The 144,179-nt window shown below is 47.4% G+C and overlaps 2 protein-coding genes across 2 annotated transcripts; both read right to left on the bottom strand.

Annotated features, from left to right (window-relative positions):
- Positions 1-28,320: 28,320 nt before the first annotated feature.
- On the bottom strand, positions 28,321-119,827 carry NPR1 (natriuretic peptide receptor 1). Its single transcript, XM_066608845.1, has 22 exons — positions 117,961-119,827; positions 84,153-84,352; positions 80,362-80,472; positions 79,817-79,952; positions 72,422-72,513; positions 72,208-72,346; positions 68,363-68,447; positions 66,561-66,681; positions 55,080-55,154; positions 53,034-53,111; positions 46,502-46,606; positions 46,350-46,421; positions 44,732-44,891; positions 40,535-40,690; positions 40,278-40,446; positions 33,950-34,096; positions 33,588-33,711; positions 32,396-32,464; positions 32,139-32,313; positions 31,954-32,052; positions 30,603-30,694; positions 28,321-30,503 (listed from the first exon to the last, which is right to left on the bottom strand). Exons 1-22 carry the CDS (start codon positions 118,661-118,663, stop codon positions 30,441-30,443), a joined length of 3,171 nt encoding a protein of 1,056 aa, XP_066464942.1. The 5' UTR covers positions 118,664-119,827; the 3' UTR covers positions 28,321-30,440.
- Positions 119,828-129,960: 10,133 nt separating this feature from the next.
- Positions 129,961-134,970, bottom strand: ILF2 (interleukin enhancer binding factor 2). Its single transcript, XM_066608844.1, has 15 exons — positions 134,868-134,970; positions 134,729-134,785; positions 134,618-134,660; positions 134,431-134,535; positions 132,555-132,632; positions 132,372-132,474; positions 132,226-132,291; positions 132,032-132,148; positions 131,882-131,960; positions 130,980-131,067; positions 130,845-130,906; positions 130,645-130,759; positions 130,490-130,580; positions 130,250-130,415; positions 129,961-130,112 (listed from the first exon to the last, which is right to left on the bottom strand). Exons 1-14 carry the CDS (start codon positions 134,870-134,872, stop codon positions 130,258-130,260), a joined length of 1,167 nt encoding a protein of 388 aa, XP_066464941.1. The 5' UTR covers positions 134,873-134,970; the 3' UTR covers positions 129,961-130,112; positions 130,250-130,257.
- Between the last annotated feature and the right edge of the window lie 9,209 nt (positions 134,971-144,179).

Below are 144,179 nucleotides of genomic sequence, written 5' to 3'. Positions count from 1 at the left end.
CCCAACTGTCACTGTACATTATCCTGTCCTCAACTGTTACTGTACATTATCCTATCCCCCAACTGTCACCTATGTTAGGCTGAAGGGAGACAATGTCCATCTAGTTCAGCCTGTTTCCAGCCCCGTTGTTGATCCAGAGGAAGGCAAAAAAAAACCCAATGAGGCAGAAGCCAATTAGCTAATGTGGGAGGAAAAATTCCTTCCCGACTCCATAATGGCAGCCAGAATAATCCATGGATCAACGCTTGATTGTTCCTACCTGACTCCAAAACTCAGATCATCAACCCCACTGGTTACTTAATGTCTTTATCCTGTAATATTACAGCACTCTAGAAAGATATCTAGTCCCCTCTTGAACTCCTCTATGGATTTTGCCATCACCACGTCCTCAGGCAGAGAGTTCCACAGTGTCACTGCTCTTACAGTAAAGAAGCCACTTTTGTGTTGGTGATGAAACCTTCGTTCCTCTAGACGTAGCGGATGCCCTCTTCTTACCGTCACAGTCCTGGGTATAAACAGATCATGGGAGAGATCCTTGTATTGTCCTCTAATATATTAGAGGATATGCATAGTTATTTGGTCGTTATTTGGTGAAGGCATGGGATGCAGAAACCGCTTCTAAGAAAAGGCTAACTAATTTTCCCGCGGCTCCTGCTTGTTTGGGGACAAGTTGGACGAGATTATTGCAGAGGCTACAGGGGGCAAAAGCACTCTGTTACCTCAAAACAGGCCAAACGTACTAGGCCCGCACCAAAAGGCCGCACCTCCTTTCGTCGCTGCGATTGGCTGACAGTGCTACGGGTGAGCAGGAGCAAACGAAACGTCCCTCCTACAAACCACGGTGTGCGTGGCAGCAGCGTTCTCACCCGCAAAGCGCTCTCCCTCCAAGCCCTCCGCATGAAGGTTGTCCGCTGCTGATCCTCGCGGTAGGGGTCGGTTGACAGGGTTCCAGTCAACATGCCTCCAGTTTGTGCCAGACACCTGGGTTCAGAAGATCGTCACCCCAGTTATGCCATGGACCATCTATTGGCGCAGCAGTGCCAGTCTCGCAAGGCCAGCGCTTTACAGTACTCGTGCTAAAGAAGGATGGCTCAGTTTGTCCAGTACTGGACCTCAAGCAACTGAACCGGTACGTGCAGGTACGGCATTTTCGTATGAAGTCCATCCGCTCGGTCATAGCGTCCGTGGACCGCCACGAATTCCTGTCATCCATCTATATCCAGGATGCATATTGTGAGGGATTAGCGTTTAGGATCGGTAGCAACCTGGGCATAAGCAGTCAGAGACAGTGACACATAGGATAAAGTCTTTAGTCCAGGCTTTGCCTGGGTTTATTTCCAAGCAAACAAAAGCAAAATACAGGCCTTAACATCAGGCAAACATAACGTAAATCCTGCTCGTCCGAGCACTTACTAAACATGTAGCGTCCCTGTCTACGTACTGGTAAACAAATGGCTCCTGCACACAGCCAGCCAGGACTCTCAGACCTGCAAAGGTCTCAGCTCTCCCCCTGGCCCTGTAGGCCCAGGCTTTATAAGGCCTGGTACGTGGGAGTGACCATCCCACCCTTCACTTTGGTCACTCCAGGAAAAGCCGGCCCGGATTATGCGGCTTGGAGCCACTTACTTACTACAACGTGTTAGTAGCTTAATGCTACTAACACTATACTGCCGGCTTCCTCCACCGAGCCCAGGCTGCTCGGTGGCACGTATCTGCCCAAGCGCTCCCCAAGGCAGCATAGGAGAGCATCCTAGGCGACACATACCTGCCCTCCAGCACCTTGCCGGTCACCGTCTCACATACCCTCCCCCTCTGTTCGAGCCTGTGGGGTCGGACACCTTTCGCCGTCATGCAATGCGTCCTTGATAAGGCATCGGCATTGCCCTGTAGCTTTCCGGCCCTGTGCTCTACCGAAAAACTAAAGTTTTGAAGGGTCAGGAACCATCTAGTGACTCTGGCATTTCTTTCTTTTGCCTGTGACATCCAGGTTAAGGGGGAGTGGTCTGTGATCAGCCTGAAGTGCCGACCTAGCAGGTAGTATTTTAGGGATTCCAGGGCCCACTTGATGGCTAGGCACTCCCGCTCAACGATACTGTAATTTTTTTCGGGTGGCGTGAGCTTCCTGCTTAGATATATCACGGGATGTTCCTCTCCCTCTACTTCCTGGGACAGAACTACTCCCAGTCCCACATCGGACGCGTCTGTTTGGACAATAAATTCTCTTTTAAAATTGGGTGTGACTAACACTGGACGTTTACAGAGGGCCCGTTTTAACTCTTGGAACACCTTTTCTGCGTCAGGGTTCCACTTGACCATGACTGACTTACTGTTCTTGGTCAAGTCTGTTAGGGGCGCTGCTATGCTAGCAAAGTTTTGCACGAACCGCCTATAGTACCCCACAATGCCTAAAAAGGCTCTCACCTGCTTTTTAGTTGTGGGTTGTGGCTAGTTTTGAACGGCTTCAACTTTATTGACCTGGGGTTTTATAATACCCCTACCTATTATATACCCCAGGTATCGGGCTTCTTCAAGACCCAGGGCGCACTTCTTTGGGTTTGCTGTGAGCCCTGCTTTTCTAAGGGAGTTCAGTACTGCCTGTACCTTGGGTAGATGGCTGTCCCAGTCTTCGCTAAAGATGATGATATCATCTAAATATGCTGACACATATTGACGATGGGGTTTGAGTATGATATCCATCAATCTTTGGAAAGTTGCTGGGGCTCCATGCAAACCGAAGGGTAGGCAGATGTACTGAAACAACCCTTCTGGTGTGGCAAACGCAATCTTTTCTTTCGCGCTCTCTGTAAGGGGAACCTGCCAGTAGCCTTTAGTAAGGTCGAGAGTGGAAAAGTACCTGGCATGACCCAGTCTCTCAATTAACTCGTCCACTCTTGGCATTGGGTATGCGTCAAATTTTGACACGTCATTTAGCTTCCGGAAGTCGTTACAGAAGCGCAGAGAGCCATCAGGTTTTGGTATCAGCACGATAGGGCTGGACCACTCGCTTTTCGACTCCTCAATTACTCCGAGGTCTAGCATTTTCTTGACCTCCTCTGAGATGGCTCGTCTGCGGGCTTCTGTAACCCTGTACGGTTTCAACTGAACCTTTACCCCTGGTTCAGTTATAATGTTGTGTTTTATGACACCAGTACGCCCTGGTATATCAGAGAACACATCTGAGTTACGTTGTATAAATTCCCTCGACTCTTGTTGTTGGGATTTGGACAGGGACCCTGATACACACACCTCTGGGACCTCACCATGGGGGGGTGCTCACTGCAGTCAGGGCTTCTCTGTCCTTCCATGGCTTAAATAGGTTTACATGGTACAACTGTTCTGGTTTCCGCCTACCTGGCTGGTATACCTTATAATTTACCTCTCCGACTTTCTCAATTATTTCATAGGGCCCTTGCCATTTTGCTAGGAATTTACTTTCTAGGGTGGGCACCAACACTAGTACCCGATCCCCAGGGTTGAAGGTTCTCACCTTGGCGGACCGGTTGTATACCCGGCTTTGGGCTTCTTGAGCCTGCTGTAAATGTTCTCTAACAATGGGCATGACCGCCGCAATTCGATCTTGCATGAGGGAGATGTGTTCAATAACACTCCTGTAGGGGGTGGACTCGTGCTCCCAGGTCTCCTTAGCTTCATCAAGGAGCCCTTGGGGATGTCTACCATAAACTAATTCAAAGGGAGAGAACCCAGTGGAGGATTGTGGGACTTCACGGATTGAGAACATTAAATATGGCAGCAGACAGTTCCAGTCCTTCCCATCCTTATTGACTACCTTTTTTAGCATGCTTTTTAGGGTCTTATTAAATCTCTCAACCAGGCCATCCGTCTGTGGGTGGTACACAGACGTCCGTAAGTGCTTAATATTCAGCAGCTTACACAATTCCTTCATGACCTTTGACATAAAGGGGGTTCCTTGGTCTGTCAGGATCTCTTTTGGTATGCCCGTGCGGGAGAACATGTGAAGTAGTTCCTTTGCAATACCCTTGGATGACGTATTGCGTAAAGGAACGGCTTCGGGGTAACGGGTGGCGTAGTCTACAACCACCAATATATGTTGGTAACCCCGGGCAGACTTTACCAAGGGTCCAACTAGGTCCATAGCGATCCGCTCGAACGGCAACTCTATGATGGGCAAGGGCACTAAGGGGTTCCGGTAATGGGGCATGGGAGCTGTTATTTGACACTCCGGGCACGACTCACAGTAATAATAATAATAATCTTTATTTGTAACGTTTTACATCACCATGTACCCCAGGCCAGAAAAAACGCTGAAGGATGCGTTCCTTAGTCTTTTCGCTCCCGAGATGACCTCCCAGCACATGCTTGTGCGCCAGGTCTAAGACCATCCTACGATAGGACTGAGGTACCACCAGCTGTTCCACAACCTCCCCACGGACCTTGTCAACCTGATACAACAATTCTTGGTTGACTGCAAGCTGTGGAAACACAGTATCAGCCCCTGGGAATTGAGGCTCCCCATTTATTACTTTAACATTTTCCCTAGCTTTTACTAAGGTGGGGTCTCGGAGCTGCTCAGTTCCAAAATTGGCACGCGAGACCTCTAAGTCAGGCATAGCAACCACTTCGTCCTGTACCTCCGTCTCACCCGCTAGTACTGTTAAGGGAAAGTTATCCCCATTCTCTTGGGTCACCCCTACTGCTGGAACCGTACCCTCAGGGTCAAACGGTTCTGGACACACATCATACACATTTGCATTATCATGAACCTTATTTGCAGACGACCCTCGGTGTCGCCACAAGTCCCAAAATAGGGGAAAGTCTCTGCCGAGGATCACGGTGTGCATTAAGGATTTTACGACGCCCACCTCATGGGTGGCAAGTCCACACGGAGTATCAAGTCATACAAGGGCAATAGGATACTCCTTGGTGTCCCCATGCACACAAACAACCCCCATGCGACGGCTGGTGAAGGTTGTGGGATCGACCAGGCTGGAGTGCACCAGCGTAACCAAGCTCCCTGAGTCCAGTAGAGCTGTCACCGCAAAGTCATTCACCTTTAGGTGACATAATGGTCGATCAGTCTCTGACGCAGTCTCTGCAGAACACACTGGCCGTGCGAACATCGACCTCCGCCGGGCAGAGTCACAGTCCATTGGTTCCACGGTAAGTGGACAGTTGGCAGCAAGATGCCCGGGCTCATGACAGCGCCAACATCGTATGGAGGCCCGGTCTCCTTGGGGTTCTACCCGGGACCCGAATGTCCATTTGGGGCTCCTCCTCTGCCCCAAACGATCCCCCCCTGAGCCGCCTCCCCTTGGGACACTTTTGACACCCCTTACATATGGAACAGTCTTACCAGGGGCTCCAGCCGACTTGCTGTTCCCGGGGTTGGAACGTCCAGGAGGCACGGCTTGCAGTAAGTCCTCCGTGGCTTTATACCTCTCGACGAGGCTCACGAGTTGGTCCACGTCCTGGGGACCTCCTTGTCCCACCCAGCGCTGGATTGCGGGGGGCAACGAGCGTATAAACTTATCCAGCACCTTGCTGGTCACCGTCTCACAGTATCTACATGTTCCAATTCGGCCAACGCATCAACAGTTCCTGCAGTTTGCAATACAAGGTAGGCATTACCAATTCTGAGCCCTCCCTTTTGGGTTGGTAATGGCTCCCAGAGCCTTCACCCAGGTTTTGGCAGCCATAATGGAACTCCTTCACTCCAGGGAAATCATAGCCATACCCTATCTGGACGATATCCTTATCAAGGGCTCGTCATGGACGGCCAGTCTGGAGACTTTGCACATCTCTTTACTCTGGAACGGTTCGGCTGGAAGGTCAATTATGCCAAGTCATCACTCGTCCCCTCACAATGTCTGAAGTTCCTGGGGATGACCATGGACACTGTGCAGGCATGCGTGTCTCTACCAGTCGCAAAGCATCAGGTGCTTCAGCGTTAGGTTCTGGGCCTTCACCAACGGCACTCCGTTTCCATCCGGCATGCGATGAGAGTCTTGGGCCTCATGGTGGCGACCATACTCTTCGTGCAGTTGTAATCGCAGGATCTGCAGCACAGCCTGCTTTCTTTTTAGACCAAGGACCCAATTACCCTGGACCAGCGGATCAGTATGCCGGAGTCACTCCGCCATTCCCTGGAGTGGTGGATATTGTCTCCTCTCATACTCCAGGCTCAGTCATTCCTCTTCCTCCACTGGAGAGTGATCACCACCAATGCCAGCCTATCAGGCTGGGGAGTAATACTCCCTCCTCACACGACACAAGGCCTGTGGTCCACTGCGGAAGCGTGTCTCCTGATAAATGTTCTGGAACTTGGGGCAATTTATCTGTCAATTCTCAACTTTGCACCTCGATTACAGGGCCACCCACTTTGGGTCCAGATAGACAACACAACGGATGTCACATGAATCAACCGGCAAGGCGGAACCCGCAGCACTCAGGCGATGGCAGAGGCGGCCCGCATCCCATCCTGGGCCATGGTCAATGTGCCAGCAATATCGGCAGTATACATACATATGTTGGAGCCCTCAGTTGTCAGATTTCACATGATATTACTAGTATCATGCTGTTTTGTACCATGTTATTGTATTTCACGTTTACGTGTTTACACTGTTTTTGGTTGCGCTTCTCTGCTAGGACTAACAAACTAACTTTTCCCAGCAGGCAGGAAGGGGTATAGCTGACAGGAGAAGTCAACTTTTGTTGAAGCTTTATGTCACCTCCTAGTGGCAGCTACTACCCACTGTACCCTGTATCCCCGATATCCTGGTCAAGAAAAGGATTTTACGGTAAGTAAAAAATCCCATTATCCTGTCCCCCAAATATTAGTGTATCATTATCCTGTCCCCCAAGTGTCAGCGTGTCATTATCCCTTCCTCCAAGTGTCAGCGTGTCACCATCCTGTCCCACAAGTGTCAGCGTCTTATTATCCTGTCCCCAAAGTATCAGCGCGTCATTATCCTGTCCCCCAAGTATCAGCATGTTTTTATGCTGTCCCCCAAGTGTCAGCGTGTCATTATCTTGTCCCCCAAGTATCAGCATGTTTTTATGCTGTCCCCTAAGTATCAGTGTGTCATTATCCCGTCCCCCAAGTATCAGCGTCTTATTATCCTGTCCCCCCCAAGTATCAGCGTGTCACTATCCTGCCCCCCAAGTATCAGCGTGTCATTATCCCGTCCTCCAAGTATCAGCGTTTCATTATCCTGTGCGCCAAGTATCAGTGTGTCATTATCCTGTCCCCCAAGTATCAGCGTCTTATTATCCTGTCCCCCCCAAGTATCAGCGTCTTATTATCCTGTCCCCCCCAAGTATCAGCGTGTCACTATCCTGCCCCCCAAGTATCAGCGTGTCATTATCCTGTCCCCCAAGTATCAGCGTGTCATTATCCTGTCCCCCAAGTGTTGGCGTGTCATTATCCTGTCCCCCAAGTATCAGCGTGTCATTATCCCGTCCCCCAAGTATCAGCGTGTCATTATCCTGTCCCCCAAGTATCAACGTGTCATTATCCTGTCCCCCAAGCGTCAGCGTGTCATTATCCTGCCCCCCAAGCGTCAGCGTGTCATTATCCTGTCCCCCAAGTATCAGCGTGTCATTATCCTGTACCCCAAGTATCAGTATGTCATTATCCTGTCCCCTAAGTATCAGCGTGTCATTATCCTGTCCCCCAAGTATCAGCGTGTCATTATCCTGTCCCCCAAGTATCAGTATGTCATTATCCTGTCCCCTAAGTATCAGCGTGTCATTATCCAGTCCCCCAAGTGTTGGCGTGTCATTATCCTGTCCCCCAAGTATCAGCGTGTCATTATCCTGTACTCCAAGTATCAGTATGTCATTATCCTGTCCCCCAAGTATCAGGGTGTCGTTATCCTATCCCCCAAGTGTTGGCGTGTCATTATCCCGTCCCCCAAGTATCAGCGTGTCATTATCCCGTCCCCCGAGTGTCAGCGTGCCATTATGCTGTCCCCCAAGTGTCAGCGTGTCATTATCCTGTCCCCCAAGCGTCAGCGTGTCATTATCCTGTCCCCCAAGTATCAGCGTGTCATTATCCCGTCCCCCAAATATCAGCGTGTCATTATCCTGTCCCCCAAATATCAGCGTGTCATTATCCTGTCCCCCAAGTATCAGCGTGTCATTATCCTGTCCCCCAAGTATCAGTGTGTCATTATCCTGTCCCCCAAGTGTCAGCGTGTCATTATCCTGTCCCCCAAGTGTCAGCATGACATTATCCTGTCCCCCAAGTGTCAGCATGACATTATCCCGTCCCCCAAATATCAGCGTGTCAGTATCCCGTCCCCCAAGTATCAGCGTGTCATTATCCTGTCCCCCAAATGTCGGCATGTCATTAAGATGTTCCCGAACCGTCACCGTACATTATCGTGTCCGCCGATGTTTAGCCCCTATATGCATTCGCCTGTAGTGTAGATTTACCTTCTTCCCTTCTTCCATCTTCTCTGGTCCGTGTGTTGCGGTCGGAGTGCTGCACTACAGGTGAGATCAACCTGCCGCGATTGCCATGACCTCAGGTAACACAATGAAGAGAGTAGAAAAGAACCCCACACTTCCATGCACTTAGGACGGCATGAATAATACGGGTCTAGTAAAGAGCAGGACTTACTTCGTTGAGAAGCCCTCTGTGCATGAGGGACTCCTCTACATCCAGGATCGTCCTTAAAGAGCCAGAGGGAGTCCTGGGAGATTTCAGCTTTTTATTTGTGGAGAGACAAACATGTGCAGACACAGGCAACAAACAAGGGAAACCAGTGGAGCGCAACGCATTTCGGAGCAAAAGCAAGCTCCTTTTTTAATCACAGATCTGGGGGTCTCAGTTGCAGGCTGCTAGCCATCCTGGATTTAGAGGAGTCCCTCATGCACACAGGGTCCTCAATAAAGTAAGTCCTACTCTTCACTAGACCCGTATAGTTCATACCCCCCGAATTGCGTGAAAGCACAGGAGTCTTTTCTACTCTCTCCATTGTGTTCTTGACCAAGGGTCTTCCCCTGCGGGCTCACCCCCAGACGCTCTCCCTTTGGACCAGGGATCGTGCCCTTCTGGATACCTTATCAACCCCTCCTGGACTGACGGTGTGGACGCCTGTCCTCTGAGGGGCGCTCCACACCAGGTAAGTCCCCTCTCTTTCACTCATGCACTCATGATCCGTTCGCCACCTGCCTAAATGACTCCCGTAGTATGGAGCGCTAGTCCACTGACTTTCTCATTTATGACCTCAGGTTAGAGCCTTCACGTTATAAAGTACATTCCCATGTAGAGGAAGTCTGTGGGAAATTCTGCATTAGAAGCTGCGTTATAACCTAGTCTATTAGTGCGGATGTAGATGCGGATCGGCGGTGAGTGTGCGCCTCCATTTGCCGGTTCCGTTGGGATCGTACCCAAATTGTGTATGCGAATGATGAGGCCTCAGTGGTGACCAGCATCATTCTTAGTGACTGCCAGAAAGACGAAGCCTCGTAGGCCGTAACTGTCTTATCACCACAACTATGGCGCCCTTATGTGACACCACCCTTTGTTTCTATGCTGACCTATCTATATGAGGGAGACGACTAATGCATTACGGACAAATGGCGCACTGTATTGCTTCGTCCTCCAGGCGCCATATTTTCTGCGGTGTTAGTGTATTAGATGCAAGGATCTGTAGACGACGGAGTCTCTGGAGTGTTTAGCGCTTTGTCCGGCCTCCCCTCCCCCAGCTGTACTGCCGAGATTGCATTTATTACGAGGGCCCTTTCAGCCGGGATGGATTAGACGCCTAAGACGCGCGCCCACCGGGTATTTACAGCTTTATCAGTCACTTCCACAGCGACATAATGCACAAACCAAGAAACACAAATCCGCCGTCTCTCACATTGTTTACAGCCTCTGAGGCGGCGCGAAACTGTCCTGCCTCCATTATCTTTAATTAAACTGCAGGAAAAAAGGCGAAGAGGAGAGCGGCAGGGGAGGGGGTCTCCTGAATGGTGACCGCCAATGAGACCGCCAGTGGCGTACGCAGAGATGTAAAGTTGGGGTGTAAGCGCCGCCCCGTTAACTAATGCTATAGGGATGTTTAAAGGGGAACTCCATCCTTAAGATGACATCTTTGTATGTGGGATGGCCACCCAACAGGATGGGGCGCCGGCACGCAGCGTTGAGCTGATGGCCGTCATCCAGCTTTCCCACGTTCCTGGCAGAAGAGCGTGACAGATTATTAGTGGGAGGGCCTCTCCAACGTGGTCAGCGGTGGAGGGGAGCGCAGAATTAACGCATCCTGCGAGGAGCAGCGCCAGTCGTGCCTGCGACAACATGGATTACTTAATAACAATAACATCCCTCGTCGCTGCAATAATGTCGTCTGCGTAACGGAGGAGTAATTAAGATGCATCAATCCAGAGGACGGCCGCACGTCCCTGAGCCGCTGCGGAGGGGGTGGAGCCATCCTGCTGGGTGACGCTAGAGACTAGTGATGTCATTACCATCATCAGAGAGATGGCACTGATGTGGCGTATGACTGTCCTTACCTGTACACTAAAGACGTATCACACATTGTGGGCTTAGATACACCAACTCCAAACATCAGGTCATGATGAGAAATGGAGTGATTCTCTTTGACAGTATCACACATGGCTGGCTTAGATACATCAGCTCTACAGTACACGATGGGTATATAGTGGTTTAGTAATCTGTATCACTCATTATTGGCTTAGATACTCTAGTTCGACAATATATGAAGGGGAAGGTAGTGCTGTTTAGTACTCTGAGACTGTATCAAACATGGCTGGCTTAGATACCCCTGCTGTAGAGTACATGATGAGAATATACTATTCTGAGACTATCATCATGATTGGTTTAGATACATCAGCGCTACAGTACATTAATGGAATATACTGGTTTAGTCCTCTTAGACTGTATCACACATGATTGGCTTAGATGCATCAGCTTTACCGTACATAATGGGAATATACTGGTTTAGTTCTCATAGACTATCACACATGATTGGCTTAGATACACTTGCCATACAGTACATGATGTGTATGAAGTGGCTTAATTCTCTTAGACTGTATCACACATGATTAGCTTAGATACACCAGACGTACAGTACGTGATGGGTATGAAGTGGTTAAATTCTCTTAGACTGAATCACACATGATTGGCTTAGATACTTCTTCAGTACATGAAGGGGAAGGTAGTGTGGTTTAGTTCTCTGAGACTGTATCACACATGATTGGCTTAGATACACCTGCCATACGTTGCATGAATGCAGTGATGTGTTTTTCATTTACACTATCACACATGATTGGCTTAGATACATCCACTGCATAGTACACAATGAGGAATGTTGTGATTTTTTATTTTTAGACGGTATCACCTATTTTTGGCTTAGATACAGTATTCGTAATACAGGAAACATCTCTCGTTGGCCGCGGCTTCTCCTTGGAACATGTTATATCTCCAGCAAGGAGCCATGACCCTGCAGAATATTCCCCCCCCCCCTCTCTCCGTGCGTTAACTGCCAGACCCTGCCTCTTTTTTTTCTGAATTCTGTGACCGTTGACCACGTTTAGTTGTGCGAATGACCCATAGATATGTTGTGATAGAGTCTGGCGGTGACCGCTGTCGGTCTGCCATCTTCTCTCTCTATGGCATTGCCCGCGGCCATCCAGCCTGGGCAAGCAGCGGTGACCGCCTGTTATCAATCAGCGGGTCAGGGGGCAGCGTCCATGGAGTGCTGCCTGACGGATGAGAGGAGACAGCTTCTCTGTTCTATTGCATAACACGGGGAGGGGCTCGCTCTCGCCAAAAACCATCCGCCTGGATCGCCGTAACACTTCATCTACCGGAACGTTCCAGCAAGTTGCCTGCGCTGTGGGGCACACCGGGCAGTGCAGTGGGGGGGGGCTTTGCTAGGGGAGAGGTCGCCCAACAACATAACATTCACCTTTTCTTTTTATTTATGCAAACGATAAAATGGCGCACTCTCTTTAAACTACCCTATGCTTGCGCCAACACCTGATTTAGGATTTGCATAAATGGCATCATTTCAGGGCCATCGGCTTATGGATAGATGTGCATCGGGGCTTATTTCTAAAACAAAAGTAGGCATTTCTTCTTAAGAGAATGGCGCACATTGCAAAAATTACCCAATACGATTTTTTAAAGGGGTTTTCCTGAGAATAGGTTACTAATGGTGGATCGGTGGGGGTCTGCTGCTTGGGATCTCTGCCAATCACCTGATTGAAGAGGCCGCGGTGCTCCAGTGAGCGCTGCAGCCTCTTTTCACTCCAGTAACGTCATGATCATTCATCACAGGGCCTGAGAGCAGCTCCGTCCTATTTAAGTCAATGGAATAGAGCTGCAATACTAGATACAGCCACTATGCAATATACGGCGCTGTGCCTGGTATCAACTGAAGTGATAATAGTGCTCAGCTTTATTAAACTCTTCAACTAGTAATGCCTGCCACTACATTGCCTGTACCAGCTGTCACTCAGCTTTTCACATTCCCTGAACATACCTCTGTGCTGTGTCGGTCTTAACTGTCATTCTGGCATTTTATTCTTGAACCAGGAAATTCAAGATGAATACTAGTACGTTCCTCCCAGACAGCGCAGGGAATTGTAAGAAGACGTGGTTATAAATAGTGAGATGAATCCGCAATCTGAAGACATCACAGACCACTGGGTCGGTGGAGAACCTGCACCCAAAATGCTCAATGGGGAAGATTGTGTTCCTTTTGAAGCTAAACCAGCCAGTTGGCTGAATGCCTGACCTTACTAGTCCAAAGAAAGGGTGGTTATTTGTCCCGGTGTGTTTCCTGGGCGGGATTTTTCTTCATCATCTCTTGGTGCCCCTCCAGGATAGGAGGACCCAGGAGCAGAACATACAAGGAGAAAAGTAGAAGCCGCCATTATACTGGAAGCAGAGCTACTAGTAGAAGGAATATTGGGAAGGAAGCAGCTTGTTTTGGCCGACCGCATCCATTACTATTTTCTGTCGTTGTTCATGAACAGTGACATGTCCTGCAAATCTTCTGTCATCTTACTAGTTCCAGTAGGGTGGCTGCATATAGACATTCTGCCTTCAAATGGCCAGTGCACTCGCCTAGCTTTTCCTTCCCTAGCCAGTCAATAAAACCCTTTGGGTAATAGTGTGCAAAGTTGTAAAATTCTATCTGTTCTCCTAGTCTTCATCCGTACCTTACTTACCCAGGTTTTCCTGACTTCTCCACTTCCAACCTCGGTTTGTTTATGTCTGTGGCCTGCCTTGACTTGTCCTTCCTTCATAGTAGGTCCTACACAGCAAAGACTTGAGGGTCCTACACAACTAGATTTGTGGGAAGTACATACCGGTAGTCGATCTTACAGACTTGATTTTCATGAAGACCACCCACAAGTCTTTGTTGTGTAGGACCTACTATGTACTTCCCACAAATCTAGTTGTGTAGGACCCTCAAGTCTTTGATGTGTAGGACCCACTATAGAGGACCCACAAATCTAGTTGTGTAGAACCCACTATAGAGGACCCTCAAGCCTTTGTTGTGTAGGACCTACTATGAAGGACCCACAAATCTAATTGTGTAGGACCCACCATTAAGGACCCACAGATCTAGTCGTGTAGGACCCACTATGTAGGACCCTCAAGTCTTTGTTGTGTAGGACCCACTATGAAGGACCCATAGATCTAGTTGTGTAGGACCCACTATGTAGGAACCTCAAGTCTTTGTTGTGTAGGACCCACTATGAAGGACCCATAGATCTAGTTGTGTAGGACCCACTATGTAGGACCCTCAAGTCTTTGTTGTGTAGGACCGACTATGAAGGACCCACAGATCTAGTTGTGTGAGACCCATTAAATCTAGTTGTGTAGGGCCCACTATGTAGGGCCCTCAAGTCTTTGTTGTGTAGGACCCACTATGAAGGACCCACAGATCTAGTTGTGTAGGGCTCACTATGAAGGACCCACAAATCTAGTTGTGTAGAACCCACTATGTAGGACCCTCAAGTCTTTGTTGTGTAGGACCTACTATGTACTTCCCACAAATCTAGTTGTGTGGGACTCACTATGTAGGGCCCTCAAGTTTTTTTGTGTAGGACCCACAGATCTAGCTGTGTAGGATGCACTATGTAGGACCCTCAATATTTTGTTTTGTAGGACCCACTATGAAGGACCCACAGATCTTGTTGTGTAGTACCCACTATGTTGTGTTGGATTCACTATGTGGGACCCACAAGTCTATGTTGTGTAGGACTCACTACGTAGGACCACAAGGCTATGTTGTGTAGGACCCACTTTGTAGGACAACAAGTCTGTGTTGAGTAGGACCCACATGTCTATGTTGGGTAGTACTCACCATGTAGGACAACAAGTCTGTGTTGAGTAAGACCCACAAGTCTATGTTGTGTAGGACTCACTATGTAGGACCACAAGGTTAAGTTGTGTAAGGCCCACAAGGATATGTTGGGTTGGACCCACTTTGTAGGACTCACAAGCAAGGTTTTGGAGTTGGCATTGTGGAGTCTTAATCAAAATCAGAGTCCTATTTTTGTGGAGTAGAAATGTACCGACTCCGTCTACTAAAAAAAATATATATTATAAATATAGTATAATTAATTGAGTGCAGAATTTGTTGCATATTTCCTTTCATAGTAATTTATGAAAGTTTTGAAATTCCCTATAAATATATTTCATATTCATTAAAGAGAATATGTATTTATAGGACATTTCAAAACTTTCCTAAATTCCTATGAAAGAAAATATGCAACAAATTCTGCATCATGTATTGCATATCTACAATATAGTAAAGTGTTCTGTTCTGGAAGTTCATTCCAATACAATATGCTCTATCTAAATAGCTGGATTATTTTATCATACGGGTGATGAAAAGCCTGATGTTACCATTTTAATACAGTAGGTTTCTCACTTTAAAAACATGAGTCATATATAAAGGAGGAGGTAAAAGCTTACCGACTTCAAAACGCTGCCAAAAAGAGTACGATGATAGGACCAACTATGTAGAACCCATAAGTCTTTGTTGTGCAGGACACACTATATAGAATCCATAAGTCTTTGTTGTGTAGGGCACACTATATAGAGCTCATAAGTCTTTGTTGTGCAGAATACATTATATAGAATCCATCAGACTTTGTTGTGCAGGACACACTATATAGAATCAATAAGACTTTGTTGTGTAGGGCACACTATATAGAGCCCATAATTCTTTGTTGTGCAGGATACATTATATAGAATCCATAAGACTTTGTTGTGCAGGACACACTATATAGAATCCATAAGACTTTGTTGTGTAGGGCACACTATATAGAGCCCATAATTCTTTGTTGTGTGGGACCCACTATGTAGAACCAATAAGTCTTGGTTGTGCAGGACACACTATATAGAATCCATAAGACTTTGTTGTGTAGGGCACACTATATAGAGCCCATAATTCTTTGTTGTGCAGGATACATTATATAGAATCCATAAGACTTTGTTGTGCAGGACACACTATATAGAATCCATAAGACTTTGTTGTGTAGGGCACACTATATAGAGCCCATAATTCTTTGTTGTGTGGGACCCACTATGTAGAACCAATAAGTCTTGGTTGTGCAGGACACACTATATAGAACCCATGTCTTTGTTGTGTAGGACCCACTATATAGAACCCATAAGTCTTTGTTGTGTAGAACACTCTATATAGAAGCCATAAGTCTTTTGTTACGGCACTCTGCCCCCCCGAGCGCCAGGTGGGGTGCCCTGATCTTCCTGCACCCCACTGTCCCTGCCTACTTGCCTCGGCCCTGGCTAACCCCAGGCGGACAACTGGGCGGCGGTCCCTGCTCTGGCTAGGGACCTGGCGACTACCTAGATGGAAGGGACAGCAGGTTTCAACAAAGACATATGGAACCCCCTGCGACCCCTCCTTTTGCGATTTCCAGAGGATTGGTACCCCTTCTGTCCCACCCTGTACGGCTCAGATACCGACAGACTCTCCCCACTACGCAACTGCATGCCAGACCCCACCACTTTCTTGCATCCCCCCTGCAGTGCATCGGTGGCGACATCAGCCGCAGGACAGGCGGACGGGGTGTGAAGGGAAGCGAGACCTCGGGGACTGAGTGCGGTATCGACTGAGCAGGGAGGAAGGGGAGCACGATGGCTATGGCAGGACGGCCCCCACTGGGTTAGCTCCCCAGTGGTCCAATCGAATTGGGGGTTGTGCAACGCCAGCCACGGCATCCCTAGTACCATGTCTACCGACATTTTCTCCATCACCAGGAATGATAGACCTTCAGAGTGGCGACCCCCCACCGTGAGTTGTAACACTGGGGTCCTCCATCGTACCAAGCCCGAAGCAAGAGGGGTAGCATCAATGCTAGCAAAACAAATTGGCGTCTTCAGCGCCACAAATTCAGCCCTCAGGGGCTCAACGAGACGCATGCTTATCAGGTTAGCGGCTGCTCCGGAATCAATAAACGCCTTCCCTAGGCGGGAGAAGTTCCGGAATCTAACCTGGCAGGGTATTAGAAGTCTAGGACGTACCTGTGGTCCTAGGCGATCCTCCCTGCAATCGCCTAGGACTTGGAGTCTTTCTGCTGATTCAGATTGTGGACGCTGAGGCCTCAGGGGGCAGGTTATCACCCGATGTCCAGCTTTCCCGCAGTAGAGGCAGAGATGATGCAATAACCGAACTCGGCGTCGCTCCTTGGGGTCCAGCGGGTCCAGTTCCATAGGTTCGGGAACAGAGACTGGTACGGAAGAGGAGGGAACAGGACAAACGACCTCCCTGACTCTACTGGTCTGCCTGTCCTGCTTCCCAGCCCTGAGCCTCCTATCTGCCTTCACCGCTAGCTCCATAGCCTCCTTTAAGGACCCGGGAACGGGATGGGAGATCAACAGTTCTTTGACCGCGTCCGAGAGACCTTGCAGAAAAACGTCCTTCAGGGCACTATCGTTCCATGCAGTGTCACCCGCATAGCGTCTGAAATTGGAGCAATAATCCTCCACACAAAGTGACCCCTGATGCAGCGCCAGCAACCGTGAAACCGCCAACCCCACTCGGTCCGGTTCATCGAAGATACCCCCGAGTTCCTGAAAAAAGGAGTCCACCGACTGCAGGGAGGGGGAACCCTCGGGAATGGAAAAGGCCCAAGTCTGGGCAGAGCCCCGCAGCAGGGACATTATAAGCCCAACCCTCTGGGCCTCCGAGCCGGAAGAACGGGGACGCATCCGAAAAAACAGGCGACACACCAGTTGAAAAATGAAAAACTTGTTCCTCTCCCCAGAGAACACCTCGGGAAGAGGGCACTTGGGTTTGGGACTGGTAAAGGCGTTCTGCCCCTGCGACAACGCCCACTGCTCCTGGGCCACCATGCGAGCTGACAAATCCTTGATCACCGGCACCAGGTCTTGCAGCTGGTTTGCAAGGGCGCTGATCGCCGCCATGAAAAGAAAAACAGTATTTTAAGGGCCAGTTATGTTACGGCACTCTGCCCCCCCAAGCGCCAGGTGGGGTGCCCTGATCTTCCCGCACCCCACTGTCCCTGCCTACTTGCCTCGGCCCTGGCTAACCCCAGGCGGACAACTGGGCGGCGGTCCCTGCTCTGGCTAGGGACCTGGCGACTACCTAGATGGAAACTCACTAACGGGGGACAGAGTGCCAACAGAAGAGGCAGGTGGAACAAACCAACAGAACTTACAAGTACAAGCAGGGCTGGAGATGGAGCTCACAGGCAAACTGACAGGACACTGAATAGCAACTAGTGCTGACTGAGACAGACCAGACTAGAGGCTAACAGGACCAACAGAAACAGACTGAGCAAAGGATAGCAAGAAGGAGCTGACAGACAACTAGGGACTAGCTGAGGTAAACTGCAGACAGACTGACTAGATGAAAGCAGAACCAATAACTGGCAGTGAGCTCAATTCACTGCCAGTCTTTTAACCACAAGGTTCTGCCCAGGGGCGGAGAGTGGGAGCAGGCAACTCCACCCACTGCTGTATAAGAAGAACGGAGGAGTGTGGGCGGCACCCTACGGGCGGACACGCCCACGCCCACCGGCCGCCCCAAGCCGCTGGGATAACCCCCGACACAGGGCTCCAGGCCACCGGAGCGATGCGCGCCGACCACAGGACCCCGTGCCGCGCTGCATGGTAACATCTTTGTTGTGTGGGACCCACTATGTAGAACCCATAAGTCTTTGTTGTGTAGGGCACACTATATAGAACCCATGTCTTTGTTGTGTAGGACCCACTATATAGAACCCATAAGTCTTTGTTGTGCAGGACACACTATATAGAACCCATAAGTCTTTGTTGTGTAGGACACGCTACATAGAACTCATAATTCTTTGTTGTGTGGGACCCACTATGTAGAACCCATAAGTCTTTGTTGTGCAGGACACACTATATAGAACCCATGTCTTTGTTGTGTAGGACCCACTATATAGAACCCATAAGTCTTTGTTGTGTAGAACACTCTATATAGAAGCCATAAGTTTTTGTTGTGTATGACCCACTATATAGAACCCATAAGTCTTTGTTGTGTAGGACCCACTATGTAGAACCCATAAGTCTTTGTTGTGTAGGGCACACTATATAGAACCCATGTCTTTGTTGTGTAGGACCCACTATATAGAACCCATAAGTCTTTGTTGTGTAGAACACACTATATAGAAGCCATAAGTCTTTGTTGTGTAGGACCCACTATATAGAACCCATAAGTCTTTGTTGTGTAGGGCACACTATATAATACCCATAAGTCTTTGTTGTGTAGGACCCACTATGTAGAACCCATAAGTCTTTGTTGTGTAGGACACGCTACATAGAACCCATAAGTCTTTGTTGTGTAGGACCCACTATGTAGAACCCATGAGTCTTTGTTGTGTAGGGCACACTATATAATAACCACAAGTCATTATTGTGCAGGTCACACTATATAGAACCCATAAGTCTTTGTTGTGTAGGGCACACTATATAGAACCCATAAGTCTTTGTTGTGCAGGACACACTATATAGTACCCATAAGTCATTGTGGTGTAGGACCCACTATATAGGACGCAAGGCTATGCTGGTAGGATCCATAAGCCTTTGCTGTGTAGGGTCCACTATGTAGAATGGACGAGTCTATGTTGTCTATGACCTGCTATGTAGGACATGTAAGTCTATGTTGTTTACACTACGGATCAAAAGTTTTACAACACCTCATTTTTTCCTATTTTCATTGATATTTACACAGTTTAATGCCTCACATGTACTTTGAAATGAAAGCTTGAAACAAATGCACAAGTTAAGATGAAAGAAAAATAATGAGCATTTTTTAACCAAACTATATCTAGATTTTTGCCTCTTCACAGTTGCCCCCTCTAGCTGATATAACAGCTTTACACAATCAAGGCATTCTTTTTATAATTTCATTCCGATATTGTTCAGAAATTTCTTCCCAACGTTGTTGCAGAAGTTCCCACAAATGTGCTGCACTTGTAGGTTGCTTTGCTTTCACCCTTCTGTCCAGTTCATCCCTAACAAGCTCCATGGGGTTTAAGTCTGTAGACTGCAGGCCATTCCATTCTTTGGAGCCTACTGGCTTCTTGTCTTCTCAAGTAGTTCTGACATAACCTACAAGTAAGTTTTGGATGATTGTCTTGCTGTAATATGAGCCCCTGACCAAGAAGGCTACACCAGAGGGTATTGCATGGCATATCTAAATGCTGTGGTAGCCTTTTTGTCCAGTGTGCTAATCACCCTCTGCAAGTTGCCAACTCTGGAACCAGCAAAAGAGCTCCAGACCATCACGCTGCCAACTCGATGTTTGACAGTTTGTGTAACACACTCAGGAACCCTCACTTACTTGACAGCGTACAAAAACCCTGCGTGATGTACTAAAGATATCACAGTTTGATTCATCAGCCATAAAACCGTCCACTGAAGGTGCTGCTAGAAGTCTTCCCTTCACAGTCAAAATGGAAACTCGTTTATTGTTTGCTACATTAATCTGTGCTGGAACATTTAGGACTCATGTCCACGGGGAAAATCAGGCCCGCTACGGATTCTCCATGGAGAATCCGTAGCGGGTCCCTCCTGCCCCGCGGACATGAGGCATTAAAATAAGAATAAACTCACCTGCTGCGGGCCGTGCGTGTCTTCCCTTCTTCGCGGACGGATCTTCTTTTTTCGGCCCGGCGGATGTGCCCGGGCCGAAGAAGGAAGATCCTGCCGCGAAGGAAAGAAGATCTGCATCGCCCGGAGCAGGTGAGTTTAATTCAGGCGCGTGTCTCCTGCGGATCCGGACGGCTTCCATAGGCTTCAATAGAAGCCTGCGGGAGCCGGCCCCGCGGGAGACCCACACCTAAATGGAGCATGTCCATTTTTTTCATGCTCCAGAATTTTTTTAATTCACTTTTATTGACCATCCGCGGGTATTTATCTACCCACGGGTGGTCAATGCATTCCAATGGGGCACGGATCCGCATGCGGGTGATCCACTGCGGATTTTAATTCTTCTTTTCCCTGTGGACATGAGGCCTTAGTGAGGTAAAGTGCTGATGATGCAGATTGTTGACTCTCAAAAAACTCGTCACCTGATGTTGTAGTGGCCTTTGATCTGCCAGACCTCCTTCTGTCAGTTTCCTCTCCTTTCCAAGTGCCTTCTGATAGTAGAGGAAACTGTACTGACTTCTACCTTGGCTTTCTTGGCAATTTATCTGTAGGACAGGCCTACACTTCACATGAATGGATTTGACTTGCAGATTCTGTGATCGCCGCCTACGCATATGATACACGGTCAATCAAATGTGTTGGCCGTTTCACTCACACATGCTGCTAAGAATTGCGGATTCCGCAAGCAGAAGAAAAATCACTGTATGCTCTATTTTACTGGAATGAGCTCCATTGATCTCTATGGATGCGTTCGATCTGCAGTGCATCCGCAATTACATTGCGTATAGACGCGGATTCGTATGCAAGTTGCTAGGAGACCAGATAAAAAATGGAATAAAGAAAGTAGGAGTTAGCGGGCAGGCAATGCAGGACAGTGTTTGGGGAGCAACAGCCCATCCAGACTGTCTGCAACCTCTGCTTGTTCTTTTGGGCCCCTCCAAAGAAGTAGTTTATACTACTTCCAAAAAAAGTAGTATAAACCAGCAGAGCCGAGAGAGCAGTATCCCGTCCTAAAGGCTCTCGGAACATCTGACCACGACAGCACAAGAGAATGTCGCCTGAGCCACAGAAGGGGTTTTCCAGGAGGTTGGGCAACTTTCTGATGTCATCCCCTGCTTGCGTTCATTCTTCCATGCGGACGATATGCTGTACATCCGCGCGGAAAACCGCACGCATACGTGACGACAGGCAATTTGCTTCCGCGGTCATATGCAGGTCTTCTGTTCTGGATGTACGCTCGCAGAATCCCGACCTATTGTGTGAGCCCGGCCTAAGGGTTATCATTGTCTGTATATCTTCTTTGTTTAACCCCTTAAGGACATAGCCTTTTTTTCCATAATCGATCTAACTGTATAACGGCTTGTTTTTTTGCGTGACGAGTTGTATTTTTCAGTGGTACTATTTACTGTACCATATAATTTACTGAAAAACTTTTTAAAAATTCTAAATTCTAATTCTAAAATTCTAAAAAATGAAATTCCGCCATCTTCGGTGCGTCTGGTTTCTACAGCGCACAAACTGCAACAAAAATGACATGATAACTTTATTCTATGGGTCAGTGCGATTGCTACGATATCAAACATATATTTTTTTTTGCTGTACTATTTTTATTTTAAATTTTTTCAAATTATTTTCTGCCGCCATCTTCTGAGTGCAATAACTTTTTTATTTTTCCATCAACATGGTTATGTGAGGGCTCATTTTTTTGAGGAACGTCCTGTAATTTGTGTTGGTACCATTTTGGAACACATACAACTTTTTGATAGCTTTTTATTGATTTTTTTCTATAAATAATATGTTATTTTGATAGATCGGACTTTTACACATGCAGGGATATCAAATATGTATTTTTGTTTTATTAATTAGATTGTTTTATTATAAATATGGCAAAAGGGTTTATTTTTAAACTTTTATTACTTTTTTTTTAATAATTAGTAAAACTTTATTGATCTTATTCTTACTTTTTTTAGTCCCCAGAGGGAACAACTTGCGACGCTTTGATCGCTCCTGCAGTATGATGTAATGCAATAGCATTACATCATACTGCGATTGGGCAGGCATTCTGTCATGCCACCCCACAGACATGGCCCCCTAAGTGCAGGGGCTGGGTCGCCACTGCGATCCCAGGGACCCCTGACGGTACGCCTATGTGTAGGACCCAATATGTAGGACAAACAGGCATAGGATTCACTATGTAAGATCCTTATATCTTTGTTGCGTAGTATCTGTAAGGCTGTGTTTTGTAGGGTGGTAGATAGGGCCCATTCATATGTAGGACGAATAGGTCTATCTAGTGTAGGATCCACTATGTAGAATCCACAAGTCTCTGTTGTGTAGGACCCACAAAGACTGTGTTATGTACCGTTTTTCCCAGAAAATAAGACCTACCCCCATAAATAAGCCCTACCCTGATTTTTGGGGGAGGCTTGAAATATAAGCCCTCCCCCGAAAATAAGCTCTAGCTACACTACTTGAAAAAAAACCAAAAACAACTCACCTAGCCACCAGCGTCCGGGTCCTCGTGCTGGTCTTTGATGCTGCAGCAGGTTGCTGTGTCAGCCTGACCAAGGATTCTCTTCGTTCTGGTAATGAGGTTTTGAATTACCCCGCCTCCAGCAAGCGAGTGCTGTGATTGCATCAAGCGCCAGCCAATCAGAGCCAGCGCTCGATCAGACAAAGCCATTCAGATTGTTGCATAGGACCCACTATGTAGGACCCACAAGTCTATGTTGCATAGTTCACACTATGTAGGACCTACAAATCTATGTTGCTTAGAACCCACTATGTAGGACCCACAAGTCTATGTTGCATAGGACCCACAAGTCTATGTTGCATAGGACCCACTATGTAGGACCCACAAGTCTATGTTGCTTAGAACCCACTATGTAGGATCCACAAGACTATGTTGTGTAGGCCCCACAAGACTATTGTGAAGAACCCACTATGTAAGACCCACAAGTCTATGTTGTATAGAACTCACAAGCCTTTTTGTTGTGTAGGACCCACTATTGAGGACCTACAAGTCTATGTTGCTTAGAACCCACTATGTAGGATCCATAAGACTATGTTGTGTAGGCCCCACAAGACTATTGTGAAGAACCCACTATGTAAGACCCACAAGTCTATGTTGTATAGAACTCACAAGCCTTTTTGTTGTGCAGGACCCACTATTGAGGACCTACAAGTCTATGTTGCTTAGGACCCACTATGTAAGACCCACAAGTCTATGTTGGGTAGGAACCGCGAGTCTATGTTATCTAGAACCCTCAAATCTAAGTTGTATAGGACCCACTAAGTCTGTATTATGTAGGAGATGAGCGACTGACCTTATGTAATGCTGGTCTGTGCATTTACGTAGCTCAACTCTTGAAGTAATGCATACGCTATCAGTAAGACACATGCAAGATTGCAAAAAGATGGCTGACACCTGACCTCCAAGATTGCAGGGATCATGCGTGGGTCGTCTAACATTGGTGCACGGCGGGTGACCTGCAGCCTCTGGATACGGGAGGACAACCCAGGCACTTATATTTACCGGCCATTTTTTCGCTATTAGAGTTAAATGTGGACAAAGCAAGACAGTTGTGAAGAGACAGACGAACAGATGAGACCGCATTTAGCAGAGACGGTAATGAGCAGGGATTGTCGCAGGCGGGAGGTGCCGGCTCTGTTCCCGCACGTTGCTCTTATTTCCGCTGTGGAAAACATCAGAACAAATTGTCCAATTTCTCTGTTTCTCATTCACTTAATCATCCAAAACGCTCGCTAATAACATGGAGAGCGGCCGGCCCCCAGGCTTAAAGAGGCACAACAGGCTGCTGTATGCAGAGGGCACACGACTTCTGACTGATGTTGTATACTGTCGGGTTTAGATCTGATATGTCTTGTAAGGTTTTTTTGGGGGGATGCAAATCAAAAAGACCTGCCATATAAGAAGATAGCAGCATTCTAAGGGGCCCTTAGTTCAGATTTGGCCTTGAGGCCGTGCAGCTACAAGCAGAGGCGTACCTAGTAGGCAGGAGTGCCCCAAGCCTTGATGCTGTCTGAGGCGAAGTGTGAAATGGCGCCCCCTTACTCATTTTACAGACATTAATACATACACCAGATACCCAACACATATTTGAGAATTGTCTGAAGTTTAAAAGTTATAGTACCTCAGTAGTGGCCCCCTTAATGGCCCAAATAGTAATAGTGACCCACTTAATTGTCCCAGTAATTATAGTGACCCTGTTAGTGGCCCCAGTAGTAATAGTGTCCTCCAATTAGGGTGTTTTTACACAGGTGAGAAAGCGCACGTGATTTTGGCCTGCTTTGATAGTCAGCAAAAAAGCAGAATATGATTTTCCTTACCATTAGCAATGTTTTTACTGATGCCAGGGGATAAAAAAATCATGGCTTGCTGTATCTTTCAACTATTTTTTATCTCCCATGTATTCCTATGAAGGCTTCTTTTTATAGCATCGCAACGCTACAAACACACGTTGCAATGGGAGTTTAACGTTACAAAGTCCCATTGACTCTTGCCATCAAAAATTGCGCAATTTTATCACAGGCAGCAGCGATGAATCGCAGTGAATAAAGTTATACATTTTCTCACTGCAAAATCGTGATTGCCGTGTGGAATTACCCTTAGTGGTTCCAGTAGTAATAGTGACCCCTGTAGTGGCCCTAGTAGTGATAGTGCCCGCATTACTGGTCTAAGTAATAAAATTGTTCCTGTTAGTGGCCCTAGCAGTAATCATGACCCCAATAGTGGTCCCAGTAGTAATATTGTCCCTGGACCTCCAGCCAAGCAGCAACCCGATAGGCATTTTCCTTACTCAATCCGTAACTTCAGTCCGGCAGCCGCGGCTACTAACTCATATGGTGGGCCCCAGCCAGTGCCCGGAGTAAAACCCATGCTTAACTGTATTAAGACATCTGTCCATCCAGTTCATCCTATTACCCCCCAATGTTGATCCAGAGGAAGACAAAAACCCCAGTGAGGTAGAAGCCAATTTTCCCCAATTAAGGGAAAAAAATTCCTTCCTGACTCCAATCTGGTAATCGGAATAATCCCCGGATCACCGACCCTTCTGAGTAATCGGTGATATAACATGTAATATTGTATCGCTCAAGAAAGACGTGCAGAACCTCTTATATCGTATCACCATAACCGCGTCCTCAGGCAGAAAGCTCCATACTGCCTGCTCTTATCGTAAAGAGCCCCTTCTGTGTTGTGTAGAAACCTTTTTTACTCTAGCTGTAGAGAGCGCCCCCTGGTTACAGGCCTGGGTATTATAGATGATGGGAGAGATCTCCGTACTGACCTCTGATATTTCTATACATAGTTAATAGGTCACCCCTCAGACGTCTTTTTTGTAAGCTAAATAATCCCAATTTTGATGATCTCTCTGGTTATTGTAGTCCGCCCATTCCATTTATTACTTTAGTTGACGCCTTTCTACTCGCTCAAGCTCTGATATGTCCTTCTTGAGTCCTGGTGCCCAAAACTGCCCACAATATTCCATGTGTGGTCTGACCAGTGACTTGTAAAGAGGAAGAACAATGTTTTCATCATGCGCCCCTAGACCTCTTCAGATGCCCCACATGATCCTATTTGCCTTGGCAGCAGCTGCCTGACACTGGTAGCTCCAGTTAAGCTTACAGTTAACTAAAATCCCCATGGCCGTGTTCCCAGTCGTTTCCCATTTAGTGTGTAATGGTGACATGTATTTCCTGCCCATGTGCAGAACCTTACATTTATCAGTGTTACACCACATTTACCACTTTTCTGCCCCCAACTTATCCAGATCCTCTTGCAATCTCGTGCTAATATCTTTACATAATTTTATGTCATCTACCAATATTGATATTTTACTGCACAATCCTTCTACCAGCTCATTAATAAATATATTAAAAAGAATAGAGCCCAAAACTGACCCCTGTGGTACCCCACTAATAACGGTGACCCTTTAATACTGCCCCCTGTGGTACCCCACTAGTAACCCCTCCAATACTGCCCTCCTGTGGTACCTCACTAGTAACGTTGCCCCTCTAATTCTGCCCCCTGTGGTACCCCACTAGTAACTGTGACCCAATCAGAGTATGCACCATTTAAACCCACCCTCTGCTTTCCATCACTGACCAGATACTTACACACATTGTCGTGCAGACCAAGCATTCTCATTTTATATACCAACCTTTTATGCAGCACAGTATCAAATGCTTTGGAGAAGTCCAGATATACAAGATCCAGTGACTCTCCCCGGTCCAGTCTAGAACTTACCTCCTCATAGAAGCTGATCAGGTTGGTTTGACAGGAGCTATCTCTCATAAACCCATGCTGATATGGAGTTATACAGCCATTTTCCTTGAGGTACTCCGAGATAGCATCTCTTAGAAACCCTTCAAACATTTATCATTATATTTACCCACAATAGAAGTTAGACTTACCGGCCTGTAGTTTCCAGGTTCGCTTTTTGACCCCTTTTTGAATATCGCCATCACACTGGCTACTCACCAATGCAGTGGAACAGACTCTGTCACTATAGAGTACTTAAATATAAGAATCAAGGGTCTATCACATTACTTAATTCCTTTAGGACCCGGGGGTGTATGCTATTGGGATCCGGCGATTTGTCTATTTTAATCTTTTTAAGATGGTTCTGGACTTCTTCCTGGGTAAGACTGGTGATAATTATTGGAGAGTTTACTTTAACACTCTGTGTCTCATCTGACATTTCATTTTCCTCTGTGAATACAGCAGAAAAAGAGCTATTTAATAGATTTGCTTTCTCCTCATCAGTCTCTACAATTTCTCCTACATTATTTATTAAAGGGCCAGCACTTTCAGTATTAATTTTTTTTTACTATTTATATAGTTGAAGTTTAGGGTTAGTTTTACTCTCTTTGGCAATAAGTCTCTCTGTCTCCATCTTTGTTGCTTTTATCAAATTTTTACATAATTTTTTTTTTTGCTTATAGTTTTTAGTGCTTCCTTGCTGCCTTCTTGTTTCAGTAGTTTAAACACTTTCTTTTTGCTGTTTATTGCCCCCTTTACATCTTTATTAAGCAACATTGTTTTTCTCCTATTCCTAACCCTTTTATTTCTGTAAGGTATGAACCGCCCACAATAAGTAATTAGGATTTTTTTAAATGTTTCCCATTTATTGATTGTTTGCTTATTTTTGAGGCCATTATCCCAGTCAATAAGGTTAAGGGCATCAGTGAGCTGATCAAACTTGGCCTTCCTAAAGTTTAGTGTTTTCGTAGCTTCCCTATAGAACTACCTCTTGAAGGACAAGTTGAATGTATTATATTATGATTATTTCCCTGTTATTCTGTCAGGTCTGTTGGTTAGTATTAAGTCCACAATGGCCGTCCCTCAAGTCGGGTCCTGTACAAGTTTGGTGAGGTAATTATATTTAGTAACTGACAGAAACTCCTTAACTTTAAGATCCGCAGGTTTCAGCTTACCAGTTCATATTCAGGTAGGTAAAGTCCCCCATAATAATTACCTCATTGTAATTTGCTGCTTCATCTATTTGTTGCAATAATAGATTTTTGGTAGCTTTCGTTATATTTGGGGGTCTATAGAAAACCCTTATGAGGATTTTATTACAAAGTATAATATTTGGGGGCAATATGTCACACAGCAGGTACAGTAATATGGGCAGAAGGGGCAGCAACATACACATAATTGGGAGTAGTAATAGGATAGGAAGTTTGCATAGGTAGGTAACAGGTAGGGAGGAAGCAGGAAAAGCGAAGATAATGATATCTATATTGCAAACTTTGCAAAGACAAGTCATGGATAGAGAAGTCATGGTGGTCTGGGCCAGATGAAAAACATGGGAAAAGAGAAGAACTCCAGTCAGAGACGTAATCACATTTGAGTCACTTACACAGTCTACAGAGCGCCTGTATAGAGTTTGTATCACCAAATATATGGTCACTGAATGGGGGTAATACTGTGTATAACTATGATGTTTAGGATGTAACCTGGTTTGGAGGCATATTCAGAATTTTTCACCCCACCCCCTTGTGCTGAACCCCTAGTTATGCCTCTGGTGGGACAGATTCAAGGTCAACCTGTAAGGACCACCATTTTTTCACATCAACATCCACACCGTAAATATTAACCCACAACTGACTTTTCCTCTTACTTTTTTTTATCTTTCTGTGCACAAACTTTTACCCAAAAGGAGAATTTTGAAATATTTATAGCAGTAAAATGAGAATGTCCATTTCACATTTGGAGGCCATTCATAGAGAATCCCATCAGGACATTGGAGTCGGCAAATCACATGTCCCTTCCAGTGTGATGACCTTCTGTCATGGTGCACCAGTGGGCAGGCTTCTCTTTGTATCGTGAGTTTAGTTCATTCAATACACTTATAAAGAACAAGATTTGCCAAGGTCAATGGAAAAAAGCACTATGCGTATCTCATCCAACCATATTTTATTTAGAAAACATATCAAATGGGGAAAGGGAGACATTCTTCCATTTCATTTAAAAAAAAACTAATTTAGAAACTGATGGCAGCAACACATCTCTCAAAAGTTGGGCCTGGGGTAACAAAAGGTTGAAAAGCTAAGTGGTACTAATGAAAAACAGCTGGAGAGTCAATTTTCTACTGAGTCACAAAACTGTGTATGAAAAAAGCATGTTAGAGAGGCAGAGTCTCTCAGAAGCAAAAATGGTCGGAGGTTCACCAAGCTGTGAAAAACATCTGAAAAGTTCAGAAAAATGTTCATCGCCGTAAAATTGTGAGACTTTGAATATCGCCTAATTTGGAGAAATTCATGTGCACAAGGGACAAGGCCGACGGTTAGTATTGGATGCTATAGATCTAAGGGCCCTTATGCAGCACTGCATTATATACAAGCATGATTCTGTAATGCCAATCACTGCATGGGCTCAGGGATACTTCCAGAAATCATTGCCTGTGAACACAAATGCAAGTTAAAGCTGTAGCATGCAAAGAAGAAGCCATATATCAACACAAAATGCCAAAGCTCATTTACAATGGACTGAGGCAAAATGGAAAACTGTTCTGTAAAGAATTTGAAATTCTTTTTGGAAGCCACCGTGTCCTGCGGACTAAAGAGGAGAGGAAACATCCAGTTGTCATCAGTGCTCAGTCCTGTATCTCTGGTGGTATGGGGTGGCATTAGTGCCTATGGCATGGGAAGCTTACACTACCAATGCTGATAATATATAGAGGTTGTAGAACAACATGTGTCCCATCCAGACAACATCTCTTTCAGAGAAAGACCTTGTATATTTCAGTAATACAATGTTAAACCCCATACTGCATCCACCACAACAGCATGGCTTCCAGAAGAGTCCGGGGTAAACCGGCAGCCTGCAGTCCGGACCTTCCACCAATAGGAAACATTTAGAGCATTATGAAACTAAAGATCTGGTAAAGACTTCCGAGAACTGTGGAGCAGCTAAAATCCTACATCACACAAGAATGGGACAACATTCCTGTCCCAAAACTCCAGCAATTGTTCTCCTCACTTCCCCAGAAGAGGGGATGCTACACAGTGGTAGGCACGGCTCCACCACAACTGTTGTGAGATGTGTTGCTGCCATCAATTTCTAAATGACTTAATTTTTTTTAAATGAAATTGAGAAATGTCCCCTCCCCCCTATCATATCCTATATGTTCTACTGGGAATAATATATGGTTAGATGAGATTTGTAAAGCCTTGTATTCTTCTTTTCTTGACATTTATTTACATTTTACACGCCACAGCGGCCCAACTTTTTTTGGGGGTTGTACAATGATTGGTCCTAAAAATGAACCTACGCACTTGGACGGAAGCGAATGTTACCTTTTCATTAGACAATATGTACGGTAATGTGTGAATTTTGACAAAAAAACGTGGACTACGACAGCAGATAACTAAACCATTGTGTGTATGAGGTTGTCCGCTGGACACCAGCGCATCCACTAGGCTGCCGACTGTACTCTAATATCTATCAGAAAAAAGTGACAGATGTAAAGAATTTATGGTCTATGTAGGGAACGATGATAATAAGATGATGTGACTTTCTCCACTGTCAATCCCCATAGTCCCGCGCTGCTCTGTGCTCGATTTGTGGTTGACACTTGGCACCGGGTGGTTGCTCACATGACGACATTGATGGTTTCGTTGAGCAATGATACAGTACATTCATTGGTCCACATTGTGGAAGTTTACTCCACGCCCGTTATTAATGTAAGGGTCCTGGAAACATCCGTATCCCAGAGGTACAAACATGGGTTTGAAGGTACCCTGAGTCTTATATCCACCACCAACAATCAGTGAGGAGTCAACCATGGGTGCTGCTGCTTCTTTCTCCTAGTAACCAGTACGTCCGCACTTTTCCTTTACCCTGAAGGAAGAATTTAATAGGATTTCAGAAACACAGAAAATTATAAAGTCCGCACTTTCTTAAAATGATTAATGGTAAAAAAAGTGAAACATATGTTACCTTCATCTCTACGTCTCCTCGCAAGCCCAGCTGGAAGCAGTTAAACTCCTCTAAGACATTCCTCGTGTCTGTTGAGACGTGAATCTTCAGTGCTACAAGACAGGCAGAGATTGCCGTGATTAGCGGCAAGGAAATAGCAAGACTGTCTCAGGTACCCATCAGGACGAAAACGCTGACTGCGAACCGAGAGACACCTAAATGATCATCATCAAGAGTATAGCACAATGGGAAAATGCAGTGGTGGGAAAAAGTATTTGCCCCCTTCACAACTTCCTCTATTTTTGCACATTTTTACACTTGCATGTTTCAGATCATCAGACATCTTCTAATATTGGACAACAATAACCATAGTAATCACAGAATGTGAAAAAGTAATTGCTCCTGTAGCTACTAAATCACCTAGTTAACCAAATTCAATTAGCAGTTGGGTTCAATTTCACCAGCTGTACCCTGGCATAAGTACGGCTGAATCTACACATCACTTACATGAGGCAAAATGTGAAAGTCCATGCCCCCAGCAAAAAAAATGTAGGGGTGCCCCTGCTTACATAGGACCTGTCTGACAATGTGAAGCTGGTTAGAAGGTCTCAAGAAGCAGCACATGATGCCACCTTCTAAAGCGAAAGAGTCATTGGCATTTACCAGTCTGCAAAGGGTTACAAAGCCATTATAAGTCTCTCGAGTCTCCACAGTGAAAGCCATTATCCACAAATGGAGAAAACGTGAAGAAGTGGTGAACTTTCCTTGGAGTGACCAAAATGTTACCAAGAGCACACCAACGACTTCACATAAGAACCCAGAAGAACATCTAAAGACCTGCTGGCCGCACTTGTCTCAGGTCAATGTACACAATTCACAACATGAAAGACAGTGAGCAAAAATGGCGCAAACCACTGCTGACCAAGAAAAACACAAAGCCTTGTTTTGCATTTGTCAAAAACAATCTAAATGTCATCCAAGACATTTGAGATATTACTTCATGGACTGATGAGTCAAAGCTGGAGATTTCTGGAAGACGTGGGTCCCGTCATATCTGACATGTTTTACAATAAGAACAACACAGCAGCAGTCAGACATGGTGGTGGTTGTGTGATGGTTGGGAGGCCAGACCTAGACAACTTGTCGTCATTGATGGAACCATGAGTTCTGCGAAAGTCCACACGTCATTCTGTAACCTAAAACTTGAGCGCAATTGGGTTATGAAGCACGATAATGATCCTAAGCATAAAAAGAAATCCACCTCTGAATGGTGCAAAATAAGAAAAGTGAAGGGCAACTAAATAACAAAACTCATCCTCCAACTTATTCCATTGGATAGTAAGCTGCTGGGAACAGTGAACGGAAATCTCACCTTCACCGTTAGACTCCATTCTTGAAGCTGTGTTCACTGTGTCCCCAAATAGACAATACCTCGGCATCTTAAGGCCGACGACTCCAGCACAGACGGGACCTAGAGGGAGTACACAAGGACAAAAAAATGAGTTAAGAGAGTGACCTTAGACAACAATGTTGCACTGATCCTCTCCTTCGACTCACCCGTATGAATCCCAATGCGAAGCCGAAGTTGTTGGTCGGGGCGATGGCGAATTTTAAAAGTCTTGACAGCATCCAGTAAAGCTAGAGACATCCGGGCAATTTCACGGGCATGGAGTTTTCCATTACGAACCGGCAGCCCAGATACCACCATATAAGCGTCTCCTATTGTCTCCACCTAGAAAACACAAAACCAGAGCGATGATGAAGGTCCGTTGACTGTTAGTCGTTGCTAAAAGAATAGAGGCTGTGTATCCCACCTTGTAGACATCAAAGTTGTCTATGATGGCATCAAAGCAAGTATAAAGATCATTAAGGAGAGTGACAACCTGTGGGAAGAAATGATATTGTCATAAAATCATTGCATTAAGTAGACCATAAATGGTGACCAGAAGCTGAAGAGGTTTATGTAAAGGGTATAGGTATTGACAATGGAGGAGATTTACTAATCAAAGCGTGCTGAAATTCTGGCCCACATATTTGTTCAATGTTTTATAGTCCTTTTACAGGGATTGAGTGCCGGGCAAACAATGACTGGCAGCTTGTCCCAATGATGCTCGTTCCTGTGCTGTTACGCAGGAGCGAGTATCATTGGCATCGCTCACAGCGCTGCTGGAATGGAGATGGGATGGTCGGGGAGCATTCTTTCCCTGCCGCCTCTATTCACAGTAAGCAGACAGTCATTCAGAAGTGACCAACTGCAGTTTATACTGAAGGACTCGTTGCTCAGTTTTCGCATGCGTTTACACGGGACAATTATCTTTCAAATTACCATAGGAGCTTGGTAATCTAAATGATTCAGAACAATAATAGTCCCTGTAAAGGGGCCATAAGGGTGTGACATGAGCCACCTTATCTGGCATAAGGTAGAGAAAAGTGTCTAGTGGCCTAGTGTTCTCGCACAATATGGGCCCTCATTACCTCTCTAGTGCCTGTATCACATCTCCTAAGGTCCTTATTTCCTGACTCTAGACAAGTTCTGCACTGTGGCCTAGCCAGACGCTCAACATGTGGTCTCAATATTCGACCTTCCTCCAAGCTCTGTGTCACTGTGGCCTAGCAAAGACTATGGTATTTTCCAAACCTGCTGTATTTAAGCCTACAGGTGCTTCAGACCCTCAAAACAATGAAAAAAGTGGACCAGTCAGCACCATGTAGCCTACACCAACGACCACTAGGTCACTTAAACCTGTGACTTAAGCCTCCATCTATGCCCTGGTCAAAGCTACTGAGAAGAGTGAAATAAGTGACTAACTTCTAGCTAGATGTACACACAACATTTTGCCCCTGTTATAGATTTGTCAAATTTTCTGACTGTCGTGTCTTACTTTTAGACAGAATTAATAAATCTGACCCATTTTTTTTGAAAGAAGAGAAGGCAGTGGCCATAGACAGAAAACAGCGGCACATAACCAAGTCTGGTGAAGCTTTGTTCGCCTAGATGTTGACTACCTGCATTGGAGTGCTCTCAGCAGACAGAGCTGTGAACCCCACTATGTCACTGAAGTAAATGGTCACGCTATCAAAGGCTTCGGCTTGAACGGTTTCACCTCTTTTGAGTTGTTCGGCAACAGAGCTGAATAAGGGAGAGAAGAACGTGTAGGTTATCGAAGAAGGCGAGATTCAGGGAAGACGCAGAAACTTTTGGTGAATGCAGCAAACAATGCTTTTACTTCTCAGGACTCTAAGATTCAAGGTCAAAACAAGTAAAGCTCAGCCAGTAAAAAGGTCCATGAGAAAAGGGTTTTTTCCATGGCCGTCAGATAGTAGATAATGGAAGACGTAGGATTGTGGTAGGTTCTTCTTATACTTACTGTGGCAGGATCTGGTACAGAAGAGCCTCTGCCTTACGTTTCTCCTCCAAGTACGCCTGTGTTCTGTCTTCTACGAGCTCCTCCAAGTTATTGGCATACTGTTCCATACGAGAGAGCAGGTTGTCCAGGATGTTAACGCTGCTTTCTCTACGGGATACAGGCAAAAAAAACAATATTGTGAGCAAAGTTTATAGATGAGTAAACATGGTGTAGTTTATTCAGGCAGAAAGGGAACAAAGTCTAGATAGAGTGGATACAGAAAGTCCTCGGACCCTCTCACTTTTTTTCTATATGGCTTTATGTTGTAGCCTTGTGTTTCCATCATTCTGCACTCAATATCCCATTATGACACAGTGACAACAGAATGGGAGAAATCTTTTTTAAAAATGAAAAATACCATTATGCATTTACAAAAGTATTCAGTCACAGAAAACCCTAAAACTTTAAATTTTATTAAAGGGGTTGTCTCGCGAAAGCAAGTGGGGTTAAAGGGGTTGTCCCGCGCCGAAACGGGTTTTTTTTTTTTCCAAACCCCCCCCCCCCCGTTCGGCGCGAGACAACCCCGATGCAGGGACCTAAAGAAAGCTTACCGGAGCGCTTACCTGAATCCCCGCGCTCCGGTGACTTCTATACTTACCGGTGACCGCAGCTCTTCTGTGCGGTCCATTGCCGATTCCAGCCTCCTGATTGGCTGGAATCGGCACGTGACGGGGCGGAGCTACACGGAGCCGGCATCCTGCACGAGAGGCTCCATTGAAGAAAGCAGAAGACCCGGACTGCGCAAGCGCGGCTAATTTGGCCATCAGAGGCCGAAAATTAGTCCGAAACCATGGAGACGAGGACGCCAGCAACGGAGCAGGTAAGTATAAAACTTTTTATAACTTCTGTATGGCTCATAATTAATGCACAATGTATATTACAAAGTGCATTAATATGGCCATACAGAAGTGTATAGACCCACTTGCTGCCGCGGGACAACCCCTTTAAGCACTTCTGTATGGCCATATTAATGCACTTTGTAATATACATCGTGCATTAAATATGAGCCATACAGAAGTTATTCACTTACCTTCCCTGCGCTGGCGTCCTCGTCTCCATGGCTCCGTCTAACTTCAGCGTCTAATTGCCCGATTAGACGCGCTTGCGCAAAAGGGTCTTCTGCCTTCGGCTCGGTCTGGCACGAGCGGTGTTTTGGCTCCGCCCCCTTCTACGCGTCATCGCGTAGCTCCGCCCCGTCACGTGTGCCGATTCCAGACAATCAGGAGGCTGGAATCGGCACACGTGACGGGGTGGAGCTGCTGCCGGACAGACCCGAAGGCAGAAGACCCTTCTGCGCAAGCGTGTCTAATCGGGCGACTAGACGCTGAAGTTAGACGGAGCCATGGAGACGGGGACGCCAGCGCAGGGAAGGTAAGTGAATAACTTCTGTATGGCTCATATTTAATGCACGATGTACATTACAAAGTGCATTAATATGGCCATATAGAAGTGTATAACCCCACTTGCTTTCGCGAGACAACCCCTTTAAATACAAATAAAACTTGGGTATGGAACCAAAAGGAAGACAAGCAACATGCAGCGTATTGTGGAGATACTATGAGGTAGGGCAGCACAATCGTAGTTATGTAATAAGTTCGCCCTCACTCGGTATCAAGGGTAGGCCATCCAAACAATACAGGCCCTTAGATTTGTGCAAAAAATACAGACCTGCAGGGATAAAAGGCGAGTCTATAAGAAATTTTTGTGGCACAAAACTACCCAAAAGAGGAAAAAAGAAAAGATTTATCCAAGAGGTCCACATATACAGTATCCTCAATTGGGTTAGTGAAGAAAATATAATAAACGAGATTGGTCGAGACCAGACCCCAAAAGAGGAAGGGCAGCCCACAAATAAAACGTGGAGTTTCTTGTAGGTAAATTCTAATAAAGAAATGCCCAACATGAACTCCTATTAGCTGCCACTGTGCTTATACCGTCTCCTGTCTCAAAGCGCCAATCCTGCGTGGTGTTGCCTGGGAGTACAGAACACGGATATATGTCCCCGTATCCCCTAAACCATATTTAAGAAAGACACACAGCACCAATAGCCCAAATGTGTGAAGTGTAGCAAAGCAGCACACAGTTGGTATAATTGTGCTTAGGTTCCATTCACACAGAGAGAAGTCAAAGAGATGGCCAATCAAAGAGATCTTCAACGCGTTTCTCTGATTAACTGCAACAAATTCATCAGGACAAGATGATAAGAACAGAAGGGATAGTGCCAAAAACAAAACTGCACAAAAAAAGAGAAGTGTAGTATGGTTAAAGGACCTCCACTCACAAAAAATATATATGAAGTGGAGCAGAGGTGAAGGGGTTAACAGGCTAACTGATTCAACGAGAAATCAGATTCAGACTCTAGAGCCCAAAATAAAAAAATAAAAAAGTTTTTATACCCTTTGGGATAATACTTTTCGCTCTGGGGGCTCCCATTTCTTTTGATCATCTCTGAGATGTTTCTACACCCTGATTGGAGTCACCGGTGGGAAATTCATCTGATTGGACATAAAAGACTCCCCATCTATATGAGGTCTCACCGCTCACAATGCATATCAGAGCCAAAACCAAGGAGGAGGAGAGAACCACCTGTAGAGCTCAGAGACAGGATTGTGTGGAGGCTCAGATCTGGAGAAGTTACAAAAACATCTCTGCTGCCCTGAAAGTTCCCAAGAGCGCAGCAGCCCCCATAATACTTACGTGTAAGAACAACTATGACTCTTCCTAGAGCCACCGACCCCCAAACTAAGGGGGAGAAGGGTCTTGGTAAGAGATGACCAAGAACCTAAGGTCAACCTGGCTGAGCTCCAAAGGTCCTGCGTGCAGATGGGCGAAACTTCCAGAAGGTCAACCATCACTGCAGCCTCCACCAACCTAGGCTTTATGGTGGAGGGGCCAGAAAGAAGCCTCCTCAGTAAGAAACATAAAAAAGCCCCCTAGAGTTACCAAAAAGACTGTAAAGGACCCTCAGACTGAGAGAAATAGGATTCTCTACTCTGATGACACCAAGATGGAACTTTATGGCCTCTAAGTGTTCTGTTTGGAGGAAACCAGGCACCGCTCATCACCGACCCAATGCCATACCTACAGTGAAGTCTGGTGGTGGAGCATCATGCTGGGGAAGGGAAGGGGGAACCGGTCAGGGTGGATGGAAACCAGGCGCCGCTTATCACCTGCCCAATGCCATCCCTACAGTGAAGCCTGGTCGTGGCAGCATCATGCTGGGGGAGGGGAGATCAGTCAGGGTGGATGGAAATCTGGCGCTGCTCATCACCTGCCCAATACATCCCTACAGTGAAGCAAGGTGGTGGATCATCATGCAGGGGGAGGGCAGACTGCTCAGGGTGGGTGGAACCCAGGCATCGCTCATCACCTGCCCAATACTATCCCTACAGTAAAGCCTAGTGGTGGAGCATCATGCAGGGGGAGGGCAGACTGGTCAGGGTGGGTGGAAACTAGGTGCCGCTCATCACCTGCCCAATACCATCCCTACAGTGAAGCATCATGCTGGGGGAGGGAAGATCAATCAGGATGGATGGAAACCAGGCACCGCTAATTCATCTGCCCAATACCATCCCTACAGTGAAGCCTGGGGGTGGAGCATCATGGAGGGGGACGAGAGAGCGGTCGGGGGGATGGAAACCAGGCGCCGCTCATCACCTGCCCAATACCATCCCTACAATGAAGCCTGGTGGTGGCAGCATCATGCTGGGGGAGGGGAGACTGGTCAGGGTGGGTGGAAAACGTAATGAAGCAAAGTACAGAGATAATGACAACCTGATCCAGAGCGCAAGGGACCTCAGACCGGCCAGAAGGGTCACCTACCTACAAGACAATGACCATAAGACTCCAACCAAGACAACACTGAAGGACTTAGGGTCAACTCTGTGAATGTCCTTGAGTGGCCCAGCCAGAGCCCTGAACCCAATGGGACATCTCTGAAGAGACCTGACAATGGCTGTCCACAGACAGCCCCCATCCAACCTGACAGAGGACAGAAAACCTCCAAATCCAGGGGTGCAAACCATGTGGCATCATAGCCAAGACTGGAGGCTGTGATCACTGCCAAAGGGGCTTCAACTGAGTGCTGAGTACAGGGTGTGAATACTTATGTCACAGCAGAATGGGAGTTATTAATTTTTTTAAAAACTTACAAAGTTTCTAAAAAATATTAGCTTGAGATGGTAAAAATAACTTCTAAGAGTAGATACAACAGACAATAGAGGCTTCATGTTGATAAAAAAAATCGGCCATGATGGGTCTATGCTTGAAAACTTTCATTCTACATCAGCTATGTCATAAAATAAGATATCTGTAGAGTTATCCATCGGGTGCATATATGTGTAATCAGTTTATTTACTGATCAAAAAAGTATGAATCAACCTTACGATCCAACAGCAAAATAGTTACCTCAGGGGGCCCCAAGACGTTATGATGCAAAGTATGAATCCCCCCCCCCCCTCCCCAAGAAAGATAATCATTTTATAGGCTTTGAAAGAGCAGAAACAGAAGATACCCAGCACATATTTGAATCATAGTGAGTGTTCCCCTTAGTGGCCCGAATAGTAATAGTGACCCCCCATAGTGGCCTCAGTAGTAATAGTCACCCCCTTAGTGGTCCTAGTATTAATAGTGACTCCCTACTGTTGACCTTCATTTTTACAGGCATTGAAATAGCAAAATCACAAGATATCCAACACATATTTGAACCGTAGTAAGTATTCCCCTTAGTGGCCCCGAATAGTAATAATGACCTCATAGCCGCACTAGTAGTAATTGTGTCCCCCAAAGTGGTCCTAGTAGTAAGAATGACCCCCTTAATGGTCTCAGTATTAATATTGACACCCTGCTGTTGGCAATCCCTGACTATTCTGGGCATTGTAACCTAGGGATTCTCCTACAGCAACATCCATAGTTTCTTGAGGAGGATAATGGAGGACCAGGGATCCCTTAGACTCCACACCCAATCTAGCCAGCACTAGTGCTTCTAACAGTTCACAATAGGACAGTGAAGTACTCTGAATGGCCCATTATTAGAGCCTCCGGCCCTCTCACAATTGGGGCTTCCCTGTAGGGAAATTCTCCCCATGACCCCAGAGCGCAGCATAAAATCAGGTAAGAAGTTTTCCGTGGATTAATTTCAATGTGAATCCACATTAAATGGGAAAATCCAGTGAGCTGAGCGACCTCCAGCGAGGCCTGGTCATCAGTGCTAAATTAGCCTCACTGTCAACCATGGGGGGGGTTTCTCGTGTAACGGTGCGGAGAGTATACTGAGAATGGTGCGATCGAGGAAAACATCCAGCGAAAGGGGATCCTATGGATGGAAACATCTCATCACCGAAAGTGATCAGAGGAGGATGTCAGGAACTGTTCTGACCGACAGGCGCTGCACAGTCGGCCGAATACAACACTGGAGCTCCAACCAACGTGTCCGAACGCACAACTCGCCGTTCCTTAGCAAGGATGGGCTATCACAGCAGGTGACCAGTTTCAGCGCCATTGTGTCTAAGAGAAACAGAAAGGCGATTCCAGCGGGCAAAAGAGCACAAAACTTGCATCACTGAGCAGTGGGAAAACATCTCCTGGTCAGATGGACCCAGATTTCTGTTGCTGATTGGAGGTCAGAATTTGACACAAGCAGCATGAATGAATGACCCCTTCCTGTCAGCTGGTCAGAACATGTCAGCACCTCCATCTAAACGGCAGTAAGTACAAGAAGCTGCCTGTCCATAGGGGCCGATATTCCTGCAGAGCGATTTAAGGCCCGTTTACACGGAATGATGATCACTCAAAAATCGCTCAAAAGCGATCATTTGAGCGATAATCGTTGCGCCTATACGTGCACTTTTTGTGCACTGCTAGTTGATCGTTAAATTTAAGTCAGCCTAAAAATCATCGTGCGGTCTTATCAGGACCGCACGCTGAGCTCTCTGTGGGTAGTGCTGATAGCATTGTTTCAGCTATTTAACCAGTCGGAGAACAAAGGAGCTGAATGCAGATAAGAGCCCTCCAGCTAATAACTGCATTTAGCTAAAGGCTTCATTTGTAGCTATTAACTTATTAGTAGCTACTTATTAGTTTATGCAAAATGATTGCTCAAAGCTGCCACTGAAACTGTCCTTTATTCACCTAGTGGGATCTATAGCACGAAGAACTGCTGCCGTTCTGAAGGCCAAAGGAGCCCAACGTTACTACATGAGGGCTAATAAAGGGGCTGGTCAGTGTAGGTCAGAAGTGAAGCAGTAAGAATAGGCTTGAGCAGATGTTTAGGACAAGGATGATGTTTCACCTGTTGAACTTGCGTAGTAGAACTTTTATCTGGTTGAATTCCGGCCTGTCCAGCGGGTCTTCTGCCCAGCATCGTTGCATAAGTATGCCCAGCTCCTGGATATGGCAGTAGAGGTTGGTGGATGGCCGGAAGTACGGCTTCTCTCTGCTTCTTACTCTTTCGATGATTTCTGGAGGAAAACAAAAGAGATGATAAGTATGTGAAGAATGTAGAACAACCGGGCTGTGGCATCTGTCTGGCGTCAATGTAGGAAGTACCTTTAGGGCTGTAGTCTCCACTGTCCATGTAGAAGACTCCGTTCCTCAGCGCAATCTCTTGCAGTATGATGCCAAAGCTGTAAATGTCTCCTTTCTGACTACCCTGTGGATTGGGGGACTCCATGCGTAGAAGCTCCGGGGCCGTCCAAAGTTTCTCTATAGCAAACGTATACCGGTGATGAATATTGCACGTCAGGAAGTCTTTGCAGATATAAAAATGGATTTCTGTTCCCTATGCACGGCCAAACTATTGCACCAATCTGCACCAAATGTGTCCACATAGGTACATCAGGCGCTTCAGAAGGTTTTAGACCGGGTTTCAGCGCTGTAGGACCGACTATTCTCAACATACTTGCAAGTAATCGGAATGCAAATGCAAATATTATAGGGGTTGTCTGGTTACTGGATGGACAATCCTGCTTCAAAAGGACCTCCTGTAGTAAGATAAGGCTGGATTCATGCAAGCAAGTGCGACATCGGTCCAAGAAACTCAGACCAATATAAGACTCTTGTACCTGAATTCCTCACAAAGAATTGCCCAATGATAGGGCATGCTGCCATCTTCCTATCTTTGACCATCAGTCTGAGAGAAATGTTGCTCATGTGAATATACAGATTGAAATAAATAGGTACTTTTCCCCCTGTGAGTTCCGTTCATATCACTGTTGGACGCTACTAGCCCGTGAAAATTTCCCATGTGAATTCAGCCTAATAAAGTTAACTATCCTTACTTCTCCACGGCCTCCAGCATTCAGCGCTACAACCCTGCTGTGGTCCCAGTGATTGTTGTGACAGGTAATGGCATAGAAAATCAATTTACCACTGTAGCCAATGAGAGGCTGCAACATCACATTCCTGAATTCCTGGCACCATGGCACTCAGAATGTGAATGCCGATGCCAAGAGAACGAGCAGTGACGCTGCAGCCTCTCATTGACTGCAGTGGTCACTTGATTTCCTGTGACATCATCAGTCACAACAATCATCGGGACCACAGCGGGGCTGCAGCACTGAATCCCACCAGATTCATAGGGGGTCCTATTGAATTGGCGGTCTCCAGTAATCGGACAACCCCTTTAATTAAAATCTCTTTGGGAAGTAACTGTCGAGATGTCAAATTTCTGCACATAAGAACTCAGCCATTTTTCTTTACTTGCTGTACATGGACTGCACATTATTATGTTGGCTTCACATCAATAGGAAACCAAGTTTAACCGCATGCAAACCACAAACAGTTACACGAAACGGAGCTGTGTGTGCTAAGCCGGCTAATTCTGCTAGTGCACAATATTTCATGTCAAACAGCAGCTAATGGATGATCTTTTAGGTCTTAATAAGCCTCAAGACCACCGTGCCTCCTCGCTCCATGCTCACCAGTCACTGACCTAGGTCCCCACAAGGAGAAACAGCCCCCCTGCGATCCAACGCTTGAGAAAGAGATTAATGGATCAATATAACTCTGAACTTTGCAGCGATGCATTCGCCCACGCGCTCCTTTTTCTGATGACCTATATACATGTTGACCACTACTTTATGTAAAAACGTGGCTTGCTCAGGCCGTGCCGTCTGTGTGTGCCATCATCGCCTTATGCTATACGGCATGCCTCCCTCCACCTCCACAGAACATCTGTCTCGTAGCAGCTACCTCATTTACTCCCCAGTACAAACAGTAATGGGTTCTTTACCGAGTCATGCATAATGCAGGTTTTAGGAAGACAGGATGAAGATTTGACAGTAGCAACCAATGCTGACATTTCTGTCAGCGCAAGTAGACAAGTTTAGTCACTAAAATCCATGGAAATCATTGTCTGACATTGCAACAAGGGTTTGTCTTAATAGCAAAATAGGCATGAGAATCCTCGGAGTCTACAACACTGCGAAAACTGTCCAGTCCATAATCGGTGACCTTGCAACAAGACAGCAGCATACTCAAACCAGAGCAGCTCAGGGAATAAATATAGCCCTAGAACCAAACTCATAAATACAGTGCCAGAACCAAACTCATAACATTAATACAGTGCCAGAACCAAACTCATAACATTAATACAGTGCCAGAACCAAACTCATAACATTAATACAGTGCCAGAACCAAACTCATACTATAAATACCGCACCAGAACCAAACTCTGTACATAAAAACAACACAAGAACCAAGCCTACAACAAAAATACTGCAAAAACCAACCTCAGAACATGAATACAATACCAGACACAGTACCAGAACTCCACTCATAACATAAACAAGTACACCAGAACCATCCTCATCTAATATAAATAAGCCTTCATGCTTTTTCTTGCACCACACTTTGCCCCCTTTGCTGTAACTTTGGTGTATGATGTTGGTTTCATTAGATGACACACATCCTCACCGCTGCCGTAAAAACATCAAATGTGAATTAAATACATCTAGGGACCTGTTAGGCGGCTTGAAACGTACAATGTTAAGTCTATGGGCGGCGCTTCTGTGCTTCAGGCATGCGCTGGAATGAGTGAAGCGTTGCTAAGCAACACAGCATACACTGCTAAGCTGAACCATACACTGCCCAACCAAGAGCGATAGAGAGACAGAGGGAGAGACAGCGATAGAGAGACAGACAGAGAGAGCGATAGAGAGACAAAGAGATAGACAGAGAGAGAGCAATAGAGAGACAAACAGAGAGAGTGAGCAATAGAGAGACAGAGAGAGAGAGCGAGAGAGAAATAGAGAGACAGAGTGAGAGCGATAGAGAGAGAAACAGTGAGAGAAAGAGCGATAAAGAGACAGGGAGAGAGACAGCGATAAAGAGAGAGAAACAGACACAGAAAGAGAGAAAAATAGAGAGAGAGTGAGAGCGATAGAGACAGAGAGAGTGATAGAGAGACAGAGAGAGAGAGAGCGACAGAAAAGGAGAGCTAGTGAGACAGAGAGAGAGCAATTGAGAGACAGAGTGATAGAGAAACAGAGAGCAATAGAGAGACAGACAGAAATTGAGAACGATAGAGAGAAGAGACAGAGATAGCGATAGAGAGACATAGAAACACAGAGAGAGAAAGCATAAAGAGAGAGAGAGAGCGATAGACAGAGAAAGAGCCATAGAGAGACAAATAGAGAGATAGAGAGAAATAGACAGAGAGAGAGCGATAGAAAGACTGAGAGAGAGAGAGCGATAGACAGACGGAACGAGAGCAATACACAGACAGAATGAGAGCGATAGAGAGACAGACAGAGAGAGCAGTAGAAAGACAGAGAGAAAGAGCGATAGAAAGACCCAGAGAAAGTGATATAGAGACAGAGAGAAAGATAGACAGAAACAGGCAGAGGGTGAGAGACAGACAACGAAAGAGACAGACAATGAGAGAGACAAACAGAGAGAAAGAGACAGACAGAGAGAAAGACAGACAGAGACAAAAGACTGACAGAGAGAGACCTGTAGGCTTTTTTTATATTCGATATCTGCTCCAAATACAAAGTGACACTCTAAATAAACACTTAAGCAAGCAGATTTAGAAGTTCACAACCACCACTCTTGAAACATTTTATGTTTGCGTAGTGAACATTAGATCAATCTAGTAACATAAGTACAACACCGGAACCAAGCACATAACATGAAAACAGCATCACAGCCAAACTCAGTACTTAAATTCAGCTCCAAAATAAAGCCCATAACATAAATACAGCACCAGAACCAAGCTCAGTACACAAACACAGCTTCATAACCATCCTTATAAATCTAGTACCGGAACCAAGCTCAGTACATAAATACCGCACCAGAAGCAAATTCCATACATAAATACAGCATCAGAACCAAACTTTGTTCATAAATACAGCTGCAGAACAGAGCTCGTAATATAAATAGAGCTCCAGAACGCAGCCCAAAACCAAGCTCAGTGCACAAATACAACCCCAGAGCCAAGCTCAATACATAAACTCGTAATACAGCTCTAGAACCAAGCTCATAACATAAATACAGCACCAAAACCAAACTCTGTACATAAATACAGCTCCAGAACCGAACTTGTAATATAAATACAGCTCCAGAACGCAGCCCAAAACCAAGCTCAGTGCATAAATACAACCCCAGAGCCAAGCTCAATACATAAATACAGTAGAATTAACCAGAGCAACCAATGTTGACATTTCAGTTGGTGCAAATGAACAAGTTTAGTCACTGAAATCCATGAAAGTGATTGTCCAACACTGGAACAAGCGGTCGTCTTACTAGCAAAATAAGCATGAGTATCCTCGGAGTCTATGGCACTACGAAAAGTGGCCAATCCATAGTCAGTGATCTTCAACACAAAGCGACTATCCACCACACAGTTGGAGGACTTCAGGTTCCCGTGAGAGACGATGACACTGTTGTGGAGGTAGAGCATTCCCTGGGGAGAAAATAAAAAATGTTGGAAAATAGCGCTATGAGGGCAAAAGTCAGATTTTTGCTGGTTTCGACTGATTACATCTTCCGGTTTGCCACTGAGCCCCCCCCTTCCCCCAAGACAGAAAGCTGCTGAGGAGCTGGGATGCGGCCTATTTTAGGAGTAAGGATGCAATGCTTTTTTAAGGGTTTTCATCTCCACTTTTCAAAAGCCATCCTTTTTTTTTACTTTTCCATCGACTGTCCGGATGAGGGCTTGTTTTTGGTGAGCTGTACATATAATGTGTTGTATAACTTATTTTACATTTTTCTTGGAGAGCAGGGAAAAAAACATAAATTCTGCAGTTGTTTTTTTTAACAGCATTAGTCATACAGCGAGTTATTTTTACGAGTCGATATGATTCTGACAATACCAAAATTGTATATTTTTTAGGTGTTTCTCCTTTTGCACAATAAAAAACCCTGTTTTAAATTTTTTTTTTTTTCGCATCGCTGCATTCAAAGTCCCATAACTTTTTTATTTTTCCTAGGGGCGGAGCTTTGTGAGGGCTATATGTTTTTTCTGTGACTAACTGTAGTGTTTATTGTTACTATTTTGGGGTACGCACCGCTTTATTGATCACTTTTATTGTATTTTTTTGCGAAATCAACAAAAAAAACATTTGGCTCAATTTTTTAGCCTTTTTTTGCTTTATAGCGTTTGCTGTGCAGGAAAAAGTGTGTTCATCTATTGAGCTCTTATGCATACGATGATAACAAATGTGAGGTTTTCTTTTTTTTATTGATTTTTTTTAAACAAAAAAGGGGAAAGTGTGCAAAAAGGTTTTTTTTACAATTTTCATTATTTTTTTTAAATATTTTTCATATCCCTGTAGGGGACTTGAACCTGTGAAGCTATGATTGCACTGATAGTACTGTAGTACTTTCATACTACAATGTACTCTGAGTGATCATAAGCCAAGCAAGACCTGGAACCCATTGTTTAGCTTAAAACTGCACAGTGGAGGGCTGATGACATCACTTAGAGAGCGCCTTCCCTCTGTGAACCCTTTACATGCTGCAATCAATATTGATCATGCCTTGCAAGGGGTGAACAGTGATCGCCGCTGTTGCAGTGGGTGGCTGGCTGGCGGTCACAGCTTCTAAGCCTGCGCTCTCCATTTGATGTAAGTTTAGGTCCTGTGGCGTTAAGAGGTTAAAGGGGTTGACTGCTGCAGCCAATCACTGACTGTAGAAGTATCACTGCTGTGGGCAGTGATTGGCTGAAGCAGTCACGTGTCCTGGTCAGAAGCAACCAGGAAGGACAGAGCAGTTGTGAAGCAGTTCTAAGTGGTACAACAACCCCTTTAAGATTAGAGATCATATGATGAAGAGAACAAAGAAGATGACCCCATTTCACTTACAGCATATTGGTATTTGGGGGATAACATGGGTTGCCCCTCCGGAATCACCCATGACTCACCTTGACAATATCGTTGATTAGTGAGTATCGGAACATCCAGTCCAGGGTGATGCTCTCATTCTCCAACACGTCCTGAAAGGAGATGAATGAATCCATCATTATGTCTGCCCGCATCCTACAGAAGACATCCCGCAAGGCGTACTGATACCTACCTGCAGGCTGCCCCTAGGACAGTACTCTGTCAGGATGCATATATTAGGAGGGTCAATGCAGGCCCCCACGAAGCGGGTGAGGTGTTCATTCTGCACATCTCTCATCTGCAAGACACACAGCAGAAGCTCTGAGGGACATCGCATATAATAATCACAATATAATAGGCTGATTCTATATAGACCTGCAGGAGAAGGCACCTCTCTATAACCGCAGAGCGCTCTGCCCCTACAGGAACAATCCCCCAATTTATATACACTCAACGGCCCCTTTATTAGCCCCCAGCTAGTAGCGTTAGCCTCCTTTGTCCTTCAAAACCACAGCAATTCGTCGTGGTATAGATCCCACAAGATGATGAAATAGTTCTTCAGGAATATCGGCCCCTGCGGACAGGAAGCTTCTTGTAGTTGCCGCAGATTAGATGTAGGTGCTGACATGTTCTGACCAGCTGACAGGAAGGGGTCAGCGATTCATGCTGCTTGCGCCAAACTCTGTCCTCCCATCAGCAACAGAAATCTGGACCCATCTGACCAGGGGATGTTTTTCCGCTGCTCAGTGATACAAGTTTTGCGCTCTTTTGCCCGCTGGAGTCTCTTCTTTCTCTTTGACACAATGACACTGGAACTGATCGTCTGCTGTTATAGCCCATCCGTGCTAAGGAGCGTCGAATTGTATGTTCGGACACGTTAGTTGGAGCTCAAGCGTTGTTCGGCCAACTGTGCAGCGCCTGTTGGTCAGAATGATTCCTGACATCCTCCTCTGACCCCTTTCGGTGATGAGATGTTTCGGTCCACAGGATCCTTTTTTTGCTGGATGTTCTCCTCGATCACGCCATTCTCGGTATACTCTCCACACCGTTACATGAGCTCTAATAAAGAGCTGGGCGGCTCTAATAAAGGGATGTAATAAAGGAATGTAGCTCTAATAAAAGGCTGGGGGCTCTAATAAAGGGATGTAGTTCTAATAAAGGGCTGGGGCTCTAATAAAGGGCTGGGGCTCTAATAAAGGGCTGGGAGCTCCAATAAAAGGCTGGGGCTCAAATAAATGGGATGTAGTTCTAATAAAGGGATGGAGCTCTAACAAAGGGATGTAGTTCTAATAAAGGGATGTAGCTCTAATAAGGGGCTGGGGCTCTAATAAAGGGATGGAGCTCTAATAAAGGGATGTAGTTCTAATAAAGGGATGTAGCTCTAATAAGGGGCTGGGGCTCTAATAAAGGGATGGAGCTCTAATAAAGGGATGTAGTTCTAATAAAAGGCGGGGGGCTCTAATAATGGGATGTAGTTCTTCTAATAAAGGCATGGATCTCTAATAAAGGAGTAGGGCTCTAGTAAAAGGATATAACTCGAATAAAGAGCTGGGAGGTGTAATAAAGTGCAGAGGGCTCTAATAAGGGGCTGGGGGCTCTAATAAAGGGATGGGGCTCTTATAAAGGGACGGGGCTCTAATAAAGAGATATAAATAACTCTAATGAAGTGCCGAGGGCCCTAATAGATGGAGCTCTAACGAAGGTCAAGGGATTCTAATAAAATGGTCGGGGTCTCTATTAAAGGGGCGGTTCAGTGTATATGCATAGCACTCTTTTATATTGCATGGCTCACTGACTACAGTAACACATTCTACTACTTGCATATTCTATAGGATGAAGCGCGATCATCGTGTGATACTATGGCTACACTTCTCTGGCATGCAGTATGTGGCGGTTCTACTGTCGCACATGCATATGGATTGCCGGTGGGGTCTCATCTTTGCGGTGATGGATGCTAGACATTAAATGCTGAGATAATTCCTGATTTAAGCATCCAGAGAGCGGGGGAGGGGGGGAGGCCGATGCAGAAGAGCTGCTCAGAGTGAAGATTGCAAATATTACTGAAATGTCAGCTCTGGCTCTGATTAATATTAGGTCAGAGAAAATAACATTATCTAGAGGTTTTAAGAAGCCGAGACAGAGAGGACACAGTGAATGCTAAAGGCAAGGGCAACGATGGCACCAGAATAAAAAGGCAGCAAGGCTGGGAATAACAGCAGACTGACTAGAATGTGCAAACTATGAATACCATGGCAGAAATACAGTGAAAACTGACACTTATATAGGTAGGATCAGTGCTGGCTTTAGGTTAGATAGCATCATGTGCAGAAGTTTTTGGTGCTCCATCATAAGAAATAAAGCCAATGTATATTACACTGTGCAGAAAGCAGCAAGTTAGCAGCATACCCATACCAGAACAGCTCAGGGAATAAATACTGTACCAGAACCTACAGTACATAAATACAGCACCAGAACCAAGTTCATACACAAATACAGCACAAGAACCAAGGACATAACAAATACAGCACCAGAACCAAGGACATAACATAAATACAGCACCCAAAGCAGCTTCAGTACATAGATACAGCCCCAGAATCAAGCTTAGTACATAAAAACAGCACCAAAACCAAACTCATAACATAAATACAGAACCAAGCTCAGTATATACATACAGCACCAGAGCCAATCTCTGTGCATAACATAAACACAGCACCAGAGCCAATCTCTGTGCATAACATAAACACAGCACCAGAACCAAGCTCATATCATAAATGCAGTACCAGATCCCAGCTCAGTACATAAATACAGCATCAAAACTAAGCTCAGTGTTTAGATACAGTGCCATAACCAAGCTCAATACATAAATGCAGCACAATAACCAAGCTCCATACATAGATATGGCACCAGAACAAAGCTCAGAACATAAATGTAGTAGCAGAACTGAGGGATTGTGTTACGAGGGAGCAGTTTGGTCTAACAGTGGCACCTTGGAACATCAGAAGGAAGAAGACAGAGCCAGAAGGACGAAGCCAGTAGCTCCACAAGACACTGCCATACGGAGGAAGATCATCTGACTGGGGCCGGGGGAATCTAATGGAGTGATCGACCCCAGACTACACCATGCCTATGTTTTAGATGTTTTTTAAACCATTTTTGTTTGCTCCTCCATGAGCTTGGATAAAGGGTATTTTTTAGCTGAAACGCGTCGCTTACATGGAATTTTCTTAAGCTGTCTGCTTATTTGCAATATCTTTAAGCCGTCTATGCACCTTCACGTGTTTTTGAATAAACGTGAACTAAATTTTTTCACCAGCATACGTTGAGCAGACCTTCTATTTTCATTTGTTCTACACCTGACTTTTGCCTGCCGTACAAACAGGTGAGCGACGCCCTGAGTGTCCGCATGGGCCACTGTAGTGGCCCAGAACACCATCCTACTCCCCTCCATAAGTGTCATACATGTTTGTCCTATGTAGATGCACTGTGCAAAGCTTGTCCTGTCATATCCAGTATGTGTGTTGCACAGCTGCGGTGCTTGAGAGGTTAACTGTAATAAAATCATTGCCTGCATGTAGATGTATCAGTCTGTCATCTCATGTGTTATGAGTGAAGGTAAAAAATAGGAGTGATTGAGAGCGGGAAGTGGTCTTCACCTTCCCTCTTGTCTTCAGAGAGAGTGCTAAAACAAAGCCACATGGAAGCACCTTCAGCTTCCATGTAGGTGAAGATGGAGGAAAAGGAGAGATATCCTGTAGCGAGTGGAGTTTGGATGTGAATGGAGTGAGTTTCAAGTTCTTAAGAGTGAGAGCACCTTCCAATAATTCTGTATATAGAGACCCATCGTACAGGTACCAATTCATATTACAAGTTTTCCTATGCAGCCGTCCAACTCCAGGATCACCGTATAGAGGTACGCTACTAAGTCATACCCACGCACCTGCCATGCGGGGTGTTATAAGTAAATAGTGGCCAGAGTGTCTGCGGAGTGACCCCTACCCCCCTTCCTCCTCTGGAGTGTTCCCAGTCCAGGAGTGGTACCGTACAGATAACGTGGACTGTAGGACTAATTTCATCCTGTGTATCCTCCCTGAGCTCTGTTCTGCCTTCACTTAAAAGAATTGTACCTGCATTGTTTTGAATAATTGTTTTCATAAGTTACTTCAAGTAAAGTTATACCAGGCCCTAACCGTTCCTGGGAACCCGAGGTACTATACACAAGTCTCTGTGTTTATTCTCCCCTGCGTAGCATACCGGTGTGTGGGAACGGTGGCGTCACGAGTGATAACTACTACTACTCGCCTCATACCGTTTATTGGTATTCCCAATCCTAGGGGTATCGAAGGTGGTCTGCAGTCCTGCTCTGGCGTTGGCTACGTGTCATGTCTACGGGACAAGACCCTGGTAAGTGCTGCTGTAACAAGCCAACACTCATCTCTCCCAGCTCTTCACATCAGTCAAGTGTCCAGGGTACCCCTCTGGGATGTTGCAGAACCCCTTTTTCTGGCGTCACTTGGCACAGGATCTAATCTGTTGCGCCAAACAAGTTTGATGAACTGCCACTTAAGTTCTAATGGGGCCACCCAAGATGGCGTCCATTTTATAATGCTCTTCTCTATGGCTCACTCCCGCCAAGTAGCTCCTGCCAAAGCTGCTTGGCGCCAAAAGCACTACACCCTGGCCTAGCGCAAAGTGGGGGGGGGGGGGCTACCCCTACTTTATGAACTTGTTGGAGCCTAGCTTCAGCCCGCTAGGCCCTGGAGACCACCCAAGCCAGGAGAGGAGGTTACGCTACTGCTGGCGATTCTTTCAGTTGACCTCAGCGGCCTAGGCGGGTACCGCAACTGTGGCCACAGGAAAGAGAAGAGCTGCTGCTTCCCTGGATAGTGGGCCACCGTGATAACAAGTTGGCCGGGGGGGTTATACCCCCGGTGTTGCATCCCTTGCTGTGGGATTTTGAGGACTGGGGGGTAAAAGTACATTTCAACGCACAGGAGCATTTGCTGCTCTGGAAAGAGCTGAGGCCTCTGCTTTACTGGCCCTCCATAAATTAAAGAATTTGACATGCCAGTCATGCCGCCAAGGGAGGTAAAGAGACGGCTCAGCGATCCGGACAGTCCCTTATCGGTGGCATCGCTGGGAGTCTCCTCATGGGAAAGTATTCCATCCCCATCTGGTTGGTCTATGAAGTCAGAGGCTGGGTAAAATTTATGTGTCCCAGCTCATTAGGAGCCAAAAAAACCTGTTTACCTTCTAAAAGAACTCTTTGCGTAAGAGACAGTTTCTTATTTTTTTCTCTTAATTTTTCAGTTAATGTAATCAATTCATGTTAATTTATGTTATGTAGTACAGTCAGGATATGCCTGAGACTGTGTGCATGGTATGATAGTAATATGTGTATGACTGGAGGTCTTTAGTGTACCCCCAAGTCCAGTTTTTAGTGATCAGCAGCCCGTTCTAGCCTGTCTCAGGGGGCGGGGCCTTTCAATCACCTCATTCTTATCATGGACAGCGGTATTGACTTAAGCTACTGACTGCTCCGATTATATTTTTGCTCTCTTTTTCCTGCCAGTCGCTTTTTTTATGTTTTTGTGTATGGTAACAGTGTGTTTCTCCTCACAGTAAGAAACAGTGCCGTTCATTCCACTGATCTTACACTACTTGCCTTTGGAGTAAAGTAAGGAATGAAGCTCCATAGAAATACTAGTGCCTTTTGATTCTGTCCAGCCTAGTAGATTTTTCCCATAATGTACTTGCAAGTCAATTTCCTTACACGCTGTCATAAATAGAAGCCACACATAGAAATGACACTTCCTCTAGTCACAGTACACTGGGGGTGGGTACATCCTTATATATAGGTGACCAGGGGTAGGAGTTGTGTTTTCAGGTTTCGCCTTGCACACTCCGTGACTGTGCAGTGTTCTCTTAAATGGGATGAAAGTCAGACACTCAAGATGGCCTGACTCTGGATGTATACACTCTGTTTTAGAGGCGCCGGGGGCGCCTCATTCTTAAGTAGGGGTGAAACTGTAGTGGCCCAGAACACCATCCTGGTCCCCTCCATAAATGTCATACATGTTTGTCCTATGTGGATGCACTGTGCGAAGCTTGTCCTGTCATATTAAGTGTGTATTGTACAGCTGCGGCGCTTGAGCGGAAATAATTACCATAGTGAATATGAATCCTTTATTTCCAGGTCGTATTTGGATTTTCGGGGTAGATGCCCTAAATGTGAACTGCTGTAACAAGTGACCCCGGGTCAGCAAGCACTGCAGGCTGCATTTTTGGCAAAGCAGAAACTCAGCAGCTTATCATGTTCCTTCCAGCGCTCTCCAGACAAGAGCCGTCATTGTCACCACTTTACTGTTAAGTGACGAGCGTACAGATGAACCGCCGCAGCACTCGCTTCTTTCAGGGAAGCCATAACTAACTAACGCGGGTTAAGTGGAGGAGCGCAGAAGGGTACGGCCGGCGCTGACAATAAGGATGACAACAAATGAGCTGTTTATGTTCAACAAGAACAATTTCTGTGGTGTCAGCAGCATTTCCCGAGACGGCGAGCCAAGGATGTGTCGGAGCCTAGATGGCTCCCAGATGCCAGTGTGCAAGCAGAGAGGAACTAGGCGTAATCCGAGGGGAGGCGATATAACATGCAAGCGGACAGCAAACGGTGGGGAAGCCCTGACCTTCCATCCTCAAGTGGACAACATAGACCACACTATACTCACATGCTTCAGTTCAAACAGGACTTTGCGTGTTAGCTCTATGCGTTTCCGGTTGATGTATTTCACAGCGACAACATTGCCCTGCAAATGAGAAGGGGTTTAGACAACTAAATGCAGTAAGACACGGTCACAAAATAATATCACATTAGAGGTGGCTGATAGAATGCCGGAGAATAATCTTATCTGGAGAATGAAGAAAATAACTGAATGGCCACATTATTAGAGAGCCTGGCCCTTTATTAGCGCTCCCCAGACCTTTAATAGAGCCTCTGGCCCCTTTATTAGAGCCACCTAGACCTTTATTAGAGGCTCTGGCCCCTTTATTAGAGCTCCCTGGACATTTGTTAGAACTTTTGGACCTTTATTAGAGCCCTTTGGACATTTATTATAGCCCCCTGGACCTTTAATATAGCCCCCTGGACCTTTATTAGAGCTCCCCGGACTTTTATTAGAGCCTCTGACCCCTTTATTAGTGCCCCCTGGACCGTTATTAGAACCTCTGACCCCTTAATTAGAGCCCCCTGGACCTTTATTACTGCCTCTGGAGCCTTTATTAGAGCCTCTGTCCCCTTTATTAGCGCCTGCTGCCCTTTATTAGAGCCCTCTGCAGTCTCACAATTGGCTCCTCCCTAGATGGAAATTATCCCCCTGACCACAGAGTGTGGTCATGAAATCATGTATCTTGGCCAAAATACGACCCAATATACCGTACGTACTTTAACTATTCCATCTGCCTGCGTGTGCGTACTGTAGGTAAGTGTTTCGGTGGTTGCCAGTCGTTGTTGGATGTCGGCTCACAAGTGCTGTCTGCAGTTAACTGGTGTTCGCTGTATCTGCACATTCCCCTGCCCCAATCCTCTCCCTCCAGTCCTTGTTTGGGTGGCGTCCGCAGAGGTCGTTATTCCTACGGCCTGCGCGGACGTAACGTAATGACCAGCCTTCTACTTGCTCTCATCCTGGGTGTGGTGTGTCGTACACTCAGGGCGAACGTGACGGCCTCACTCTGCGGTACAAATAAGGTGCTTGATCTTACAGCGTTCATCATTTGGTAAGAATACCATGATAACCTTCTAGTCCGGATCGGCACGATTACTGCGATATCGAGTTTGTAGAGATTTATCTGCTTTTTTTTAAATTTTTGCACGAAAACACACATTTTTAAAGAAGAACTGACTACACCGCCGCATTCTAGGACCTGTAACATCTATATCTCTGGCAGCGGAGCTCTGTGGGGGCTCGCTATTTTCTGCGGGAAGAGTTGTAGTTTTTATTGATATTATTCTGAGGTACAAGTGACTGGATTGTATATGAATGATATATTTTTGGGAGGCCTACAAAAGAAAAATCATATTTCTGGCATTAGTTTTCAAAATTATTTTTTTGGCCTTCATCATATGAGATAAATAACACGATATTTTCATTGTCTGGGTTGTTATAAATGTGATAATACTGATTATGTGCTGCTGTTTAAAATATTTGGGGGCGGAGGGTATTTTATCCATTTAAAAATGTCTTTTGTCAGAAAAAATCTGTATTTTTTTTAAATGGATTTTTTTTTCTTTTTTTTGACGCTATGTTTTAGTCCCTGAATAGGACCTGAAGATGTGAATATTCGATCTCTAGAATAGTACACTGCATTACCTATGTAGTGCATTCTACTAAGCCTGTGACATCAGCCTATCAGACTCTGCTGGAGGCGGGGCCTAATAGGCTCAGTTACATGGCAGAAATGGAGGCCTTTGTGAGGCTTCCAGCTACCATGGAACTGTGGGGTACGATGGATGACAGGAGGAGCCCCTCCCCCTGTTATCTGCTTACATGCTGCAGTTGCTAGTGATTGTGGCATGTAAGGGGTTACACTGCCAGGATCTGAGGTTTCTCCATTCCTGACTGTTGCAGCAGGAGCCGGGCTGTCAGTAGTCAGCCATCGCCTTAAAAAGATGAATGCGCGGGTTTAAAGCCCAGGAGGGAGTTCGGTAAAAATGGGTTAATCAATAGATGTCTGCCTTCTTTGCTTTGGCCCTGGTGGCATGAGTGAAGAGATAGTACCTTGTAATACGCCGTCTTGGCAAAGATTTGGAACTGTCCTTCGGAGGTGAGCAGGGATCCGTAGTTGGAGCCTCTCTAGAGTGTAAATAACATGAAGAACAATAAGAATACAGAACATGTCCGCATGACAGCAAGAACTAGAAGAAATACCCCCCGAATGGGCAACGTGCATGAGTAATGGGAAGGAATAAATCAGATGGAGGTGAGATGATAACAAGTCGAAGATGTGTCGGAAATATTGGGAAGATAAGTGAGACTGGGAATGACTGCCGGTGGGCCGGCCTCAGACTCGGCACAGACGGATTGGCCCCGTCTACGACATGTTTTATTTACACCATTCAACACCAACATCAATAACAAAGAGATGCAATAAAAACCACCAGCCGGATAACGGGCTGTGCAGACAATATTTTTGGAAACTGCAGTCAACTCCGATGGGTTTGTGATCTTATCTGCGAACGTTGCTAGATTATGGTGCGAGAATGGTAACGGGGCGTATGAACCCGAGGGGGGGTTCAGGTGTGTGATGAAGATGTGAACTCAGGTGAGAGTGAGATAAGAAGAAAGGATGAGGGTGCACGCACACAGCAATATTCACCAGCGGTATATAACCGATTACGATATTGATCTCGTATATCTGTTTTTTTCCAAAGCATTTGACACCATGCCGCATAATAGGTTGATATGTAAACTGAGACAGCTCGGACTGGGCGAAAACGTCTGTGGGTTAAGGCTCATTTAGACACAACGATTATCGCTTAAAATTCGCTCAAAAGCCGTCTTTTGAGCGATAACCGTTGCGTCTAAACGCGCAGCCATCGTGCACTATTTGTTCATCTGTGTTTTCTAGAAATCACCGATGACTGTTATTAGCACCACACGCTCTTTTTTTCAGCGGACGGTGCTGATAGTATTCTTTCAACTGGTACCCCACTGGCAGTTCTCAGCCTGACACCAGCTAAAAACTCCGAGAACAATGCAGCTGTTTGCATATACAAAACAGCTGCTTTGTTCTCTGAGCTATCGCAGCGGTATCCCACTTTGCCTGCATTAACTCTTAAGTAGCTAATTTGCTACTTAGAGTTATGCAAAGATGATTGCTCAAAACTGTCACTCAAACTGGGGTACTGCTAGGGAAAAGTGAGATGGAAAAAGACCTAGGGGTACTAATTGACTGTAAACTTAAGTGGAGCAATCAATGCCAGTCAGCTGCTACAAAAGCAAATTCTCGGGGTGCATTAAAAGAGAGATAGGGTCGCGGGACGAGAACATTATCCTCCCACTATATAAGGCACTTGTCAGGCCTCACATGGATACTCTGTACAGTTCTGGACACCAGTGCTCAGGAAAGATGTTGCAGTGCTTAAAGAGGTTTAAAGAAGGGCAACTAAATTAATAAATGGAATGGGAGGACCGGAATACCCAGAGAGGCTCAAAATTGGGATTATTTACCCTGGAAAAAAGATGACTAAGGAGCGGTCAAATAACTATGTATAAATACATGAGGAGACAATACAAGGAACTCTCCCAGGATCTGTTTATACCCAGGACTGCGACGGTAACAAGAGGGCATCCTCTACGTCTAGAAGAAAGCAGGTTTAATCGCCAACACAGAAAAGGGTTCTTTACTGTAAGAGCAGCGAGACTGTGAAACTCTCTGCCTGAGGATTTGGTGATGGCAAAATCCATAGAGGAGTTTAAGAGGGGACTAGATGCCTTACCAGAGCAGTAGAATATTACAGGATATAGACATTAGGTGACCATTGGGGTTGTTGATCTCAAATGTTGACCCAGGGATTACTCTGGCTGCCATTATGGAGTCCGGAAGCAAATTTTTTCCTCCATAGGAGCTAATTGGCTCGCTGGGGTTTTTCTTGCCTTCCTCTGGACCAACAAGGGGGAGGTTAAAACAGGCTGAAGTAGATGGACATTGTCTTCATTCAGCCTATCATAGTATGTTATGTAAGGTATGGGGCACCCCTGGCACCACCCATAATTGTCTAATCGCTTTCAGGCAATCAATGCACCTGTTCCCTGAAACAGTATAAAAGGCAAGCCCAGTCGTTATGAGGGTAACAAGAGTATCTTTTATTAGGGGGCTCAAAGCATAAACAGAAAACAGAGTGGATATAAGTAATACAAACAGGTTGTCAACATAACTGACACCTCAACTACACTGACGGGCTCAACTGAGGTGCGCCAATACACCACCCAAATCTATTCCAACTGGATCAAACAATGTACCGTGTATGGAGAGGAAAACAACCTCAATTCCAAAAACGTTGGGCGCTGTGTAGAATGTAAAGAGATGTAAAGAAAAAAAGAATGTAAAGATCTGTAAATCTCATCTAACCATATATTATTCCCAGTAGAACATATCAGAGGGGGGAGGTGATATTTCTCCATTTCATTTAAAAAATGAACTCATTAAGATATTGATGGCAGCAACACATCTCACAACAGTTGGACGGGCCGTGTTTACCATTGTGTAGCATCCCCTCTTCTGGGGAGGAGACCAATTGTTGGAGTTTTGGGAGAGGAATGTTATCCCATGCATGTTCTCTTTCCCGGTGTGAACACAACCTTACGATCATCCTGTTTTGGGCATGGTGTGTCTTGTGCTCAGGGTGAACATGACATAATGACTCAGCTATAACCGTGCTGTGTCTGTGTAGGTCATTTTTCCTATGGCTTACACGGACGTAACACCATTCTTGTCTGATGTATGTTTCTAGCTGTTCCAAAATCCTCGGTCGTCTTTGCTGGATTTTCCGTTCCATAGTGCACCAAATGTTTCCTATTGGTGGAAGGTCTGGACTCCAGGTGGCCAGTTCACCCACAGACTCTTCTTCTGGAAGCCATGCTGTTGTGGTTGATGCAGTATATGGAGGAAGGTCCGGACTGCAGGCAGACGGTTCACCCTGGACTCTTCTTCTGGGAAGCCATGCTGCTGTGATGGATGCAGAAGGTGGTGGAAGGTCCGGACTGCAGGTGGCCGGTTCACCTCCGGACTCTTCTTCTGTGAAGTCATGCTGATGTGGTGGATACACTATGTGGTTTAGCATTGTCTTACTGGAATACACAAGGTCTTCCCTGAGAGAGACGACGTCTGGATGGAGCTTATATTGTTCTACAACCTCTATACACTGTCAGCATTGGTAGTGTAAGCTGCCCATGCCAGAGGCACTAATGCCACCGCATACCAGCAAAGAAACAGGACAGAGTGCTGATAACATGCTGGATGGTCCCTCTCTTCTTGAGCCCGCAGGACACAGAATCCGTGACATCCAAAAAGAATTTCAAATTTTGATTCATCAAACAGTTTTCTATTTTGCCTCAGTCCATTATAAATAAAAATTGGCCCAGAGCAGATGCCGGCTTTTCTAGATTGTGCTGATATATGGCTTCTTCCCTGCATGATACAGCCGTAACTTGTATTTGTGGACTGTACGGTGAACTGTGTTCACAGAAAATGATTTCTGGAAGTATTCCTGAGGCCTGCAGTGATTGGCATTACAGAATCATGCCTGTATATAATGCAGTGCTGCCTGAGGCCTGTAGGCCTCCAGCATCCAATACTGAAAGTCGGCCTTGTCCCTTGTACACATGAATTTCTCCAGATCCTGTGAATCGTTTGATGATTATATGTGCTTTAGATGGAGGGATATTCAAAAACTTCACATTTTTACAATGAGGAACATTTTTCTGAAATTGTTACTAGAGATGAGCGAACACCAAAATGTTCGGGTGCTCGTTATTCGGAACGAACTTCCCGCGATGCTCGAGGGTTCGTTTCGAACAACGAACCCCATTGAAGTCAATGGGCGACCAGAGCATTTTTGTATTTCGCCGATGCTCGCTAAGGTTTTCACGTGTGAAAATCTGGGCAATTCAAGAAAGTGATGGGAATGACACAGAAACGGATAGGGCAGGCGAGGGGCTACATGTTGGGCTGCATCTCAAGTTCACAGGTCCCACTATTAAGCCACAATACCGGCAAGAGTGGGCCCCCCCCCCCTCCCAACAACTTTTACTTCTGAAAAGCCCTCATTAGCATGGCATACCTTTGCTAAGCACCACACTAGCTACAACAAAGCACAATCACTGCCTGGATGACACTCCGCTGCCACTTCTCCTGGGTTACATGCTGACCAACCGCCCCCCCTCCCCCCCACAGCGCACACCAAAGTGTCCCTGCGCAGCCTTCAGCTGCCCTCATGCCACACCACCCTCATGTCTATTTAGAAGTGCGTCTGCCATGAGGAGGAACCGCAGGCACACACTGCAGAGGGTTGGCACGGCTAGGCAGCGACCCTCTTTAAAAGTGGCGGGTCGATAGCCCACAATGCTGTACAGAAGCAATGAGAAATAGAATCCTGTGCCACCGCCATCAGGAGCTGCACACGTAGGCATAGCAATGGGGAACCTATGTGCCACACACTATTCATTCTGTCAAGGTGTCTGCATGCCCCAGTTAGACCGGGCTTTTTAATTCATAGACACAGGCAGGTACAACTCCCTATTGTGAAGTCCCTGTGGACCGACAGCATGGGTGGGTGCCAGGAAGCCACCGGCGGTACATAGAAATATCCCATTGCATTGCCCAACACAGCTGAGGTAGTAATGTTGTGCGTAATACAGGTGGGCTTCGGCCCACACTGCATGCCCCAGTCAGACTGGTGTTCTTTAGAAGTGGACACATGTAGGTTAACCTCCCTGTGGACCCACTGCCTGGGTGGGTGCCAGGAAGCCACCGGCGGTACATAGAAATATCCCATTGCATTGCCCAACACAGCTGAGGTAGTAATGTTGTGTGTAATATAGGTGGGCTTCGGCCCACACTGCATGCCCCAGTCAGACTGGGGTTCTTTAGAAGTGGACACATGTAGGTTAAACTCCCTGTGGACCCACTGCCTGGGTGGGTGCCAGGAAGCCACCGGCGGTACATAGAAATATCCCATTGCATTGCCCAACACAGCTGAGGTAGTAATGTCGTGCGTAATACAGGTGGGCTTCGGCCCACACTGCATGCCCCAGTCAGACTGGGGTTCTTTACAAGTGTACAGATGTGTTAAAAACTCCGTGTGCACCTACAGCATGGGTGGCTCCCTGGAACCCACCGGCGGTACACAAAAATATCCCATTGCATTGCCCAACACAGCTGAGGTAATGTCAGCTGGAATGCAGGTGGGCTAAAAATTAATTTGATTACACTGTAGGCGAGGGCCCACAAAAATTGCTGTATCAACAGTACTAATGTACATCCCAAAAATTGGCCATGGCCAGCCAAGAGGGCAGGTGAAACCCATTAATCGCTTTGGTTAATGTGGCTTAAGTGGTAACTAGGCCTGGAGGCAGCCCAGTGTAACGAAAAATTGGTTCAAGTTACAGTTCCAACGCTTTTAAGCGCATTGAAACGTATAAAAATTGTTCAGAAAAATTATTTGAGTGAGCCTTGTGGCCCTAAGAAAAATTGCCCGTTCAGCGTTATTACGTGAGGTTTCAGGAGGAGGAGCAGGAGGAGGAGGAGGAGGAATATTAGACACAGATTGATGAAGCAGAAATGTCCCCGTTTTGGATGGTGAGAGAGAACGTAGCTTCCATCCGCGGGTGCAGCCTACGTATTGCTTACGTATCGCTGCTGTCCGCTGGTGGAGAACAGAAGTCTGGGGAAATCCAGCCTTTGTTCATCTTGATGAGTGTTAGCCTGTCGGCACTGTCGGTTGACAAGCGGCTACGCTTATCTGTGATGATTCCCCCAGCCGCACTAAACACCCTCTCCGACAAGACGCTAGCCGCAGGACAAGCAAGCACCTCCAGGGCATACAGCGCTAGTTCAGGCCACGTGTCCAGCTTCGACACCCAGTAGTTGTAGGGGGCAGAGGCGTCACCAAGGATGGTCGTGCGATCCGCTACGTACTCCCTCACCATCCTTTTACAGTGCTACCGCCGACTCAGCCGTGACTGGGGAGCGGTGACACAGTCTTGGTGGGGAGCCATAAAGCTGGCCAGGCCCTTAAAGACTGTTGCACTGCCTGGGATGTACATGCTGCTCGATCTACGCACATCCCCTGCTACCTTGCCCTCGGTACTGCGCCTTCTGCCACTAGCGCTGTCGGCTGGGAATTTTACCATCAGCTTGTCCGCAAGGGTCCTGTGGTATAGCAACACTCTCGAACCCCTTTCCTCTTCGGGAATCAGAGTGGGCAGGTTCTCCTTATACCGTGGATCGAGCAGTGTGTACACCCAGTAATCCGTCGTGGCCAGAATGCGTGCAACGCGAGGGTCACGAGAAAGGCATCCTAACATGAAGTCAGCCATGTGTGCCAGGGTACCTGTACGCAACACATGGCTGTCTTCACTAGGAAGATCACTTTCAGGATCCTCCTCCTCCTCCTCCTCCTCCTCCTCCTCCTCCTCCTCAGGCCATACACGCTGAAAGGATGACAGGCAATCAGCCGGTGTACCGTCAGCAGTGGCCCAAGCTGTCTCTTCCCCCTCCTCCTCATCCTCCTCATGCTCCTCCTCCTCCTCCTGTACACGCTGAGAAATAGACAGGAGGGTGCCCTGACTATCCAGCGGCATACTGTCTTCCCCCGCCCCCGTTTCCGAGCGCAAAGCAGCTGCCTTTATGGTTTGCAGGGAATTTCTCAAGATGCATAGCAGAGGAATGGTGACGCTAATGATTGTAGCATCGCCGCTCACCACCTGGGTAGACTCCTCAAAATTACCAAGGACATGGCAGATGTCTGCCAACCAGGCCCACTCTTCTGAAAGGAATTGAGGAGGCTGACTCCCACTGCGCCGCCCATGTTGGAGTTGGTATTCGACTATAGCTCTACGTTGTTCATAGAGCCTGGCCAACATGTGGAGCGTAGAGTTCCACCGTGTGGGCACGTCGCACAGCAGTCGGTGCACTGGCAGCTTAAAGTGATGTTGCAGGGTGCGCAGGGTGGCAGCGTCCGTGTGGGACTTGCGAAAATGTGCGCAGAGCCGGCGCGCCTTTACGAGCAGGTCTGACAAGCGTGGGTAGCTTTTCAGAAACCGCTGAACCACCAAATTAAAGACGTGGGCCAGGCATGGCACGTGCGTGAGGCTGCCGAGCTGCAGAGCCGCCACCAGGTTACGGCCGTTGTCACACACGACCATGCCCGGTTGGAGGCTCAGCGGCGCAAGCCAGCGGTCGGTCTGCTGTGTCAGACCCTGCAGCAGTTCGTGGGCCGTGTGCCTCTTATCGCCTAAGCTGAGTAGTTTCAGCACGGCCTGCTGACGCTTGCCCACCGCTGTGCTGCCACACCGCGCGACACCGACTGCTGGCGACATGCTGCTGCTAACACATCTTGATTGCGAGACAGAGGAGGAGGAGGAGGAGGGTGCTTTAGTGGAGGAAGCATACACCTCCGCAGATACCACCACCGAGCTGGGGCCCGCAATTCTGGGGGTGGGTAGGACGTGAGCGGTCCCAGGCTCTGACTCTGTCCCAGCCTCCACTAAATTCACCCAATGTGCCGTCAGGGAGATGTAGTGGCCCTGCCCGCCTGTGCTTGTCCACGTGTCCGTAGTTAAGTGGACCGTGGCAGTAACCGCGTTGGTGAGGGCGCGTACAATGTTGCGGGAGACGTGGTCGTGCAGGGCTGGGACGGCACATCGGGAAAAGTAGTGGCGACTGGGAACTGAGTAGCGCGGGGCCGCCGCCTCCATGATACTTTTGAAGGACTCCGCTTCCACAACCCTATACGGCAGCATCTCAAGGCTGATGAATTTTGCTATGCGGACGGTTAACGTTTGAGCGTGCGGGTGCGTGGCGGCGTACTTGCGCTTGCGCTCCAACAGTTGCGCAAGCGACGGCTGGACGGTGCGCTGAACTACACTGCTGGATGGGGCCGAGGACAGCGGAGGTGAGGGTGTGGGTGCAGGCCAGGAGACGGTAGTGCCTGTGTCCTGAGAGGGGGGTTGCATCTCAGTGGCAGGTTGGGGCACAGGGGGAGAGGCAGGGGTGCAAACCGGAGGCGCTGAACGGCCTTCGTCCCACCTTGCGGGGTGCTTGGCCATCATATGTCTGCGCATGGTGGTGGTGGTGAGGCTGTTGGTGTTGGCTCCCCGGCTGAGCTTTGCGCGACAAAGGTTGCACACCACTGTTCGTCGGTCGTCAGGCGTCTCTGTGAAAAACTGCCAGACCTTAGAGCACCTCGGCCTCTGCAGGGTGGCATGGCGCGAGGGGGCGCTTTGGGAAACACTTGGTGGATTATTCGGTCTGGCCCTGCCTCTACCCCTGGCCACCGCACTGCCTCTTGCAACCTGCCCTGCTGATGCCCTTGACTCCCCCTCTGAAGACCTGTCCTCCTGAGTAAGCGTTGCACACCAGGTGGGGTCAGTCACCTCATCGTCCTGCTGCTCTTCCTCCGAATCCTCTGTGCGCTGCTCCCTCGGACTTACTGCCCTTACTACTACCTCACTGCAAGACAACTGTGTCTGATCGTCATCGTCCTCCTCACCCACAGAAAGTTGTTGAGACAGTTGGCGGAAGTCCCCAGCCTCATCCCCCGGACCCCGGGAACTTTCGAATGGTTGGGCATCAGTGACGATAAACTCCTCTGGTGGGAGAGGAACCGCTGCTGCCCAATCTAAGCAGGGGCCCGAGAACAGTTCCTGGGAGTGTTCCCGCTCCTGAGCAGGTGTTATTGTAGTGGAGTGAGGAGGCTGGGAGGAAGGAGGAGCAGCAGACAGAGGATTCGGATTGGCAGCAGTGGACGGCGCAGAACTGCGGGTAGACGATAGGTTGCTCGAAGCACTTTCTGCCATCCAGGACAGGACCTGCTCACACTGCTCATTTTCTAATAACCGTCTCCCGCGTGGACCCATTAATTGGGCGATGAATGTGGGGACACCAGAAACGTGCCTCTCTCCTAATCGCGCAGCAGTCGGCTGCGACACACCTGGATCAGGAGCTTGGCCTGTGCCCACACCCTGACTTGGCCCTCCGCGTCCTCGGCCGCGTCCACGTCCTCTAGGCCTACCCTTACCCCTCAGCATGCTGTATTACCAGTGATTTGATTTCACAGGCAGCTAATAAATTGGCGCAAGACTGCAGGCCAAATATAATTTTTTCCCTTTTTTGAAAACGAAAGGCCCCACTGCCTCTAGTGAATGAATAATCTAAGTTTAATAACTGTGCTGTTTTCCTGCTAATGTGTCACAGAACGTGAGGGTAGCAGAGTTATTAACTGTGGCAGAGCAGGTATTTTTTTTCCCGATTAAGGAAAGCAAATGGCGAAGCCAGGAGTAAAACGTAGCTGGGTGCGTATGATTTTTACAGGTTGCACACGCAGCCGACACGTGTCCACCGGCGTTAGGACGGACAGAGGCAGGACAAATAGAATTATTTTCCGTTTTTTTGCACCAAAAGGCAGCACTGCGTATATTCTATGAACATGAGAAGTTTAATAACTGTGCTGTTTTCCTGCTAATGTGTCACAGAACGTGAGGGTAGCAGAGTTATTAACTGTGGCAGAGCAGGTATTTTTTTTCCCAATTAAGGAAAGCAAATGGCGAAGCCAGGAGTAAAACGTAGCTGGGGGCGTATGATTTTTACAGGTTGCACACGCAGCCGACACGTGTCCACCGGCGTTAGGACGGACAGAGGCAGGACAAATAGAATTATTTTCCGTTTTTTTGCACCAAAAGGCAGCACTGCGTATATTCTATGAACATGAGAAGTTTAATAACTGTGCTGTTTTCCTGCTAATGTGTCACAGAACGTGAGGGTAGCAGAGTTATTAACTGTGGCAGAGCAGGTATTTTTTTTCCCAATTAAGGAAAGCAAATGGCGAAGCCAGGAGTAAAACGTAGCTGGGTGCGTATGATTTTTACAGGTTGCACACGCAGCCGACACGTGTCCACCGGCGTTAGGACGGACAGAGGCAGGACAAATAGAATTATTTTCACTTGTTTTACAAGCAAAAGGCAGCACTGCGTATATTCAATGAATAATAACTGTGTTGTGGCCCTGCCTATACAATTCTTTCCCTGCAGTATCAATGGAGGGTGGAATGCTCTGCAGAGGCGATTTTGAGAAGCAAAAAAAAATGCAGCACAGCTAACAGCAGCCTGGACAGTACTGCACACGGATAAATATGGCCCTAGAAAGGACCGTTGAGGTTCTTGAAGGCTACACTCACTCCTAACACTCTCCCTGCCTATGCAGCACTTCTGTCCCTAATGCCGGGTGCAACGCTCTGCAGAGCCGATTTTGAGGGGAAAAAAATGGCACTGCTAACAGCAGCCAACACACAGCTATCAGTGGCCCTAATAAGGACCTTTGGGGGGTCTTGAAGCCTACACTAACTACCAATTCTTTCCCTACAGCAGCTCCGGTACAAACAGCACTGTCCCTCATCTAACTCACACGGCATCTGAGCCGAACCGCGGGAGGGGCCGACTTTTATGTTCCGGTGACACCTGATCTTCCCAGCCACTCACAGCAGGGGGGTGGTATAGGGCTTGAACGTCACAGGGGGAAGTTGTAATGCCTTCCCTGTCTTTCAATTGGCCAAAAAAAGCGCGCTAACGTCTCAGGGAAGGAAGTGAAAGTAACCAGAACACTGCATGGTGTTCGTTACGAATAACGAACATCCCGAACACCCTAATATTCGCACGAATATCAAGCTCGGAAGAACATGTTCGCTCATCTCTAATTGTTACACAATTATTAGATGTTGTCTTTCACAGATTGATGAACCTCCGACCATTTTTGCTTCTGAGAGACTCGGCCTCTCCAACCGCCTCTTTTTATACAGTCATGTGACTTAGTAGATAAATTGCTGCTTCAGCTGATTTTCATGAGTGCCACTTACTTTTCCAGCCTTTTCTTATTCCTGTCCCAACTTTTTTCAGATATGTTGCTGTCATCAATTTCTAAATGAGTTAATTTCTTAAAATGAAACGAAGAAATGTCCCCTCCCCCCTCTGATCTGTTCTACTGGGAATAACATATGGGTAGATGAGCTTTACAAATCGTTGCATCCTGTTTTTCTTTACAATTTACACAGCACCCTAACTTTTCTGTAATTTAGTTGTACGGCATCTCTGTGCCTTCCTGGACATCCCGTTTAGTCTGCGCACCTCCTACATAACCGCTTGAAGCTGGGGAAAAAATACGTTGCACCCCGGAAAACCCTCGGGATACGTTCCAATGCCTATATAGAGGCACCTGTAAGCTTTTCGCAGTGTTGAACATGGGTACCTTATATGCGCTCGGGCGTGAAAACGCGGCGCATATGCGCTCGTGGGAGTGAAGCCTTAGGCTACTGTCACTCTCCAATATTACACAGTACTGATGATCGAGTACAAAGCAGGATGGTCTCATTAGGACAACATAGTCTTATTATGACCCCCCACGATAGGATAAGTCAGCGGGCATAGATGCCCCACACTGTGAGCAGGTTGGCAGACGGGCATGCAAGATGCTTCTGACAAGGTTACCAGTGATAGTGTGAGCTTGCTGCCCGCCCTGCGGAGGTTTTTCTCCATGTTGCTTGTCTGAATGTCCTCCCAGCGTACTTTCCACAGCTCAGCAGCCAACTCTTTCTCCAAACGCAGCTTCCTAGGGAGAGAAGGGTAGAAGATAGCTTCATGGAAATAACATGGACCGCATATTGCATGTATCGGACGAGGAGCTTTGTCAGCGGATAGCCTTGGGGGATGTTATTCTAGTTTTGATCAAAGTAAATGTAAGGTTTGAGCTGCACACAAGGCCAAGGCTTGAAGACATCAAAGACAACGACTTGTGCGACCTTGGTGTGACTCAACGCGGCTGTCCATGAGTGTAATCTGCACGCGGCTGGACATCTGTTTGGTTTGACCACGGTTTCCCTACATGTAGCCTGCGCCGCTTTAAAGGGGATGTTTAGTTGTAAACTGTTGATGGCCTATGTGTGAAGTAGGCTTATTAGAAAGAGTTGCACAAAGAGGACTGATTACTTGGAGTGCTATAGATGGGCTTATTACTAGGAGGGGACTGATTATTAGGAGTGGCATAAAGGGGGCTTATTATATGGAGTGGCATAAAGGGGGCTTATTATAAGGAGTGTCATAAAAGGGTCTTATTACAAGGCATGGCACAAAGGAGGGTTATTACAAAGGGTGACACAAAGGGGCCTTATTATAAGGGGTGACACCAAGGGGGCTGTTGGCACAAAAAGGACTGATTACTTGGAGTGGCACAAAGGAGCTTTACTGCTAGAGGTGGCATCAAGGGGGTAATTACAAGCTGTGGCACAAAGGGGCTGATTACTAGGACTGGCACAAAGAGGGCTTATCACCATGGGTCCACAGAGGGGACATGATTACTGTGTCAGAGAAGCATTAGGGTAACTGGAGGATGAGGAGAGCATGCAGGGAATAGTCATGGCTGGAAGAAGTCATCATGGCAGTCTGGGCCAGATAGAGAGGGAGAGTTTGTTTGGAGCTAGATTGCAGTGGAGCAGACAAGCAAGAAGAGAAGGAGTGCTGAGAGTAGTAGAGCGGATGCACTAAAGGAAGACTGAGGAAGAGGCGAGCGGCTGCATCCAGAGAGATGGAGCATCAGTGTTGGAAGAACACAGCGCCAAGTGCGCGATACAGTGTGCGGGGTTAGGTGAGTATATGAGGGAGTGTGGTGGGGGGGCGCTCGTCACACTTTTGTATTGGACTCACCAAAGTGTCAAAACGACCCAGTGTAGTTACACTAGACATTCCCTCTATTGCATTTCCATGTGTGTAAGGAAACAAGAGAAGATTGCTCTAAAAGCAGTAGGATGTATAAAACAAACGAGACATGGGGAGAAGATGTACGAACGCTAAGCAATATATGTACAATGCAAAGCATGGTGTACTGAGGGACCAGCTGCATGTGCTAGCTGCATATTCACGTATAATGCCACTGAAAGGCATGCATCTAGATTCATCCTGCCCACCAGCCGAATATTACCCGGCATCTCAGTACGTCTTAATTACTTCTTCCCATAACTGCGGCTATGACCAGCAGCTGTGTTCAGTGATCTTTCCTTAATCCTTGTAATCCCCCCCCCCCCTTTTCGATTTCGAAAGCTGAAGTCAAGCAGCGGTCCCTTCCAATTACAGCTCTCATGGAAACAAAACGCAGGTCTGGAGGCTCCAAATGAGGCATCCCTCCCGCCCGTCTACCACGATCCTCACAATCTCAGTTTTCAATTAGCAGCTACAAGGCCAAGACAGCGGGAACAGGAGGCGAGGGCGGCTCGAAGAGGTGAGTAGCTGAAGGATACCTGTATATGAAGATGGACGAGACTGCAATCGCCAGGAGGATGAAACAGATCACGATTGACGTGACCTCCAGGATGGAGAAACTGGCTAATAAAAAGAAATGCAGAAACATTAAGGATGGATCAACATTTAAACCCGGACAGGCCGGAACATAGTGGGCTCCACAGTCCTGTGGGCACTCGGGCAATACAGTGACAGTCCCCAAATTATGCCTCCCCCTCGGAGTAATTAGTCCCCCTTTGTTCCCCTTCTACAGTAATTAGCCCCATTTGTGCCCCCTCGGTATTTAGCCCCTTTTGTAGCCCTCACAGTAATTAGCCCAAACTGTGCCCCCTCAGCAATTAGCCTCCCTCTGTCCCGCTATAATAATTATCCCATTTTTAGCCCCCACAGTAAATTGAGCCTTTTTAGCTCCCCAGAATAACTTGCCCACTTTATGTCCATCCCAGTAATTATCTTTCCCTGTGCCCCCATATTAAGTAGCCACCATTGTGCCCTCCACAGTAATTAGCAACCTTTGTGTTCCCCAAAGTAATTAGCTCACTTTGTCGTCGTCCCCAACAAGATAATTAGCCTCCTCTATGCCTCCTTCATTAAGTAGCCACCTATGCACCCCACATTAATTAGCCACTTTTGTGCCCCTCACAGGAATCACCCCCCCCCCCCCTTATAGCCATCTACAGTAATTAGCCCACTTCGTACCTACACAAAGTAATTAGCCCATTTTGTGCCCGGCAGTAATTATCCTTACCTGTGCCCCTCACATTAACGACCACCATTGTTCCCCCTGAACTAATTAGCCACCACTGTGCCCCCACAGTAACTAGACCACTTTGTGCTTCCCCCAGTAATTAGGCCACTTTGTACCCGCTGCAGTAACTAGCCTCCTTTGTGCACCCCACATTAAGTAGGCACCTTTGTGCTCTACAGTAATTAGCCACCTTTGTAGCCCAAAGCTTATTCAGCCACATTATGCCCCCACAGTAATATGTCTCCTTTGTGGCCCCCCAGTAATTATCCTCCTCTGCGCCCCACAAGTTAAATAGCCATCTTTGTGCCCTATAGAGGTTAGCCCCCCTCCATGCCTGCCACAGTAAGGGTAGTTTCACTCGAGCGATGCGTTTTCACGCGGCCACTTCGCAGCTGAAAAACACATTTAAAGGAAAACGCTGCGAACGAGTCACAGACAAAATTTGCGCATTCTTGCCCATTCACACAAGCGGCTGCGGCGTATAAGCGAAAATATATGCCGCAGCCCGGAAATGCTTCAGTCGTCCTAAATCCTTGGGATGACTTCTGATGGCTCAATAGAGCCAGCTGTAAGGTTTTCGCAGCATTGGATGCTGCTAAATTCTAGAGATGAGTGAACGTACTCGTTTCGAGTAATTACTCGATCGAGCACCGCGATTTTCGAGTACTTCAGTACTCGGGTGAAAAGATTCGGGGGGCGTCGGGGGGAGGCGTGGCGGCGCGGGGGGTAGCAGCGAGGAACAGGGGGGAGCCCTCTCTCTCTCCTCCCCACTCCCCGCTGCAACCCCCCACTCACCCACGGCGCCCCCCGAATCTTTTCGCCCGAGTACGGAAGTACTCGAAAATCGCGGTACTCGGGTGAAAAAGGGGCGTGGCCGAGTACGCTTGCTCATCTCTACTAAATTCCCTCCCCCTCCATTTTTTAGCAGCTCCCAAGGGAGTTTATATTGGCCGAAAGACAGGGAAGACCGATCTACGTGGCTAAAAATCACTCATCTGAATGAATTGGAATCCAGCGCTTCAGATTGGCGCGATGCTTTTACGCAGCTAAATTAGCTGCGGCAAATGCTTGTTTGAATAAAGCCTAAGGGTGCATTCAGACGGGCAACAGCGAGTTGCACGCGCCAGTCTCGGATGTGTGATGTGCAGAAGATCGCACATCCGTATGTTCTAAGCTCGTGTGAGACTCGCACAAAAATAGGACATGCTGTGACTTTTCTGTCTTGCAGCATCGCTGCGAGGAAATAAAAAAATCGCCCTTGTAAATACAGCCACTGCGAATAATGCGTTTTATTTGCGTGCGAGTTATGTGCGTTTCTCGCCCGTGTGAATGCATTCTAATTAGCCACCTTTGTGACCCCAATAGTAATTCTTCTCCCTTTTAGCCGCCTTCAATAATTAGCCTCTTGTGCCTTCCACATTAAAGAGCCAACTTTGTGCCCCCCCTTAGTAAGACCAGTAATGCACCCCTTTTGTGGCACCCCATAGTAATTAGCCCTTTTTGTGCCCCCGCAGTAATAAGTGCCCCCGCAGTAATAAGTGCCCCCGCAGTAATTAGCATCTCCCTGTGCCCTTTTTAGCTTCCACAGTAATAAGCTCCCATTTAGCTCCCCAGAGTAATTTGCCCATTTTGTGCCCCCCCTGTAACCATCCCCCTCTCTGTCCCTCACATTAAATAGCCACTTCTGTGTCGCCCTGAAATTACTTCGCCCCCAGTGCCCCCCACAGTAATTAGTCCCTCTTTGTGCCCCTCAGTAATTGCTCCACTTTCTGCCCCCAGCAATTATTTCCCGGTGCACAGTAATTACCCCCCCTATGCTGGGAAGGGGTTGTCCAGCATCTTTAAAGATTATTTTTTATAAAGTGCTTGAATGCTGTAAAATAACAGTATCTCTCCCCCACGGCTCCAGCCACCTTAAAGGGGTTGTCCCGTGCCGAAACGTTTTTGTTTTTTTTTCCAATAGCCCCCCCGTTCGGCGCGAGACAAACCCAATGCATGTGTTAAAAAAAAAAAAGTTTAGTACTTACCCGAATCCCCGCGCTGCGGCGACTTCTTCCTTACCTTAGCAAGATGGCCGCCGGGATCTTCACCCACGATGCACCGCGGGTCTTCTCCCATGGTGCACCGTGGGCTCTGTGCGGTCCATTGCCGATTCCAGCCTCCTGATTGGCTGGAATCGGCACACGTGACGGGGCGGAGCTACGAGGACCAGCTCTCCGGCACGAGCGGCCCCATTCACCAGGGAGAAGACAGGACTGCGCAAGCGCGTCTAATCGGGCGATTAGACGGCACCACGGAGACGAGGACGCTAGCAATGGAACAGGTAAGTGAATAACTTCTGTATGGCTCATAATTAATGCACGATGTATATTACAAAGTGCATTAATATGGCCATACAGAAGTGTATACCCCCACTTGCTTTCGCGGGACAACCCCTTTAATTCCCCTCCGCAGCCAGTCACATGATGTCTGATCACGTGACTGCTGCAGCCAGTTGTTGGCTTCAGTGTTTGTACTGCCGAAGCCAGTGATTGGCTGCGGGGTCATGTGATCAAACTTTCTGGATGCAAGCTGCGACCAGCAGGGTGGTGAGCGGAAGAGGTGACTATCTGTTATGTTACAGCATTCAGGTACTTCAATGTGGCGGGACATCACTTCCCAAGCTGCGCATCCCACTGCAGAAGAAGTGGTCCCCCGGGCACAGTGGCCCCGCATCCACCTAGGTTGGCATCAGCCCTGCACATCTGCACATCCAACATACAGCTTCTCGGCAAAACGTACAAATGAGCTGATATAACTTTGGATTCACACTCTTAGGCCTCCTACACACAAATCGATTTTCCGCACCGTGGATCTGCAGCACATAATATCCATAGCATGCTTTAGAAAAACACTTTTTCCTGCACACTTGCGGAAAACAATTGTGTTTTCTGCGAGCAGGGAAAGAAATCGCAGCATGCTCCATTTTCGTGCGGTGTCCGCATGGATGGCTTCCATTGAAGTCAATGGAAGCCGTCCGACCTGCGGCCAATCCGCAACTGACATTGTGGACAGGTCCCTGACTGGCCCCTCCATCGACTCCATTGTGATACTCACTTTTCTTGCACGCAGGATTGTTGTTATCAAATCCGCAGGGTGGGACGTCAAGCGGAGGGACGCCGTTACCGGGCCAGTGGATCTCCAGCCCCGGCACCTTGACAATAGTCCTCAGGGTCCCGTTGTAAGTGGCCACAATCTATGGGAATAGACGTGTGTTATACGTGTGAGGACGTGCTGGACTCGGCACCTCCACAGGTGGTCGGCCACCTACCTGATAGTCTCCACTGCTGGAGGACATGTCCCACAGGGAGAAGTCCGTCTCCCGGTCACCATTGTCATCGATCTTCATGAACCCCGAAACCCCTGGAGAAAATGGACTTATTACATAATCACTGTAGGCGGAAGTGAGGGTGCGCTAATAAGCGTGACACAAGATGAGGGGGCGCTAATAAGTGAGACACAGAAGACGAGGGGACGCTAATAAGTAAGACACAGAAGACGAGGGGACGCTAATAAGTGTGCCACAGAAGATCACGGCACACTAATAAGTGTGATACAGAAGACAAGGGGACACTAATAATTGTGACACACAAGACAAGGGGACGCTAATAAGTGTGACACAGGGAGATAATGGGACAGTAATGACTAACAGAGGGGAATGAAGGGACCATAATAGGTGTTACACTGACATGGGGGAATACTAAAACTGACACACAGGAGGTGAGGGGACACTAATGAGTGTGACACAGAAGATGAGGGGACACTAATGACTGTGACACAGAAGGAGATGAGAGGCCACTACTGACTGTGGCACAGGAGGAGATTAGGGGACACTAATGGCTGACACACAGGAGGAGATGAGGGGACACTAATAACTGTGACACACTGGAGGAGATGAGGGGACACTAATAACTGTGACACACAGGAAGAGATGAGGGGACACGAATGACTGTGACTCACAGAGGAGGGGTTAGGGGACACTAATGACTGTGACACCCAGGAGGAGATGAGGGGACACTAATGACTGTGACACACAGAAGATGAGGGGACACTAATGACTGTGACACGCAGGAGGAGATGAGGGGACACGAATGAATGTGACACTCGGGAGATGAGGGGACACTAATGACTGTGACACAGGAGGAGATGAGGGGACACTAATGACTGTGACACGGGAGATGATGAGACACTAATGACTGTGACACACAGCTGTAGATGAGGGGACACCAATGACTGTGACACAGGAGGAGATGAGGGGACACTAATGACTGTGACACAGGAGGAGATGAGGGGACACTAATGACTGTGACACAGGAGGAGATGAGGGGACACTAATGACTGTGACAAGGTAGGAGATGAGAGGACACTAATGACTGTGACACAGGAGGAGATGAGGGGACACTAATGACTGTGACACACAGGAGGAGATGAGGGGACACTAATAATTGTGACACAGGAGGAGATGAGGGGGCACTTATGACTGTGACACACAGGAGGAGAAGAGGGGGCACTAATGACTGTGACACACAGGAGGAGATGAGGGGACACTAATGACTGTGACACCATGGAAGCGATGAGGGGGACACTAATGACTGCGACACACAGGAGGAGATGAGGGGACATTAATGACTGGGACACAGCTGTAGATTGAGGGGACACTAATGACTGTGACAGACAGCTGTGGATGAGGGGATACTAATGACTGTGACACACAGGAGGAGATGAGGGGACAGTAATGACTGTGACACACAGCAGTAGATGAGGGGACACTAATGACTGTGACACACAGGAGGAGATGAGGGGACACCAATGACTGACACAGGAGGAGATGAGGGGACACTAATGACTGTGACACACAGGAGGAGATGAGGGGACACTAATGACTGTGACACGCAGGAGATGACTGTAATAAGTGTGACACAGGAGACTCATATCACTTCAGGGCCTAACTCCAGTTTTTCGTAGACAACTAAGAATAAAGGGTTAAACAGACAGTTTCCACGCTTCGCCCGCATTGTTAGACACCCGTGTGCCGCGCCGCCATCACGTGTGTCTGAAGTAGCTGCTAATGACGGATAATTACCCAGAACAGGACAATTATAGCGAAATCGAGCTGCAGCGTCTCTCAGATCCCAGATGCAGGAGACGATAACACCACTGCACCACCCAACTGTGCACTGCGGGGGCGCCATACCATGCTCCTCCTGGTACTGCATCACTAGCCAGATAGTGGGGGAACCCCCGAGGATGCTGTAGTGTCAGCTCTATGGGACGTACTGTACACTGAATGGCCCCTTTATTAGAGCCCCGGCCCTCTTACGATTGGGGCTTCCCTGTAGGGTAATTCTCCCCGTGACCCCGGTGTGCGGCATAAAATCAGTTTTAGTGTGAATCTACATTAGATGGGAAAATCCAGGGATCTGAGCGACTTCCAAGGAGGCCGGTCATCAGTGCTAGACTAGCCGGGGGCTCACTGCCAACCGCGAGGGTTTTCTTGTGTAACGGTGTGGAGAGTATTCCCGATAATGGCGTTGTAGTGGCCCAAAGATCTAATAAAGGGGCCGTATAGAGTACATATAGACTATGAGCCCCCGCCCTGCGTGATGTCCAACAGAGAGGTGTCAGAGGGTCAGTTTCGGAGATATGTTCTCGGTGCCGGTAGTCTCAGTAATTAGGCAGTGCAGCAATCTCGCAGCCATGTTGCCTGACATAACACTGGAGTAGTGGGGGGTGAAGGCCGCGACACAGCTGCTTCCTGTCTGTTCAGGATCCTTCTGCTGCATCATACTGTATTACAGGGTTGCCTACTCTTAAAGGGACCCTACACCTTATCTGCATGTGCTCTACTTCAGCCAGGGGCGTAAGTAAAGGCTCAGGGGTCCTGATGCAAAAGGTGAGCTGCCCCCCCCCCCTCTTTATCTGTATCTGTACCCGTACCCATACCTAAACCATGCTGCACAGAGACATAACTTGAAGCTTCTGGGCCCCAATGCAAAACCTGTAACGGGGCCCCCAACTATAATGCTTTATTCATAGTACTGGGTTCCCAATATGGAGAAGAGAGGCCTTATGGGCCCCCTAAGGCTCCTGGGCCCGGGTGCAACCGCATCCCCTGCACCCTCTATAGTTACGCCCCTGACTTCAGCCTATTGTTCCTTTCTGTGAGACGTTGTCATTCGCCTGCATCAGAGCGCTGCTCAGGAGGAAACAAGCTGCAGGTGTAAAACAGTGAAGAACGCCCCACGATGCTGGCCACGTGTCAAATCAGGGTGTGGCGACCAGTGCAGAGTGAGGCGCGGCAGAATGCAGTCAGGGACCAAGTGCAGACTGTATGTCAAGAGGGCATTGTGGTACATGCACGGCTAGAGGTTACTATGGTGACACTGTAAGGGAGTGCCCCCACACTGTAAGCCGCTGACAGCTGCGCTATAAGTGCCGGCCCGTAGGGGGACACAGAAGCCTGCCAGGGTCGTCTGTTTAGAGATCCCATCTCCTTGCCAGAGCCACACTGGGGAGGCAAGACAGAGAGAGTGTGCAAGGTGCCACGATGCAAGCCCTGGACTGCTATTTTTTGAAGCCTCCCAGAGGCTGTGGGTGGAAGGTGACCTTTGGCCACGCCTCCTCTATAGAAGACAGTGAAGTGCTGATCCCGCCCCCAGCTTACAGGTCCTGCAAGGTCACCAGCGGGCCTGCAGGACTATCAATACTTTTATAGCTGCGTCACACAATGGTGTGAGGTGCGGCCGCAGACATATATAGGCTGTAGAGCACATGGCGGCGGCCATTAACAACTGTGACTGCAGCGCCGCCCTCAGGTGGTCACTGGAATAGTCCTGGTGATCAGTGGCAAGATGCTAAGACCCCGAAAGGGCCCGACGACCGGGGCCAAATGAGAACGACACAGACCGCGTGGCAGGAGAGAAGATCCCTTCCAGCAGAGACTCGGTTCTGAAGTAGATGGGGACGAAATGGACCCAGAACATTGAAAGCAGCCAGATCTGCGAGGCTGGTCAACAGTGACTAAGTGCACGCTTGACAGACACTTGACGGACTATTGGGCTGTGACGGATGTGCGCGGGTGGTTGGTATGTGCACTGGTTACGTGGGGGGGTTAACTGGCTGTTGAGTATACATCAGTTTAATATGGTGTACTGGGGGGTTAAGGATGCGCCGTGTAAGATGGACCGCTATGGCAGGGCGCTTCACGGAGGCGCAATGCGCTACGGAGAGGTTATGCAGTGGAAGTGATGTACCGCATTCAGTGCAGCTCTATTTGATGTTTGTCATCTACCTCCAGTGCACTGAATTCTGTATTCCGCTCAGGTGTTGGCACGTATGATGCATGGTGGCCGCGATGTTATTGTGGGCCGTGGATGAAGATGGACAGATCTATGAGAGGTTGAAGCGCCTCACCAGTCCAATATTGAGGGACATATTGTAATGAGAAAGTCCGGTTAAAAGTTTCCGTAACTCTTTTGCACTTGTTACCCTATTGTTTCCTGTAATGTAAGTTTTATTACGAAGCTACTGTGCCTTTAAGTGTCCGCCATATTGTTTCCCACTCAAGAGAGGAGTCACATGTTGGGAGGTGGAGTCACAGCAGGAGGTTGGAGTTGTAGGCCTAGCGCAGTTGAGAGTATGCAGTAAGACTGCTTCCAGCATCGGGCATCTTAAGAAAGAAAGATGTGACTCCTACGGAGTGAAAGCGGAGTAGAAAGAAAAACGGAAACGCATTCTGACAGTAACTTCTCCCGACAGTATGAATGCGAACAGGAGCCGCTTGGCGTTGAAGTGTTCCTGTTAGCATTCAGTAAAGTTGGCGTTCAAATAGCAAGACTGTTTTGTTGATTTAGCACAGTTGCTACAAAATAAAAATTTCATCTGTGACTACCAGTTCTGCAGCCAGGGATCTGCTGGGTGCAATAACTGCGGCAGATGTTGCAGTAGGACCTCCCTGCTTTTGGACTTTCATGGCTGAGGGTGCTCTATAGCCCTACCTTAGTTATATACAACCCATGCAATCCCACAGACTGCTGAACACTAGCTTGTGGAGGCTGGGGTTGTACTGAGCTTGGTTCTGTGCTGTATTTATGTACTAAACTTGGTTCTGGTACTGTATTTATGTACTGACCTTGGTTCTGCTGCTATATTTATGTACTGAGCTTGGTTCTAGTACTGTATGTACTAGTACTAGTCTAGTACTAGACTAGTTATGTACTGACATTGGCTCTGCTACTGGATTTATGTACTGAGCTTGGTTCCGGTGCTGTACTTATGAACTGACTTGGTTCTGTACTCATGTTATGAGCTTTTCTCTGTTGCTGCATTCATGCTGTGAGCTTTGTTCTGGACAGTATATACTGACGTAGGTTCTGGTGCTGTATTTATGTTGTGTGTTCGGTTTTGGTGCTGTATTTTAGTTTTGAGGTTGGTTCTGGGGCTGTGTGTACTGAGTTTGGTTTGTGCTGTATATATGTTCTGAGTCTGGTACTGGTGCTGAATTTATATTATGAGTTTTGAGCTTGGTTCTGGGGCTGTATTCATGTATTGAGGCTGGTTCTGGACTGCATATACTAAGATTGGTGCTGTTGCTGTATTTATGTACCAATCTTGGTTCTGGTGCTGTATCTATAGTATGAGCTTAATTCTGGCAAACTATTCACTGAGCTGTTCTGGTTTTGTATGCTGTTGTCTTGCTGTTTTCTGCAGTAGTAGTCTACAGGCAGACTGCCTATCAGTGCAATATGTAGTGGCAGAACACTTCTGAACAGGGTGCCATCTGGCCTATGGCTGTCACTGTTTGCTGCCTCCATTGGTGGTACTGGAGGTATCTGTCCATCTTCGGTCTCTCTCAGTCACAATCACTTGTCCATTACAAATGGACATAATCATCTTCCTCCCACAAGTTTGGATGGGTATCTTATGAGATGCCAAGGCCGGAATAATCCCCGTCTCAACCGTAAGATCATCACGTGGACGGATATTTCTGCACGACCAATGGTGCTGGATCTTCAAATAAGAACAAGTAAAGAATAGTTTCTCCTGATTGTGAGCAATCATTACAAAGTGCCGCAGCGGCCGTCCGGAGCTGAGCGCACTGCTGGCAGATACAATGTGCTACACGCTTCACTGGTTGATCCAATGATAGTGTATCTTCCACTACATCACATTAAGCCTGGCCTAATGGGAAATCATTGTGGCCATGGATCATAATGGAAATGGTTTCCAGTATCTGAAGGACAAGTTTGGAAAAACCAAAACGGAAGCCAAACTAAAAGCAGGAATTTTTGTTGGTCCTGAAATCCACGAATTAACCCTTTGCAATCCAATTTTGGATTTAGGGTTTCCTAGGGGGCTCTCTCTTTTTGCCATTATACAATGGCACCATCTGCTGGCTAGAGCCAGTACTGCGGTATGGGACATGCTGGAGAGACTCCGACAACAGAGCGGCCAGTAATATACAGTAAGAATACCCTGCCGGACATCTTCCGACATCGAAGCCGTACGGCCTTCAATCAGAAGCCTGAAGTCCTTGTGAACAGCGGCATGCTTGCAGTAAAGGAGACCCTGGTTGAAGGACATGGGGGGGCGGGGCTGGCTCTACTGAAGCTGGTAATTGGGTTGGGTTAGGAGCTTTGGGGGTGGGGCTCTTGTATGACGTGATTGGTGGGACGGGAACCAGCAAGATGAATGAGCTGAAGCTGTGCTGTGTGCAGCTAAGGCAAAATACATGTGTGTTTAATATGAAAAGGATGAGGTGGGCTTAATGGTATTGGTAGATTAGTAGTGCAGTAGTCCACTGCAGTATGCACCGCAATATCCAAATGCTGCATTGTTGTTTGCTGAGGCTTTTCAGTCACCCAATAGAACACTAAATAGATGAATTTGGCGGGCGCAATTTTGGCTCCTTCAGTCAAACTATCTTTCAGAACGGACTTCTTGCTTCTGCAGCCGGGACATCTCCACACAGAACCACTAAGTTTACTGGAATCTTCTATTTGTGAATCTTCCCGTTGACAAGGAATACATTCGACCTTCCTGTGGAGAATGTTGTGGCTGCGCAAGTATTCAATAGCTGATTAAACATCCTTACAAATCCTATTCATTTTAAATACATTCATTTTCGCTTCTGCATACATTTTTCTGTCACTATGGGATGTAGGTTCCCGCCCAAGCAATTGCCTCATCCAAGCCCCGCCCAAAGCCCCGCCCACCGATTGCATCCTAGAAAGCCCCGCCGCCAAGGCGCCTAACCCAACCCAATTTCCAGCTACACTAGACCCAGCCCTGCCCCTCGCAGGTCGTTCAACCACAGTCCCCTATACTGCAAGTATCCCGTGAACAGCGTCTGTGAGACTCAAGGGAACTTTATTTACAGGTTTGTAAATGTGAAGAAGTTCCCGTAATCTCTCAGGTGTGAAGTACAATATAGTTATGTACAGTGGCTGCATTAACAACATAAAGTCAGTTTCTCGCATCTGTATGAATAGCCAATGACACTTGTATAACTGCAAAACCCGAAGTCCCAGGCAAACTCTGACTGCAGATTTCGACTCTACACACTCGGTTTAGTACAGGACCTGTGACATACCCCAAGTAGCAGACAACATATTTTTTTCTGTGATCCTATTTAATCCCAGCAAGCGGTTGGAGGACATCAACTCACCATAGTAGGTTCTGTTCCACATGTGATTGGTGATGGCGGAGGCGTTCTTCATACTGTACCCTTCTGCCCTGGTGTGATTTACGGCCTGAGCGTAGAGCATGACCGAATCGTAGAAGGCAGCTGCAACCGTGTTCATCTGTAAACAACACGTGGATACGTCATGAGCACGCATCCTGGAACGCACATACTTCCTTGCACGCTCAGACTTCCAAGTAATTACAAAGCACCTGCACGCCTCCATGTCACACGCACCCCCTTATCACAGTCCCGGCGCTCAGCGCTGACGTTGGACCGTGTCCTAGATTTAATCTCTTTGTATTTTGCCCACGGGCCGGTAATGAAACATTTCCTGCTGACGTACACAATTAATCGCCCATCAGACCCAAGTGGTAAATTACTGAACGCTAATCTCCAACCAGGCGAATTAAGGTACCCCCCCCCTCCCCCAATAACCTGGATAATAAGAGCACAAGTTCTGCAAATCAGGAGCTAATGGCAGTTAGATTGCATAACAGCAGCTCTGTGGCCCCCGGGGCCCCACTCACCAGAGTACTCTCCATAGTGTAGTTGAGACTGTGAGCGTAGATCCTCAGGTCGTGTAGGAATTCCTGGTACTCGGGGTTGTCGGGCTCCTTGATTGTGATAATCATTACTGCCTGACCGGGAGACACAACAGATCAGTCACCGACAGGGAGACACAACGAATCAGTCACCGACAGGGGGAGACACAACGAATCAGTCACCGACAGGGAGACACAACAGATCAGCCATCGACAGGGAGACACAACGGATCAGTCACCGACAGTGGGAGATACAGGGGATCAGTCACCAACAGGGAGACACACAGATCAGTGACCGACAGGGAGACACAACGGATCAGTCACCGACAGGGAGACACAACGGATTAGCCATCGACAGGGAGAAACAACGGATCAGTCACCGACAGTGGGAGATACAGGGGATCAGTCACCAACAGGGAGACACAGCAGATCAGTGACCGACAGGGAGACACAACGGATCAGTCACCGACAGGGGGAGACACAACGGATCAGTCACCGACATGGAGACACAACGGATCAGTCACCGACAGGGAGACACAACGGATCAGTCACCGACAGTGGGAGATACAGCAGATCAGTCAGCAACAGGGAGACACAGCGGATAGGTCACCGACAGGGAGACACAGTGGATAGGTCACCGACAGGGAGACACAGCAGATAGGTCACGGACAGGGAGACACAGCGGATCAGTCACGGACAGGGAGACACAGCGGATCGGTCACCGACAGGGAGACACAGCGGATCGGTCACCGACAGGGAGACACAGCGGATCGGTCACCGACAGGGAGACACAGCGGGTCGGTCACCGACAGGGAGACACAGCGGGTCGGTCACCGACAGGGAGACACAGCGGGTCGGTCACCGACAGGGAGACACAGCGGATCGGTCACCGACAGGCAGACACAGCGGATCAGTCACCGACAGGAGGACACAACAGATCAGTCACCAATAGGGAGACACAGCAGATCGGTCACCGACAGGGAGACACAGCAGATCGGTCACCGACAGGGAGACACAGCAGATCGGTCACCGACAGGGAGACACAGCGGATAGGTCACCGACAGGAAGACACAGCGGATAGGTCACCGACAGGGAGACACACTGGATAGGTCACCGACAGGGAGACACAGCGGATTGGTCACGGACAGGGAAACATAGCAGATCAGTCACCCACTGGGAGACACAGTGGATTGGTCACCGACAGGAAGACACAATGGATCAGTCACCATTATACATAATTCTCCTTCCTGTAGCTACAATTCTTTGTTGCACCTTTGCTAAATAATGAGCGTTGCTAATGAATGGAAAACTGACTGCTTGGTCGGTAATCTAGTGACTCTGTTTATCATTTTCCCTGGTCGCCATGCGGGATTTGGAATGCGCCATACTGTAGTGTGAGGGGGTTATATTGCCTGTAAATGTTCTTCTGTGTCATCCCTCTGATCTGCTGCTTACAAGTCCCATTTTTGCCTATCAAAAATGGCTGAACTATGGTTGCCCCCTAGTTCGGCGACTTGTTTTTACCTCTGTTGTTCTAGTGGCTGCAACAAGTAATAGTGCCACCAGTAGTGGCCCTAATAGTAATAGTGCTCTTATCTTCAGTAGTAATAGTACCCCCACATTATGAACCCAGTAGTAGCAGGGATTACCTTAGTGATCCCAATAGTTGTAGTGCCCCCAGTGATTGCCCCAATAGTAAAAGTGCTTCCAGTAGTGGCCCTAATAGTTATAGTGCTCTTAGTAGTAGCTCCAATAAATAAAATCCTCATAGGAGTTTTCTATTGGCCACCAAAAATAAGAGAAGAAACTGAAAACTTATTACTAAGAGAAATAGAAGAGGTGTCAAACCATAATGAAGTAATTATCATGGGAGGCTTTAATTACCTGGATATAATATGGGAAGATAAAACCTGCGAATCTCACAAGGGCGATAAGTTCTTGAGAACAATTAAACTACCTTACCCAACTTGTGCGGGAGCCAACTAGAGAGAAGGCCACTCTACACTTATTATTAACTAACAAACTGGACAGAATCACGGGGGTGCAGATGCAGGGACACTTGGGAAATAGTGACCACAATATAATTAATTTCCAGCTGTCATTCAATAGGAAGCCTTATCAGGGAGCCACAAAAAAATGGACTTTAGTAATGCAAAATTTGATCAGTGCAGAATTAATCTCAGCAACATCAAATGGGACAACGTCCTCAAACATATCAGTACAGACAACAAATGGGAGAAGTTCAAAAACATCCTAAATACCTCATGTGAGCAATTCATACCCCTTAAAAATAAAAGAACTACAAGTAGAAGGAAACCAGTGTGGCTCGACAAGACTGTAAGGGGGCAATAAACGGAAAAAAGAATGCGTTTAAACTGCTAAAACAAGAAGGCGGCAAAGAAGCGCTACAAACATACTGGGAAAAAAACTAATTATGTAATGAAAAGATAAAAACTGCAGAGGAGGGGGCAGAGAGACTAATTGCCAAAGAGCAAAAATAACCGTTAATATAATTATATAAACAGTAAAATGATTTGAACTGGAAGCACTGGCCCTCTAACAAATAATGCAGGAGAAACCATAGAAGACGATGGGGGGGAAGGCAAATCTATTAAATAGTTTTTTCTCAAGTATATTCACGAGAGAAAAAGAAATGTCACATGAGATGCAAGGGGATAAAATGAATTCCCCACTAAATATCACCTGCCTTATACGAACTTGATCAGCTTCTACGATGAAGTAAGTTCTAGGCTGGACCTGGGAGAGTCTATTGATCTCGTATATCTAGATTTCTCTAAAGCATTTGACACCGTGCCACATAATAGGCTGATATATAAAATGAGACAGCTCGGACTGGGCGAAAACGTGTCTGGTTAAATAACTGGCTCAGAGATAGAAAGCAAAGAGTGGTAATAAATGGTTCGTACTCTGATTGGGCCACGGTCTCTAGTGGGGTGCCACAGGGTTCAATATTAGGCCCCATTCTGTTCAATATATTTATCACCGACCTGATAGAGGGGCTGCACAGTAAAATATCAATATTTGCAGACAATATGAAATTATACAAGATAAATAATACAATAGAGGACAATGTGTGGCTGCAAATGGACCTAGATAAGCTGGAGGCTTGGGTAGAAGAATGGCAAATGAAGTACAATAATGATAAATGTAAGGTTATGCCCATGGGCAGGAGAAACGGATGTCACCAATATACATTAAATGGGGTACTGCTAGGGAAAAGTGATATGGAAAAAGGCCTGGAGGTACTTGTGGACTGTAGATTTAACTGGAGCAATCAATGCCAGTCAGCTGCTGCAAAAGCAAATGAAGTCTTGGGTGCATTAAAAGAGGTATAGGGGCGAGGGACGAGAACATTATCCTCCCACTATACAAGGCACTTGTCAGGCCTCACATGGATACTGTCTACAGTACTGGACACCGGTGCCCAGGAAAGATGTTGCAGTGCTTGAGGGGGTACAAAGAAGGGCGACTAAACTAATCATCGGAATGGGAGAACTGGAATACCCAGAGAGGCTATCAAAATTGAGATTATTCACCCTAGAAAAAAATACGGCTAAGGGGCGACCAAATAACTATGTATAAATACATAAGGGGACAATACAAGGAGCTCTCCCATGATGTGTTTATACCCATAGTCTACACTTGTCTGATAATGACCAATCTGTTGTGAAAACCCTGGAGACGAGCTCCGCCTCATATAGACGGACCACGAAGATCCCGCTACAGATATTGTAGAGGAGAGAGAACATCTTTACCTTAAATGCCTCCCTGGCTTTAGCGTCATCTGTGTCTCCTCTGTACCATGGCCGCCTGACGTCTGGGTATCTGGAGCCCTGGAGGCTGGCACCGAAGATATCAATATAGAAAAATGCGTAGTCACCGGAGCACAAACCTTGTTGATAGGCCTGAAGCATAAGCCGACGAAAAATGTCCGGAGAACAGCAAATGTAGACAACTGCGGAAGACAAGGAGAGAAGATCATCTAATATCACTAAACCAGCAGTACAGAGGTAACCAACACTTCGAGAGCCCTAGGTGGTAGTAGTGTATTAGAGTAGGTATATTCTTGTACATAGGAGCTAGTATTATAGTCGTTCTATTCTTGTACATAGGGGGCAGTATTATAGTAGTTATATTCTTGTACATAGGGAGCAGTATTATAGCAGTTATATTCTTGTACATAGGGGGCAGTATTATAGTAGTTATATTTTTGTACACAGGGGGCAGTATTATAGTAGTTATACTCATGTACATAGGAGCAGTATTATAGTAGTTATATTCTTGTACATAGGGGGCAGTATTATAGTAGTTATATTCTTGTACATAGGGGGCAGTATTATAGTAGTTATATTCTTGTACATAGAGGGCAGTATTATAGTAGTTATATTCTTGTACATAGGGGGCAGAATTATAGTAGTTATATTCTTGTACATATGAGCAGTATTATAATACTTATATTTTTGTACATAGGGGGCAGTATTATAGTAGTTATACTCATGTACATAGGAGCGGTATTATAGTAGTTGTAGTCTTGTGTATAGGGGCAGTATTATAGTAGGTATATTCTTGTACATAGGAGCGGTATTATAGTAGTTATATTCTTGTACATATGGGGCAGTATTATAGTAGTTATATTTTTGTACATAGGGGGCAGTATTGTAGTAGTTATATTCTTGTACACAGGGGGCAGTATTATAGTAGTTATATTCTTGTACATAGGGGGCAGTATTATAGTAGTTATACTCATGTACATAGGAGCAGTTTTATAGTAGTTATATTCTTGTACATAGGGGGCAGTATTATAGTACTTATACTCATGTACATAGGAGCAGTATTATAATAGTTATGTTCTAACATGTTATTATGATGACATTATGAAAGATACCAGACCATTAGGTTTTCCAGGCTTTAAGTTGTTAGGAGTTTTATGCTGAGTTTTGGATGTTCCATTTGAATTAACAGAGTAAGCTCATAAGCTCTTCAGCGCTTTCACCTTCAACCATAGATTGACTGTTTTTTTATATCTACTGTGTGTAAAGTGCCAGTATTTTGTTCACTGCAAATATAATTTACATATCTGCTGGCTGTACGGTCTCAGTAGTCCTTAGTAGAGACAGCAATTTTCAGCTAGGATGAGGTCAGGAGGTTCCAGGCTTTTAAACGTTAAGTTCCCAGATCCTGGCGCAGCCAGAGTAACATTGTTCTGCACTTTATTTTTTGGCTGTGTCTGTATGCCTTTAAATAATTGAATGCAGCTTACTTGGATTATTTTCCAAATCGGGATTATTCTTGTTCTTTTACAACCCCAACTGAGAAAATTTCAACACAAAGCCAACAAGAGACGACGCTCCATCCAAAGACCTGACATAGAAAACTTTGGTAACCAGAGACCTAAGCAATTCATTCATTATAACCAAACAAAACTCAAAAGACATCTCTGCCAACCCCATAATCCAACGCAACCTTTTCCAATAAAGATTGGATGTAATTCTGCCAACTAATGACAACATAATTTCCTCTGATGGCCAAAAGTACATGACACCACTTATAGACATGAAGCCAAGACGATCAAGATAAACAGCGAGGCAGTACAACATGAACACTGCTTGTTGAGGAATCATTGCATTCCCATAAACCAGAAGCCTAAGGTGGACAGTCTTCCTGTAGACTTCTCTGTAAACATGGACTCTAAAAACAAAACAATGCCCAGTCAGACATAAACCCCACACAGCATAAATATAAGTGGTGACGTAAACAACTCAACCCTATCCAGCACTGCCATGTGCCTGCACATAGCAATCCATCTACACTATGTTGACAGAAGTATTGACCCCCACTAATCCTGTGATAAGTGGGGAAAGGAGAGGATCACACAGCAGATCCCAGTACAGAAACCACCAGATGTCACTAGGTGTAGTGCTGACAATGGGGTCTGGCGGTGGGATGTCACCAGGTATAGAGCTGACAACGGGGTCGGGTGGGGGGATGGCCCTTAGGTGTAGAGCTGGCAAAGGGGTCTGGTGAGGAAATGTCACCAGGTGTAGAGCTGACAATGGGGTCTGGTGGGGGAATTTCACCAGGTGTAGAGCTTACAATGGGGTCTAGTGGTGGGATGCCCCCCCGGTGTAGAGTTGACAACGGGTTCTGGTGGGGGAATGTCACCTGGTGTAGAGCTGACAATGGGATCTGGTGATGGAATGTCAACAGGTGTAAAGCTAACAATGGAGTCTGATTGAGGGATGTCCTCAGGTGTAGAGCTAACAATGGAGTCTGGTTGTGGGATGTCACCAGGTTTAGAGTTAACAACGGGGTCTGGTGGTGGTATGTCATCAGGTGTAGAGCTGACAACGAGGTCTGGTGGTGGGATGTCCCCAGGTGTAGAACTGACAATGGGGTCTAGTGGTGGGATGCCCTTGAGTGTAGAGCTGACAACGGGGTCTGGTGGTGGGATGACCCCCGGGTGTACAGCTGACAATGGGGTCTGGTGGTGGGATGTCACCAGGTGTAGGGCTGACAACTGGGTCTGGTCGTGAATAAGCAAATAGGGACTGGCAGCATTCAGCAATGTAGAAAAATACAAGATTTATTTCCCCATTACTGGGTCTGGTCGTGGGATGTCCCCAGGTGTAGAGCTGACAATGGGGTCTAGGGGAGGTATGTCACCAGATGCAGAGCTGACAACGGGGTCTGGTGGTGGAATGTCACCAGGTGTAGAGCTGACAATGGGGTATGGTTGGGGGATGTCACCAGGTGTAGAGCTGACAATGGTGTCTGGTGGTGGGATGTCACCTGGTGTAGAGCTGACAACGGGGTCTGGTGTTGGGATGTCACCTGATGTAGAGCAGACAATGGAGTCTGGTGGTGGGATGCCCCCTGGGTGTAGAGCTGACAACAGGGTCTGGTGGGGAAGGTCACCAGGTGTAGAGTTGACACCGGGGTCTGGTGATGGGATGTCCTCAGGTGTAGAGCTGACAACTGGGTCTGGTGCTGGGATATCACCAGGTGTAGAGTTGACAATGGGGTGTGGTCAAGGGTTGTCCCCAGGTGTAGAGCTGACAATGGGGTTTGGTGGTGGTATGTCACCAGGTGTAGAGCTGACAATGGGGTTTGGTGGTGGGATGCCCCCTGGGTGTAGAGCTGACAATAGGGTCTAGTCATAGGATGTCCCCAGGTGTAGAGCTGACAATAGGGTCTGGTGGTGGGATGTCACCAGGTGTAGAGTTGACAACGGGGTCTGGATGTGGGATGTCCCCAGGTGTTGAGCTGACAATGGGGTCAGGTGGTCGGATGTCCCCAGGTGTAGAGTTGGCAACGGGGTCTGGTGGTGGTATATCACCAAGTGTAGAGCTGACAGTAAGGTCTGGTGGGTGGATGTCCCCAGGTGTAGAGCTGACAACGGGTTTTAGTGGTGGGATGCCCCCAAGTGTAGAGCTGACAACGGGGTCTGGTGGTGGGATGTCACCAGCTGTAGAGCTGACAACAGGGTCTGGTGATGGGATGTCCCCAGGTATAGAGCTGACAACGGGTTCTGGTGGTGGTATGTCACCAGGTGTAGAGCTGACAATGGGGTCTGGTGTGGGAATGTCACCAGGTGTAGAGCTAACAATGGAGTCTGGTTGAGGGATGTCCTCTGGTGTAGAGCTAACAATGGAGTCTGGCTGTGGGATGTCCCCAGGTGTAGCGCTAACAATGGAGTCTGGTTGTGGGATGTCATCAGGTGTAGAGCTGACAACGAGGTCTGGTGGTGGGATGTCCCCAGGTGCAGAACTGACAATGGGGTCTAGTGGTGGGATGCCTTCGAGTGTAGAGCTGACAACGGGGTCTGGTGGTGGGATGACCCCCGAGTGCAGAGCTGACAACGGGGTCTGGTGGGGCAAGTCACCAGGTGTAGAGTTGACATCGGGGTCTGGTGGTGGGATGCCCCTAGGTGTAGAGCTGACCACAGGGTCTAGTGCTGGGATGCCCCAGAGTGTAGAGCTGACAATGGGGTCTGGCGGGAAGATGTCACCAGGTGTAGAGCTGACAAAAGTGTCTGGTGGTGGGATGTCCCCAGGTGTAGAGCTTGCAATGGGGTCCTGTGGTGGGATGTCCCCACGTATAGAGCTGACAACGGGTTCTGATGGTGATATGTTAGCAGGTGTAGAGCTGACAGCGAGGTCTGGTGGTGGGATGTCCCCAGGTGCAGAACTGACAATGGGGTCTAGTGGTGGGATGCCCTCGAGTGTAGAGCTGACAACGGGGTCTGGTGGGGAAAGTCACCAGGTATAGAGTTGACATCAGGGTCTGGTGGTGGGATGTCACCAGGTGTAGAGCTGACAACTGGGTCTGGTCGTGGGATGTCCCCAGGTGTAGAGCTGACAATGGGGTCTGGGGGAGGTATGTCACCAGGTGTAGAGCTGACAACGAGGTCTGGTGGTGGAATGTCACCAGGTGTAGAGCTGACAATGGGGTCTGGTTGGGGGATGTCACCTGGTGTAGAGCTGACAAGGGGGTCTGGTGTTGGGATGTCACCAGGTGTAGAGCTGACAATGGGGTCTAGTGGTGGGATGCCCTCGAGTGTAGAGCTGACAACGGGGTCTGGTGGTGCGATGACCCCCGAGTGTAGAGCTGACAATGGGGTCTGGTGGGGAAAGTCACCAGGTATAGAGTTGACATCAGGGTCTGGTGGTGGGATCTCACCAGGTGTAGAGCTGACAACTGGGTCTGGTCGTGGGATGTCCCCAGGTGTAGAGCTGACAATGGGGTCTGGGGGAGGTATGTCACCAGGTGTAGAGCTGACAACGAGGTCTGGTGGTGGAATGTCACCAGGTGTAGAGCTGACAATGGGGTCTGGTTGGGGGATGTCACCTGGTGTAGAGCTGACAACGGGGTCTGGTGTTGGGATGTCACCAGGTGTAGAGCTGACAATGGTGTCAGGTGGTGGGATGTCACCTGGTGTAGAGCTGACAATGGGGTCTGGTGTTGGGATGTCACCTGGTGTAGAGCTGACAATGGGGTCTGGTGGTCGGATGCCCCCCGGGTGTAGAGCTGACACTGGGGTCTGGTGGGGAAGGTCACCAGGTGTAGAGTTGACACCGGGCTCTGGTGGTGGGATGTCCTCAGGTGTAGAGCTGACAACTGGGTCTGGTGCTGGGATATCACCAGGTGTAGAGTTGACAATGGGGTGTGGTCGTGGGATGTCCCCAGGTGTAGAGCTGACAATGGGGTTTGGTGGTGGTTTGTCACCAGGTGTAGAGCTGACAACGGTTTCTAGTGGTGGCATGCCCCCTAGTGTAGAGCTGACAACTGGGGTTTGGTGATGGGATGCCCCCTGGGTGTAGAGCTGACAATAGGGTCTAGTCATGGGATGTCCCCAGGTGTAGGGCTGACAATGGGGTCTGGTGGTGGGATGTCCCCAGGTGTAGAGTTGGCAACAGGGTCTGGTGGTGGTATATCACCAGGTGTAGAGCTGAGAGTGAGGTCTGGTGGTGGGATGTCCCCAGGTGTAGAGCTGACAGCGGGTTCTAGTGGTGGGATGCCCCCAAGTCTAGAGCTGACAACGGGGTCTGGTGGTGGGATATCACCAGGTGTAGCGTTGACAACGGGGTCTGGTTGTGGGATGTCCCCAGGTGTTGAGCTGACAAAGGGGTCTGGTGGTGGGATGTCCCCAGGTGTAGAGTTGGCAACGGGGTCTGCTGGTAGTATATCACCAGGTGTACAGCTGACAGTGAGGTCTGGTGGTGGGATGTCCTCTGGTGTAGAGCTAACAATGGAGTCTGGCTGTGGGATGTCCTCAGGTGTAGCGCTAACAATGGAGTCTGGTTGTGGGATGTCATCAGGTGTAGAGCTAACAACGAGGTCTGGTGGTGGGACGTCACCGGGTGTAGAGCCGACTACGGGGTTTGGTGGGAGGAGGTCACCAGGTGCAGAGCTGACAACAGGGTCTGGTGAGATGTCACCAGGTGTAGAGTTGAGAATGGGGTCTGGTGGTGGGATGTCCCCAGGTGTAGAGCTGACAATAGGGTCTGGTGGTGGGATGTCCCCAGGTGTAGAGTTGGCAACGGGGTCTGCTGGTAGTATATCACCAGGTGTACAGCTGACAGTGAGGTCTGGTGGTGGGATGTCCCCTGGTGTAGAGCTGACAATGGGTTCTAGTGGTGGGATGTCACCAGATGTAGAGCTGACAACAGGGTCTGGTGGTGGGATGTCCCTAGGTATAGAGCTGACAACGGGTTCTGGTGGTGGTATGTCACCAGGTGTAGAGCTGAGAACGGGGTCTGGTGGGGGAATGTCACCAGGTGTAGAGCTGACAATGGGGTCTGGTAGGGGGATGTCACCAGGTGTAGAGCTGAGAATGGGGTCTGGTAGGGGGATGTCACCTGGTGTAGAAATGACAATGGGGTCTGGTGGTGCAATGTCACCAGGTGTAGAGCTAACAACGAGGTCCGGTCGTGGGATGTCCCCAGGTGTAGAGTTGACAACGAAGTCTGGTGGTGGTTTGTCACCTGGTGTAGAGCTGACAATGGGGTCTGGCAGGGGAATGTCACCAGGTGTAGAGCTAACAATGGAGTCTGGTTGAGGGATGTCCTCAGGTATAGAGCTGACAATGGTGTCTGGTCTTGAGATGTCACCAGGTGTAGATCTGACAATGGTGTCTGGTGGTGGGATGTCACCTGGTGTAGAGCTGACAACGGGGTCTGGTGGTGGAATGTCACTAGTCATAGAGCTAACAATTGAGTCTGGTTGAGGGATGTCCTCAGGTGTAGAGCTAACAATGGAGTCTGGTGGTGGGATGTCCCCAGGTATAGAGCTGACAATGGGGTCTGGCAGGAGAATGTCACCAGGTATAGAGCTGACAACGGGGTCTAGTGGTGGGATGCCCCTGAGTGTAGAGCTGACAATAGGGTCTGGAGGTAGGATATCACCAGGTGTAGAGTTGACAATAGGGTCTGGTGCTAGGATATCACCAGGTGTAGAGCTGACAATGGGGTCTGGTCGTGGGAAGTCCCCAGGTGTAGAGCTGACAACGGGGTCTAGTGGTGGGATGCCTCCGAGTGTAGAGTTGACAACTGGGGTTTGGTGGTGGGATGCCCCCTGGGTGAAGAGCTGACAACAGGGTCTAGTCATGGGATGTCCCCAGGTGTAGAGCTGACAATAAGGTCTGGTGTTTGGATGTCACCAGGCGTAGAATTGACAACGGGGTCTGGTCGTGGGATGTCCCCTGGTGTAGAGCTGACAATGCAGTCTGGTGGTGGGATGTCCCCAGGTTTAGAGCTGACAATGGGGTCTAGTGGTGGGATGCCCCCGAGTGTAGAGCTGACAACAGGGTCTGGTGGTGGAATGTCACTAGGTGCAGAGCTAACAATGGAGTCTGGTTGTGGGATGTCATCAGGTGCAGAGCTAACAACGGGGTGTGCTCATGGAATGTCCCCAGGTGTAGAGCTGACAATAGGGTCTGGTGGTGAGATGTCACCAGGTGTAGAGTTGAGAATGGGGTCTCGTCGTGGGATGTCCCCAGGTGTAGAGCTGACAATAGGGTCTGGTGGTGGGATGTCCCCAGGTGTAGAGTTGGGAATGGGGTCTGGTGGTGGTATATCACCAGGTGTAGAGCTGACAGTGAGGTCTGGTGGTGGGATGTCCCCAGGTGTAGAGCTCACAACGTGTTCTAGTGGTGGGATGCCCCGAGTGTAGAGCTGACAACGGGGTCTGGTGGTGGGATGTCACCAGGTGTAGAGCTGACAACTGGGTGTGGTGGTGGGATGTCACCAGGTGTAGAGCTAACAACAGGGTCTGGTGGTGGGATGTCCCCAGGTATAGAGCTGAAAACGGGTTCTGGTGGTGGTATGTCACCAGGTGTAGAGCTGGCAATGGGGTCTAGTAGGGGGATGCCCCTGAGTGTAGAGCTGACAACGGGGTCTAGTGGTGGGATGCCCCCCAGGTGTAGATCTGACAATGGTGTCTGGTGGTGGGATGTCACCAGGTGTAGAGCTGACAATGGGGTCTGGTGATGGGATGTTTCCAGGTGTAGAGCTGACAATGGAGTCTGGTGGTGGAATGTCCCCAGGTATAGAGCTGACAATAGGGTCTGGTGGTAGGATATCACCAGGTGTAGAGTTGACAATAGGGTCTGGTGCTAGGATATCACCAGGTGTTGAGCTGACAATGTGGTCTGGTCGTGGGAAGTCCCCAGGTGTAGAGCTGACAACGGGGTCTAGTGGTGGGATGCCTCCGAGTGTAGAGCTGACAACTGGCGTTTGGTGGTGGGATGCCCCCTGGGTGAAGAGCTGACAATAGGGTCTAGTCATGGGATGCCCCCGAGTGTAGAGCTGACAACAGGGTCTGGTGGTGGAATGTCACTAGGTGCAGAGCTAACAATGGAGTCTGGTTGTGGGGTGTCATCAGGTGCAGAGCTAACAACGGGGTGTGCTCATGGAATGTCCCCAGGTGTAGAGCTGACAATAGGGTCTGGTGGTGAGATGTCACCAGGTGTAGAGTTGAGAATGGGGTCTGGTCGTGGGATGTCCCCAGGTGTAGAGCTGGGAATGGGGTCTGGTGGTGGTATATCACCAGGTGTAGAGCTGACAGTGAGGTCTGGTGGTGGGATGTCCCCAGGTGTAGAGCTCACAACGGGTTCTAGTGGTGGGATGCCCCCGAGTGTAGAGCTGACAACGGGGTCTCGTGGTGGGATGTCACCAGGTGTAGAGCTGACAACTGGGTGTGGTGGTGGGATGTCACCAGGTGTAGAGCTGACAACAGGGTCTGGTGGTGGGATGTCCCCAGGTATAGAGCTGAAAACGGGTTCTGGTGGTGGTATGTCACCAGGTGTAGAGCTGGCAATGGGGTCTACTAGGGGGATGCCCCTGAGTGTAGAGCTGATAATGGGGTCTAGTGGTGGGATGCCCCCCAGGTGTAGAGCTGACAATGGGGTCTGGTTGGGGAATGTCCCCAGGTGTAGATCTGACAATGGTGTCTGGTGGTGGGATGTCACCAGGTGTAGAGCTGACAATGGGGTCTGGTGATGGGATGTTTCCAGGTGTAGAGCTGACAATTGGGTCTGGTGGTGGATTGTCACCAGGTGTAGAGCTGACAATGAGGTCTGGTAGTGGGATGTCCCCAGTTGTAGAGCTGACAATGGGGTCTAGTGGTGGGATGCCCCCGAGTGTAGAGCTGATAACGGGTTCTAGTGGTGGGGGAATGTCACCAGGTATAGATCTGACAATGGATTCTGCTGGTGGGATGTCAGCAAGTGTAGAGCTGACAATGTGGTCTCGTGGGGGGATGTTCCCAGGTGTAGAGCTAACAATGGAGTCTGGTTGAGAGATGTCCTCTGGTGTGGAGCTAAGAATGGAGTCTGTTTGTGGGATGTCACCAGGTGTAGAGCTAACAATGGGGTCTGCTCGTGGGATGTCCCCAGGTGTAGAGCTGACAATAGGATCTGGTGGTGGGATGTCACCAGGTGTAGAGTTGACAGTAGGGTCTGGTGGTGGGATGTCACCTGGTGTAGAGCTGACAACAGGGTCTGGTGGTGGGATATTCCCTGGTTTAGAGCTGACAACGGGGTTTAGTGGTGGGATGCCCCTGAGTGTAGAGCTGATAACGGGTTCTGGTGGTGGGACGCCCCCCGGGTGTAGAGCTGACAACGGGAGCTGGTGGTGGGATATCACCAGGTGTAGAGTTGAGATCGGGGTCTGGTCGTGGGATGTCACCAGGTGTAGAGCTGACAATTGGGTCTGGTGGTGGGATGCCCCTAGGTGTAGAGCTGACAACAGGGTCTAGTGCTGGGATCCCCCAGAGTGTAGAGCTGACAATGGGGTCTGGCGGGAAGATGTCACCAAGTGTAGAGCTGACAACAGGGTCTGGTGGTGGGATGTCCCCAGGTGTAGAGCTGGCAATGGGGTCTTGTGGTGGGATGTCCCCAGGTATTGAGCTGACAACGGGTTCTGGTGGTGGTATGTTAGCAGGTGTAGAGCTGACAATGGGGTCTGACGGGAAGATGTTACCAGGTATAGAGCTGACAACGGGGTCTACTGGGGGGATGCCCCTAAGTGTAGAGCTGACAACGGTGTCTGGTGGTGGGATGCCCCCCAGGTATAGAGCTGACAATGGGGTCTGTTGGGGCGATGTCACCAGATGTAGATTTGACAATGGTGTCTGGTGGTGGGATGTCACCAGGTGTAGAGCTGACAATGGGGTCTGGTGGTGGGATGTTCCCAGGTGTAGAGCTAACAATTGAGTCTAGTTGAGGGATGTCCTCAGGTATAGAGCTAACAATGGATTCTGGTTGTGGGATATCATAAGGTGTAGAGCTAACAACCGGGTTTGGTTGTGGGATGTCCCCAGGTGTAGAACTGACAATAGGGTCTGGTGGTGGGATGTTTCCAGGTGGAGAGCTGACAGTGGGGTCTGGTGGGAGGATGTCACCTACCAATCAGTACGGACATCGCAGCTTCTGGACCTCCCAGAGTCCACTGTTAGCCATGTTATTGGGAGATGGAAACCATCTGGTGTGTGCGGTGCCGCCGCGTTCAGGGAGACTCCGTAAACTGACAGAACGTGGACAATGAAGCCTTGTATGAGCTGTGTAGACATCACACACATCATCTGCCCTCACTCAGGGTGTTTCACAGGCCGTTATTACCAGAACTCTCTGTAGGGAATGGCATGGGTAGGGTTACCATGGACGAGTGGTTGCATACAACAGCACAGCAGTGACTGCACAGCGGCACCTGCAATGGTACATGGAGCGTCGGACTGTAACCCAGTGGAAGCAAGTGTTGTGAACGGCTGAATCGCAGTACACATCTTCCAATCGTATAGTGGCACTTGGGTATGGCGGTTGTCTGAAGAGTGGTTTCTATGTGACTACATCATCCCATCAGTGAAGTTTGGAGCAGGTTCTGTTATGGTGTGGGGTGCAGGTTTCTGCTGGGAAGGACGAGGACCGTTGGTTATAGTGAAGTCCACCCTTAACACCAATAGGTATAGAGACATCGCGAACAATGTGGCATCACCTACCCTGCGGTAATACGCTGGTACAGCTCCGTGTCTCAACCAACGTGACCAAGGACCATATCATACGGCACGCAGTGTGGAGGAGCAGAATGTCTGCAAACTTCATTGGCCAGCCCAAAGTTCAGATCTCATTCCCATCGAGCATCTTTGGGACGAACTAGAATACCGTATCCATGCATGCCCAACACGCCCATCATCCGCCGCATCACTAGCTGAAGCTCTCTTAGTGGAATGGAGGCAAGTACCTTCACACATCTATTTTGGGAATTTGGTGGAAAATGGCCCTGGAGGGTTACTGCAGTTATAGAGGCCAAAATCGGCCCGACACCAGATGGAAAAATGTGAAGAAAATCCAATCTCATCAGTTTCTATGTGTGTCCAATACTTTTGTCAACATTGTGTATATGTCAATCCAACACGACTTAAGCTGGGTTAACACTTGTGCTCAGGTTCCATTCATATCATATCTGTCCCGTGATGGAAATGAATGGCACCATACAGACCACATTAAGTATAATGGGGTTCAGCTGGCTTCTGACCATAATGCCTCTGGCATTTTCTCGTAAAAAATAGCGCAGCAAAGACGATCCTTCTAAATGTAGATGTAACCCAGGTAAATCAGAGGGCCAGCAGAAGCTCAGAGAGCCAACCCTATCTTGTCCACCAAGGGTCTACAATGTGACTACAGTATTCCCACAGACTGAAAATTCATCCGTTCTAGGCTGAGCATAACAATCCATCCATGAAAGGACCGATGCACCTTTCTAAACACAGATCTTTCTGTTATAACCCAGCTACCTGCTTCTTCCAACAATAGCAAGTCCAGCTAGGAGACTTCATAAAGCTAGTCCAAAACAAGGGTGGACCCAACATCCGAAACCTCTGTGAGCAGAGGACACACCGTTCTACTTAAGAGCATTATACAGGTCCAGTGAGACGCAGAAATGAAGGTTTATAGAATGGAGATAATTGAAAATATATTACACTGGATGATGATCTACCAAAAAAAAAAAATGGAGGGAGCTAGAGGGGCGGAAAACACAACTATCACCGGCTGGACCCCTAATGCGGCACAGTGCTCTCACTTCTTTCTAATCTCCTCACAGTTGATGTGTGCTTAAAATGCTAATAGCGGACCATAATGTTTATCTCATGCATAATGGATACGTGAATATCCCACACCTCATTATTTACACTTATCCAATGACTCCTGCAGGGACGCGAGCTCTGGGAGCCTTGGAGGAGGAGGCTCGGAGTTTTTATTACAACATACGCTGACCGGTCTCTTTATTAGCTCCCATCTAGTAGTGTTGGACCTCATTTGTCCTTCAGAATTGCAGCAGTTGTTCGAGGCGTAGATTCCACATGGAGATGAAATGGTTCTGCAGGAATATCGGCCCCTGCGGACAGTAAGCTTCTTGTACTTCTCACAGATTAGATGGTGGTGCTGACATACTCTGACCAGCTGACAGGAAAGGGGTCAGCGATTCATGCTGCTTGCGCCAAATTCTGTCCTCCCATCCACACGGTGCAGCAGAAATCTGTATCCATCTAACCAGATTTTTTTATACGGCTTGGTCTTCAAATTTTGCTCCCTAGGAGCCTCATCTTTCTGTTTCTCTTAGATAAAAATAGAGCTGGAACTAATCGTCTGCTGATATAGCCCATCCGTGCTAAGGAGCGGCGACTTGTGCATTCGGACACGTTAGTTGGAGCTCCAGTGTTGTATTTGGCTGACTGTGTAGCGCCTGTTGGTCAGAACGATTCCTGACATCCACCTCTGACCCCTTTTGGTGATGAGTTGTTTCCATCCACAGGATCCCCTTTTGCGGGATGTTTTCCTCGATCACACCATTTGTAGTATACTCTCCCCACCGTTACATGAGAAAATCCCCGAGATTGGCAGTGAGGCCCCGGCTAGTCTAGCACCGATGACCGGCTTCGTGGAAGTTGCTCAGATCGCTGGATTTTCCCATTTAACGTGGATTCACACTGAAACTGATCCACGGAAAACTTGTCACGTGATTTTATGCTCATGGTTCATGGGTGAGAATTTCCATACAGGGTAGCGCCACTTGTGAGAGGGCCGGAAACTCTAATAAAGTGGCCAGGGGCTCTAGTAAAAGCACCAAGCGCTCTAATATAGGGACCACTCAGTGTAACAGGGTGGACGTCCATGCTCTTGTAGTCTGGCACTAGATTAACACATGACAAAGTTTTGGTATGATTGTGAAATCTACAGGTGGAGCAGGTCCAGTAATAAGCGCCGGCATGTAGTGTGAACCATTAATGTTATTTGTACATTTAGTGTAGCTCCATTGTCTTTTGTGTAAGCTGTAGTCGCCGGAAGCCGTTTACGTAGGTCGTAGTTTTACACGTCATTGGACATTTAAAGTAAACAGTGACAGTGGAGGAGGGGCGGTTATAATACAAAACACATTAAATACTGATGAAGAAATCACAATCCCAAATCCCACAACTAAGGGTGCCTAGCAATATATTTTCTTGCGATTCAAGAGCGAGTCAAAACACGTGATTATGAAACCAATGACTTTGGTTTCATACTCATTTGCGATTTTTACTCTAAAGCCTCCCAGCTCAGTTTTCGCAATGGAGTCGACGGCAGCAGCGGGGACCGTGGGGATGAAGGAATCCTCTGCCACAGCTTTTTGTGCGATGCGTTTTTAGCATATTACCCAGAGGAGCGTGCATGGCCATTTGAGTCTCCTTACTTAGTTTATAGTTGCTCTCCCTAAGGTGAAAAGATAGTGTTTTGACCCCCGTCCCAGGCCTCTCACTAGCAAAGCCAGACTCCTACTGTACACTGATGAAGGGCAAAAACCCTGAAACAGCTGTATGTACATGGAGTCTGGCTTTGCTTGTAATTCCTGGTCATTGTAACAAGGCTTGTATAAAAAGTCTGACTTTCACTAGGTGGCACTGTGGAGGATTTATTCCATCTCCCTTATTTGCATATTACCCAGAGGAGCGTGCATGGCCATTTGAGTCTCCTTACTTAGTTTATAGTTGCTCTCCCTAAGGAGAAAAGATAGCGTTTTAACATTATAAAGTCCCATTGATATTTGCGTTCTCAGAGTGCCAATAAAGGGCCAAATAAGGGAACTCTTGCTGTTTTATAAGGGCCAAACAAATGAATTTGCATGACAATTGTCGCGTCTAAATACATAGATATCAGGTACTATTCGTTTGCAGTTCGCTAGTCACTCACTTTCAACCAGCATGAAAACAATTGCAAGATCGTTGACTTTTTGCTGAGTGTAAATGCTCCCGCTCAGCACTTCATATAGAATGTGAAGTGCTAAGCGAGTAGCCCGTGAGGATCTGCCTGTCTACATGCTCTGCACGAGTGCTAACAACTTAGTGGTGATGTCAGTGCTCATGCAGTCGTTTGGATGACTGTCATCTCGTCTAAATGGGACATTAGGAATCAGGTATAGCAATCAGCAGGAGATATCGTGCTGCATCATTATCTTTTTAAGTTGCTATTGGGGCAGATTCTATCACTGGGTAGATGGGGTCAGCGGACTGGACTGCGCAGCTTCATTAGAGAGAAGAGAATCTGATTAGTTCCCCTCTCTATAAATACTTTTGGTTTCTGCAGTGCGGTGCGGTTGATAGCTGTGACAGCATGTATTCTATCGAGAATTCTTTGCTCCGATTCCTGTATCTAGTTCTAATCCAGTCTTGTCTAGTCCGTCCAGTCAGCTTGTCTTGCTCCTGGAATGCTTGTCCCGCCCCTGCTGTGACTGGAACAGTGGATAAACTAAGGCAAATAGGGCCACACACTGGGTATTATTGGTGGTGACAAGATACAATAATACGCATACACTGTACTGCACTGTATAGCGTGCCGGGAGCTTATCCTGATCTGTTCTATAGAAGCTGTGATCATATGGGATTAACGTTTTACTTAAACCTCAACATTAATCATTTAAGAATCTTCACCATCGCCTTGAGAAAATTCTCCCGCACTCAGCGATTGCACAATTTCTGCAGAACTGCTAATTTCATGTGACATTTCAGTAGTTTATTGCCAAATTGTGCAAGATTCCATTACTGGGCCTTAGCAAAAGAGTCAGGGGTGGTGATGCACGTCGTCTATGTATCTTCATGGTTTGAGCCCTTGGAGACCGCGCTGAAGGTAGAATATAATGGATTAAAAGCCAGGGACTGCAGGATCAGCCGTACATGAGAGTGCAAGGGCCAGCTGCATCAGGGAACACCATGAAGGATATTAATGGCAGGTTCTGAAGGGGCTGATTGAGAACTGACACTGTAAAACTACTCACCTGCAAATATAAGGTACATTCTGTCTTATAAGAAGCCCAATTCCCACACAGAAGCAAAAGGGAAGTAAAAGAGTGGAGCGCCAAAATGGCAGGTCTCATGTGTGACTACATAGACAAGACAAGGGAAAACTCTTTCCCTAATTCAATGCTTAATCATGAGAACACATCCTATCCATTCACTGCAGAACAGCGGTGACATCAATGAGAATGCAGCCTATCAATTCACTATAGAACAGCGGTGACATCACAGAGAATATAGCCTATCTGTCAGTAGTGACATCACTGAGAATACAGCCTATCCAGTCATTAGAGAGCAGTAGTAACATCACTGAGAATGCAGCCTATCCATCACTAGAGAGCAGCAGTGACATCACTGAGAATGCAGCCCTTCTATTTACTAAAGAGCAGCAATGACATCACTGAGAGTGCAGCCTATCCATCACTAGACAGCAGCAGTGACATAGTTGAGAATACGGCCTATTCATTCACTAGAGAGCAGCAATTATATCACTAAGAATGCTGCCTATCCATTCACTAGAGAGCAACGGTGACATCACTGAGAATATAGCCTATCCATCAATCCATCACTAGAGAGCAGTGGTGACGTCACTAAAAATACAGCAATCCATTCACAAGAGAGCAGCTGTGATATCACTAAGAATGCAGCCAATCCATCACTAGAGAGCAGCGGTAACATCACTGAGAATGCAGCTTATTCATCACTAGACAGCAGCGGTGACATCACTGAGAATGCAGCCTATCCATCACTAGACAGCAGTGGTAACATCATTGAGAATGCAACCTGTCCATTCACCAGAGAGCAGTGGTGACAACATTGAGAATACAGGCTATCAATTCACCAGAGAGCAGCGGTAGCATCACTGAGAATACAGCCTATCCATTCACTATAGAACAGCAGTGACACCTCTGAGAATACAGCCTATCCATCACTAGAGAGCGGTGGTGACATTACTGGGAATGCAGCCTATCCATCCCTAGAGAGCGGCGATGAAATCATTGAGAATGCAGCTTATCCATCAATAGAGAGCAGTGCTGACATCACTAAGAATGCTGCCTATCCATTCACTAGAGAGCAGCAGTGACATCACTGAGATTGCCGCCTATCCATCATTAGAGAGTGGCGGTGGCATCACTGAGAATGCAGTTATCCATCACTAGACAGCAGCGGTGACATCACTGAGAATGCAGCCTATCAGTTCACTATAGTGCAGCGGTGACTCACTGAGAATACAGCCTATCCATCACTAGAGAGTGGCGATGACATCACTGAAAATGCCACCTATTCATACACTAGAGAGCAGTGGTAAGATCACTGAGAATGCAACCTATCGATTGACAAGAGAACAACGGTGACATCACTGAGAATACAGCCTGACCATTGACTACAGAGCACTGGTGACATCACTGAGAATATAGCCTATCCATCACTAGAGAGCAGCAGTGACATTACTGAAAACACAGCAATTAGAGATGAGCGAGCCTACTCGGTAAGGACAAATACTCGAGCGAGTATCGTCCTTACCAAGTACCTGCCTGCTCGCCCACAAAGATTTGGGTGCCGACGGAGGTGAGCGCTGTGTTGCGGGAGTGAGCAGGAGGGAGTGGGGGGGAGAGAGAGATTCCCCCCTCCCCTCCACCGGCAGCCGAATCTTTGCGGGCTAGCAGGCAGGTACTCGGTAAGGACGATACTCGCTCGAGTATCTGTCCTTACCGAGTACGCTCACTCATCTCTAACAGTAATCCATTCACTAGAAAGTGGTGACATCACTGAGAATGCAGCCTATCCATCACTAGAGAGCAGCGGTGACAACACTGAGAATGCAGCCTATCCATCACTAGAGAGCAGCGGTGACAACACTGAGAATACAGTCTATCCATTCAGTAGAGAGCAGCGGTGACATCACTGAGAATGTGGCCTATCCATTCACTAGAGAGTGATGGTGACATCACTTGCCGCCTATCCATCACTAGAGAGCAACGTTTACATAACTGAGAATGCAGTCTATCCATTTAAGAGATAGCATCAGTGTCACTCAGCAAGGCTCTCATGAATATGTCCTCCTGGTGCTGCCCCCTGAAGGTGATGTACATGTGATATTTTTAATGAATGAGGGGTCTGTGATAGGAGAACAGTCATTAATAAGTAGTCCAGAGAGACGGCCACCCAATGAGGGGTTAAAGCTGAGAATCCTCCCCTAGATGTGCGGCGCCCCCTAGCTGTGCCCCCTAGCTGTGCTGTAGCCCACGGGGTGCTGCTCCTTCAGCTGCTGACATTTGCCATCAATAATGAGTGGAATGCAACCAAGTGACTATGGCAGGAGCAGCGCCCCCTGCAGCTCACCAGTAGGACGTCCTGCAAAACTCGAGCCCTCACACGACTTTGTCGGCGGAAAGATAAAAATGTTATGGCGGCAGAAAATAATTTTTTTCCAAAGATATTTTATTTTTCCTAAAATAGAACAGCAGAAGAATGCTATAAATGTGGCGTCGCTGTAATCGTACCGACCCGCAGAATAACGCTATGCCATTTTTCCCACTGAAAAAAAGGGCAGCGCCATTAACAGGTTAGAGGACAACTTTTTGCCATGGAGATACAGGGATATATATATATATATCTATATATACACTACCGTTCAAAAGTTTGGGGTCACATTGAAATGTCCTTATTTTTGAAGGAAAAGCACTGTACTTTTCAATGAAGATAACTTTAAACTAGTCCTAACTTTAAACAAATGCACTCTATACATTGCTAATGTGGTAAATGACTATTCTAGCTGCAAATGTCTGGTTTTTTGTGCAATATCTACAAAGGTGAATAGAGGCCCATTTCCAGCAACTATCACTCCAGTGTTCTAATGGTACAATGTGTTTGCTCATTGGCTCAGAAGGCTAATTGATGATTAGAAAACCCTTGTGCAATCATGTTCACACATCTGAAAACAGTCTAGCTCGTTACAGAAGCTACAAAACTGACCTTCCTGTGAGCAGATTGAGTTTCTGGAGCATCACATTTGTGGGGTCAATTAAATGCTCAAAATGGCCAGAAAAAGAGAACTTTCATCTGAAACTCGACAGTCTATTCTTGTTCTTAGAAATGAAGGCTATTCCATGCGAGAAATTGCTAAGAAATTGAAGATTTCCTACAACGGTGTGTACTACTCCCTTCAGAGGACAGCACAAACAGGCTCTAACCAGAGTAGAAAAAGAAGTGGGAGGCCGCGTTGCACAACTAAGCAAGAAGATAAGCACATTAGAGTCTCTAGTTTGAGAAACAGACGCCTCACAGGTACCCAACTGGCATCTTCATTAAATAGTACCCGCAAAACACCAGTGTCAACATCTACAGTGAAGAGGCGGCTGCGGGATTTTGGGCTTCAGGGCAGAGTGGCAAAGAAAAAGCCATATCTGAGACTGGCCAATAAAAGAAAAAGATTAAGATGGGCAAAAGAACACAGACATTGGACAGAGGAAGACTGGAAAAAAGTGTTGTGGACGGATGAATCCAAGTTTGAGGTGTTTGGATCACAAAGAAGAACGTTTGTGAGACGCAGAACAAATGAAAAGATGCTGGAAGAATGCCTGACGCCATCTGTTAAGCATGGTGGAGGTAATGTGATGGTCTGGGGTTGCTTTGGTGCTGGTAAGGTGGGAGATTTGTACAGGGTAAAAGGGATTCTGAATAAGGAAGGCTATCACTCCATTTTGCAACGCCATGCCATACCCAGTGGACAGCGCTTGATTGGAACCAATTTCATCCTACAACAGGACAATGACCCTAAACACACCTCCAAATTGTGCAAGAACTATTTACAGCAGAAGCAGGCAGCTGGTATTCTATCGGTAATGGAGTGGCCAGCGCAGTCACCAGATCTGAACCCCATTGAGCTGTTGTGGGAGCAGCTTGACCGTATGGTACGCCAGAAGTGCCCATCCAACCAATCCAACTTGTGGGAGATGCTTCTAGAAGCGTGGGGTGCAATTTCTCAAGCTTACCTCAACAAATTAACAGCTAGAATGTCAAAGGTGTGCAATGCTGTAATTGCTGCAAAAGGAGGATTCTTTGACGAAAGCAAAGTTTGATGTAAAAACAATGTTATCTCAAATACAAATCATTATTTCTAACCTTGTCAATGTCTTGGCTCTATTTTCTATTCATTTCACAACGCATGGTGGTGAATAAGTGTAACTTTTCATGGAAAACACAAAATTGTTTGGGTGACCCCAAACTTTTGAACGGTAGTGTATATATACAGGGTTACGGACCAGGGGAAGCTGTCCATAACTAGTGGTGTGGCGGTATTTAGTACCACATGGTAGGCCTGTTTAGTACGTAGTGGCAGGGCACGGGTTAAACCCCGAAGCGGCAGCGATGGCAGCACAGAATGTCACACACAGCTTCCTCCAGCTCCCTGAATCCTTCCGCAGGATGAGGGCTGTCAGGGAGTGCGAGGCTTCCTTCCCGAGTGTGAGTGTTTACATCAAAGTGTCTGCATGGCGCTGCGTATGTCCACCGCTACGTGTGGCTGAGACATGTGACCTGCTGGTGGAGGGGATATCCCGTGTCGACTGTATATGTGCTTATACATGCATGCATATGTTCATCAGGGGGACTCTTAAGTCCCCTTCACATGGGCATATACACATGTGCGCCATGAACAAGTCTTTTTTGAGCCCGTTTCGGTGTATTTTACCGCCTGCAGGGCATGTCCATCTGCGCAGGGCACGAACGCCCCGATTTAAATGGCTAATGAGCTCCAGATGTGTTCATTCTCCCGCGGAATTGCGCTTCTCCTTGCGCTTTTGTGCATCCACATTGACACAGAGACTTTTGGTGCGCAGATGTGCTGGAAAATAGAGCATGCTGGGTATTTTTGGGCACAATTGGAAACATACGTGCATGTGAACAAGCCTTTTGAAATGAATGTGCTCAAATACACGCGTGTGAATGCGTCCTCAGCCCGGACATGTGACAATGGTTCAGATGTCGGCCTCCTACTCAGGTCGCCGTTCGCGCTCACTGTGGGTCTGAGGTTAGTCTAGTTATAGCTGCGGTAACATTAACTACTACGACAATCTCGCTCTCCATCTGCTGCCTGCAGCGTTATATAAACAGTCTATTGTTCCAGCAGCGCAGAGACAAGGAGAAACCATACAAAAATACCAAACTGCCAAAAAGTTTTAGCGCGGCTCCAAGTGGGCGTATTTGCGCGCGGTTTTACAGGGAATAGAGCCCATTGATTTCAATGGGTTCACATAAATACACGCAGAAGAGAATGCAGCCTGCATATTTACGCACTAAAGGCGGTTCCCAGGAGCATATGCGCAAAACAGATGCAATAGCGCAATTTTTTTTAGCGCCGTGAACTTCGCGCTATCGCACACATAGCTGTGCATTTTACTATACTATTCTCGGTGACGAGGACTGTTCATATGGGCGTCGGACACAGCCACACCCAAGGTAAAGGGCTATTTAGCCTAATTAAGGCCCTGGTGTGTTCTTTTCCCTGCAGTGAATTGCGCAATCACGTACGTCTCGTGTGTACATTTATACACTCCCCATAGACTCCTGTGGGGCCTTTGGTGCGCAAATGCACACTGAAATGGAGCATGGTGCATTAATTGTTTTTAACATTTCCGTAGTTAATGGCTTATTCACATGGGCATGAGCACAACTATGCTCGCCACTGCGCAGCGTAGTTGAGTATCAACAGGGTTTTTTCCCATACGTTTCAAATTCCGCGCTAGTGCATGCAAGTTTGAAAAAACATTCGGGAAGATAGGTCCTGCCCTATCTTTTTCACATGTAGCATTAACGGGCAAGAAGACCGCTAGCGAAAACCAAACCATTGAAATCAGTGGTCTTGATTTCTCCTGCTATGTAGCCGTAATCTTTATGGTCACATAATGGGACAAAATCACGCCCATCTGTTTAAGCCCTTAGTGGACATTTGCACACCAAAGGCCACACAGGGGGCTATAGAGGGTGCGCACGCAAAACCTGCGCGATTGTGCAATATGATGCACGATTTTGCCAACAAAAAAACACAACGGGGACTAATTAGGCTATTTAGCCTATTAACTCAGGCGCAGTCTGTAACACGCCCATGTACATTAAAAATGCATAGCTACGTGTGTGATAGCGGGACTTTCATGGCGCAAAAACCTTGCGATATTGCATGCATTTTACACAGTCATGGGAAGCTGCCCGAAGAGGAGGCGTGTAAGAATTACATAGAGCTGTGGACTCATGAAGAAGAAGAGATGTGTGAGGATTATATAGAGTTGGGGACACATGAAAAAGAGAGGTGTGAGGATTATACTGAGCTGTGGACACATGAAGAAGAGAAGTGTGAGGATTATATAGAGCTGTGGACATATGAAGAAGAAGAGATGTGTGAGGATTATACAGAGCTGTGGACATATGAAGAAGAGGAGATGTACGAGGATTATACAGAGCTGTGAACACATGAAGAGGAGGAAAAGTGTAAGGATTATATAATGCTCTGGTCACATGAAGAAGAGATGTGTGAGGATTATATAGAGCCGTGGACACATGAAAATAAAGAGACGTGAGAATTATGAAGGGCCATTGACAAATGAAGAAGATACATGGGATTATTATATACAGCCATGGACACATATGTATGAGGATTATATAGAGCTGTGGACTCATGAAGAAGAGGAGATGTGGGAGGATTTTATAGAACTGTGGTCACATGAAGAGATGTGTGAGGATTATATAGAGCTGTGGACACATGAAGGAGGATACACGTGTGAGGAGTATATAGAGCTGTGGACACATGAGGAAGAGTTGATGTGTGAGGATTATATAGAGCTGTAGACACATGAAGAAGAGTTGATGTGTGAGGATTACATAGAGCTGTGGTCACATGAAGAGATGTGTGAGGATTATATAGAGCTATGGACACATGAAAAAGAAGAGATGTGTGAGGATTATATACAGCTGTTAACACATAAAGAAGAGTAGATGTGTGAGAATTATATAGAGCTGTGGGCATATAAAGAAGAAAATAAATATAAGGATTATATAGACCTACGGTTACAAGAAAAAGAGATGTATGAGGATTATATAGAGCTGTAAACACGTGAAGAAGAAGAGATGTGTGAGGATTATATAAAGCCGTGGACACATGAAAATAAAAAGCTCAGTGAGAATTATGTAGGGCCGTGGACAAATGAGGAAGAAGAGGCGTGTGAGGATTATATAGAGCTATGCATACATGAGGAAGAGATGTGTGAGGATTATATAGAGCTGTGGTCACATGAAGACGAGGAGATGTATGAGGATTATATAGAGCTGTGGAAACATGAAGAAGAAGAGATTTGTGTGGATCATTTAGAGCTGTGGTCACACGAAGAAGAAGAGATGTGTGATGATTGAATAAAGCTGTGGACACATGAAGAAAAAAATATGTGTGATGATTAAATAAAGCTGTGGACACCTGAAGAAGAAAATATGTGTGAGGAATTTTTAAATCCGTGGAAGATTGAATAGAGTTGTGGTTACATGAAGTAGAAGATACGAGTGAGGATTATAGAGTGCTGTGGACACATAAAGAAGAAGGGATGTGTGAGGAAATATAAAAAGATGTGGAAACATGAAGAAGAAAAGACGTGTGAGGATTATATAAAGTTGTGGACACATGAAGAACAGGAGAAGTGTGAGAAAAATTTAGAGCTGTGGACACATGAAGCAGAAGAGACTTGTGAGGATTATATAGAGCTGTAGACATATGAAGAAGAGGAGATGTGTGTGGATTGTATAGAGCTGTGGTCACATGAAGAAGAGTAGATGTGTGAGGTTTATATAGAGATGTGGAGAAATGAAGCAGAAGAGATGTGTGAGGATTATATGTAGCTGTTGACACTTGAAGAGGAAGAGATGTGTGAGGATCATATAGAGCTGTGGTCACATGTAGAAGAGATGTGTGAGGATTATATAGAGCTGTGAACACATGAAAAAGAAGAGATGTGTGAGGATTATATAGAGCCGTGGACACATGTAGAAGAGATGTGTGAGGATTATATGTAGCTGTTGACACTTGAAGAAGAAGAGATGTGTGAGGATCATATAGAGCCGTGGACACATGAAGAGGAGAGTGTAAGAATTGTATAGAGCTGTGGTCACATGAAGGAGAAGAGATGTGTGAAAATTATATAGAGCAGTTCTCATGAAGAAGAAGAGATGTGTGAGGATTATATAGAGCTCTGGTCACATGAAGAAGAATAGATGTGTGAGTATTATTTAAAGTTGTTGAGACATGAAGAAGAAGAGGTGTGTAAGAATTACGTAGAGCTATGGAAACATGAAGAAGAAGAGGTGTGTAAGGATTATATAGAGTTATGGAAACATGAAGAAGAAGAGATGTGTGAGGATTATATAGAGCTATGGAAACATGAAGAAGAAGAGGTGTGTAAGGATTATATAGAGCTATGGAAACATGAAGAAGTAAAGATGTGTGAGAATTATATAGAGCTGTGGTCAGAAGAAGAAGAGATGTGTAAGGATTATATAGAGATGTGGATACATGAAGAGTTGTGTGAGGATTATATAGAGTTATGGACACATGAAGAAGAAGAGATGTGTAAAGATTATGTAGAGCTGTGGATGCATGAAGAGGAGATGTGCAAGGATTATATAGAGCTGTGGTCACATAAAGAAGTAGAAATGTGTGAGAATTCTATAGAGCTGTGGATACATGAAGAAGAAGAGATGTGTGAGGATTATAAAGAGCCGTGGACATATGAAGAGGAGGTGTGTAAGGATTATATAAAGATGTGGTCAGATGGAGAAGAAGAGATGTGTGAGGATTATATAGAGCTGTGGTCAGAAGAAGAAGAGATGTGTAAGGATTATATAGAGATGTGGATACATGAAGAGTTGTGTGAGGATTATATAGAGTTATGGACACATGAAGAAGAAGAGATGTATGAGGGTTATATAGAGTTATGGACACATGAAGAAGAAGAGATGTGTAAAGATTATGTAGAGCTGTGGATGCATGAAGAGGAGATGTGCAAGGATTATATAGAGCTGTGGTCACATAAAGAAGTAGAAATGTGTGAGAATTCTATAGAGCTGTGGATACATGAAGAAGAAGAGGTGTGTAAGGATTATATAGAGTTATGGAAACATGAAGAAGAAGAGATGTGTGAGAATTATATAGAGCTGTGGTCAGAAGAAGAAGAGATGTGTAAGGATTATATAGAGCTATGGAAACATGAAGAAGTAAAGATGTGTGAGAATTATATAGAGCTGTGGTCAGAAGAAGAAGAGATGTGTAAGGATTATATAGAGATGTGGATACATGAAGAGTTGTGTGAGGATTATATAGAGTTATGGACACATGAAGAAGAAGAGATGTGTGAGGATTATATAGAGTTATGGACACATGAAGAAGAAGAGATGTGTAAAGATTATGTAGAGCTGTGGATGCATGAAGAGGAGATGTGCAAGGATTATATAGAGCTGTGGTCACATAAAGAAGTAGAAATGTGTGAGAATTCTATAGAGCTGTGGATACATGAAGAAGAAGAGATGTGTGAGGATTATAAAGAGCCGTGGACATATGAAGAGGAGGTGTGTAAGGATTATATAAAGATGTGGTCAGATGGAGAAGAAGAGATGTGTGAGGATTATATAGAGCGTTGAATACATGAAGAAGAGATGTGTGAAGATTATATATAGCTGTGGTCACATTAAGAACATGAGATGTGTGAGGATTATATAGAGCGGTGGACAAATGAAGTAGAAGAGATGTGTGAGGATTATACAGATCTGTGGTCACATGAAGAAGTAGAGATCTGTGAGGATTATATAGAGCCGTGGACACATGAAGAATGAAAAATATGTGAGGATTATATAGAGTTGAGGTCACATGAAGAAGAAGAGATGTGTGAGGATTATATAGAGATGTGTGAGGATTATTTTGAGCTGTGGACAAATGAAGTGGAAGAGATGTGTGAGGAATGTATAGAGCTATGGACAGATGAAGAAGAGATGTGTGAGGATTTTACATAGTTGTGGAAACATGAAGAAGTAGAGATGTGTGAGGAATATATAGAGCTGTAGACACATGAAGAAGAAGAGATGTGAAAGGATTATATAGAGCTATAGAAACTTGAAGAAGAAGAAGAAGAGATGTGTGGAGATTATTTAGAGACGAGGACACATGAAGAGAAGATGTGTAAGGATTATATAGTGATTAGAGATGAGCGAACGTACTCGTAATGAGTACTTACGCACCCGAGTACCGCCATTTTCGAGTACTTCAGTACTCGGGCGTAAAGATTCGGGGGGCGCCGGGGGGCGGGGAGGGGCGCGGCGGTGCGGGGGGGAGCAGCGGGGAACAGGGGGGAGCCCTCTCTCTCTCCCTCTCCCCCCCCACTCCCCACTGCTACCCCCCGTGCCGCCACGGCGCCCCCCGAATATTTACGCGCGAGTACTGCTGTACTCGAAAATGGCGGTGCTCGGGTGCGCAAGTACTCGTAACGAGTACGTTCGCTCATCTCTAATAGTGATGTGATGACATGAAGTAGATGTGTGAGGATTATATACAGCCGTGGACACATGAAGAAGAAGAGATGTGTGAGGATTATAAAGAGCTGTGGACACATGAAGAAGAGATGTGTGAGGATTATATAGAGCCGAGGACACATGAAGAAGAAGAGATGTGTGAGGATTATATAGAGCTGTGGACAAATGAAGAAGAAGAGATGTGTGAGGATTATATAGAGCTGTGGACACATGAAGAAGAAGAGATGTGTGAGGTTTATATAGAGCTGTGAACACATGAAGAGATGTGTGAGGATTATATAGAGCTGTGGACACATGAAGAAGAAGAGATGTGTGAGGATTATATCGAGCTGTTAACTAATGAAGAAGAAGAGATGTGTGAAGGCTATATAGATCTGCGGTCACATGAAGAAGAAAAGATGTGTGAGGATTTTATACAGCTGTGGCACATGAAGCCATGAAGATTATATAGAGCTGTGGAAATATAAAGAAGAAGAGGTGTGTAAGGATTATATAGAAATATGGGCACATGAGGAAGAAGAGACATGTGACAAATATATAGAGCTGTGGTCACATGAAGAAGAGATGTGTGAGGATTATATAGAGCTTTGGATACATGGAGGAGAAGAGATATTTGAGGATTATTTAGAGATGTGGACACATGAAAACGCACATGTGTAAGGATTATACAGAGCTGTGGTCGCATGAAGTGGAAGAGATGTTTGAGGAATATATAGAGCTGTGGACATATGAAGTAGAGATGTGTGAGGATTATATAGAGCTGTGGACATTTGAAGAGGAAACGTGTAAGGATTATATAGAGCTGTGGTCACATGAAGAAGAAGAGATGTGTGAGGATTATACATAACTGTGGACACATGAAGAGATGTATGAGCATTATACAGATCTGTGGTCACATGAAGAAGTAGAGATGCGTGCGGATTATATAGAGCCGTAGACACATGAAGAGGAGATGTGTGAGGATTATATAGAGCCGTAGACACATGAAGAGGAGATGTGTGAGGATTATATAGAGCTGTGGACACATTAAGAAATGTGTGAGGATTATATAGAGCAATGGTCACATACCGAAGAAGAAGAGATGTGTGTGGATTATATAGAGCTGTGGTCACATAAAGGAGAAAAGATGTGGGAGGATTATATAGAGCTGTGGTCACATGAAGAGGAGATGTGTGAGGATTATGTAGAGCTGTGGACAAATGAAGAAGAGATGTGTGAGGATTATACATAGCTGTAGACACATGAAAAATAGGAGATTCGTGAGGATTATATTGAGCTGTGGACACATGAATAGATATGTAAGGATTATATAGAGCTGTGGACACAGCATAAGAAGAACAGATGTGTGAGGATTATAAAGAACTGTGGACTCATGAAGAAGAAGAGATGTGTGAGGATTATATAGAGCTGTGGACACATGAAGAAGAAGAGATGTGTGAGGATTATATAGAGCTGTGGACACATGAAGAAGAAGAGATGTGTGAGGATTATATAGAGCTGTGGATACATGAAAAAGAAGAAATGTGTGAGGATTATATAGAGCTGTGGTCACATTAAGGATAAGAGATGTGTGAAGATTATATAGAACAGTTCTCATGAAGAAGAAAAGATGTGTAAGGATTATATAGAGCTATGAAAACATGAAGAAGAAGAGATGTGTGAGGATTATATAGAGCTGTGGTCACATGTAGAAGAGGTGTGTGAGGATTATATAGAGTTGTTGACACGTGAAGAAGAGGAGATGTGTGAGGAATATATAGAACTATGGACATAGAAAGAAGAGATGTGTGAGGATCATACATAGCTGTTGACACATGAAGAAGTAGAGATGTGTGAGGATTATATAGAGCCGTGGACATTTAAAGAGGAGATGTGTAAGGATTATATAGAGCTCTGGACACATCAAGAAGAACAGATGTGTCAGGATTATGTAGAGCTGTGGTCACATGAAGAAAAGATGTGTGTGGATTATATAGAGCTGTGGTCATATAAAGAAGAAGAGATGTGTGAGGATTATATAGAGCTGTGGACACATGAAGAGATGTGTGATGATTATATAGAGCTGTGGTCACATGAAGAAGTAGAGATGTGTAAGGATTATATAGAGCTGTGGACACATGAAGAAGAGATGAGTGAGGCTTATATAGAGCTGTGGACACATCATAAGAAAAAGAGATGTGTAAGGATTATAAAGAGCTGTGGACTCATGAAGAAGAAGAGATGTGTGAGGATTATAAAGAGCTGTGGATACTTGAAGAAGAGATGTGTGAGGATTAAATAGAGCTTTGGATACATGAAAAAGAAGAGATGTGTGAGGATTATATAGAGCCATGGACATTTAAAGAGGAGATGTGTAAGCATTATATAGAGCTGTGGTCACATAAAAAAGAAGAGATGTGTGAGGATTATATAGAGCTGTAGTCGCATGGAGAAGAAGAGATGTGTAAGGATTATATAGAGTTTTGGATACATGAAGAAGTAGCGATGTGTGAGGATTATATAGAGCCGTGGACATTTGAAGAGATGTGTAAGGATTATATAGAGCTGTGGTCACATAAAGAAGAAGAGATGTGTGAGGACTATATAGAGCTGTGGACACATGAAGAAGACGAAATGTATGAGGATTATATAGAGCTGTGGACAAATGAAGTAGAATAGATGTGTGAGGATTATACATGGCTGTGGACACATGAAGAGATGTGTGAGCATTATACAGATCTGTAGTCACATAAAGAAGTAGAGATGTGTGAGGATTACACATAGCTGTGGACACATGAAGAAGTAGAGATGTGTGAGGATTATATAGAGCTTTTGATACATGAAGAAGAAGAGATGTGTGAGGTTTATATAGGGCTTTGGATACATGAAGAAGAAGAGATGTGTGAGGATTATATAGGGCTGTGGACACATGAAGAAGAAGAGATGTGTGAGGATTATACAGAGCCATGGACATATAAAGAGATGTGTAAGGATTATATAGAGCTGTGGTCGGATGGAGAAGAAGAGATGTGTGATGATTTTATAGAGCTATGGTCACATGAAGAAGAAGAGATGTGTGAGGATTATACTGTCAGGACCGGTGGCTCTCTGGGGCTCAGTGCCCGCACCACTGGTCCTGTCACCCGGGCTACTGGGGTATGGCACAGGGAAATCCGGGTCCTTGTGACCTCCCTGGCCGCCGAGGTCCTGGACACTGGCATCGGGAGCGCGCTCCCGTGCTCAGGGGGCGGCACCTGGGTAATCGGGTTGCTGGAGACGTAGCGGATGCCATCCCGCACCGCGTCCCCGTTGCCATGACTCCCTGATTAGCATTCTCGCACTCGCTGCCGGATGTCTGGGTCTCTGCACTCGCTGCCTTATGTCTGTCCTCTTGCTTCGGACCTGACCACCTTGCCTGACCCCTTAGTTCTGCGTATTCACAATTTGCCAACCCGGATTGCCCGACTTGCCTTTGTGTTTGTGTGTACCTTGTTTTGTCTGTAAGTCTGACTCGCTGCCCTTCATCCCTAGTAAGGCTAGGGACTGTCACCCAGTTGTTGTCCTAGGGGCTAGCCTAGGGGAGCAAGTAGGGAGGGACAGGGGTTGCAGGTATTTCAGGGACTCCCAGTTTCCCGGACCCCAGTTCCGTGACATATATAGAGCGTTGAATACATGAAAAAGAGATGTGTGAGGATTATATAGAGCTGTGGACAAATGAAGTAGAAGAGATGTGTGAGGATTATACATAGCTGTGGACACATGAAGAAGAGGAGATGTGCGAGGATTAGTGCCCGCACCGCTCGTCCTGTCACCCGGGCTACTGGGGTATGGCACAGGGAAGTCCGGGTCCTTGTGACCTCCCTGGCCGCTGAAGTCCAGACACTGGCTCCGGGTGCGCGCTCCCGTGCTCAGGGGGTGGCACCTGGGTAATCAGGTTGCTGGGGACGTAGCGGATGCCATCCCGCGCCGCGTCCCCGTTGCCATGAAACCCTGATTAGCATTCTCTGCACTCTCTGCCGGATGTCTGGGTCTCTGCACTCGCTGCTTTATGTCTGTCCTCTTGGTTCGGACCTGACCTCCTTGCCTGACCCCTTAGTTCTGCGTATTCTCCAGTTGCCAACTCGGATTGCCCGACTTGCCTTTGTGTTTGTACCTTGTTTTGTCTGTAAGTCCGACTTGCTGCTCTTCATTCCTAGCAAAGCTAGGGACTGTCACCCAGTTGTTGCCCTAGGGACTAGCCTAGGGGAGCAAGTAGGACGGGACAGGGGTTGCAGGTATTTCAGGGACTCCCAGTTTCCCAGACCCCAGTTCCGTGACATATATAGAGTGTTGAATACATTAAAAAGAGATATGTGAGGATTATATAGAGCTGTGGACACATGAGGAAAAAGAGATGTGTGAGGATTATATAGAGCTATGGACACATGAGGAAGAAGAGATGTGTGAGGATTATTTAGAGCTGTGGTCACATGAAGAAGAAGAGATGTGTGAGCATAATATAAAGCGGTGGTCACATGAAGAAGAAATGTGTGAGGATTATATAGAGCAGTAGATACATGAAGAGATGTGTGAGGATTATATAGAGCTGTGGACAAATGAAGAAGAAGAGATGTGTGAGGATTATATAGAGCTGTGGATACATGAAGAGATGTGTGAGGATTATATAGAGCTGTGGACAAATGAAGTAGAAGAGATGTGTAAGGATTATATAGAGCTGTGGACACATGAAGAAGAAGAGATGTGTGAGGATTATATAGAGCTGTGGTCACATGAAGAAGAAGAGATGTGTGAGGATTATATAGAGCTGTGGTCACATGAAGAAGAAATGTGTGAGGATTATATAGAGCTATGCATACATGAGGAAGAGATGTGTGAGGATTATATACAGTCGTGGACACATGAAGAAGAAGAGATGTGGAGGATTATATAGAGCTGTTGACACATGGAGAATAGATGTGTGAGGATTATATACAGCAGTGGACACATGAAGAAGAGATGTGTGTGGATTATATAGAGCTGTGGACACATGAAGAGATGTGTGAGGATTATATACAGCAGTGGACACATGAAGAGATGTGTGAGGATTGTATAGAGCTGTGGTCACATGAAGAAGAGATGTGTGAGGATTATATACAGCAGTGGACACATGAAGAGATGTGGAGGATTATATACAGCAGTGGACACATGAAGAAGAGATGTGTGAGGATTGTATAGAGCTGTGGACACATGAAGAAGAAGAGATGTGTGAAGATTATTTGGGTTGCAGGTATTTGGATTTCTGTCCGTTGTAGCACATCTTTTATTCGTAGACCTGAGATGTTGCAGACAGTTCCACGTTCGGGTGGAGGTGATATGTTTGGCGCTCTGTTGGTAACAATAAGTCTCTGTAATTGGCATGCTGCCTTTAGTGGCAGGAAGCTTGTGTGCCAGTCTCCCCCCCCCCCCCCCTCTAGTACCTTAATAGTGTTTGTTATAAAATGGCCGCCCGGTTTACAGCTGTTGATTACGATTACTGGTTACTCATTCACTGGAGCTTTGAATATGTGGCTTCTCGAAAGTGATCATTAACCCTTGCATTGCTTAAATTAAGATAGAGAACTAGAGATGGTGGTCAGCTGATGGCGCTGAGCAGGAGGTTTACCGCCAGCCTTATTCCAACAAGACTTACTTATAGAACTGAAATCCTCTCGTGATGTCAATATCTGTAGACTATGGAGAACTACAAAGCCCAGCACATGATGATTACTGCGATTTACAGTCTTTTATGAAACAAGGATTGTCTTGTCCAACTTTCTTGTAACTTTTAGGTCCACCGCCTCCGGACCACCGCCTCATTCTACAGAGTCCACACGCCTGCAGCGGCAGAGTTCGGAATAGTTCTAGCAGGCGTGTAGACTTGGCAGCGCTATATCATACTGCCGCCTGTCCGTGAGGAATTTTGCTGATCCCAAACTCCTCCAGGAGATCTTAAAACTCATTAAAGCCAGAATTGTCATCGTTTTTACATGTGTCACGAGCAAATTAACCTCTCGAGGTGAAGACTCACATTTCACGGAGGGGTTGTTACCGCGCCTGGAGACAGAGCAGATCTCAGAAGTGCGCTGCCCTTTACCAGTTATCAAGAACAAATGTGGAGGGGGGGCGGTGTGATTAAAGTTTAATGCAATTTTAACTGCAAAAGTTAATTTGTTTTTGAAAGATTCCTTCAATATTAATTCAGAGACGAAGAAACTCGCTCCAGGGACCCGCGGCAAACAGGCTGCGGAACTAGTGCCATACCGCACAGATGCAGCAGAGCTGACTCTGTCAGGATGGTAACAGCTGACTGTACAAGATCGAGTCTACAGGTGTAGCACAGCTACTTTTGAATGATGTAGCAGAGTTGACTGTGTTAAATTACTGACAGAAGAAGTGAAAGCTGAATCTGTCGTATGTAGCAGAGCTGACGCGGATACAAGAGTATCAGATATGGACAGATGACTGCGTGTCAACTATAGCAAGACTTAGGTTGGTGTCACACAGTTATTAACGCCTTTGCGCAGAAATAGGCGTTAAATATTTGCGCGTGCATCTGTGTGTTTTACTGTAATTTACCCATTGTGCAAATGGGTGCATAAATGTGTTTATGCCCGTCTGACCCCGGCAGAAGTCTACAGAGTTTTAGCAGAGCTGTTGAGACTCATTCACACAGGTGTAAATACGCCCCGTATTACGTAATAAGAAGTGAATAGAACCCAGTGGGTTTATTCACAAATGTATTTCAGTCACATGAAAAAAAACGCAGCATGTCCTATTTTGGTCCGTAAGACCATAGAAGTGAATGTCACTGTGCAAATACACAGCGAGTATGCATGAAACAAGCGTATGTATGTAAAGAGGGCTGAAATACGCTTCCGTTTATGAATCCGCTGCACATTCACGGACCGAAACCTGCATTCGCCTGTGTAAATGAGCCCTTCGTCACTTGTGTGTTGGAGGCTCCGTCAGCGCTGAGAATCCCGGACAAAATAGCGCTATATTATCCAGGGAAATGCCAGAGGGCAGGATGGAAGCCTGGACCACATCATAGTCCGTGGGGGCCGTTCAATGGATGGATCCGCCATTCCCTTTCCATTTCCCAGGATGGAGCAGCAAAACGGAAAGCATATCGGTGATGTAAACCTAAGCCTAGGGGAGCGCGGGCGATTTTGGTTTGTAAAACAACGTATCAATCATAACCTATATACGTGTCTCTGTATCATCCATATACTTTGCATGTGTCCATCTTTTTTTATTTCCGTGTGTCATCTGTTTTTCTTACACAACGAAAAAAAATGGAAGTAAGCCCAATTTATTTTAGCTTTCCTTAGCAACCACCTGTGAAAAACGGAGCTCAAGCGGATGTCATCCATGCACTCCGTTTTCTTTTGCGCACCTATTGACTGTGAACAGAGAAAACAGACTGAAATAGGACGTGCTGCGATGGTCTGTGTAGAAAAAAAAATCTTGCCCGTCTTAATAGCTCCGCTGACTGTGATGGGTCCGTGTGTTGTCCGTGTACGCTCAGCACATGGACGTGAATAAGCTCTTGTATAGAGCTGACAGAGAAAGGCAAGCCCCCCAATGTATAGCTCTACAAGCTCAGCTCTGCTACATCCGTTTTGTTCCAGGTGGCATTCTCCCCGCCATTCCCCAGATCTAGTTATGGTTTTAGATATTACTTACTGCGACTTTTCTGTATGATGTCCTGGATAATGTGGGAGAAGTTGACCGCTTCCGTCTCGTTGATGTTCATATCGGGTACTGTCATGTTTTTGAGTTTTCCTAGCTCCACATACGGACCCTCGATGGTGAAATAGCACGGACGGTCATCCTGCTTGTCCATGGTATATAGCACCATCGCCCGCCTGTTCCACTTGTACTGCTGGTGGACGTGGACGACAAACTGCCCCAGCTTGAGATAGATAGGACCCATCCTGGTGGTAAACTTGTACTCCTCATCCTTGTCACCAAACCCGTAAGCACTGGCCCCGGCCGTAATAAGTGGCACTTTCCAATGCCCCGTGAACCGACCCACCGGGGCAGCCGAATACATACACCCGGGACCGATGAACACTGCAGGTTTATAGGTGAACTGAAAATCTACAGCCACCAACGGGGCAGACGCATCTGAACATCTCCCATATTTGTTTTCACTGTTCCCAAACACGGGCCAGACGTTGAGGTCAGGCAGAAGGTTGGAGTCATTGTTGATACGTTCAATGGCCAATTTAATGGCCGGTCCAACTCTGGGCAGAGCCCATGGATACTGAGTATTGGTTTCAGGAAGCACCACGGCCAACGTCAAATTCTGAACTTTGTCATCTGTTTGAGAACTGCAACAAATGTGCCAAACCAACAGCAATGCCAGTGCCCAACCTTCAACCATGTTTAGAGGGACCTCATGCTCTGAATGCCCAAGACGAAAGGTAAATCAAGAGAGGTTTGGAGCACTGAGAAGTCTGGAGCATGGAAGAGTTGCCTGGAACACTCGGGACAGGTCTAGAGCACTCAGGACAGGTCTGGAGCACTTGGGAGAAGTCTGGAGCACTCGAAAGAGGTCTAAAGTACTCAGGAGAGGTCTGTAGCACTAAGGAGAGGTCTGGAGCACTCTGGAGAGGTCTGTCACACTGAATAGAGGTCTGTCGCACTGAAGAGAGGTGTGAAGCACTTGGGAGAGGTTTGGAGCTCTTGGGGAGAGGTCTGGAACACGGAGGAGAGATCTGGAGCACTCTGGTGAGATCTGAAGCACTCAGGAGAGGTCTGGAGCACTCAGGGTTCCCTACTTCTGATGCTGAGCACTTCAGTCAGCAGCGCTTATTACTGCTCCTCGTATTGAGATCCATGCAGACTCTTGTTAATCATCTCCTCGTCTGTGTGAGAGCGAGAGGGAGAAAGAGCGTCGCACTCAGCCATTAGATTCCCGCTGCTGGAAGTAACTGGAGGACAGGATTCGTATTATCTGGAGGCTGGCTTCCTTTTTTCCTTCCCCTGACTCAATGACAAAAGGGTTGTTATCATAAGCCCTGCTTGTTAACCCTTCTCCGGCTGAACACCACCCGAAGCATCCAGGTTTCTCCCCCAGTTTTGTCCAACTGGATCTCACAGCCTAAGCGAATCCACGGGGGGCTCTCGGTGGAGGCGCGGAGGAGGCGATACTCCCAATCCTGAAACTTGGAGAGCGCCCAGAATTTTACTGGAGAGCAGAAACAAGAGATTTGTTGGTTTTTTTTTTCACCTCCAAACAAATATTTATCCAGAGATTTTCCAAAATTAAAAAAAAATTTGGATGAAAAAATTCGGATGAAAAAAGCGAAATTCCCAGGAAGTTCTCCGGCTGAGCCAGGTAATGAGCACAGGACAGGGATGAAGGAAGAAGGAAGGGAGTTGGCTGGGAGGGGAGTCAGGAGGGAGCAGGGGTGAGGAGGTTGGGGGAACAGAAAAGGACACAGGAGGATGATCACAAAAAGGAGGAAGGCGAAGCAAGAATAGATCTGAGACGGAAAGAGAGGGATTGTGTAAGAGGGAGACAGGTAGCTGGCAGAAGCAGAATGAGAAGAGAGGGGAGTAGAGAGGACGGGTGGGGGGCGTCAGAGGGTGTGGTAATACTCAAGCATACAAAGTCAGGAAGGTGACAGCAGCAACAGAGAAGTGAAGGAAGTGTCCGCAGGATGAGGAGGCAGGAAGGTATTCCTGTCACAGAGAGTACTCAACAAGAAAGGGGTGTCAAGACTCAAAAGTGGGAGCAGTAACATGAAAGAGAAGTGGAGAGTATTACAGAAAGAGAGATGGAGAGCGTTATAGAGAATGTGAGAGCTGCAAAGTATCATACAAAGAGTCTGAAGATTACTATAAGGAGTATGAGAGATTGGGAGGAGGGAATATGAGATATGGAGAGTAATATAAAAAATATGAGATGAAGGACAGTGTATGACGGATGGAGAATATTATAAGAAAAGAGTATAGGGGATGGATGAGTAGAAGATGTAGAGAAAGTATTGGAGTGTACTACAGGGAGTGATACGAGTACTGCAGCCAGTAATGGAGAGTACTACAAGCAGTAATAAAGTACTACAGTGAGCGAGTGTACTATAGAGAGTGATGAGAGTACTATAAAGAGTGGAGAGTGCTAGAGAATAAAGGAGTGCACTACAGAGAGTGAGGTGATGAGAGTACTTAAGGAGTGTTGGAGAGTACTAAAGAGAGGATGAGAGTACTAAAGAGAGTAGTTGTACTACTACAGATAGCGATGAGAGTACTACAGAGAGTGGTTTTACTACTACAGATAATGATGTGAGGACTACAGAGAGTGGTTGTAATAGAAAGTACCATAGAGCGATGGAGAGTACTACAGAGAGTGATAAGAGTACTAGAACTGGTGATAGAGAGTACTAGAGAGAGTGATGAAGAGTACTAGTGAGACTGTTGAGAGTAATATAGAGAATGATGGAGAGTTTTTGAGAGAGTGATGGAGAGTACAACAGAGTGATGAGAGTACTACAGAGAGTGAGGTAGAGTACTACAGAGAGTGATGCAGAGTACTAAAGAGAAAGATGGAGAGTACTAGAGAGAGTGATGTGAGTACTAGTGTACCACGGATAGTGATGAGAGTACTACAGAGAGTAATGACATCACTACAGAGAGTGGTTGTACTACTACAGATAGTGATGAGAGTACTACAGAGAGGAGTTATATTACTACAAATAGTGATGAGAGTACTACATATAGTGATGAGAATACTACAGAGAGTGGTTGCAGTACTACAGATAGTGATGAGAGTACTACAGATAGTGATGAGAATACTACAGAGAGTGGTTGCAGTACTACAGATAGTGATGAGAGTACTACAGATAGTGATGAGAGTACTGCAGAGAATCGTTATACTACTACAGATAGTGGTTGTACTACTACAGATAGTGATGAGAGTACTGCAGAGAGTGTTGTAGAGTACTACAAAGAGTGATGGAGAGTACTAGAGTACTACAGATAGTGATGAGAGTACTACAGATAGGATAGTGGTTATACTACTAGATAGTGATGAGAGTACTACAGACAGTGAGGTAGAGTACTACAACGAGTGATGGAGAGTACTAGAGAGAGTGATAGGAGTATTAGAGAGAGTGATGTGAGTACTACAGATAGTGATGAGAGTACTACAGAGAGTGGTTGTACTACTACAGATAGTGATGGACAATACTAATGAGATGAGAATATTAGCAGGTCATGTAGTACCATGGCATTAGGCTTCCGCCATTTCCCTGCACCTACACAGGTATTTCTGCTGTGCTTGTAAGCTCGTCACACGGGGTTTTCACAGACATGTAATGTCTAACAAGGTTCCCACATGAGTCACAAGCAAGCGACGATTCCTCGCCTGTACGCCATGTATAAATGTGTCACTGCAGCGATTTATAATCCAAGATATCACCTGGCTCCTCCTGTAAAGGGAAGCAAGCAGGAAGGAGCACTCAGCGGAGGTCACACAACTTTCCCAGACTCCTGAGAGGCAGATCTGCCTAGTTAGGCACCCAGCAGTGCCAGTTTGGCTATCCCTGTCATTGCAGCCATCTTGGTTGCCACCCATCTTCCCCAGGCACATATAGCTAAGAAACAGCACAGAACGATATTTTTTAAGGATACTCTGCGGTATGTGGGTCTTGATAACCGTTTGTTCTGCCCCATGGTCACGCTGCCACCCCAGATAACTCCCTGCAGACAGACGGGCATTGTGCCCCTTACACTGCCCCTGTAGTGCAATCTCAAGAACATGTTGGATTCTTGCACCTCCCTCCGGGAGTCTCTTCTAGGAACTGAGCCGGTGGTTCTGGAAGCCGCTGACCTCTGCCCACCCTGAGCCCTGATGCCAGGCGACAGCCCTGTGGCATCGTGCTCAGCTGATCACACGGCTGCTTCTGCCTAATGCTACGTTCATAATTACATTCTCTACAATCTGCATTGAAATGATAAGGAGGGATTAGTATATCCGGAGCCCTGCGCCCGGCTCCTGGGCACCAAACATAGAGAATGGAACCTAGAAGGCGCAGACCTGGAGTGGCCAAGCTCAAGATGGCAGCGAGGTAGGCATGTCCAGTAACCATAAAGCTCCTTACAGAGGGTGAGAGGTTTCAGACTTCTGGCTCACTGTGTATACAATTATAGTAACGTGGCGCCAGATCCACCGGATGCGCATGGCATCAAAAGTATGAAGGTAAAGCGTTCCTACCAACTGCTGGGCAACGAAAAGAGGGACAACTGTAGCAGCGCACATAGCACGCCCCGGCAAATTTTTATGACAGGCCATGCCCCTTTTACACAAAGCCACATACTCCATATCCCATAATAGTGTCTTTCAGTGACCAGCAATAATAGTGATCCCCATAGTCGTCCCATTAGTAATAGTGTCACCACAGTGGCCCTAGTAGCAATAGTGAACCCCATAGTGGCCCTAGCAGGAATAGTGTCACCACAGTGGCCCTAGTAGTAATAGTGACCCCCATAGAGGCCATAGAAGTAATAGCGACCCTACAGTGCCCTAGTAGTAATAGTGACCCCCACAGTGGCCCTAGTAGTAATAGTGACCCCATAGTGGCTCCGGTAGTAATAGTGACCCCACAGTGGCCCTAGTAGTAATAGTGACCCCAAGGTTTCTCCAGTAGTAATAGTGACCCCACAGTGGCTCTAGAAGTAATAGTGAGCCCCACAGTGGCCTCAGTAGTAATAGTGACCCCATAGTGGCTTCGGTAGTAATAGTGATCCCATAGTGGCTCTAGTAGTAATAGTGACCCCCATAATTGCTCCAGGAGTAATAGTGTCACCACAGTGGCCTCAGTAGTAATAGTGACCCCATAGTGGCTCCGGTAGTAATAGTGATCCCATAGTGGCTTTAGTAGTAATAGTGACTCCCATAATTGCTCCCAGAGTAATAGTGTCACCACAGTGGCCTCAGTAGTAATAGTGACCCCATAGTGGCTCCAGTAGTAATAGTGACCACATAATGGCTCCAGTATCAATAGTGACCCCATAGTGGCTCCAGTAGTAATAGTGACTCCACAGTGACCTCAGTAGTAATAGTGTCCCCCACCGTGGCTCCAGAAGTAATAGTGTGACCACAGTGGCCTCAGTAGTAATAGTGACCCCCCCACAGTGGTCTCAGTAGTAATAGTGACCCGAATAGTGGCACCAGTAAAAAAGTGACCCTGGTAGCAGTAGCGACCCCCATTAGTAGCAACAATATTAACAGTGACCCCCCCATTAGTAGCTTCAGTCTTAATAGTGACACCAATAATGAACCTCCAGCCACCCAACTGACATTTAACTCACTTGTAGTCCCAGTCCGGTGGAAGTGGCGTCGGTGTTATAATCAGTGCGACCTGACCCCTCCGCTGGCCAGTGTGCGCCAGACACAGACCCCAGGGAGAAGTCAGGGATGGTAGTGATTACAGTAGCTGCGGCCACTGCTACCGGACCAGGACTGCAAGCGAGTTAAATGCTTGACTGTTGGGAGGCATGGGTAATCTGTAACCCTCCAACCACTGAGAAGAGGGTGTGATGCTGACAGAACAGATTTCCATCGGTTCAAAAGTCATTGCAAATGTTAAGATATCATTCCAGCCTCCAAGAATTCATCCTATTATATCGGGGGAAGTGGTTCTCTGGTGGGGGGCGCTGCGAGAAATATATGGCTCCAGTACCCGGTATGTGATGCGGAGCAAACTATACATGTGGAGGTCCCCGAAGCTGTGAAGTCACAGGCAGCAGAAGTTCCTGCAACTGTCCCATTCATCTGCACAAGCCTCGTAGAAGTCAATGTGCCAAAAAACACCAGTCTGATGGATGCAAGAAACCTGCTGCTCAGCCTGCGATTCCTAAAAATGGTGAGAGTGACCAAACATGTCTCTGCTGGAAGAGAATAAGCCCCAGAACCATACATGTGGAGGTCCCCGAAGCTGTGAAGTCACAGGCAGCAGAAGTTCCTGCAACTGTCCCATTCATCTGCACAAGCCTCGTAGAAGTCAATGTGCCAAAAAACACCAGTCTGATGGATGCAAGAAACCTGCTGCTCAGCCTGCGATTCCTAAAAATGGTGAGAGTGACCAAACATGTCTCTGCTGGAAGAGAATAAGCCCCAGAACCATAAGCATTGAACTCTCCCCCGCCCCCCCCCCCCCCGTGAGCGCAAGGATATGTACAGATGGAAACTGAGAGCAATCAACAAGCCAATGACATCCGTGACTACCTGGATTTGATAGCAGGCGACATCTGCTGGACATCGCAGGCATTACAAGTCATACATTGCACCTGCACTGTCACAAGCACGGAGGGATGCCCTTTAAGAAACATAAAAGCCAGGGAAAAAAAGACTGAAAGGGAAAACAGAAAATGAAATTAACTAAAAAGCAGGAAGCAGCAAATCACAACCAAAACGACTGAAGGACAACCAGCTTGTATATAGGAAGACTCACTGTACATATTACTGCTGACAACCAGTCTGTATATCATGTCTGAGAGGTAGTCACAGCCCCGCCCCATGCTGATGACATTACTGATATGACATGTGATCAGACATGAGATCTGCTCACTTATACTACAGTGACATCATCTATTACTGCTGACAACCAGCCTGTATATCATGTCTGAGAGTAGTCACAACCCCGCCCCTGCTGATGACATCACTGATATAATTACATGTGATCAGACATGAGATCCACACACCTTATACTACAGTGACATCATCTATTACTGCTGACAACCAGCCTGTATATCATGTCTGAGAGGTAGTCACAGCCCCGCCCCCAGGTAATGACATCAGTGCTGTAGAGATGGATGTGGTCCCCTGTGCCCCCCTAGTCCTCTATTTTCCGGCCGCCCCCAATATCACAATACGCCAGTCCGACCTGCAGCCACCTCTTCGTTATGGCAGATAAAGACGCCATTGTCTCCGGATCTTGTGGTCTTGATGAACTCGTTCTGCAGCATCCAGAGCCAGGAGACGGTATAAACAGGGCATTCATTCACCAACCCCATAGAGTGACAGGCACCTGGAGACGTCGCAGCCCGGGGCCACCAACTGCTGTGGGAAACCCCGCGCTCTACAGGATGAGACCACCCGCCTCCCGGGCACTGATGGGCACTTGGCGGGTTGTGTAAGTCGTCCCCTCCGCACCTTCCTCTGTCCCCGTCAAGCTCTACATGACAAGTAATCCGAGCATCTGACAACACTAGTCACAGCCAAGTCATGAAACTTTTTGCCAGAAGTTGTCAGAGCCCCGCCCTGTCATCAGAACTGGTCATGTGATCTTGCTCATCACGGCAGTACAGATGGCAGCAAGTTTGTCAGTCGCTCTACGCTTTCTGCCATCCCTGGAATCGGCGAAGGGACTGATGGGGAGAACAGAGCTCATTCAGACAGGCAGACCGAGTTTGTCGCCATGTCATGCGCACCATTTTCATGAACCAAAAGTGCGATGAACATGTGTGCATAAAAAAATAAAAAATAAATCAGGAAGGACCCGTTGCTTTCAGCGCGTATCGTGTATTCACTGCGTATTTACACGCTTTTATTGGCTTCGGTCTGTTATAACAAAAGTAGGACGCGCTGCAGGAAACCCAGTTTGAATACCACAATGCAATTCAATGGAGTTTCAGTTCTGCGTATTATGGCCATGAGACGCAGTGCAACTCCACCCGTGTGATGGAGCCCTCAGACCGCCTCCTCGCATAGATGAAACACTACGTAAACGGCATTTTTGCATCTTCTGTGATGAATCTACGTCGTTTTTGAAAAACGGTGCAGCTTCTAACTCCACATATGGTCTGTTTATGCTGCAGAAGGCAACCAAGGGTTAAATTCTGTGGCTGGTGGCCATATCCCGACCATTTAGGTGCAGATTTGGTCATAATGCAGATTTATTTTGCCTTCTATGGGGTATAGTCATCACGCTGCTCTACATGACCCTGTGTGCCGCCGCGCCAGCCTGACTCCATTACTGCTTGAATCACATAGTGCTGGTTACCAAATCTGGTGATTGTCTTCTCCTGTGACTACATGGGTCTTGTTTGTAGTCTGTAACCATGGAGACACAGGTCAGCATGGCAACTGCAGCCACTGTTTGAGTCATAGAGAGGCGGTGCTTATGACATGGGAGGAGTCTCAAGCATTGAATGAAGCCAGGAGAGGACAGCCACAGGCTGGCAGTGGTGATATCCGCTGCCTGGTGTGACCCAAGTGATTTGCACATTTTCCCGCTCCGAGGCTTACGTGCGTGCTGCAGCGTGTTGTTCTGGTGTATATATCAATCTTCCCGCAACCTTGATTACCGCTAGAGATAAGGGAAAGTTTCCACTGATGCCAGTAACTCCGCACAACTCTGGCGCTGGACAACTCGGGATGTAGCCTCACAGGCTGCAGCTGCCATCTTGTGGAGAAAAGTGGGAACTGCAAGCAATCCTATCGTTACCTGATGTGTTTGTGCTGCTCTGCACGCTGTCCTTAGTTCAGGAGAGGGGGGGGGGGAAGCAGATCATGCGGGAGTTACAGGGTAACAGCTCGATCACACAGACTGAAGGGTGTTCTGCTTCATGCAAATAAGCAGAATGGAACAATAGCTCTCCAGCACCACCTATCGAATGGCAGCATTACTGCAAACAAATGTCCAACCGTTTATACAGATCTTAAAGGGGTTGTCCCGCGAAACAAAGTTGGGGGTATACACTTCTGTATGGCCATATTAATGCACTTTGTAATATACATCGTGCATTAATTATGAGCCATACAGAAGTTATTCACTTACCTGCTCCGTTGCTAGCGTCCCCGTCTCCATGGTGCCGTCTAATGTTCAGCGTCTAATCGCCCGATTAGACGCGCTTGCGCAGTCTGGTCTTCTCCGTGTTGAATGGGGCTGCTCGTGCTGGAGAGCGGCTCCTCGTAGCCTCACCCCGTCACGTGTGCCGATTCCAGCCAATCAGGAGGCTGGAATCGGCAATGGACCGCACAGAAGACCTGCGGTCCACCGAGGGTGAAGATCCCGGCGGCCATCTTCGCAAGGTAAGTAAGAAGTCACCGGAGCGCGGGGATTCGGGTAAGTACTATCCGTTTTTGCATCGGGTTTGTCTCACGCCGAACGGGGGGGGGGGGGGGGGGGGGGGGGGGGCTATTGAGAAAAAAAAAAAACCCGTTTCGGCACGGGACAACCCCTTTAAAGATTGGAAATTTCCCACAAGCCAGAACCCAATCCCTAGACAGCTGTTTCGGGGTGTTTGCCCCCATCAGTGTGCAGTAGGATCTGGCTTTTTTAAGAGAGAGACCCTGCTAATTTATGCCATTTCCATTTTTAAGAAAATCCCCAACCACGAGAGGCCAATTGAGAACAAAACTTCAATGCAAATACTTTTGGTATTTAGGGCCTCATATCCTCAGGCAGATCAGATTGCACATGTTGATTTCTGCAACAGGAGATCACAGATGTAATGGTTTTTTGCGCGGCTGCAATGTGACTCATTCCTGATGAAAAAAAATCTGCAGCCCCACCACCCAGCCTTTTCTCCATCTATCTAATTGATTTTAACCTACAAATGCACCACGCATCCGCAATTGTATTTGCGGATGCACTGCAGATCGTCCGCACCCACTAACTTTTATTGAGCCCATGCGCACTGAAATGGAGCATGCTGCAATTTGTTTTTTTCCACCAAAAACAGGGGGGAGAGAAGAGGCACACCGATTCAGCTCTTAGCAAGACTCAGAAAAAAAGTTCCATGACAAAATACAAAAATCTTTGACAATTCAGAGAATTCCATGAACACTGCCTAATCGTGGGTTTTAGGGCACCTCCTCATGATTGGGTGCGTAAAAAAAAAAACAAAAAACAAAACTGTCAAGCATTGTGTAAGAGCGGCCTCAGACTCACACTTGCTGCGTATTTACATGTGCGAAAACAAAACCCATAGGGCAATTCACAAATGCGCATTAAGGGTGCGTTCCCACGAACGTATATCGGCTCGGTTTTCACGCCGAGCCGATATACGTTGTCCTCGTGTGCAGAGGGGGGAGGCTGGAAGAGCCCAGGTGCAGGAACTGAGCTCCCGCCCCCTCTCTGCCTCTTCTCCGCCCCTCTGCACTATTTGCAATGAGAGGAGGCGGAACGGGGGCAGGGCTAAGTTGCAGGAATTAGCCCTGCCCCCGTTCCGCCTCTCCCCATTGCAAATAGTGCAGAGGGGCGGAGAGGGGGCGGGAGCTCAGTTCCTGCTCCTGGGCTCTTCCAGCCTCCCCCCTCTGCACACGAGGACAACGTATATCGGCTCGGCGTGAAAACCGAGCCGATATACGTTCGTGGGAACGCACCCTGAACATGTATTTGCAGTCCGATTCCCCTCTATGGCCCACTCCAGTCCATAATCCACACTATAGAACTCGCTGCCTGGGTTTTCATGTGACAGATGTGAATTGACCCTTTTCAATCTACTGTCTGACCTCTGAAGACATTATGAGTTAAGGCTGTACAGCTTTGATGTTGGAAGACGTCCATCGGGGTTCTCTTACTGTATATTGCCAGCCTCTCTGCGGTCGGAGCCTATCCAACGTGTCACCTCATGCAGTACTGGCTTTAGCCAACATATAGCGCCATTGTATAACGGCAGAAAAAGAGCACGCCCCCTAGGAAAACCCGGATTGGAAAGGGTTAAGTTAATTTTATTCACTGTGTATTAACATAAATGTAATGTGTGGCACAGATGGGAAAATTCTGCATTTCCAGTACAAGCCCTGGGAGGGGGAGACAACCCCCCACGTGGGCAGATATTTTATACAACATTCTTGGAAACCGCTGCAGATTCTACATCCACTTCTGTTTGAACTACAAGGGTTAAATTGCACAGCTGCTGCATAAGGAGGTCGGACTAGATGTTGGATTTGGGCACACATTCAGCCACCACAGTACTGGCTTCCCTTGGGAGGGTGGGGGTGGTTGTCACTAGGAAGCTGTTTCAGCAGCTGTATATACGTGATGGGTGGATGAGACTCTCCAGCCGCTGTCCTGTGACTTTTGCGCTCCTCCGCATTGTTACTAGATGGTTAATAACCAGAGTAAATGGCGATGACCCCGATCGCTTTACAGTGACGCGAAACACAACGAGCGGCATAAGCGCCTGTAATCATCCAGGAACACAAGCAAAGAGGTGTTTATAGTCCATCTGAGTCGTGAGCAGCAGCTGGTACAATGGAGACAAGCGGGCGGCTGGACAAACGTTACCATGACGATGTATGAGAACCCGTACGTGCCGCTGATTGCGGTCATAGACATATTAAGCAATAATTCAGCTGTGCCTGGAGAGCGCTCACGGCCCGGCCTCCCCAGGGGGCGATAAGATGTTGGGCAGCGGTAAATAGATAAACACTTCTGAGAAAGCTGATCTAGTAATAGGCGCACGTGGCCAGGAGCAGACAATGGCGCAACGCAGCCACATTTAACCCTTACATGTATGAATAGACCAGAGCATGCCAGTCAGTGGTGCCTGCAGTAATGGGGACTAGAGAGTTTCCATTCCTATGAGCTACTGTTCCAAGTTATCAGCCAGGAAGGAGGCAATGCCACAGTGCCGTATCTAGGTCCATAGTAACATAGCATCCCCACACAATAGAGACGGAGACCCCCAACAACCCACCAACACCCAGGAACCGGACACGAGCCGTAACAGTGGAAATAGAAATTTATTGTGGACAAGAACTGAAAAAAAACACTACAGTATAAAACAAGTCACAACACGAGCGGGAACACAACACCAAGATGGCAGCGCTTGGTCCGGGAGGAGACCTGGGTCGCCCCGTGTCTGGGCAAAAATATCTGGGGAGAGAGATGCAGCTGTTAGGAAGAGACTCCCACATCACCACGATGGTGCCATTGACCCAGTCATGTGAGTTATACAGACTCGCTCCATAATCCTCCACAAGGACACTACAGTGCAGCCGGGCACTACCTACCCGTCAGATCACTCCTGGGTCTCCATGTTCTCCTCTTCCTCTGCTCCCTCTGGAATTTCTGGACTCTCGCCATCCTCCCCCTCCTTCCTCTCTGGGGGTCTCTCATAGGCCTTCTCAGAGGGGGTTACAATGACACCGTCCCAGGTGGACATCTCTGTGGCGAGTGCTGTGGGTATATAGTGATTAGGACCAAGGTCCTCCCAGGATAAGGCCACCCTCCCCTATAAACCTGTCACGTACCTCCGGCGTCTCCCTCCAGGCCGAGGATCTTGCGATATCCTCCGTGAGATAAGATGCGGATCAGGGTCTGCGCAGTATAACACACCGTGTCCTGAAGAAGAGGCACCAGTAAAGACATGACCACCCACGGGTGTGCCGCCCCCCCCCTCCCTTACCTGCTGTTCCAGGGTCATCACCGTGTGGACCCTGAAGTTGCCGCTCTCACACGGATCTGTAATTCCCACAGAACCAGGAAGGAAGAGGCCAGCAGCCAGAATTTGGAGGCATCGCCTGTCAGAGGAAGCAGATACTGGAGCAGAAGCGTTCATACAATCCACTTTTTGGCGTCACAGTGTCCCCCATTACCCCTTCTTACCTGTAGGCGATGTTGAGTGCCAGTGGCTGCCGGGATGGGTTGTTCATGACAGCATAATGTGCCTTGAAATAAGAGGGACCATCATGTTAGTACCTGACTACAGAGGACAGTGAGCAAGCGGCGGCGGCAACTTACCAGCAGATCAAGAATCCATGGAGTCAAAGGCTCAAACCCAGCGAATCTGCCCCTCAGGTCTTTCAGCAGTCGGATTAGGACCTTCACTCTGGAGAAAGCAGAACCAGGAAGCGTGAGACCCCTGAAGACAGTGATCCAGACCTCCCCTGGCTGCATATATCTATATTAAACCCCAGTTTGGCACGAACAACCAATCAGATTGAATCAGGGAACCTAACAACCAATAAGGTTGAATCACACAAGCCAAACAACCAATGACCGTGCTGGAATTGTGAACCAGAACCAATGAGGTTGCTGAAATTGCTGCATAGTGCCAAACTGGGGTTTAATATAGATATATGCCCCCTGGTCAGTCTGCATGTACTACTACATGCCACCTGTAGGAGGTGACTGCAGAGGAAATAGGCTACAACTAACCTCATCACCCATTTGCTGTGTTTGGCAAACAGCCACATAAAACCTCTACAATCAGCTACTTTACTCACCCTGCTTGATGGGTGGGATAGTGGAGAGCATGATGGGTTCTGCAGGGAGCTACACTACCAGTTCCTATGGTGTTACAGTGCTAGATGGCAACGTCACTGCTAGGTGGTTGGCACTCATGCACAGCATTTAGGCAGGCTGATCACCACTGGCTTCCCACTTAGCAACAAGTCAGGGTTCCAGCAATGATTTTTATGCGGGTCGAAAGCAGCCAATGAATGCAAAGTGCACCAGGTCTGAATTTAGACAGTAATCGAACAAATTTGTTCATTTGAAGAATTTTGTGCAATAATCATCCCGTGTAAATTGACCTTAAAACAGCATTCTGAATGCAGCTCTGGATGTGATTGGAGTAGGTGGCCTATTTTAGCAGATAAAAAAAAAAAATGAAGAAAAAAAAATAAAAAATTGTGACTCACGTGGAGTGGGATGCGTTCTCCTCAAACCAGCGGGCATGTCTGATGGCAGCAAGCGCACTCTGCAGGACCTTGATGTCCACTGTAAGAAGAGTCGGGTGTCAGTGGGTGCAGAAGGGTTGGGTGGTCCCTTGTGGGGATTTATATACTCACAGTGCAGCTCAGCATCCAGTTTGCGCAGATTTGGCGGGACAGTTGTGATTAAGATTTTCACGGTGGCATCTGCAGAGCTGATTTCAAATCCGGTTTCATTGGTGAGCATGGTAAGAACTGGAGGAGACATGAGAGAGATGATATATGGATCCCTCCAGTCGCAAACTGCCATGGACAGAGCAGAGGACACTCACCTTCAGTTGGGTCCTGTGCCCGAAGCGTTTCCACAACCTTCATACCCAGAGCAGAGACAGCTTCCACTGTAAAAAAAGCGGATGAGGGTTCGTTATAATGGTCGGGAGGGGCGAGGGGCTGCAGGAGACAAGAATCAGTAACTCACATGTGGGGAGAATCTTCAGGATGACGACGAGGTCGGCAACATTGTGCCCGGCGGTCATTGTGCCCTTCTTGTAAGAACCCACCTGCCGCACCTCTTCGATTTGCTGAAAGGGAATAAACATTATCACAAGCTGAACGTCACCCAGTCCATGAGCCACCACAACATCACACAGAGAGCCCTTACCACTTCAAAGTTTCCAGGGGCCACAATCAAGTTGTCAATGACGTTATTAATCTTCGTTACCAGTGAGAGGATGGAAGCCTGGAAGAGACAAAAAGATCAAATAACGGGATCGCTGTGGCTGACGGAGTAACACCTTAATGACCAAGCAAATGGTTAATTCTCATAGTCAAAAAAAAAATTTACTACTTTATTTTCTGCCCATGGAGGTGTGAGGTGTCGGGCTCCGCAGAAGGAGTTGTATCCATTAGGGCAGTTCTGGGATACACAGGACAAGAGGGGGAAAAAAAACAAAAAAAAAAAAACAAAAAAAACACACAAACACCCTCAGGCATCGGGCCTAGTGTTTTTTTTTTTACATTGCTCACCCGGAAAGTAGTTCCCAGTGTTTTGGGCTTCACCTTGCCCTCGGCCGTGTAGATGTGGCCTAGAACAGGGTTGGGAGGGAGGGGGGGGGAATATACATTTTTCTTCAAGTTAAACACTTTAATCCCACAAGTGTCTGGAACCGGCGGAGGGCGGCACTAGTGTGCCACGTCTGATAGGAGTGCGCCTAACGCAGCCCAAGATGGATTTTTGGCGCAGAATGCTCACCAGTTCTGTGGCAACATCCTACTACTCAGCATTCAGGGGTGGGGTTGTCTCAGGAATGAGACGACTATTTCATCCCCCTCAATACGAGTTTCAAGAAGACCCCCCCCCCACCCCATCAAGCAGCTCCTATAGAACGCAGTGAGAGGAGTAGAAGTACCGCACATTACGACGAGCGCGTTCTGCTTTACCGCATATTATGCACAAGAGAGCGCCATTCTCGATGGGCACGTAACAATCGCCGTACGTATGGAACTACGTTGTGTTCAAGCGCCGCTGTGTGGGCGGGGAGTCTAGAAGAGCAAAACACTAAAAAGTGTTCCAAAGTTGCCCTGAATGAAGATGAAGGCCCCCACCAAACTCCATTGGTGGTCCACGGTGGCGCAAACAGGTTTTGTTGCAGGAAAAGCAAGGAGGTGTGGAGAACAAACAGCTTTAACCTCCCCTCCCTCACGGTCAGGCTGTGTATCACACGTACCCCAAGCGGTGCCACAAAGCAGTACAGCGTGTTCCACCACAATCCTGGCTTAGGGCCGCCTGCGGACGAGCGGGTCGGATCCGTCGGCGAGAATTCTCGCCGCGGGACCCGACCGCCTGCAGAGACGAGCGCGTACTCACCCGTGCCCGGCGGCCCCGACTCTTTCATGTGCCGGCGCATGCGCAGACTGGAGCCGGGTGAGTGGCGTTTCTGTGCGAGGCTCTGCGAGCCCCGCACAAAAATAGGACATGCTGCGGTTTGTTTGCCGCGCGAGATTTCATGTGGCCGTCTGCATAGGAGTGCGTATTGTAATGCACTCCTATACAGGCGGCCTAAGAAGGATATATATATTTTTTTTCAGTTAGTTTAGCAAACAGTCAGATAAGGATTAGTTGTTGCCAGGACTGCTGCCTGCCCGATGCCAGGATGGCGCTGTCCAACGTGCGGAGTGCAGGTCATATGGGCAGCACGGTTCCATTTCACTTACGGCCCTTTTACACAGGCCACTAGCGAAGTGCAGAGCATTCAGGCGTCTCGCTGGATGGCGTCTCGCTGAGCGCTTCACCTGCTAGGAGCGACAAGCCGCGATCAACATGCCGACTGAACGTCACCGACAAGGAGAAGCCAGCAGATGTTTCCCCACGGGACGCCGGCGCCCACTTCATGCATGCAAACTAAGTGAGTGATCATAGTCCTCCCGCTGACCGGAGCGGCAGCACCCACTGTCTAGAGATGGGCTAGGACCCAGCAGACACCTGTAACCTGCCCCAACCCCCCCATATACAGCCCAGCAGACCCCCTGCCCATTACCTGCTCAGCGGGCGTGGGGGCGAGGTCTTGGTTACGTTTCAGCAGCGCCTCGCTGAATGGCGCCTCGTCGGGCGCGGGCTTCACCCGGGGGAACGCCATTTCACACTGCAGAACAAACAGTCGTTAGTCACCGGAAGACCGGGCGGCAGCAGCAGCACACTGTGGGGGAGGACGGAACAGCACTCACCACATGGAAGTCGAACGGGATGTGCGGGACGAAAGGCCTGAAACTGAAGGAGAACAGAGGTTACCGGGCGCGGGAGCGTCACCATGACAACAGCGGCCAGATGCTACTTACCCAGTGCCGGGACCGACCCGCGACCCGAAGCGTCCACGACCGCGACCTCGTTCACCCCTGTAACACAACAGCAGAGTGAGACCACAAGCCCCGCAACACGGCAGCCCCCGGCCCCACACAGCGGCTCGCCGCCTCCTACCTCATGGCTCCGACTGCAGCTCCACACGACCCGGACAATGGACACGAGCTCAACCGCGAGGCTGCGACACTGACCGAGCAAGCGTTCTCTGATTGGATATAAACGCCGGCAGAACAGCCAATCAACAAAGCTCTTGTTAACAGCCCGCCCACCCGACGATTCTCATCCAATGGAAAGCATGATTCTAGTTAAAGTAGGAAGATCGACAAACTAATCAACCAATAAAACTATTCGGCGCCTCTACGCCGCGCACGCCGGGAAAAAATGGCGGTAGTGTTTCAAAACAACTTTATTGAACTTCTTCATAGGTGAACAATACACAAAATTCATTGAAACAGAAATAAAGCTCTGAGCCGTGTATCTAATCCTATCCTAGGTGATACTGTCTGCTGAGCCGTGTATCTAATCCTATCCTGTGTGATACTGTCTGCTGAGCCGTGTATCTAATCCTATCCTGTGTGATACTGTCTGCTGAGCCGTGTATCTAATCCTATCCTGGGTGATACTGTCTGCTGAGCCGTGTATCTAATCCTATCCTGGGTGATACTGTCTGCTGAGCCTTGTATCTAATCCTACATGTGTGATACTGTCTGCTGAGCCGTGTATCTGATCCTATCCTGTGTGATACTGTCTGCTGAGCCGTGTATCTGATCCTATCCTGTGTAATACCGTCTTCCAATCTGTGTATCTGATCCTATCCTGTGTGATACAGTCTGCTGAGCTGTGTATCTAATCCTATCCTGTGTGATACTATCTTCCGATCTGTGTATCTGATCCTATCCTGTGTGATACAGTCTGCTGAGCTGTGTACCTGATACCATCTGCTGTATCCGCCCTCTGACTTCCTGTAGGAGGGTATGGCTCACCTGTGTGCAGGTGACTGCAGCTCCAAGCCTCCCTCTGCTACTTCTAGGTCTGGGGATTCTGTCTCTTTCTTACCCAGGGGAGAGTGAGTTCCTGGTCTATGGTTAGAGGGAAGACTACTACTCTCTCTAAAGCCAGCCGGCGGAGGGTGGGAACGCATTGTAACCGGCTACCCAGAAGGGACTGAGGAGATCTAGCCGGGGACGCAGCGATATGTCTCCTGCACCCCTCCTTGCTAACCAGGGTGAGGAACATCAGCTTTCTTGGACCATGGCTTCAAGGAGTTAGGGTGGGACGAGGCGGGCCCAATACAACCCAGCCATCTAAGAATAAGGGCTCATGCCCACGGCCGTAACGGACTCCGCCTGTGGAAAATCGCAGCGGAGTCCATCATGGCACCCCCTCCCCTTCCCCCCAAGGAGCCCATACTCACCCCTCGGATCTGCTGTGCGCGTCCCGCCTGATGCGCATGTGTAGTACAGTGCATGACGAGGTCGCGTATTCATGCGATACTTCTGCTGTACTAACAGCGAAAGTATAGCGTGATGGCCGGCTTCTATTGATTACAATGGAAGCCGGCCACGCCTATTCCCGTGGCAAATAGGACATGCCGCGGTTTATTTCATGCTGCGGAATTCTGCAGTGGAATTCAGCAGCGTGAACATTCAGCTATGAGGTTCACGCGGCGGAAATCCGGCCGTGGGCATTAGCCCTTAAAGGGAGAGATCTTCACGCTGGTTGAGAGGAGGACCGCTATCCCTAAGGATGCCTTCATATTTGCGAGAAAATCGCGTGATTTTTGAGCGAAAACGCAGGATTCTGAAACCAATGATTTTCACTGGCTTCATGCCCATTTGAGATGATTTTACTCCTGCCATGTGGCATTAAAAAAATTCCAGCTGGGCAAGATACTGTCATTTCAAGCTCGGACTTCTCGGGGAAGGAGGGCGAGGACAGCAGCCCGGGGGATGACTAATGGCATACAGAAGACACCTGGAATCCCCTGAAGAGTCTCTGTTTTGTCAATGATCTTCCTGAACGAGACTGCTGGGCTAAAAAGAAAAGTGGCAAAAAGATCACCCAGGTGAAATCCAGGTACATCAGCCTCCCAGGACAAGCCTCTGAACCAGGGGAGGGAGGTAGCTGCATGGGAAGTCCCCATGTGCAACCCAGCTTGGACCCTGCTAATGTGGGCTCAGTGCATAGGCAGGGGGAGAGTGCTAGGCAACCTGATCCAAACACCCCCCACCCCATATTAATAAGAGGGGTGACTGGAAAAAACTGGTGCTGTCTGACACCCTTTCTAATCCATTGTCTGACGTCTAAAGACATTATGATTTAAGGCTGTACAGCTCCAACGTTGGAAGACGTCCGTTGGGGTTCTCTTACTGTATATTGCCAGCCTCTCTGCTGTAGGAGCCTATCCAACGTGTCACCTCATGCAGTACTGGCTTTAGCCAGCATATAGCGCTGTTGTATAACAGCAGAAATAGAGTAAGCTCCCTAGGAAAACCAGGATACAAATTGGATTGGAAAGGGTTAAGTGTTGGGGTCATCCGGCATTAGTTAAACCAAAAATGTCTAAAAGGGCTGTGGGAAATGTGGGTGGGCCCAGAGAAGGGGTTGCTCAGCGGTGGGTGCCCCAAATAAGGAGTCAAAAAGGGCAGGCAGTAATTTGGGATCGGGTGGCCCACAGAAGGACCCTGCGGTGGGCCTATGGAAGTGGGATTGCCTGGCGTTGGGTGATCCCAAGCATTCAAGGAAGGTGGAAGAAGAAGAGGTTATCTGGATTTGGGTGATCCCCAGTAGGTCTGAAGGCTGCTCTGTGGGTGCGACTGGAGGGTCTGTTTCCCATCAAAGTGTTTGTAAAATTTCCCGACGGAATTCTTTTGGTGGGGTTACGCTGGGTTTGGTGGCGGGCGGAAGGCTGTCCCATGTGTGTGTGGCTGGAAATCACGTTACTAAAGAAGGGCGTGGGGCTTGTGACTTGCAGCAGGCTATCTTTAAGAAACCAACTGCAGGCATAGAGGGAGCTGTTGGGGGTCCTCCGAGCCGCCAAGTACCTTTTATCAGGAGGAGTGCTGTTACCGGTCTGGTCACAGAGAAGGGTGAAAATGTGGAAAACATGGAGGTGTGTGAAAGGGATGAAGGGAGGAGCATGATAGTGAGTGGTTTGCGTGATGGAGAGTCTGGGGGTGCAGGGAATCTAAATAATACAGTATTAAATGTTGGGATGTCTGCTGGTGGAGTACCTGGGGGAGGTAAGGGGAAAGTGAATAAGTGAGGAAGGTGCGGCAGGAGCCTCTGGTGGAGTTGCGTCTAGTGATTTTGGGAGCAGTGGGGGTCCTGGTCCATCGCCCCCCCTTCCTGGCGGTGACTGTTCCTAGGAGCTATGCGGGTGTTACCGCCAGGGTAAGTGGGGGACGTTCACCTCCTGGCTTCAGGGACCCCAGGTCACATGACCTTTTCCTATCTATCTTAAAGAGAGGAGAGAGGTTGGTCACTATTGGGGGTGAAGAGCGCGACCCATTTTTGGGGGGAAACATAGGTTTGGCACAGGGGCCTTCCGAGAGCAAAGGCAAGGAGAAGAGGCATGGTCGCTTCCTACAGCCGGGCAGGGGGGGTCCAGGAGGAATGTGTCCGTCTTCGATGGGGAGGCAGTGATGCCTGTCCTAGCTATGTTAGGGTGATGGAGCTTCTCGGGATGGAATTCAGGGTGAGTGACATCTTTTCCCTGATTCATGCCTTTGGGACCTCCTTGTTTGATGTCAGCTTCGTGAGACCGGAGGGGCTCAAGCTCTTCTGGTCAAAGTACGGAGCCCGAGTGGCGGGATTTTGCGGTTCAAGCAATTTCTCGCCAGAATGATACTAAGAGAGCGACCGGTGTAACTAGTAACGAGTCTCTCTCTTACGTTGACATCATGACCTGGGTGAGCAGGTATGGGGAGATTCTCCATCCTTCCCAGAAGAACAGGGACACACATGGTATCTGGTCAGGGGGACGTCTGATATCTGGTCGGGGGGGGGGGCGGTATCTGGTTAAAGGGGGGCACGTGGTATTTGGTCAGGGGGCTTGGGCACGCGGTATCTGGTTGGGGGGGGCGCACGGTATCTGGTCGGGGGGGGGGGGCGTGCTATCTGGTCAGGGGGTGCGCGCGGAATCTGGTCAGGAGGGGGTGCGCGGTATCTGGTCAGGGGGGCACACGGTATCTAGTCAGGCCTCGACTTTCATGGTGAAGTTGAAATATGCAAATAATTCCGTTACCCACGCCCCCTCTTCACGTTCCTGGGAAGGGACAGGATTCTGGTTTTCTACCAGGGATAGCTGAAGGTCTGCCACAGGTGCGGTGACCCCACACATTTCAGCGCACAGTGCATATAGAAAAAGTGTCCCCCTAGCTGCCCAATATCATCAATAAGCTGCCATTCAGGACACTAGAAAAATGGAGCTGACATCCTTCCCCCCACCCCTCCCTTGAATCTACTGTGATGATATATAAGATAGATATAGAGATAGTTAGGCTGTGTATCTTGACTTACATTCAGCCAATTTCCAGCAACCAATTTTGTATCTACTGTATAATCCCTGAAAAGTTGGAATGTCACCAATGAAGCGACAGGTTTAACAGCTCTTTCCCCAGCCTGTTGATATTTGCATGTAGGAACAGCATTGTCTCACCTGGCCTGGACAAGAGCTGTGCGGTGGGGTAAATAACCCCCCATTCTTTCTCATCCACCTGTATTTCTTTGGTGGTATTAGCATGAGCATATAGAGCATGCATTTGTCAATTAAGTTTTAGAATCGGGCAGGCCCACTGAACAGAATGCATCCACTCAGGTTGCAGTAAGCACTCAGGACCCCCCTGAAACTACTTAACCCCATACCTATTTATGATTTCTGTGTCATGCTTGATATCCTTGCGTAGCTAACATTATGGCAAAAAATATGGCAGGCATATCTTCACGATCAGAGGCCCTCCCACCCTCGCTTTTTCAGAGTTCCTGCAAATCCAACCCTCCCTTCTCTGTATAACCTCAGAAGGGGCGGGGAGAAGGTGTGTAGTGAGGGAGCCTTTAAAATGTGGGAACCCACAGGTCCAAATGGTCGATCCACTGAGCTATACTGTAGTATATGGGTGTCCCTCTGTTCTGGTTCTCCGCCACCCAGCCCCTCAGTCCTTCAGACCGATATCCGAGTCTGGTAACTTTCTTTTAATTTCTCCTGTCTATTTTAAAACTGCTGAGTGTGTATTATCTGAATTTCCTTATTCTCCCATGTAACAACCTTTTTTTGTATATCTTTGTACACACATATATATATATATATATATATATATATATATATATTGCACTTCTACACCTTTTCTAGATTAAATCTGCAATTTAAAAGTCAGCCTTGTCCGTTTTGAAAAAAACAAACCTTATTCTCCGAAGATTGTATTAATAATTCATAAATCGGGTTCCAGTTTAATGTTGCCAAACATACAAATATACAAACGTTTATTCGTATGGGTATTGTGGAGCTCTGGAGTGCGTTAGAACGGATCAGGTGGATGATTTAAGCTTTCACTTTGCATGCGTGCAGGAGCGCAGGAAAGCTGGGTACAAATCAACCTGTATTTTACTGACTTCAAGCTTGTAATGCTGCAGATTAACGAGGACCGAGGAGGGATCGATGGGTATTGTCCCCTCTCTCTATCCTGTGTCCAGTACGTGACAGTGTGTGCGCTGTGTGGGGGCAGAGACCTCGCACCCTCGTCCTGTGGAGACATTTGATGTAACCTGTGTGATGCTTTAGGGCACCCATTAAGATGTAGAAAAAGGAATGCACCTGCAGCACCATGTGGAAACCCTCTCTGGGTCGGGCAGATAATGAATGCAAAGCCAAGCCAGAAGGCCAAAACCAAGCCAGTAGATTCCAATGTAGATGAAGCAATACACACTTGGCAGCATAGAGAGGTGCAAATCAGCTGTAAGCTTCCTTTTACTCTCCCATGATGAAAAAAGTGACAGCTACGTTTCGACCTCCACGGTCTTTTTCAAGCTTATAACAATACAGACATAAGTGCAAACATATATACCCATGTAACTTAGTGCACCACCAATCAGGGCTCAGGCACACACCCTCTGCCCAATTAGTAATAACCACAGACACATGATAAATATATAGAATTATCCTTGTACCATGGATACCAAGGTATAAAAGAACCGGGAATTCTCCATCAAGCCCATCGATCACTTCCGCCCATTCACCGGCGTCTTCTAGATCCAGTGCGCATGCGCCATAACGTGACCACGCATGTACAACATCACAGTTTACCCCTCCTACACCTAATGCGACTGCGCAGTAATGTGACCTGATGCATCAACGTCATCATGTTCTACAGCGTCTGAGTGTAACATTAAAGGGGTTGTCCCGTGAAAGCAAGTGGGTCTATACACTTCTGTATGGCCATATTAATGCACTTTGTAATGTACATTGTGCATTAATTATGAGCCATACAGAAGTTATTCACTTACCTGTTCCGTTGCTGGCGTCCTCGTCTCCATGGTGCCGTCTAATCTTCAGCGTCTAATCGCCCGATTAGACGCGCTTGCGCAGTCCGGTCTTCTCCCTGGTGAATGGGGCCGCTCGTGCCGGAGAGCTGGTCCTCGTAGCTCCGCCCCGTCACGTGTGCCGATTCCAGCCAATCAGGAGGCTGGAATCGGCAATGGACCGCACAGAGCCCATGGTGCACCATGGGAGAAGACCCGCGGTGCATCGTGGGTGAAGATTCCGGCGGCCATCTTGCTAAGGTAAGGAAGAAGTCGCCGCAGCGCGGGGATTCGGGTAAGTACTAAACGGTTTTTTTTTTTAACACATGCATTGGGTTTGTCTCGCGCCGAACGGGGGGCCTATTGAAAAAAAAAAACCAGTTTCGGCGCGGGACAACCCCTTTAACCTCGCACGATATCCCAATACTGAATCGCATAGAAAAGACCGCGCATGCGCTGTTAAGCAGTACAGTGCGATCTGTTATGTACAAGGTTGTCCTGCGGTAGCGGTATGAATGTGTCAGGATACACATCATAATCTCTATAGATGTATGTATACTGTATTAAAAGGGAAAGAACAATATACCATACTAGAGAAAAATATCACTTCTATTCAATATTTCTCGGCACTCTTAATTAAAGGGGTTGTCCCGCGGCAGCAAGTGGGTCTATACACTTCTGTATGGCCATATTAATGCACTTTGTAATGTACATTGTGCATTAATTATGAGCCATACAGAAGTTATAAAAAGTTTTTTACTTACCTGTTCCGTTGCTAGCGTCCTCGTTTCCATGGAGCCGACTAATTTTCGCCGTCTAATGGCCAAATTAGCCGCGCTTGCGCAGTCCCGGTCTTCTTCTTTTTTCAATGGGGCTGCTCGTGCTGGATGCCGGCCCCGTCACGTGCCGATTCCAGCCAATCAGGAGGCTGGAATCGGCAATGGACCGCACAGAAGCCCTGCGGTCCACCGAGTGAGAAGATCCCCGCGGCCATCTTCATCAGGTAAGTAAGAAGTCACCGGAGCGCGGGGATTCAGGTAAGCGCTCTCCGGTGTTCTTTTTTAACCCCTGCATCGGGGTTGTCTCGCGGTGAACGGGGGGGGGTTGAAAAAAACCAAAAACCCGTTTCGGCGCGGGACAACCCCTTTAAGTATGCTGCAGTGGTATATCCGTCCCCAAATGATCCCATACTAGGTGTAATACAGTAATCAGTATCATGCCAAGAGAATACCCATATAAATATCGACCCTGATCATTAAGGAAAATAGGGCTGAGCCACCCCAACCGCACAATAACCGCAGAAGGACAACACAATTGAAAAAAAAACGTTTTTATTGAGTAACATAGATCATCAGAGAAAGAAATGCGTAAACTTGCGATAGAATATGATGTATCCACGAGTAATCATTAAAATGGAGAGCTCGATGGAGAAACCTCCAGAGCCATGCCAATACATCTAAAAAACAACAAAAGACATAAAAAAACATCAATAAAAATGCATATACGTAAATTACATATCTCATAATCATGTATCATATGCACAGAACCTGATATGGACAGAAAATCGCAAAAGATGTTAAAGGGGTGGTCTCGCGAAATCAAGTGGGGTTATACACTTCTGTATGGCCATATTAATGCACTTTGTAATATACATCGTGCATTAAATATGAGCCATACAGAAGTTATTCACTTACCTGCTCCGTTGCTAGCGTCCCCGTCTCCATGGTGCCGTCTAATTTCGCTGTCTGCTTGATTTTTTAGACGCGCTTGCGCAGTCCGGTCTTCTGCTCTCAGCACGAGCTGCTTCAGCCTGCTAGCCGCTACAGCTCTTCTGCGCATGCGCAGACGAGCTGTCACTTCTCGGGAGCGCGCTTAAGCGGCCATTCTGCTACCATTCTCTGTTAGAGAAAGGTGCAGAAACTTGAGCAGCCCTGCCTAGAAGTCGCCCAGCCCTGCCGAGAAGCCGCCCATGTAAGTGAGGGGTCGGGGGTTTTTTTGTGTGCGCTGGGGGGACTGTATAGACCGCCGGTCCCCGGAGCCTGCCGCCGGTCCCCGGAGCCTGCCGCCGGGCCCCAGAGCCTGCCGCCGGGCCCCGGAGCCTTCGTCTGTTGTCAGGGGCCTGCCGCTGGGCCCCGGGGCCTAGCGCGGGGGAGCCGGGGCCTAGCGCCGGTTACCTGCTGCCTGGCGGTGGGTGACTGTGGCCCAAGAGCGTGTGCCGTGGTCGGCCACGTTCAATCCCGGGGTCCGGTCGGCGGCTACGGGGCGTCTGGTTGTCAGGGAGACACAGCTGGTAGCGTCTCGGGAGCGCGCACGTCGGGCTGAAGCAACCGCGGTGCACCTTGGGAAAAGAGCCGGCGGCCATCTTTGGGAAACTTTTTATAAGTTGCTGGAACTGTAAGTAGAGACCGGCTTTAAAAGTCATTTACACGGGTGATTAGTAATGTATGCTTAATAAGGGGGACTGGGCAAAAAAAAAATTTCACTGCTTCCTCGAGACAACCCCTTTAAATATGTGGTAGGTACTGGTACTCCAAATTGAGTCATTTAGGAAAAAATTGTCTCCAATTCATGAATCCAATATAACTCTTTTTTTCTTCAAAGCCAAGTCACGATCACCACCCCAGAAAATTCCGGGATGTGGTCCATTATTCTGAATTTAAACGGGCTTATGCTATGTCTGCACTCCGTAAAGTGTTTAGAGACAGGCAAATCCATGTTACTGGTTCTGATCGTACTCTTGTGGTTCACCATCCTCGTCCTTGCCTCCTTGGTGGTCTCGCCCACGTAGGCCAAGCCACATGGGAATGTGATGAGGTGAATGATGAATGATGAAGCACAAGAGTACTTACCCTGGATATATTTGTGGCCATACAGCGGATGTCTGAAATGGTTCCCCCTGAGAAGGTTTTTTTT

Source organism: Eleutherodactylus coqui, chromosome 6 (genome assembly GCF_035609145.1).
Source record: "Eleutherodactylus coqui strain aEleCoq1 chromosome 6, aEleCoq1.hap1, whole genome shotgun sequence".
Taxonomy (NCBI): Eukaryota; Metazoa; Chordata; class Amphibia; order Anura; family Eleutherodactylidae; genus Eleutherodactylus; species Eleutherodactylus coqui.
The sequence above is the reverse complement of the archived record's forward strand: the minus strand, read 5'-3'. Positions and strand labels throughout refer to the sequence as shown.

Excerpts from the sequence above, each read along its gene's own strand:
- NPR1 (XM_066608845.1), bottom strand. The coding sequence starts at position 118,663 with ATGGTTGAAGGTTGGGCACTGGCATTGCTGTTGGTTTGGCACATTTGT. Across the intron at positions 72,347-72,421 it reads CCAGCAGTGGAGACTATCAG|ATTGTGGCCACTTACAACGG; the intron begins GTAGGTGGCCGA and ends CTATTCCCATAG. Across the intron at positions 68,448-72,207 it reads CAATCCTGCGTGCAAGAAAA|CCAGTTTCTCCATCCTGGAG; the intron begins GTGAGTATCACA and ends TCTTTTTATTAG.
- ILF2 (XM_066608844.1), bottom strand. Across the intron at positions 132,149-132,225 it reads GGCACAGGACCCAACTGAAG|TTCTTACCATGCTCACCAAT; the intron begins GTGAGTGTCCTC and ends TGTCTCCTCCAG. Across the intron at positions 131,961-132,031 it reads ACTGGATGCTGAGCTGCACT|TGGACATCAAGGTCCTGCAG; the intron begins GTGAGTATATAA and ends CTCTTCTTACAG.